This window comes from Schistocerca piceifrons, chromosome X (genome assembly GCF_021461385.2).
Source record: "Schistocerca piceifrons isolate TAMUIC-IGC-003096 chromosome X, iqSchPice1.1, whole genome shotgun sequence".
Taxonomy (NCBI): Eukaryota; Metazoa; Arthropoda; class Insecta; order Orthoptera; family Acrididae; genus Schistocerca; species Schistocerca piceifrons.
In genome coordinates this window covers 532,524,078-532,668,256 of record NC_060149.1, presented here as the reverse complement: position 1 = coordinate 532,668,256, position 144,179 = coordinate 532,524,078, and the positions used below count along the sequence as shown (strand labels likewise).

The following is a 144,179-nucleotide window of genomic DNA, read 5'->3' as shown; positions in this document are numbered from 1 at the left end:
TGGCACCAAGGCAGAAGCGACTCTCATCGCTGAAGACGACACGTCTCCATTCGTCCCTCCATTCACGCCTGTCGCGACACCACTGGAGGCGGGCTGCACGATGTTGGGGCGTGAGCAGAAGACGGCCTAACGGTGTGCGGGACCGTAGCCCAGCTTCATGGAGACGGTTGCGAATGGTCCTCGCCGATACCCCAGGAGCAACAGTGTCCCTAATTTGCTGGGAAGTGGCGGTGCGGTCCCCTACGGCACTGCGTAGGATCCTACGGTCTTGGCGTGCATCCGTGAGTCGCTGCGGTCCGGTCCCAGGTCGACGGGCACGTGCACCTTCCGCCGACCACTGGCGACAACATCGATGTACTGTGGAGACCTCACGCCCCACGTGTTGAGCAATTCGGCGGTACGTCCACCCGGCCTCCCGCATGCCCACTGTACGCCCTCGCTCAAAGTCCGTCAACTGCACATACGGTTCACGTCCACGCTGTTGCGGCATGCTACCAGTGTTAAAGACTGCGATGGAGCTCCGTATGCCACGGAAAACTGGCTGACACTGACGGCGGCGGTGCACAAATGTTGTGCAGCTAGCGCCATTCGACGGCCGACACCGCGGTTCCCGGTGTGTCCGCTGTGCCGTGCGTGTGATCATTGCTTGTACAGCCCTCTCGCAGTGTCCGGAGCAAGTATGGTGGGTCTGACACACCGGTGTCAATGTGTTCTTTTTTCCATTTCCAGGAGTGTATTTTCTTCCTCTGTGAAACTTTTCCATGATTTAGAAGTGAACTGAGCTCTATTCAAGAATAATAATAATTTTATTGTCATTCGGCCATTACAGCAATAGGCAATGTCGTATACATACTAAAACACAGTTAATAGTTTGAAAGAAACAAAATGTTTGTTGTTAACATTATAGTATTATCTTATATCATAGAATGGGTGGAGGACTAGCCAGTCATGAATTGTTTGTTTGAATAATTGTTCAGGTAATTCTTGAACAGATTGAGGAAGATTATTAAATAATTTGCACCTATTCCTTCTTGTATTGTGGCTATGTACATTTTCTCTGGTTTTTGTTTCTGGTAATTTCTTCTTCGTATAAATTAGAACATAGTATATGTACAAGTTTATAACAGTCATGATTTTTTGTTCACAGAACAATGGTTTACAATGTGCCTTATATGCACAGTAATAGCTTTTTTTGCAGTATTTATATGTCATGTACACAGCTAGAGTTCCCCTGCAAAATAATTCCATATGTTATTATACTTTGAAAGAATGAAAAATAGGATGTTCTAACATATTTTTCAGGAACACAATCCATAAGTCGCCTTAACAGATAATAACTCTTGACAACTTACCACTAATATATTGTACATGTTGACCGCAAGATAATTTATCATCTATGTATACCACCAAAAATTTGACATAACTTGGATCATCTGACAGAAGCTTATCTCTAAGACTACAAATCATCTGCTTTGTTTTGTTTTCATTCAGCAGGAACCCATTTGCCTTGAACCAATAGGATGATTGGTCAATTGTCTTTGCTGCACAAGTTTTAAGGCTATTGAAATCATCACTGGCATGAAGAAATGTTGTATTATCTCAATACAACACAGTGGTGGACTTGATAAATGATGGCAGGTCATTTATCATTATTAGGAACAAAAAGGGTCCCAGTACAGATCCCTGCAGAACACCTACCTTGACCTGTTCTATACTCGACATTTCTTTCCCTACACAAACAACTTGCTTACGATTCTGAAGATACACTTTTATTAATTTAAGGCTGTAATGTCTGATGCCATAGAATTCCAGTCAAAAGTTTTGCTTGGATCACAAAATGTGAGTTGAGCATAGCCCTTATCCTCAAACACCTGATGTAAGTATTTGACTACAAAGTCTATAGTATTCACAGTAGACTACTTTTTCCTAAAACCATATTGGGATTCACTAATTATTCCTAATTTTTCAAAATAAACAGATAGCTGTTGGTAAATTATACATTCCAGTATTTTAGAAAAAGCTGGGACTATGGAGATTGGTCTGTAACTGGAAGGTGAGTCTATATCTCCCTTTTTATATATACAGTTATTTATACAGAATGCTAAGGGGTCCACAATATAATCTATCACTTTCTTTAGTATATTACAGGATATATATATATATATATATATATATATATATATATATATATATATATATATATATGTGTCTGAAGATTTCAACCACTTTATAATGCTTAAGACAAGACTAGGTGAGACCTCAGAGAACATAAACGTGCCTGTGTCTGTTTGTATTCTGCAAAAATTTTTAGAAAATAACTCTGATGATTTGATATCAGGTTTAATTATAGTATTTCCTACATCTTAAACAGATTTAATAAAGTAATCATTGAATTTCTGGGGACTTATATTAATTTTTTTGTTTCTTACATCTTTAGCAACACCATTTATTAATTTCCATGCAGCTTTACACTTATTTGTGTAATTATCAATGGTATTGAAATTATGTGCTTTTCTGGCTTCCACAGTGGCTTTTTTAAACCCATTCCTGCATTTTATATAGGCTATTATCAGTTAGAATAGCTTTTTGGATCGCCACCATTTCAAAGTAATCTTACTTAATTTTTTATATAATACTTTTAATTGATTGATTGATTGATTGATTTCTTTATTAATCCATGTAACAATTTACATTGTGTGGATTTCGTCAGCAAAATCATATACAATACAATATACCTACAATTATACACATAAAATTAGTATTTACACCCATTTTTGAGGTATCTTAAATTAGTTTTATATCCTTGTGTAATTTGTAATTTTCCTATAGTACTGTACAATTTTTGATTACATATCATAATTATTTCCTCATGTATTACAATGCAGGCTACTTTAATTACACTACATGTTTTAATTCAGATAGTCCGTTACTGCGTAATAACTTTTATTTAATAAAAAAAATTTTACTTTTGTTTTGAACTGTCCGATTGTGTCAATATCTTTTATTTTTTGGGGTAGTTTATTATATAATTTAACAGCATTGTACAACAAGCTCTGCTGAGTTTTAACTTTATTTTTCCTCTCTAGATGCAGATTGAATTGGTTTCTAGTTTCATAGCTGTGTACTAGTGAATTCTTCGTATAGCAGTCAATATTTTTTTTACATACATAATACTTTGTAAAATGTATTCACAGGGGACAGTTAGGATTTCCAGCTTTTGGAAATGTTCAAGGCAGTGAGCCCTACTGCCACTCTTGGTTATTATGCGAATTGCTCTTTTTTGTAATTTGAAAACTATTTGAATATTTTTACTGTTGACTCCCCAAAATATTATTCCATAGGTAATAACAGAGTGGATATAAGAAAAATATACAGATCTGACACATGTAGTATCACAAACTGCAGTCAGAATTCTCAGAGCATAGCATGCTGTAGCGATTCTGTTACTAAGTATTTTAATATGTTCTTCCCACTTTAACTGACTGTCAACATGCATACCAAGAAATTTTATGTAGTCTACATATTCTATAGTTTCACTGTTTAACTTAAAGTTGTTAAAGTGTGGTTTTTTGCAGACATAGAAGTTAACAGCATTTGTTTTTTTTAAGATTTAGTGTTAGTTTATTATTGGATGCCCACTCACATACACTGTTTAGTGTTTGTTCGGCTTTTTCTTTTAGTGCATCTGGTGATTTGTCGCTGATTAGAACATTTGGGTCATCTGCAAACAATATTGTTTGTCCATGCTTGATGCTCTGTGGGAAGTCGTTTATGTAAATGAGGAATAGTACTGGGCCAAGGACACTACCCTGTGGGACACCTATATTTACATAATTTGGGTCTGAAGTATACTTTACAATATAGTTTGAGCAACTTGAAATATGTGAGATTTCAGTTATCTGTCTTCTATTTTTTAGATATGACTGGAACCACTTTTTCACAAGTCCCCTAATTCCAAGTTCATCTAACTTATTTAACAATATGTTGTTGTCTACAGTATCAAATGCTTTAGTCAGATCAAGAAATATACCTGTTGTGTAGTTCCCTTTATCTAATGCTTCTAGAATGTGTTTTGTGAGGTGTGCTGTTGCTGATTCTGTGCTTTTCCCTGATCGAAATCCAAACTGGTCAACAGACAGTAAGTTGTATTTATTTAAATAATTGATTAGCCTATCTTTCATAATAGTTTCTAATATTTTTGCAAAGCATGATAGTTGAGAAATTGGCCTATAATTTTCAATTGATAATGTACCAAAATATAGGTAGCAAAATACGTTTACAGAAAAACCATATTTGATAATTAAAAATCCTATGAGTATTCACAGATAAGAACTATATAATTTACATAAGAAAATCCTCTCAAGTCTGGCTGAACAAAGTGGTATTGTACAGTTCATTAGTTGAGCAGAAGTTTTGATGAAGCTAGATTCATTACAGTGTGACTGTACACCCTCTTCCTGTTGGTAAATGCCCAGATAAATCAACAGCAACCAGTTCCTTCTGATTGTTTTGAATAATGTTCTGCAAGTATCCTCTGCTAGTTTGGTTGCTGACTTACACACGTTGACATTTGTCACAACTGGTTAAAATACTTCTGGATAAGTTATAAAAATATAAATTTTCTTGGATATTTTGGATACACTTCAAAATTCCATAGTGTCCACAACCTTTATGTACATATTAAGTAAGACTACCTATCTACTGTTTGGGCCAATACAACTCCCATCTATCACTGTTTGGACTACTTGTCCTAAACAGCACACCCTTAAAAACTCTATAATATTGTTCCACTCCATCATTATCTTTCTTTCCTGTAAGATTCTTTACAAGTTTCCAATTTTCATCGTGGTTTTGGTTTCTCCTTATCTCATTACAGATCTTTCTATTCTCCCTTTCAGACTTAATTGCCTTAACGTACATATTCCTAAAGTCCCTTTCCTCTTGTTTCATACTCTGTACAAATGCACATAATCTAGACAGTGCATCTGCAATTACATTTTCCTTTCCTTGTATGTATTTTATTGTATAACCAAATTGTTCCAAAAAAGGAGTGCCCGTATTGTGAGTCGACTGTGATACGACTTGCATCCCTGCAGATAACTTTGGCCCTTCTGATCAGAGTATACTATAGTTTTATGTCCCAGTAAATATTTTCTAAACTCGGTGAAAGCCCAGTGTACTGCTAGCAACTCATTTTCAGATACAGTGTACTTCTTTTAATGTTTTTGCAAATTCTGTCTTCCCATTTACTACTTTCTCTGGAAATAGGAGAGCTCCCACTCCACTCACAATACTGACAGTTATTAGACAATATGAAATGTCAATTCTTGCCTGCATAGACTTTTTGCTGTCACATTTTTGCCACCACGTAATGTCTATTTATTTTATCGAAAGTTTGTTGGCATTATTTACTCCATTCCCATATTAAGTTTTTCCCCAAAAGATTTTTCAAACAAGGTGTATTCAAAGCCTGATTCCTTATATATTTTCTATAAAAACCAGCTAACCCTAGAAATTATTTTAACTGTTTATTTGAATTAGGGGAAGGAAATTTACACTTTTCCATCTACAATAATATGCATCCTTCCCTTAAATTTCTCCCTGCTTCTTATAATAACCCCAAGTTTTATTCCCAACACTAACCAGTTACTAAAATATCATCTACATATATTATCAACCTAGCAAGTAATTCCTTTCCCAGAACAAAATCCAAACTTTGTATAAGTTCTGGTCCAGAAACATTTAATCCAAATGGTACAACACAGTATTGATAAGATCAACCTCCAGACAGAAAAGTAGTGTACTTTCTAGAATCGGGTTCCAATGGTATCTGGTGAAAACTAGAGGCTATGTCATTGCTAGTCATGTATGTTACATCTTTAAATTTATGCAGTAGTTCATATTTGATTACAGAATGGTCAGCTTCTCTTACTATTCATTTAAGTGTCTGAAATCTAGTTCAACCTTCAACCTTCCATCCTGTTTGCATACTAAGATTGTGTGGGTTATTGTACTCACTGCTACTTCCTGCTACATAAATACCATAAACAAAAATTACTTACATTTAAAATCACACATTGGCAACCAGAAATTTCAGAACAAAGAAGTTCATGTCAAGTAATATGTGCCTGTCAGCAGAACTGAGTAAAATCCATTACAAATATTCCAATTGGAAATAGGCTAAGTGTAGAAGTCATCACATTAAATTGTACATAAAATTAAAAGGCGGTGGAATGTCTCATACATGGCTAGTGCCATGTGGCAACTGACAAAGTTGTTGCAGTGTATGAAATAGGAAACACTGGTAAGTGGTGTACCTATGTGGAAACATATACACATTGCAAACAGATGAAGTGTAAGCTATCAATCACCACACTGCATCAAAAAGAGGCTGAGAAAAGATTTTAGTAGAAAAATGGGGGTAATTGGGAGGCAGGGAGGAGGAGGGGAACTTTAAAATAAATTATAGAGGAAAAAGGAGGATAAATAAAAAGAGATAAACCATTAAACAAGAAAAAATAGAAATTTGATGTGAATGAATGACAAGTGGAAGCTACCAGCTGTGCAGAGTGGCCACATGGTTTGAGGTGCTATGTCACAGACTGCGTGGCCCTTCCCATTGGAGGTTCGAGTCCTTCCTTGGGCATGGGTGTGTGTGTTGTTCTTGTCATAAGTTAGTTTAAGTAATGTGTAAGTCTAGGGTCTGATGACCTCAGCAGTTTGGACCTATAGTAATTCACACACATTTGAACATTTGAAGCTACCAATGAACTTTAACAACATTAACCAGTTTGAAGTACAGGCTTAAAACCTTCAAGAAACTGTTCAGTTGCAAGTTGCAGCTGATCATTTAACATGTTACCAGTCCTATTGAGTGTGTGTTTAACAAGTACTTAGATGATAAAGAGCTCCCATCTTCCCCAATTTTTCTACCAAAGTATTTTCTCAGTCCCTTTCCGATACAGCATTGTGATTGACAGCCTACAATTTATCTGCTTGCTTTGCATGTATGTTTCCATCCAGGTATGCCATCTACCAATATTTCCTACTTCATAAACTGTGACAAATTTGTCAGGCACTGCATGGCACCATCCCAATATGAGTCATTTCACTGCCTTTTAATTTTATGTACAATTTAATGTGATGGCTGTTATGCTTCTCCCAGTTCCCAGCTCCAGTGGGAATGATTTTTAATAGATTAAAGTTATATCTCTCATTTCTTTCTAGTGCCCTGTCTACTTTAACTACATATTTTAAGAATTGATATATGGAACCTATATACTAAACCACACTGCAGTTTTCCTGGCAATCTCCTCCATGTGTCTATTTGCATAAGGTCATTGAACAGTTTGTCTAAATGTGTTAATTTCTTAGTTACTTTTTACAGAAATCTTGCATATTGTCAACTCCTTCTCTATAATGTGCTCCATTCAAGAAATTGCTTTTAATTCTAGGCTGTTCTTTTTCTGACTAAAATTTATTCAAAATCTTTCCCCAAAATCACTACAAGTCATATTTACATTAGTGTTTTCTGTCTCAACTACTTTATTGTGTAATCATGAATAAATGATTTTCTGTTTTACTTTCTAAATTACTGACTGATTTTTAAACTCAAAGTTTTCATCATTTGGTCCTATTTGTGTTGTTAATACATGGCTTTCTTCTTTTATTATCTCATGAAATATTTCAAAACTTTTGTTAATTTTCTGAACTGTTTCTATTTAATTCATTTTAACAGTAGATACTTTGCCTTCTGAAGCACCTATCTGTGAATTGATTCATTTGTGTTCTGACACCACACCAGTTTATATTTATTGAGGTTATTTCTTATTTTAGTAACTTTAAAATTAGTGTTTAAATGTTTGTTCCTTTATTCTTTTAATTTGGCACTTGTAGCAACGAATTTTACAGGCCAAATAGTTATCAAGTTTGTTTTTGAAGCTTTGATTTTATTATTTGTTTGCTGTATTCTACCTCCCAAAATTTCCAAACTGTCATTTGGTCCTTTGCTTGTTTCTCGAGTTGCTTTCTAGGCATTTAGCAAATTGTTCAAACTATAGTTCCCTCTGAGTTTTTCTCTGCCATCAGAACCTTGGAATGGACTGCAAACACTGTTTGTATTCATGTAAACTTCTCTCTCATTATGACTCTGATCTCGTTCATTATTACTGTCCAAAGTAACTTCTGCCTCACTGTGGATGTCACTAAGTTCTTCATTTTCATTTGCTACTAAGTCATTGTTGATTACTTCAGTCTCATTTTATCATGTTAAATTATTGTCAAAATACTTCACAGTCCCAAAAATAAAGTTTTTTGCATGGTCTCCAACACTGACTTTCATTACAATAAAAAAAAATAGAAATAATTTTCAAACTACTTACCTTTTCAGTGTTTCAGATGATGATGTCTCACATGATTATTTCCAATTATTTAGTTTGTCACTTTCCTTAGTAGTCATTTTGTTTCATTTATGATCTATATTGTCATCAATGCTGTCTATGTTTTTAATCTGAAGTCTTTTAATTGTGAATTTCGTTATTTGTGATTCGTTGGTACCTGAAACTTGGAAAAAACTACCAAGACTGTCCTGACAATTTTCAACAGATCCTAGAGCCTCCATCAAATTAAAACATAATTAAAATGGAAAACTGGATGTCCACCTGTTGCAGCCAGCAGGCTGGTCACTTGCTGTTTTCCTGCTGGCCACCTGCCTTCTTCCCATCAAATGGGGGTGTGGTTGCCTCCCCCCCACATTGACACAGAGCTCATGTAACACCATAAAAAAATAAAAATAATAAAACATTAATTTGGACTGCTGTTTCTCTTTGGGCTTTCACTGGCCTACTACACTGCCCCAACCCTCCACTGTCTGTTATACTGACATTATAGCCACCCATCCACCCCCAGGTCAGCTATAGTTGCTACTAACCACACTGCTCCTCAGTTCCATATCAACACATGCTTCTACATCAGGGAACACCAGTGCCTGTGTTTCAGACATCTGATCGATTGTAATAGATGCCAAATCCACATTATTGTCATTATTCTCTACTTCGACCATATTATTTTGTTTAAACAATGAACTCAATAATTGGAATGATAATAATTAAAATATTCATTACCATTATTTATATAATATTCTTTGCATTCATTCCTTCTATCACAGCTGTTGGACTTAATTCAGTCTCCCTCTATTATTATGACCCTGTCTTGTCCTGTTCCATGTGCAGTTCTTACATCCCCCTCCCCCCCTTTCCCTTTGCCAGCAGCCTGCAAATTTTATGTGATGCACCAGCTAGTTTCTTGACTGCCTGCTCTGAAAGATTACACCTTGTGGACCCACCTGTACTGGCCTTCCCTGTCAGCTTTTCTTCTCTACTAAAAACTCTCTCTTTCTCCTTCATAATTCTGTACTCTTCTTGCTGTCTATTTCTCCACTTCATGTCCTGACTACTGCTCCCATTTGTATCCTCTCTCCATCTCTTGCCAGAATTATCATACAAATTATTGTTATTGTTACGCATGACATGATTTCTGTTATTATTTACACTATTAATGAATGAAAACTGATGCAGTTGCTGCTGAGAACTGGAGTACTTCTCATTAATTACGTTAATAGCTGCAGAATCAGTGCACCCTCCAAACATAGAGAAACTAATATTTCCCCTATGGTCTGCCAACATTGGGCAAAAACACATATCAATTTCCATTTTTTCAATACAATTCAAGAAATCCTCCATAGAATCAGTAGTTACTGGATGAGTTCCCAATGCAATGGCTCCAGACGTCTTCTTTTTAAGGTACAAAATTTCTGACAACATACCCAGTAGTCTACCTAAATGAATCAGTTTATTTAATTCCCTGACACAAAATTCTTTCACACTTTCATTCCCACTTTTGTAACTTGGCCCATTTAAAAAAATCAGTCTGCAATCTGAGTTGTTTAGCTTTCCCCCGGAATTTATTTTAAAGCATAACTTCAGGAGTTTTGTAATGAATGAAGTGCTCAGCATGCTGATCAGCCCAAATCTGAACTCTGCTACTGATTGCCTTTTAACAAATTTAACCTTAGTAAAATCACTCATACCAGCTACAAAATTATCTTTGGATGCTGCCTTGAAATCCACAGCAAGGTATCTGTGTTTATTTTTCCTAATCACCCCACAGAATTAAAAAAACTGATATACACAGTGTAAAATGGCAGTAAAGACTGTCAACTATACAACTTAGGAGTGGAAAAATTTGCCATCTGAACTCTTTTGAACTGCAACTATAAAATCCAGATATGTACATGTACACCAGTTGTTACCATCAGTTTTTTACTTATTATATTTTAATTATTTTAATATTTATTGATTATATTTTTTTAATAATAATAATAATAATAATAAATAATAATAATAATTATTATTATTGAAGCCACAAAATTTAAAGTGTAGGACTATAAGTTTTATACAGTATCTAGATATCAGGTATCAAAAGTGTAAATGGGTTGATGTTAATACAGGTGGATGCATTCTTCTGAAGACAAATGGCATGTCAAATTGCATCACAAACAAAGGATAGGTACCAATCATACTGACTTGCCCATACTGAATTTTAAAATAAATGGTTACTGCTATTTTGAAAAAAAAAAAAATGTGAAATAAAATAAGAAATGAAAAATTCTCACCACTGCAGTTACTGTGATCTTTTTGTCTGGTGTGTTTTACAGAGCTTTGAAAATATATGACATTTTGATGCATATAAAGTGTGCAGCAGTGTGTGAGAAATTCCAAAGTATTTTAATAATGCATGAAATGATTTATTTTGTAATTTCAAATGACTGTTTTATTAAAAATATTCTCTAGGTTTCAGTGCTACGTAAGAATGATTATTTTCAAAACACTGTAAGGTTATTTTTACCCCAATGACTAATTCAGTAAAACAGCTGCATGTATAAAGCACAGAGACTTCTACTTTTGTTGTCTCCATGACATATAGAACCATATTGCAAATACCTTATTATTCAAATTAAAAGAATTCGTTTATTTTTGCTGAACATGCACCAGGATAATTACAATATGACCATTGAAAGTTTGTGCTGGATATAGGATCTGAACTCATCCTTTTCATGAGGGTTGTCTTCATCAAGTGGACCATCTGAAATTGCTTCCGAAACTGACTCAAATTCAGACTCTATCACATTTCCTTCCCTCCAATTCCTCTGAACATATGGGCAGACATTCTGCAACAGCTTAGGAGGGAACAGTCGACAGGAGAGCAGAGCCTAATGCCATTACTGCAAACTGTACTATTCAAATTGAAGAAAGCAGTTGTTTAACACTGGACATACATTAAGAGAAAAAGTTTTAGGCACACATGTGTGGCATTGGGAACTTCTGTCAATCTGACAAGATACTATTCAATGAAGTTTCAGGGTATCAGCTCGATACATCAACTTCTTCTCATGATATTTCAGCAATGGCTATTCAACAATCTTCAGGTGGAGTGTTTTGCACTTACCTGAAGATGGCTGAATGGTTGTCACCCAAAATATCATGGTAAAAAGTTGATTTATCTGGCTGCAATGCTGAAACTTCATAGAATACTCTTTATGCCAGGAAAATTTCAAGAATCACATGACAAGATATTAATTTGTAAATATGGCCACTTCTGAACACTGAGAGATCCTATTTTGAATATAGTGCCTGAACATTTTTGGCCACTTTGAAAATATTGCAAATATTCAGAAGTTTATTTTTGACATAGATCAAGAATGCACATGGCACACAAAATTGCATGTGAGTTTGATATGCTGCATGAGTGTGGTCTGAGGCTCGGCCTGTCTCAACACTACTCATTACCTCTTGGCTTAACTTGGTCCTTCTAACAAGTTCTTGGTAAATCATGACATTTCACTTAGTAACAGTAAGGAGCAGCATTTTTTTGGTTGGCAGGACTATCTCCAGTCAAGCAGAACCATGGTGTCAGCACTGTTTATCCTTTACTATTTATTCCTGAAATAAAGTAAGTCCACAGGTCATGCCTCGCTGGAAAAAACATTAATGCTGGGGAAGATTGAAGGAACTACAAGAAGAGGACATCAGAGGATGAGATGGATCGATGGCATCACAGAAGCAATGTGTTCCAACCTGGAATGTCTACGGGAGAAAGTGCAAGACAGGAAAAAGTGGCGTGATTTGGTTCATGGGGTCACGAAGAGTCAGAACCGACTAAACGAATAGAGAGAGAGAGAAGAGCAAAAAGTTACAGTGATCAACAGACAGTTTTTACAAGATTCACTCTTCTGTACAACAAAAAGTGCTTTTTGGTAAATTTGCAGATATGGAGTAAACAATGAAATGGATCATACAAATAGTAAATTTTCTGAAGTCTCATGCATTATTGCACTATGAGTTGCAACAGTTGTAGATGTAAGTGAATGAAGAGTATGGAGACTACAAAGTATGTAGTTTAAGTTAAATAAAACCAGTGCTACTGGATTTCTGAAGGGAAAAGGAAAGCAGGAATGAAAATTAGAACATCTACAGAACCTGCATTTTAAGTGGATTTGAGTGCACAGTGCCCACAATAAGATGTTGCAAGGTGAGAAACAACCCATTTCTCCAGGGTAAAATTTTCATTCTGCAACAGAGTGTGCACTGATACGAAACTTTCTGGCAGAATAAAACTGTGTGCAGGACTAAGACCTGAACGCAGGACCTTTCCTTTCATGGGCAAAGTCCTACCAGCTGAGCTATCCAAGCACGACTCAGTGCCCATCCTCAGAGCTTTACTACCACCAGTACATCGGCTCCTACCTTACAAAATTCACAGAAGCTGTCCTGCAAAACTTTCAGAACTAGCACTCCTGGAAGCACACTCCACTGTAGACTGAAAATTTCATTCTGGAAACATCCCCCAAGCTGTGGCTAAGCCATTTCTCTACAGTATCCTTTCTTCCAGAAGTACTAGTTCAGCAAGTTTCACAGGAAACCTTCTGTGAAGTTCGGAAGGTAGGACATGTGATACTGGTGGAAGTAAAGCTGCGAGGAGAGGTTGTGAGTTGTGCTTGGGTAACTCAGTTGGTATAACATTTGCTCATGGAAGGCAGAGGTATCAAGTTCAAGTCTCGGTTCAGCATGCAGTTTTAATCTGCCAGAAAGTTTCATTACAGTGCACACTTTGCTGCAGAATGAAAATTTAATTCTGGAAACAACCCCCGGGCTGTGGCTAAGCCATGTCTCCACAAAATCCTTTTGTCTAGGAAGGCTAGTTCTGCAAGTTTCACAGGAGAGCTTCTGTGAAGTTTGGATGGTAGGGGACAAGGTACTGAGAGAATCAGAGCTGTGAGGATAGGTCATGAGGCAGGACTTGCCTGTGAAAGGCGAAGATCCCAAGTTTGAGTCACAGTCTGGCACATAGTTTTAATTAGTCAGGAAGTTTCAACTTATTTCTGATTTGATGGGGATGCATTTAAAAAGACAGCTACATTGCTGAAAGGGCAAATTCTGACAAAAAACAGCATCCATTCCCTAGCTCACTGGCATTACAGAAAATGTGAATTGTGAAGAATTTGTTGTGGCAATGAAAGAATTACAAGGATAATTATCTAAATGCATTGAGGGCACTGCCAAATTTATATCTGTTTTTGATCAATTTTTGAGTCCTGCCGATGCAGTTCAAAGTGCCCCTGTGCATGTGTGGATGGAACTGATCTGTCTACAATGTAATTCCCATTTGAAAGACAAACTGTTTTACATTAAAACTGTCCAGTAGCTATACATTGTTTTCCTCAGGGAGAGTTTCCATGTCTCTATAACAAGGTTGCAAATGAGATATAATATTTTGATTAACACAAATGTGTAAAGGCTTTTTTCAGTAATGAAACAAAATGAATCATGATTACATGACAACCTGAGTGATGAAAATCTGTGAAATCATCTTGCATCTGTCAGTATGCTGAACCATTTGTGCTAGATAAAAATTTTATTATGTCTTCTGTGCACCAAAACTATTTCATTTAGACTGAAACTTTGCTAGACAAAGTGGCATGGTAGTGGAAGAAATGTGCCACTTGGTGACAGTGCTCCACACACATGCAAGATCACTGCATATGTAGAGAATTCTTGGCTGTCGCTGACATACTGCTTTTTCTGATAAGTTCTGAAGAGAACCACAATTTTCATTCACATTACTTAGAGTTGCAGTAACACAAATCTGTAAAGTTTATTTATCCTACCTTTTGCAAATAATAAGTCTCACCATCACAAAATTAGAATAAAATTTTTAAAGTCCTACCTACTAATGCCACAAATACATTGAAACTGACTCAAGTGAACAGGATGTCTTTTTTTTCTTATTTTTACTGAGTGGGAAGAATGAGGTAACCACTGTTCCAGGTTTTTACATTCAATCAAATTACTGGAAAGCAGTACTGGCAGCTGTTCACTGTTGGAGACACTGACTGTACAGATTGTCTTAAAGATGATTATAAATCATTGTAACTCACATTAAAAAGTAAAATGTGTCACATCATGAACTTATAAAGTTTAGACCATAAGATAGAACAAAATTTCATGACACACTCCTTGGGAATGTCCCACACAGTTAAACGCCATGTCACACTGGTTAGGAAAGTCTGATCTATGCTGTGCTTAGAGGTGGAAGCTGAAAATATAACACTGCAACATTTGGTATGAGAAAATGATCCTTTTGGGTTATCTGAATGGGTTGGAGATTAAAGAATGCATACTTTACAGAAATACAGAAATCAAAAATGTGCACAATGCAACTGGCATTAATAAAAATGTAATTTGCTCTTTAACATAGTCATAGATTACTTTGAAAATAATTTTCCTGAGTAATTAACAGGTGGGGAGACATTAAATGCAACCAAACCTTTGGTTACAAATGGGATCAGAATATCACACAAAATAAGAGAAGCCTCTACTTAGCAGTAAGGGACACAGATGTTGGTGGGGCTATATCACATTACAGGCTGTACTGTAAAGTTCTAAGCAAAATTCTCAAAACATTGAAATGCACATATTTCCAAGGAAAAGTAAGCTCCTCTGGCTATGAGACAAGAACTATTTGGTAAAAAAAAAAAGGGAGACAGAAAAAGTGAATACTGAAAATGAAAAAAATTCTTAAAGAGTGAATAATGAACTGATCAAACATAGCTCCAAAACTGTAGAAATTTTTACTTATTTCCTGTCAGTTCCAGATAATTTAGGTTAGAACTACTCAGAGAATAAAATTTTTTTGAGCATCTCATGACCACTTGTTAACATATTGCCTGTTGACTTTCATCTCTGGACCTTTGGCTGATATTTGTTTAATAATTTTTCTGATGTTGTGCCAGCGCTAGTGGCTAGCTTTATTGAAGATTCATCCTCCACTGTAGCCAAAGAGTATTTGTGTCTGTGTTTGAGAAGATAGGCAGTTCCTAAGAAAGCCTTCCAAAACAAGTTTGATCAAATTGAATTACAACTCCAAAAGAGGTATTCAATATTACCAACTATTCTAGAAACAACTGTGCAAGTTGTTATGGTGAAATTCAAATAGCGAAACTTATTGATAATTGAATTAGTTACTGGTACGTAATGTAGCAATTCAAAGTGGTATTTTACAACAGAGCCCTAAAATGCTGTTGTCAAGCCACTTCACAAAAAAGGAAATAAAACATTCGTAAGGAATTACCAAACCATTTCATTTACAAAACTTGTCAAGAATGTCATGTACAGTAGACTTTATAAACACTTATTACAGGAAAACACACTCAGTAACAAACAGTTTGGATTTAAAAAAGGACTGACAACTTCAACAGGCTATATGTATGTTGGCAGATGAGATAATGGAATAAATAGATCAGAAAATACTACCACTGGAAATATTTATTTACTTAGCTAATGCATTTGATTGTGTGAACCCTGATATTTTAATGCTAGAGTTAAACATTGTAGAGTCACAGACACAGAAGACTCATGTGGGCTTTATTGTACCTGAATGACAGGAAGCAATGTGTACTAGTTCCAGGTCAATTACTTAAAAGTAGGGACTTAGAATTTGAAGCACCAGTATCCTTTTTACATATGATACAAGAAAATAAATAAGAAGTAATATCACTCTCCTTAATGAAAAGATGGCTATTGATATACCGCGTGATCAAAAAGTCAGTATAAATTTGAAAACTGAATAAATCACGGAATAATGTAGATAGAGAGGTACAAATTGACACACATGCTTGGAATGACTTGGGGTTTTATTAGAACCAAAAAAATACAAATGTTCAAAAAATGTCTGACAGATGGCACTTCATCTGATCAGAATAGCAATAATTAGCATAACAAATGTTCAATATGTCCACTATCATTCCTCAACAATAGCTGTAGTCAAGGAATAATGTTGTGAACAGCACTGTAAAGCATGTCCAGAGTTATGGTGAGGCATTGGCGTCGGATGTTGTCTTTCAGCATCCCTAGAGATGTCAGTCGATTACGAAACACTTGCGTCTTCAGGTAACCCCAAACACAATAATCGCATGGACTGAGGTCTGGGGACCTGGGAGGCCAAGCATGACGAAAGTGGTGGCTGAGCACACGATCATCACCAAACGATGCACACAAGAGATCTTTCACGCATCTAGCAATACTTTGTTTTTTCCTTGGTTCTAATAAAACCCCATGTCATTCCAAGCATGTGTGTCACTTTTTACCTCTCTATCTACATTGTTCAGTGGTTTATTAAGTTTTCAAATTTATACTGACTTTTTGATCACCCGGTAGATATGAAAACACCAGCATATGGCTTAAATCTAATAAGTTATCACTTCCCATAGAACTCAATCAGCTAATAATTGGGTTCTTCAAATAATGAAATACAAGAAGCGGGTAGTGTTAAATTTTTTGAACTACAGATAGAAGATAACCTTAATCAGAAAACTGATTTCCTAGAATTAATGAAGCACTTTAGTTTAGCCACATGTGCAGTACACATAGGTACTGCTATAGGTGATTTAAAAGTGAATATACAAGTTTGTTCTCCATATTTCCATTCACTAACGAGTTATGGCCCCCTATGAATCATAAACCTTGCCATTTGTGGGGAGGCTTGCATGCCTCAGTGATACAGATAGCCGTACAATAGGTGCAACGACAACGGAGGGGTATCTGTTGAGAGGCCAGACAAACATGTGGTTCCTCAAGAGGGGCAGTAGCCTTTTCAGTACTTGCAGGGGCAACAGTCTGGATGATTGACTGATCTGGCCTTGTAACACTAACCAAAACAGCATTGCTGTGCTGGTACTGTGAACGGCTGAAGCAAGGGGAAACTACAGACGTAATTTTTCCCGCGGGCATGCAGCTTTACTGTATGGTTAAATGATGATGGCATCCACTTGGGTAAAATATTCCAGAGGTAAAATAGTCCCCCACTCGGATGTCCAGGCGGGGACTACTCAGGAGGACGCTGTTATCAGAAGAAAGAAAACTGGAGTTCTACAGATCGAAGCGTGGAATGTCAGATCCCTTAATTGGGTAGGTAGGTTAGAAAATTTAAAAAGGGAAATGGATAAGTTAAAGTTAGATATAGGGGGAATTAGTGAAGTTCGATGGCAGGAGGAACAAGACTTCTGGTCAGGTGAATACGGGGTTATAAATACAAAATCAAATAGGGGTAATGCAGGAGTAGGTTTAATAATGAATAGGAAAATAGGATTGTGGGTAAGCTACTACAAACAGCATAGTGAATGCATTATTGTGGCCAAGATAGATATGAAGCCCACACCTACCACAGTAGTACAAGTTTATATGCCAAATAGCTCTGCAGATGACGAAGAGATTGATGAAATGTATGATGAGATAAAAGAAATTATTCAGATAGTGAAGGGAGGCGAAAATTTAGTAGTCATGGGTGACTGGAATTCAATAGTAGGAAAAGGGAGAGAAGGAAATGTAGTAAATGAATATGGTATGGGAGTAAGGAATGAAAGAGGAAGCCGCTTGGTAGAATTTTTCACAGAACATAACTTAATCATAGCTAACACTTGGTTCAAGAATCATGAAAGAAGGTTGTATACATGGAAGAAATCTGGAGATACTAGAAGGTATCAGATAGATTATATAATGGTAAGATAGAGATTCAGGAACCACATTTTAAATTGTAAGACATTTAGAGGGGCAGATGTGGACTCTGACCACAATCTATTGGTTATGAACTGTAGATTAAAACTGAAGAAACTGCAAAAAGGTGGGAATTTAAGAAGATGGGACCTGGATAAACTGAAAGAACCAGAGGTTGTAGAGAACTTCAGGGAGAGCATTATGGAACGATTGACAAGAATGGGGGAAAGAAATACAGTAGAAGAAGAACAGGTAGCTTTGAGAGACAAAATAGTGAAGGTAGCAGAGGATCAAGTAGGTAAAGAGACGAGGGCTAATAGAAATCCTTGGGTAACAGAAGAGATATTGAATTTAATTGATGAAAGGAGAAAATATAAAAATGCAGTAAATGAAGCAGGCAAAAAGAAATACAAACGTCTCAAAAATGAGATCGACAGGAAGTGCAAAATGGCTTAGCATGGATGGCTAGAGGACAAATGTAAGGATGTAGAGGCACATATCACTAGGGGTAAGATAGATACTGCCTACAGGAAAATTAAAGAGAGCTTTGGAGAATAGAGATCCAGTTGTATGAATATCAAGAGCTCAGATGGAAAACCAGTTCTAAGCAAAGAAGGGAAAGCAGAAAGGTGGAAGGAGTATATAGAGGGTCTATACAAGGACAATGTTCTTGAGGAGAATATTGTAGAATTGGAAGAGAATGTAGATGAAGATGAAATGGGAGATAAGATACTGCGTGAAGAGTTTGACAAAGCACTGAAAGACCTGAGTCGAAACAAGGCCCCAGGAATAGACAATATTCCATTAGAACTACTGACAGCCTTTGGAGAGCCAGGCCTAACAAAACTCTACCATCTAGTGAGCAAGATGTATGAGACAGGCAAAATGCCCTCAGACTTCAAGAAGAATATAATAATTCCAATCCCAAAGAAAGCAGGTGTTGACAGATGTGAAAACTACTGAATTATCAGTTTAATAAGCCATGGCTGCAAAATACTAACAAAAATTCTTTACAGACAAATGAAAAAACTGGTAGAAGCTGACCTCAGGGAAGATCAGTTTGGATTCCATAGAAATGTTGGAACACGTGAGGCAATACTGACCCTACGACTTATCTTAGAAAATAGATTAAGGAAAGGCAAACCTGTATTTCTAGCATTTGTAGACTTAGAGAAAGCTTTTGACAATGTTGACTGGAATAACCTCTTTCAAATTCTGAAGGTGGCAGGGGTAAAATACAGAGAGCGAAAGGCTATTTACAATTTGTACAGAAACCAGATGGCAGTTATAAGAGTCGAGGGGCATGAAAGGGAAGCAGTGGTTGGGAAGGGAGTGAGACAGGGTTATAGCCTAACCCTGATGTTATTCAATCTGTATATTGAGCAAGCAGTAAAGGGAACAAAAGAAAAATTCGCAGTTGGAATCAAAATCCATGGAGAAGAAATTAAAACCTTGAGGTTCGCCGATGACATTGTAATTCTGTCAGAGACAGCAAAGGACTTGGAAGAGCTGTTGAACGGAATGGACAGTGTCTTGAAAGGAGGATATAAGATGAACATCAACAAAAGCAACACGAGGATAATGGAATGTAGTCGAATTAAGTCGGGTGATGCTGAGGGAATTAGATTAGGAAATGAGACACTTAAAGTAGTAAAGGAGTTTTGCTATTTGGGGAGTAAAATAACTGATGATGGTCGAAGTAGAGAGGATATAAAATGTAGACTGGCAATGGCAAGGAAAGCGTTTCTGAAGAAGAGAAATTTGTTAGCATCGAGTATAGATTTAAGTGTCAGGAAGTCCTTTCTGAAAGTATTTGTATGGAGTGTAGCCATGTATGGAAGTGAAACATGGACGATAAATAGTTTGGACAAGAAGAGAATAGAAGCTTTCAAAATGTGGTGCTACAGAAGAATGCTGAAGATTAGATGGGTAGATCACAAACCTAATGAGGAGGTATTGAATAGAATTGGGGAGAAGAGGAGTTTGTGGCACAACTTGACAAGAAGAAGGGACCGGTTGGTAGGACATGTTCTGAGGCATCAAGGGATCACCACTTTAGTATTGGAGGGCAGCGTGGAGAGTAAAAATTGTAGAGGGAGACCAAGAGATGAATACACTAAACAGATTCAGAAGGATGTAGGTTGCAGTAGGTATTGGGAGATGAAGAACCTTGCACAGGATAGCCTAGCATGGAGAGCTGCATCAAACCAGTCTCTGGACTGAAGACCACATCAACAACAACAACAACAAGTTATGGAATCATTTTCTGGAGAAAATCAACTTACAAGGTTTGTATTTTCAGAATACAGAAGTGTATTGACAGAATTTATTTGGTGTTACTTCTATAACATCATTAAATTACCAAATATTTCTTTCCTCAAAAACCAGAATGAATACGGCACTACTGCCAAAAACACCTACAAAGATTTCAAGAAGTTAACATCAGTACAGAAACAAGTCAAATGAATGCATACACATGTAGTTAACAAACTGCCAGACCACATTAAATGTCAGGTAGAGAATGTGATAAAGTTTAAGACTGAATCAAAGGACCTCATGCTGGGCAACTGCTTCTATTCTATTGAAGAGCATCTTAACATAAATTCTTAAAATTATTGTTTTAGTTTATTTCATAATTAAAATTGGCACTGTAATGTGACAGTCTTTAGTAATGTAGAGTCATGCCACTGTATTGCACTTTAAGTCAAATTAAAATACTGTACATCTTTGACATATTTTCACATCATAAAGACTGCTCTCTGGAGGATCCAAGCAATATGACTAATGTAATATAATGTAACTGCATTGAAACACGGGAGATGAACTACTGTCATGTCTCAAACACAATCAAATCCAAATCTGAAAAATGATCATCAAAGAAATACAGCACTTAGCACTGAAAGCACATTTATAATGGACACTAGCATACAGGCAGAACAGAACAGCCTCCTGGACAGAGGGTGCTGCTATTTATACAAAAATTGCCAGTTCAAACTTGCATCTGGCCATACTGAGCTGTGATTTCCCTAAATCACTTCAGGAAAATGCTGGGATGGTTCCTCTGAAATGGAATGGGCAGTTTCCTTCCCTATCCCTCCCTAATCCAAGCTTGTGCTCCATCTCAAATGACCTCCTTTTCAACGGGGCTTTAAACACTACTCTCCTCTCCTCTCCTCCGCTTTGTATCACTGGCCAGTGCTTGGCATTATAGTGCTCTCAGTCTTTCACCTGAGCATCTGGAGTCCATATGCCTGCTGGCTGCCTTTCTTCCTCAGTTCCAGTGATTAGGTGTTTCATGCAGTCATTCTGAGTATTGTACAGTTTAAAAGGGAACAGTGCCCACTGTCATTTTGGCCCTGTGACCATGGAGCAGAAAGTATGGTGTGAAGTCTGTAGTGTTTGGTTTTGCTATGTTGTATGGAAGTGTCATGAGAAGCAATATTGCATTCCAGTCTCTCTGTGTGACATCACTGTGCATCAAGAGTATATCTACAAGGTTCTTATTAAAGCATTCTGTGAGGCCATTCTGCTGTGATATCACAATATGAAATTATCTCCGCTACTAGCTATCACTGCCATTCCTTACAGTGGCTCACATAGTATCTAATGAAACAGTACATACCTGGCCAGTGATACCTACAACTGATTTTGTACAGTGTGTTCATGAATCTCAGATGATCAAGTATTGGAGCATTTTGGTACTACTTCAGACCAACTGGTCATAGGTAAGCTGGGATGATGAACAATCATTTCTTCCCATTGTATCATAATTTCTCTTATACAATATTCTGTTTACTGATTGGAATTCATTTGTGGTCAGTTCTTCCTCCTTCAAAGCTTTGTGCTTTTCAGTAGAGCTGGCTCTTCCCTCTGTTCAGAAGTAAAGTCATTTAACACTGCAGTGACCGAGATTTCATCCACACTGCTGTGTTCCAACAAAGAAGTCCTTAAAAAGTAGTCAACGTCCTTGAGTTTGACTGTGTATTTGTATATCACTGTGACATTTCACTTCTGAACCCTCAGTGCCCCTGTAAACAGTGAAACTGACAAATCCTTCAAGCAAGCCAGCCAGCACTGAAAATTGTGGTCTGTCACAACTGTGAATGGTCATTGGTGATGGTGACCTATGACCTCTCTCTGGCTAGGATGACTGAATGAGTGGCTGAACTTGAATAACTTTCAAAGCCTCAGATCTATGAATGAGTTCCTCATGCTCCTGCTTCTGCCAAGAATTTTCATTCATTAATACATGAACCTGCTCTGTTAGAGCAGCAACAGACTCTGTAGTAGTTAGCATGTGTTTCTACCATTTGATATACTTTACCTCATACTGTAATCAATACCAGAAGCACGAATAAATAACTAATGCACTCAGTACTAAAAAAAACTTTATAAATTAGTTTTTCCAACACTTCTTGAGACATAATGCATTGTGTCAGGAAGAGTAACAACCACTTATTGACTCTAGCGGTAATGACATGACCTATTCCAGGCTGGCACATGTCAGAATTGGTGAGAGGAATGGTGAAGGAGAGGGAAGATTCACACTGGGGCATACAGTTAAACAGTGGTAGTATTAATACGTGTTTTCTCAGGCATCCTTATACAGCATTCCAGCCTGTGTAAGGGACCCACTGTGTACATGCAGTTGTATGTTAATGGTGGAATGCAAGTGCCCCAATGTTGCCTGTGACATCTGTTGCTCTAGACTGCAACTGGCTGCTGCCAAAGTGCTGTGTGGGACACCAGAGGGCAAAGAATGAGCACAGTGCACACAGGTCCTTTGTAGTTTTACCAGCTGTTACCCACCCACATATTCATTGTCCCCATGTTTTGGGCTTGAGTGTGACAGCTGACATAGATGTCCTGATGCCAAGCAGCAGTGCCTTGGTCATTCCCTATGGTAGACCAGGATGGTAACCAATGAAATTTAGGTGGCTAGGAGGCCACAAAGGCACACCTGCCTGAGCCAGATTGTAGGCAGCCAAAGTCCCTCAGAGGATGGTGGCTGCCCGGACATCAGCTCCCCAAATTGGTGAAGTTTCCCCAACTTCCACAGCAACCATACTACCAGTATGGTATTCCTCATGCCTGAGCTAAATGAGCTACTCAATGGACAGGTAGTGAGGCCTCTTCCACAAGCTCCAATGGATTCATACACATGGGCATTAAAAGCAACACACCTGTGTTACAATCAGTGGTGGGGTAGGATATGTTTCTGGACAGATGTCAAAATCTAATGCTACCAAGACTGGACTTCTGACTGATTTGCAATGTTCTTGACAGGTTGCAAATTCACATGAAAAGAAATGTTAATAAAATGGAGATAGTGGGAAAGAAGTTTTGTGTTCCAGTATGTATTGATAATTGTGGGCAAAGAGATATTGAGATTCCATGAGGAAAAATACTTGCTAGTGGTCAGGATGCTGTGGAGAAAGGATTTCAGTGTGAAAAACAGTTTAAATGTAAGAGAAGCAACTGCATGCAAGGAAACTTTGGGCAGCTGCATGCTTGGTTATAAATCAATTATATGAGTAGTCAGCACATGTTTCTGAGTCAGACCAAAATCTTTTTTTACCAAATATTAGAGAAATATGCTTGGTATTCGAATAACAGCAGTATTTGCCAGCAACTGACCTTGTACAACATAAAATTACAAAGGGAGACACTGGACCAATTGCAGACTCCAATTCAACCTAAAATCCATTGTTGAGGATACTGTACAAAAACAATTGGCTCCAGGGGTAATTCAACCATCTGCAAGTCCTTGGCCATTACCTACCATTGTGATACCCAAAAAGTCAATCAATGGGGGAAAAAAACCTACTGTCTATATGTCTATGTCTATTGTCTATGTGTTGTGGTTACCCCCAAATTATTGTTGTGCCACAAGACTAACCAAGAAACCACATTTGTGGTATCTGTCAGGGTTGTATGAGATTTTACACATTCCTTTTGGCCTTAGAAATGCTCCTGCTACTTTCCAAAGTTTCACTGACCTGTTGTTGAGATGACTGAAGCCTACCATGTGTTTAATGTATTTAAGCAATGTCAAATAATTTTGAGGACTATAGAGAAACATGTGAAGAAACTGTAGAAAGTATTATTTAGATGCACATTTAAGTTAAAAGATAGAGAAGTTTTCTTTTGCACAGTTTCTAGTTCAATACCCGGGACATATTATCAGTTCAGATGGATTCAAGCTGATGCATCAAGTCAAAAGGTTAGAGTGGTTCAGATAGATGATGTTATATTAGAAGAACTGAGAGAAGCAAAAGAGAGAGATGCAGAATGTCAACAGTACACTTCCCATCCAGATTTCCTTCCAGAGGATGGAAGTCTGTACCACAAGATTCCCTTGTACAACAAAGTAGTAATTCCTACAAAGATGCAACTGTATATCATAGTTCAGTGTTATAACAGTTTGTAAGCAGGCCATAATGGATGAAGAGCCACAAATTCTAGAATGGCTTCACAATTTTGGCAGGAAGGCAGACAGACTGATGTTCCAAAGTACGTATAAAACTCCATGTCTTGTCTACATCTACATACATACTGCACAAGCCACCATATGGTGCTTGGTGGATGGTACCTGTACCACTACTAGGAATTTCCTTTCCTGTCCCAGTCACAAATAGAGGGAGGGAAAAATAACTGTCTATATGCCTCTTTATTAGCCTTAATTTCTTATATCTTATCTCTGTGGTCCTCATGTGTAATGTATGTTGGTGGCAGTATAATAGTTTGGCCAGTTCTCTAAACTTTCTCGTTAGTGTTCCTCAAAAAGAATGTCACCTTCCCTCCATGGATTCCCATTTAAATTCCCAAAACATCTCTGTAACACTTACCTGTTGTTCAGATGTACTGGTAACAAATTTATAGCATGCCTCTGTAGTGTTTCAATGTCTTCTTTTAATCTGTCCTGGTGCAGATCCTAAACACTCAAGCAGTACTCAAGAACGGATTGCACTAGCATTGTATATCCCATCTCCGTTACAGATAATGATACTTTTTGAAAATTCTTGCAATAAACCAAAGTCGACCATTTGCCTTCTCTACCACACTCCTCACATCCTCGGTCCATTTCATATTGCTTTGCAACATTACATCAAGATATTTAAACAATGTGACTTGCCAAGCAAGATAATATTAATGCTGTATTCAAATATTAGGGGTTTAGTTTTGCTACTCATCAGCATTAACTTACATTTTTATACATTCGGAGCTGTTTGCCATTCATCACATCAAATAGAAATCTTGTCTAAATCATCTTGTATCATCCTACAGTCACTCATAATTGACACCATTCTGTACATCACAGCATCATCAGCAAACATCTATAGATTGCTGCCCACCCCGAACTGCCAGATCATTTATGTGTATAGAAAATAATAGCGGTCCTATCACACTTCCCTGGGCCACTCCTGACGATACCCTTGTCTCTGATGAACACTCACAGCTGAGGACATCATACTGGTTCTATTACTTAAGTCTTTGAGCCACTCAAATATCTGGGAATCTATTCCATATGCTTGTACATGCATCAACAGTCTGCTGTGGGGTAGCATGTCAAATGCTTTTCAGAAATCAAGAAATGTGGAATTTGCCTGTTGTTCTTTATCCATAGTTTGTGAAAGCTAAATTGTGAAAGCTGGATCAGGAGGTAGCACACATAATTATTGGGCTAAGATCTGAAGACAAAAACATGACTAGCTAATGATGCTGAAAGTTCTGCAATCTTAGGTTACAACAAGAGGCAGATTAAACTCATGGTAGGTCTAGTGACAGGCTATAGGAACTCCAGGAAATACCTGCACATGATGGGTATAGAGAAAGAAGCTCCTAAGGACAGACTATGTGGTGTGGGGGATGAAACTGCTCCTCATTTAATCTTCCAATGCGAAGCAGTGGAGGCCAAAAGACACAAAATATTTGGGTCATTCATTCCTGAAGAGACTGTGTCTAACAAAGACTTTGTAAAGGGTCTTCTACTCGTCAAGGGTGCTGACTGGCTTTACTAAAATGACAGGGAGAGACACTGCACAATAAACATAGTTTCAGTGCAGGCAACAGAGCATTAAGACTGCAGTTTTTTGTCCTCCTGGTTAAATCCTATCAATCTGACATTCAAGAGACTGAGTACATACCATGATAGAAATGAGAAATATGGACAGCATATTTTACAATTTATTCTCTTGCTTTGTAAAAAATAAAAACTCTTTCACAAAGAATGTCAGCAGTATATGGCTCCAACATTTTTTTATCCAGTTGTTGAATTTATGAAAACCAATTTATGTCAAATGGCACACAAATTTTACTCACAACACTATAATTTTGAACGTAATTTTAATTAACTTACCTAATATAACAATAATTAATTTACCATTTCTTATGATGATACATATTCTGTCTGCTTCAGGTATGTATATGTTAAGACTATTAAAATAAAGAGATATAAACTTTTCAACAAATAAATAAATCAATTTGGTGTACCTCTATATTCTTAATTAAACTCTCAAAATTAACATGTCCACCCATCCTGACAGCTGAGCACATTATAGCACCCACTCCCACGACATGGGGAGGCACACTGGCCCTGGACTGAATCCACCTCGCAGATTAATGAAGGGGGCTGGTGTGCCGGCCATTACCCACTTTGGTAAATTTGGGCTGATTCCCAGTTTATGCCTCTGTTATATGTTGTGCAAGTGCCTTGAAAAACAATGTCACATTTGACCATACACTAGATGCAGGCAGAACAGGTACACAGATTCCTACAGGGTAGGGAAGGGTGGGGGCGGGGGTGGGGATGGGGGTGAAGGGGGGGGTGGGGTGGGGGGTGAACACTACTATCACATGCTGGTTTCTGTGACTTCAGTGCTCTGGCTAAAACCTCGTTAGGAATAGTCAACTGAGCAAGCTCAAGCAACGACTGTAGACCATAGGGCACATCCAGCTACTTCAGTGTCTGCTCCTTTCTACCTGAAACCTAGCTTTATACAATGTCACAGATTTCAGAAAATGCATTGCTTCTACTACTTTTTATTTGGACAGCACAAATTGCAGAACCTGAAGTCAAAAAATCTGAACCTGGAGTCTGAGTGACCTGCCCCTTTTTCCCAAACCTGTCTCCTTTTCCTCCCTAAAGAAGGAACTTACAGTTCTGAATAGTTTAGTCCTCTTTTAAATGAGTCTATCAGTACTACTGGATGACCAGCCATTCTGTAATTTCTTTTACCTTTAATTTCTGCAATTTATGGTACCTAAATTAATTTTGAAAACTAATCTGTTTCTCCTTTTCAGTGAAGATTTTATTACTATTTCAGTCTGAATTTTATATTCAGCATGCCTCTGTAGTGTGCCATTAGCAGTCTTTTTACTGCCCAGAGAGCAAAACTTGTCTACTGTTTCTAGCATCTAATTTCCAAATTCCTCCAGCATCACCAAACCCCATTACTATGTACTACATTTTTGGCTTCATTTTACACCTTTTCAAGACAATACTTATTCTGTTCAACTGATCTTCCAAGTTCTTTGCTTTCTGTCAGGATAACACAGCACCTTCTTCCAACAGAGCTTTTAACTCTCCTTCCAACTTTTTTTCATAATTTAACTTTATTACTTGCTCTATATATGCATTTAACAGCATAGGAAATAAGTTACAATCCTGTCTCAATTGTTGCCTCCTTTTCATGGCACTCAACTCATAAGTGCAACTCATAAGTGCAGCCTGGTTGCTGTAAAAAATGTAAATAAATGTTTAGTCTCTGATCCTCTATAACTTCAGAATTCCAAGGACTATATCCCATTTAACTCATCAAACATTTTCTTTCTAAATCTACAGATGCTATAAATGTTGGTGTGCCTTTCTTCTAAGATAAGATGTGATATTGCAGTTGCTTCATATGTTCTTGTTTTTCTTTGGAATCCAAATTGATATTCCCTTACATCAGATCCATCCAGTGGTCTGAATCTTGTCTAGATAATTCATGTTAATGTTTTGCAACCATGACTTAAACTTATAATTTGGCAATACTCACATTTGTCAGTACCCATCTCCTTGAACTCTGAGGGTATTTCATACCTGGTGCAAAATGTTGCCATGATTGGTCTCCCAACAATCTTAGTAACTCTGAGAGAATGTCTATTCCATGTGTCTTGTTTCAACTTAAATTTTTCAGTACTCCATCAAATTTTTCACACATTTATTGCATCACCAAACCCATGAACATCCACTCTCTTCTCCCTTTCCATAATAGTTTCCTTCATGTTTACTTTCCTTGCATAAAACTTCTATAAATTCCTTCCATATTTTAGTCTTCTCTTCTCTGTTTAGCACTGGCTTTCCATCAAAGTTCTTGATGTTCATACACTAGCTTCTCTTTCCTCCAAAGGTTTCTTTATTTGCTTGTAAGTGTCATTTGTCTTTCTTATAGTCTTAAATCCCTCTATAACTTTGCATTTCTCCTCTAGTTGCTCCTGCTTTACCACACAGCACTCTGTCAAGCTCATTTCTTAAGTACCCATTTTCTTTGTTGCTGCATTTTTACATTTTCTCATTCCATCAATAAACTTTAATATCTTGTCTGTTGCCCAAGGACTTCTTCTCCAGTATGCTTCCTTCTTTTTCCTGGCCTTATCTTACACCTTCATGGAGTCAGCATGTCAGTCTGGATTTGGCAATGTTAGTGGTAGAAGGTGACCAGATGCCCTCTTTCTATCTTTTGTCCTCTCCCAATTCCTTCCCAGATGGAATTTGTGTACCCCCATCTGTCTGTGTCTAGCATTATTTGTGTACCTCATCTATCTGTGTCTAGCGTTATTCCACATGAAACTGAGAGAATGTGTTTGAAATGTTTGCAGATTGTGTAACTGAGGCTGGATGTAGGTATCAGCCCAGTATTCACCTAGATGAGTGCTGAAGGGTAGGGAGGGACTGGAACAAGATAGCTCCACAAGAAGTTTTAATTCTAGGGCTGGTAATGTCATGTTACATAGAGATGGACTGCTTCATCGTAGCTCCTTAATGAATTACATAGCAAATTTATTTTCTAAGACTTGTATTAATGAGAAATGACAGTCATATGACACATCTCTCTTAATGTTTGGTGAAGCCAAGAACATGGGGTAGCTAAGTATGAAACATGGTATTTCTCATGACTGATGCAGACTTATATAATGAATGCTGTTTCAGGACAGACTTCAGATTTACAAATGAACATTTAGTCAGTACTTTATTTAAATGTGAAACACAGAATGAGGTGACAAACATCATGGGATAGCGATATGTACATATACAAATGGCAGTAATATCATGTACACAAGGTATAAAGGGTCAGTGCATTGGTGGGTCATTTGCACTCAGTTGATTTATGTGAAAAGGTTTCTGAGGTGATTATGGCCAAGTGGTGGGAATTAACATTCTTTGATTTGGAATGATAATTGGCGCTAGAGACATGGGACATTCCAGTTCAGAAATTGTTAGGGAATTCAATATCACAAGAGCCACAGCGTCATGAGAGTGCTGAGAATACCAAATTTCAGGCATTACCTTTCACCACAGACATCACAGTGTCCCAAGGCCTACACTTTACCGATCAATAGCAGTGTCATTCGTGTAGAGTTGTCAGTGTTAACAGACAAGCAGCACTGCTTGAAATAATCACAAAAATCAATGTGGGACATACGACGAACTTACTAATTAGGACAATACTGCAAAATTTGGTGTTAATGAGCTATGGCAGCAGCTGAGCAATGTGAGTAGCTTTGCCAACAGCACAGCATAGCCTGCAACACCTCTCCTGGGCTTGTGACCATATCGGTTGGGCCATAGATGACTGGAAAACTATGGCTTGGTCAGGTGAGTTCTAATTTCAGTTGATAAGAGCTGATAGTAGGGTTCGAGTGTGGTGCAGACCCCATGAAGCCATGGACCGAAGTTGTCAACCAGACACTGTGCGAGCTGGTGGTGGCTCCATAATGGTGTGGGCTGTGTTTACATGGAATGGACTGGGTCCTCTGGTCCAACGGAATAGATCATTGACTGGAAATGGTTGTGTTTGGCTACTTGAAGATCATTTGCAGCCATTTGTGGACTTCATGCTCCCAAATCGTGTCATGCCACTGGGCCACAACTTTTCGCAATTGGTTTTAAGAACATTCTGGACAATTCGAGCAAATGATTTGGCCACCCACATCACCAAACACGAATCCCATCAACCATTCATGGGATATAATCGAGAGGTCAGTTCATCCACAAAATCCTGTACCAACAACACTTTCCCAGTTATGGATGGCTATAGAGGCAGCATAGCTCAATATTTCTGCAGGGGACTTCCAATGACTTGTTGAGTCCATGCCAGGCAAAAGGAGGTCTAAAACGATATTAGGAGGTATCCCATGACTATTGTCACCTCACTGTAAAAACACAGGATGTTCATGAATACTATTTATTTTGCTTACCACCAAAGCATCAATGTCTGGTACCACTTTTCGGGCACTGCTAATCTGAAGACAAACTTTTAAGTTGAAGTCTGTCATTGAGCTTCTCTGGGCAGAATTCATTCTCTTCATTGCAGAAAAAAGTTGCTCGCATAAATACACCGACGGAAAAAAATTACAAAACCAAAAGATAATTAACCCAGACTAATCAAATTTTGGGAGTACATTTGTTTGTGTAAAATATTTATGTGATTATTTTGGCAAGCTCACTGGTTAACATAAGCATGAGAATAGCCACTGGAAATGTGAAATGATGATACATTAATAACTGGTATAACCACCAAAATGTTGAATGCAAGCATGCAAACGTGCGTGTATTGTGTTGGACAGGTGCCGGACATCAGTTTGTGTGATGGGGTTCCATGCTTCTTCCACTTGGTCACTCGATACACAAACAGTTAATGCTGTTTGTGGATAACACTGGAGTTGTCATCTGATGATGTCCTATATGTGCTCAATTGGAGACAGGTCTGGTGATAGAGCAGGCCAAAGCAACCTGTCGACACTCTGAACAGCATGTTGGGTTACAATAGCAGTATGTGGGCATGCGTTATCCTGTTGTAAAACACCCCTGGAATGCTGTTCATGAATGGCAGCACAAGAGATCAAATCATCAGACTGAGATACAAATTTGCAGTCAGGGTGCATCAAACAACCATGAGAGTGCTCCTGCTGTCATACAAAGTTGCACCCAAGACCGTAACTCCAGGTGTAGGCCCAGTGTACAGACAGGTTGGCTGCAGTTCCTCAACTGGTCTCCTCCTAACCAACACACGACCAGGACTGGCACCGAGACAGAAAGCACAACAGATCTCTAATTCCCCTAATATGAGCCCTTGCTTGACACCACTGGCAGTGATTTGGGGTCAGTGGAATACAAACTACAGGGCTTCCAACTTGAAGTTGTCCTTGAAGTAACCAACTTGAAACAGTTTGATCTGTCACTGTGGTGCCAACTGTTGCTCAAACTGCTGCAGATGCAGTATGATGCGCCAGAGCCGTATGCCAAACACAACGCTCTTCCTTCTTGGTAGACACGGGCTTATGGAGCCTAGTCTTCTTGCGATCCTACATTCTTGTGATCACCATAGGCAGCAACCATGTACAGTGGCCACATTACTGACAAGTCTTCCCTCTCAGTAGTGCCATGCGACTGTATAGAGCCTGGTCTTCTTGCGACCATACATTCTTGTGACCACCACATCTCTTACAATGCCTCCTTGGTATTGTGATTTTTTTTTTTCCCATCAGTGTATGTGGATCTAGACATCAACACAATTGTAGTTGCAGACTTGTAACATCATACAAATTTACGCAAAGGAAAATTCTTATAAAAGTCTGAGAGACTAATTTTGTTAGGGTGCTTATCACCCAACTGCCTGTCGCACTGTAGAACTGTAAATTCTATTTGCAATCCAGTTTTCATATTGTTAACATCAACTGAAAAGGGAAGTGAAAAAGACATTAAACTTTTCAAAATCCTAAAAGGGAATCTCATATTTGTGGAGATGCCCAGTATATTTTGATACTATTCGAAAGTCTGCTCTCCTAGCACTGTTAAAGACAACTCGGAGAAATATGCAGTGATCCCATTTCCTAGCTGTCTATTCCAGTAAGTGTTTCATCTTAAAGCTCTGTGTGCAGTCATCCATCTCAGAAATTAACATGTTTTTATCATGCAATGCTCAATTCAAAATATTCATATAGTGCATAATGTCTCAGAGGAATGTCAAATCTACACATGGCTGCAAATGAAATTGTTGTACGACTCACCACACTTATCACTTCTGTCATGTTCACACTCTTAGCACATACATTCTCTTGGTGGAGAATGCAAAGAAAGCAAAAATCTGATGTGGAATGGGTAACAATTTTAGCATCTCTTGTAAAGGTGCCACACAGCTAATCATTGCCACTATGCTTCGTGTAAGCACAAAAGTGAAATTTTTCGATTCCAGGCACATGTTGTCAACACACAGTTGAAGACAGGCAAGAATATCTGCCCATTGTAGGGTCTTGCACTGGCACCAAGTGCAGTGGATCTTCTGTGACGAGAAGATAACCATCCGCTCTGGCAATTTAAATTCCCAATTGAGCAGTGTCAGAAATGTCAGTGCAATCATCCAACACCAGATGAAATGCAACAAAAGTTTTTGCAAGGAGCACAGACTTATCTGAGACATTATCAGTGAAACTGCAGTGCTTTGTTAATCTGAAAAGTAATGTGGTAACTTACTTGCATTGATTATTTGTTTGTCGACTGTTCCTCCCAAAAACAAAAATATATTTTCATAGTGAAAATGTTGGGGAAAATTATTCAGATGTTTATTTCTCTGCTCCCAAAAGATGAATACTTACTTCAAATACACCAATTTTTACACCTCTGCTTCTCACTCTTCACCTTCCAAATGCCCATAATCCATTGCATGGAAGATACTGTAATGCTGCTGTAAACTGAATTTTTTTCATTTTGTTCAGTGCTTTGAAGCACACTAAGGATCTCAAAACACTGTTAGATACCATAAATATAATAGTATCCTGCACTGGTGTATTGTAAATTGATACTGCTGCGTCTGAACTTCACTTTCAAGTTCACAACCCAGCCATCATGCTACTTTTAATTCATTTAAAAAGAGCTACATTCCACTTCAAACATGGTGCTGTAAATATATATGCTAGTGTCTAAGGCTATGCTGAACCTGTAGTGATTCCTCTGAAGGCATTGCACGTTGCACACTTCCCCTGAACTATGGAATGACATCTGACTGCCCCATTCTGCTCTTGCTCAACTAGCCACATCCTGAACACTCTTGCTACAGAGGATAGCCCAGTTGAAATCAATCAGAGGTTGAAAGGAGGGCCAAAGTTCATGCATGGAATTAATTACCATTTAGGGGGAGGGGTGAAGAGAGAAAGGAAGAGGGGGATGTTTAGGCCAGAGTCCAGACACATCACAAAATTTTAAAACCTTTGTCACACTCGCCTCATCATCAGCTAAAATAGAGGGCAGATTCCCATCGGGGTTTAAATGCACTCTGTTAAAATATGGCGGATGGAGATGTGAACGCAATCCATGTGAGGGTCACTTCACCCCGCCTGAGCAACTGCCAGAAGGAATGCTACGGCCGGGTTGTTGATTTCACCAACCGCAGCTTATTCCTGCCAGCCATTCCTCATCCCACAATTGCATGCACTTCCTGTGTAGTGCAGAAACAAGACTGCTGCATGGGAATAGGACACTGTGCCACATCCTGTCCTCCGTAGTCCTCCTTGGCAGCCCAATCGGCCTGTTCATTTCCCCACAACCCTACATGACTTGGCACACAGCAGAATGACACCTGCTTACCCCATTGTTGGAGCAAGTACAGTTGGTTACGTTTCAGTCAGACCAACTCCTCAGCTGGGTACAGGTTCTGTAACGATTGTAGGGCACTAAGGGAATTGAAGCAGATGAGAAACTGTTTGCCCTGAATACGATGCATCTGCTCCAGGGCCTTGGGGATCGCATGAAGCTCCACTGCAAAAATGGTATACTCTTCAGGAATGTGAATCCTTGTGACATGCCCAGGGAACACTACAGAGTAGCCAAGGCATTCCCTTGTATGGAGCCATCAGTGTAAACTACTGTGAAACTGTGATGCATAGCCAAAATGATAAAAAACAGAGATTGGAATGTAAAAGGCATACTATCTTTCTTAAGATGAGTCAAGTCTAAAAAGAGGCTAGGTCTCTGGAGGAGCCAAAGTGGAAATCTGCTCCAACCTTGACATAAAACATTAAGACCAGCCACATCCATCTCTAAAAATCCTATGTGTGAATCCTATAGGGCTTTATTGCTCATTGCTGGTTATGAAACAGCCATGCCAGTGCAAGCCGAGTAACAGTATGGTATGTAGGTGTGTATGGTGTCGACGAGAGGGGAGGAGAGAGGGGGGAGGAGAGAGGGGGGAGGAGAGAGAGGGAAGGAGAGAGGGGTGAGGAGAGAGAGGGAAGGAGAGAGGGGTGAGGAGAGAGGGGTGAGGAGAGAGGGGGGAGGAGAGAGGGAGGAGGAGAGAGGGGGGAGGAGAGAGGGGGAGGAGAGAGGGGGAGGAGAGAGGGGGGAGGAGAGAGGGGGAGGAGAGAGGGGGAGAGGAGGGAGGGAGAGGAGGTGGGGGAGGGAGGGGGAGAGGGAGGGGATGAGGTGGTGGGGGAGGGAGGGGGAAATGGGAGGGAGGGGGAAATGGGAGGGGGGAAGAGGAAAGGGAAGGGGGAGAGACATAGAGGGGGGGAGGGAGGAGAGATGGGGAGGGAGAGAGTAAGGAGAGATGGGGAGAGAGGGGGAGGGAGAGAGGGGGATGGAGAGAGGGGGAGGGAGAGAGGGGGGAGGGAGAGAGGGGGCGAGGGAGAGAGGGGGGCGAGGGAGAGAGGGGGCGAGGGAGAGAGGGGGCGAGGGAGAGAGGGGGCGAGGGAGAGAGGGGGCGAGGGAGAGAGGGGGCGAGGGAGAGAGGGGGCGAGGGAGAGAGAGGGGGAGGGAGAGATGGGATAGTAGTTCTCTCTCCAGCATATCCTGTGGTCTCGTGATTCCCCAGGGCTAAACATCCGCCAACCTGCTCCCACTGCCTCACCTTCCCTTGTCCCTTCTCTCTTCTGTTCATATCACAATTTCAGCACTGAGAACACATACTGTTTTCTTGCACTACTTCTAACCCTCCCCTCCCCTCCCCCACCCCCATGTGGTCTCTCTCTCTCTCTCTCTCTCTCTCTCTCTCTCTCTTCAACACCTCTCCCTTCTCTCCCCACTCGATTTCTCCCTCATCATCTTCACCTTTCTCTCCTTCCCCCCTTCATCTTCCTACATCTCTTTTTGTTGTACCATCCATACTATTTTCATCTCGTTGTACAGCCACGAAGTCACCAGTCCAAAGAAATGCCCGTTTCCTGCTACCCCCTCCTTGCTTCCTTCCCTAACCCCTTCCCCAACCCCATCAGCTCAGGCAATTGCTTTCAATAATCAAGTATCAATATTTAGTCTTAGCATGGCCACGGGAGTGTGCATTTGGGTGTCTGTGTGTGTGAATGTGTGTACTATTGCTGGGAAAAAGAGCTAGCACTCAAAAGCTAATGTGAATGCTGTTTTCTGTTGCTGTACTGAACTCATCAATCTGCTATATGAGGTGTAATCAAAAACCATGGCGAATAATTTTATTAGGAAAAAACTAATAAGCTTACATGGAATTTGATTTAATGTCCTTTAATGTACTGTCCCTAGCTGGCAATGCACTTATCCCAAGATTGAATCCATGATTGTAAGCCTTTTTGAAAGGATGTTCAGTTGCTCTGTCTTGGACCTCTCAATATCAGGAATGATGTTCAAACATTTTTGTTTATGTACGGTTTTAATTTTTGGTAAGAGCCAGAAGTCTCATGGTGCTAAATCTGATGAGTAAGACAGATGTGAATACACAGGAATTCGTTTTCTGTCCAAAAACTCATGAATCAAAAAGTGAAGTGCATCACAGAACATTGTCCTGATGCAGAAGCAAGCCACTGACCCATTTTTCTGGTCTATTTCTTTGTACACTGTTTTAAAAACATTGCAGTATGCCTTTGTAAAATTCATTGTTTATAGTTGTTCCCTTTGGAACAAACTCTGATCGCACTACTCCCTTAATATCAAACAAAGCAATAAGTGTGACACTGATATTCGATTTTGACTGATGTGCCTTTTTAGGGTGCAGAGATTTACTTGATTTACATTGGGAACTCTGAATTTTTGTCTCAGGGTCATACAGATCGAAGCAAGTTCTATCTCCAGTTACAAATTTAACACGAAGTCCAAATCTTAACGAAGATGATCCTTGAACTCTGTGTAAAATGACACACAATTTTCCTTGTGTTCATTACTCAAAAGTCTGGGAACAATTTTGAACCCACTTGTTTCATTTGCAAATTATCACTTAAAATGTTTTGGACAGAACCGTACAAGATGCTAAGTTCTTTGGTAAGTGCTCAAAAAGTTGTTCGCCTGTTTGAACCAACAATTTTTGCCACTTTTTGCACATTTTCTTCTGTTTTTGAGGTCAATGGATGTGCTGAATGTCGCTCATCTTCTGCCGTCCCATTTCGCTTATAAATCACTCATACAACTTGTAAACAGTCTTCAGAGATACAGTGTTATCAACATACAGGAATTTCAATATTTCACAAGTTTCACTGGCACTTTTTTGCAACTTGAAATAGAACTTAATGTTGATGCATCATTCAAAATCCATGATGCATGATAGAGACAGTAAAAACAAACTAACTCTAGCATCTCTGAACGCTGGTCGAAAAGTCAGAGCGTGTTCCAACTTGATGTTGTCTTTTTCGACAGCTCAGGTAATTGGACAAATTACATCAAATGGTTGTATTGTAAGCAGATGCTACTAAAATCATTCACGATCTTGTTTAATCACATCTCATAGGTGTGTAGTTACAACCATTATTATTATTATTATTATTATTATTACTATTACTACTACTACTACTACTACTGATGACAATGATCAAGAATAATTAAAGCAGCAGTTGTTCAAATTCCCGAAATGAATCCAGTTATTGATAATGACTTATAATAAAGTAAGGCAGGGGTAGTTTCAGCCATTATATTTCCTGAGGACTATGAAACCAGTCTTTGGGATGAAAGACGACGACCACCACCACCACCACCACCACCACCACCACCACAGATGTTTCCACAAATTGTGAAATGAAAATGTATGCAGTCAGTTTTTCATTCAAACGTCCTCTAGTGTGATGTAATCCAATATGGTATCAATAGTGAGAACAATAGATGGTTAAGACTAATTATGAATGCTTGTGAGAGTTGTGTCTGCAACATTTGCCTGTTTGAGCACGTCAATGTTCAGGCTGTAGCCACACACGAATATGACAGGGAACCATCACTTTTCACTCAACTTGTTATGTAGAGCCATGTCTCTCACAGAAAAAGGGAAGCTGATGTCCACTTCTTTGAGCAGCTACACTTCCTACTTTTCTCATTTTTCAGTCACTCAAGTGCAGTGCTGCAACTCAGTCTTTGGGCAGAAAACTATTACTCCTTGACAAATGTTAGGAGAAGTAGCATGGAAGTGCTGTAGAGCACTGTGTTAACAACCACAGGTCAGCAGCTGCAGTGTGGCGACAGGTGGGTCACAATAACAAACATGTCAGTGGATTGCGAAGCGAGGACAGCCGACCTCAGCAGTATACAGTACTGGACAGCAGTAGCTGTGCAGCAAGTGGGGCGATGTCACTCCACGAGGATGAGTCTCTTGTTATGTCAATGTGACTAGGCACATGGTTTTAGTTGGTTGGTTGGTTTAAAGGCAGGAGAAGGGACCAAACTACGAGATCATCGGTCCCTCGTGGTTTTAGTGAAGCAAATGGGCATCGGAGGCACATAAATAAGTATGGATTTTGAGGCAGGCATAATTTTTTGCTGGAAGCCAGCAGCACCGCCACATCGTCAGAGAGAGAACTGGGCACTGCCGGCAGCAGCCACGGGTTCCAGATTGGGCTGCACCTGCTGCCAGCACTAAGCCTTTCACGGGACTTGGTGCCACAGCCCTGCCAACTTGCAGCCACTCACATTGAGTTCCTAATGGGACTTGATGCTGTAGTGCCAGCCGCCATTCAACTCCAGTCTGAGGGCAGCAGGTTAAGTCCCATGCACAGCAGACACCACATGCTGCCATTGTGGCTGCATGTGGGCCCGAGAGACAAATCCCCAAGCAGAACACCATCCCAGCACAACACATAGTGCCGCTGACATCAACAGCCGTGGTCTCCAAAGGCTGCCGGTCTCAACACTGCAGGGCACCAGCTGAGGAGCTATGGGTGAAAGCTGCCACCTGTTCACCAGCATCAGCCAGGGACAATGGGGGAGGCATGCCTGCCTCACTACATCATATATTGAAATCAATGAAAGTTCTAACTATTCACAATGTTTGCCCTTGGCCCCCTGGCCTGTCACCACCACTCACTCTTCCCCCTGCTTGCCTGTAAATTAGCTTTATTATTCTATCTTCACAGACATTTTACTGCAGTTAGTACTCCTTTTTACTATTTGTGTGTGTTAGATTTCATATTAAATGTAATGTAAAATATGAAGAACGCCTAGTAACACGAAAGAGTGCCTTTTGATCTTAATCTTACTAGCGTAAAGAAATAAACTGGCTGGAAAAAATTAAGTCTTAAAGTTTGTAATGTATCTTACGCTTTTAAATGTTAGATATGAAAAAAAGTTGCAGGAAGAAAGACATAATCTTTACCATTTTGAATCAAGAGGCATACACAACAAAAAGGAGAGAAACACAATATACAAAATGGGCTCAGCTACAGAGAAGATTTCTACAGATACTGAAGAGCAATGGGAGAGAAGGCAGTTTGCTTCTGGATAGCAGTCTTTATAAAATACATTTTAGAGCCACTACACGGTGAATGAAGTTGTAGCACATGCAAAATGGGTATAACATAAAATGCTATGATAATATGACAGAAATATAATACAAGGAAGTGAAGGAAAGAAAGATAGACACGGAAAATTATGGAAAGAACTAACTATGACTAAATATAGTGATTTAAAGGAAGAGTATGCATTAGAACGCGTGTGTATTGACTGAGGATTGTTGAATAATTTTCTATACCACTGTTACTCTTGTTCTTGTTGCATGATTCACGAAACCTGACAGTTCCATATCTAGCATAAGATAATTTTGGACACAGACGTCGTCGTCATTTTTGGTGAGTGTTATCTTTTTATATGATGTAACTCACAGCATTTGGTTAATAAATATTTTTGAATTTTCATGCTAATGATAAATAAAATACAAGAGAGATTTAAATCAAAATTTCATTTTACAAAATCAGAAAATATACAATAAAAATTGGGGCAGAACTGTGTGTTTTTCAAACATATAATAAAAAGTTTGTAACACATTAATATAACACGGCTATAAATATTTCTTCGCAGTGGTCTCCGTATTCCAGGTTAGAGAAACATTGCATATGTTCCAGCACTTAATATATTGTTATTCATCATTTCTTCATGCTTTGTTTTCTACATGAACTAAGCTACAATAGTGTCACAAAGGAATTATGGAACTGGATAATTTCTAATGTGATTCTTAACCTTGAATAATTTATAATACTCTCTTTAATTTTCTAAATACCCATTCCAATATCCAAATGTTCATGTTCCAACTAACTTTCCCACTGCAAGGTTTCAAATTTGTTACAGTGTTTGTGGTTTTGGGTGCACTGAAACCTTGTGAACATAATATAAAAGGGCACTGGAAAGCACACACTGCAATATTTTGTAAACTCTGGATTTGGAAACCACCATGGTGGAATGTCTACAAGACAGTAATAGGGGAAATCCAGTAATGTATGCAGTTATTTCATATAAAAACGCACATTTTAGTTGAAGTCTTACAACATGGTCTCCATCATTTCCAATAAAATACTTTTAGTTCTGTACACAGAGCCTCTTGTTAATACCACTCAGTGGCAAAGGAGTTACCAAGTCTGTCACACTATTTAAAAAATTATGACTGTTGATAGAATAATAGTTTGGCATGTGTACATTAAATACATATGGAACACACTAAATTCACATTTCTAGAACTCCCACTCCCACTCCCACATATATTCCAGGAGAATTGGTGAATTAAACAATACACAAAACAGCATAGCATACTTTCTTCATTAAGTATCTTACAAATGTATGACCATATAAATCCAAGTATCAACATTTACAACAAAAGATAAATACAGTGCATATTAATGGAAAGTAAGGAATTGGTAATGGCACAGGTCATGTATTATCAAACATCATCATACAAATAATACTGCAGTTTTGTAAAGCTTATGAGATAAGGCTATTTTTAATTCCTTTGCTTTGGGAGCATCTAAAATTATTCAATAATTTATTACTCCCATGGAGTCTTAAAAAATTCATCACATATAGAAGACAGTCCAAAGTTATGCAGAGATTATAAATGCCTTTGTGATCTGTTTTCTAACACATTACTCTATTACAAACATGTTAATGAATAAGCAAATATCTAAATTTGAACATGTAAAACTGTTATTCTCATCTTTAAAATTTTAGCAGTGTTGATGACAAGCAAATGGAAGGCCACCTAACATTTGTGTAAAGCAATTCCACAAACAGAATATAAAGCTAAACAGCAGCTGGTATGGTTAAGGAACATTACCATTGTAAATCTAAAAGGTGTCACTGACCAATCAGCTCATCACTCTCTGAAGACTGATCCAATCAACAGGTTGCCAATATTAGTCATACAAAAAGAAAGTTTGTGAACTATCATCATTCAGTTAATGACAATAGGGTGTGTGGGTGGGGGTGGGGGGAGGGACTGACAAAGACTGCAAACATTAAAGTCAACCAGAAGGCTTATTAGAAAGGAAACAATAATCATGTAAAAATTATCTGAATACAATTAAAATATCCTTCTGTGTCATTTTTATACAATATCTTAATAGTTCTTAATAAAATATGGCTAGTGGCACAGTTTAGTTTCTGAAGAGTGTCAGAAACATAATAATTGAATTTTCTTTATTTATTTTAGATTTCTTTGACAAAATACTGACCTAATGAACCTTCAAGCCAGAAGCCACAAGTATACACTAGTAAGCCTTAGACATCCTGCTTGGAAGTAACTACAGTGTAATTCAATGCACAAAGTCTCTCTGGAAATGTAACTGCTCTGTCACCTGTTTGTGACATGATATTGTACCATCTCCAATTTTCCTCTACACATTATCATTCACATTTTATTTTTCTTAACTGATTTCAAGCTAAGCTTTATGGGTTTGGCATCATGTAGTAAAAGTACTGGAAAGCTCTGTGGAATGGTGCCCATTTGTTGCAATTCCTGTGGATGGCATGCAGCAAGCGAACTGAAGCCAATCACATTCCACACGTACATTTACGATGAAGGGTTTGCTAGGCAACAACTTCATAATGCAGCACCAGAGCTTAGAATGCTAATGGTATTTAAAATTATGTACATTGTCTCATTCATGTAAAAGAGTTCATCAATACACAAAGTAACTTGGAAAATTTATTGAATAATGAGTTAGTTTTCTTAATTTTCAGAATTTCTGACTGCATTAAAAACAAAATAAAAGTTGAAATACAATTAGTGTTGAATGTATCCATTTATTTCTGAATTATAATGTGTAATATGTAAGTGTCAGTATATGAATGGACTGTACATCTCTGTACACGGTTCACCGAAATGTAACTTTATATTGTTATTATGAGTCACAATGACTCAATTTGCAGTTCAAAAAAGTTTTTAATTAATGGATGGATGATTTATGGGTTTACATTAATTTCAATGAGAATGGCTCACAGAGGGAACACTCCATTGACATGCATTAATTACATGTGGCATTTTGATTTATGACCCCCCCCCCCCCCCAAAAAAAAAGAAATCCATTGCCTATTTCCAAAATATTATGCTGCCATTTTAAAACTCAAGTATATTCAGGAACTATTCACTAAGACTACATGGACATTCATTCAAGTAACTTACAGGTATGTGAATTATCTACTTCTGGGTTTATACCATTCAATGTGAGTATGTTCAAGAATCATTTCCTGAATCAGTAGCCAATGTAATTATGACACTGTACAGTCTGTGGCAGTGAATCTGCTAGGTGAAAGCTTCACACAACTATTTCGACAGATGGAAATAAGAGCATTTCCACTCAGACTCAGTGGAATGTTAGCATATTTACTGTTGTAAACAGTATGCTCTGTCTCAAACACCGACTTTAGTGCAGCATAGTAGTTTGTAGAAGATCATTTTAACTTTAACACAAACATGCTGATGAAATTGTTAGGTTATTTGAGATCTGCAGCATTTTAGTTAGTGTCATTGACATATATAAACCACATGGACAAAACAGTGACGAATGAGGACAAAAATAAATGTGTTCTGATTGTAAACATCCATAAACTCAAAAACACATAGAAAGTGGGAAGATATATTGTAGATGATTTTGCATAGCTAAAATTCAGTATAAGTTTATTCTTGGCATATCCAAAAACAGTATACTGAGTTTTGTTACAACACAAGAGTAATTCAGATAAAACTCTGCATTCTAGCACTTACTGACTGGTCATTTAAATTACTATCATTATTTTACATCAGATACAAAATAATTATTGGCCTCAAATATCAATAGCCTTTTTGTTTAAAAGAAGGCTGTTATTAATTTGTCTTTTCTGTTAGGGTTTAATGTCTCGTCGACAACAACTAATTACAAATGGAAGAGAAGAAAAGGTAGTGATAAACTCAACATCTTTTTCCTCTCTCTTAATCACAGCAATGTCACCATCTTTGCTCCACTTATCAAAAAGAGTGATTCAATCCATCATTACTATTTCCATTAGTTAGCTTAATCTGTGCTACTTTGTTACACAAACTGAGCCTAACTATCATTCTGCCACACAAAAAGAATATTTCTAAAATGTGGCTTACAAAATAATACAGATCATGATCAGTAATGGTTGCTATGTAATTTAAATGACTAATTTTACAAATAAAATAAACCTCAGTGAAGTTGGGATGCAATGGAAAAATGAGTTAATGGCCATTTCTACACCTTGATCCCAGCAGCCACTTGAGTCTTCTTTCTAATTGAACGTAACCTCTGATTGCAGTACACTCTCAAAAAAATTGATATAAAAACTACAAATACTCCAATAATGCCAAGAGCAGTAATATGATGTTGATAAATTATGCATGATAGCAAGATGGCGAGGCCCTGCAATAAAAAAGGTTATACAAATTATTAAACATCAAAGTGTTACAAGAATAATTATATTACAAGCATGAAAAGAAGTTTACTGAGTGTCAACTTATGCAGACTAGTCTTGATAATAACTCTCAGAGACAATATTTGCCTTAATGAATTCCAACTCGGAAAGTGCACAAAGATGTACTAGCAATAAGAAATTAAGATTTCTGAAAAAATGAAGTTTGCACATGAGAAAGAAAGTGCCAATATATTTTTCTGGTACCAAAGGCACAAAAATCAGCACATGAATGAAATAAAATGGAGCAGAATGATGTGTATTGAGGAAATGGGTCTGTTATACAATTAAAAATTTTGCTTGTATGTATGTCGCGCGCGTGCGCGCGCGGGTGTGTGTGTGTGTGTGTGTGTGTGTGTGTGTGTGTGTGTGTGTGTGTGTGTGTGGCGGCAGGACATGGGTTTGAAACATCGTTCTCCCATATGCGAGTCCAATGTACTAACCACTGCGCCACCTTGCTCGATGAGACGAACGTTGCTTAGCTGAAGGAGCATTTCAACAGTTGCAGACTTGTCTGTGTCACTGACCAGGTGCCGTTGTTGCTCACTCAACTGGTGGCACAACAAGTATTGCAATAGCTTCCACTGCCCAAAAACTTTTGAGTGTCTCAGCCTGCTGCAGGAATGTCGTTGCTGGTGGTGGTGGTTAGTGTTTAACATCCCGTCGGCAACGAGGTCATTAGAGACGGAGCGCAAGCTCGGGTTAGGGAAGGATTGGGAAGGAAATCGGCCGTGCCCTTTCAAAGGAACCATCCCGGCATTTGCCTGAAACAATTTAGGAAAATCACGGAAAACCTAAATCAGGATGGTTGGAGACGGGATTGAACCGTCGTCCTCCCGAATGAATGTCGTTGCTGGCATGCTGAATGACAAAATGAAGTTCTTTAAGATGAATTGCTTTTCTTACCCTTGGGTCCACAACCATCAAATATTGATTAAAAGATCATGGTTTCACTTTGGCTGTTATTATCTGGAGAGAGGGAGAGGACAGAAAAGTATAAGTTTTATTCACCACTGTTGGCCAACTTCAACAACATGTTTATCATCAGTGTGGTTGAGATCTGTACATCTACACCTACACCTGCAGTTACATGATTACTCTGAAATTCACACTAAAGTGTCTGGCAGAGGGCTCATCAAACTACTTTCACACTATTTCTCTACCATTCCACTCTCTAAGAGCGTGTGGTGAAAATCAAACACTTAAATATTTATCTGTGAGCTCTGATTTTTCTTATTTTATTACAATGATGATTTCTCCCCATGTCATTGGATATCAACAAAATATTTTCATACTCTAAGGAGAATGCTGGTTGATTCAGGAAAGGGGACCAAATAGTGAGGTCAATGGTCCATTGGATTGGGTAAGCATGGGAAAGGAAGTCTGCCATGCCCTTTGAAAGGAATCAGCCTGTCATTTGCTTGAAGCAATTTAGAGAAATTATTGAAAACCTAAATCAGGATGGCAGGACGTGGGTTTGAAACATCGTTCTCCCATATGCGAGTCCAGTGTACTAACTACTCCGCCACCTTGCTCGATGAGAAGAATGTTGGAAATTGAAATTTCATGAAAAGATCCCATTGCAATGAAAAATGTCACACATCATATCCATGACATTGTCTCCTCTATTTTGCGATAGTACAAAACAAGCTGCCTTTCTTTGAACTTTTCCAATGTCCTCCGTCAATCCTATCTGGTAAGGTTCCCATACTGCACAGCAATACTCTAACAGAGGACACACAAGTGTATTGTAAGCAGTCTCTTTAGAAGATCTGTTGCATCTTTAAGTGTTCTGCCAATAAAACCCAATCTTTGTTCCATCTCCCCCAAATACTTTTCTACACGATTGTTCCAGTTTAAGTTATTCATAAATGTAATCTGTAAGTATTTAGTTGAATTTACAACCCTCATTTGACTCTAAATAATGAAAAGTGGGAAGTTATCCACATGAGTGCTAAATCCTTTTAGCACTCATGTGGATAACTTCACACTTTTCATTTAGAATCAACTGCTACTTTTCACATGATACAGATATCTTTTCTAAATCATTTTGCAATTGGTTTTAATCATCAAATGACTTTACATGACACAGTAAATGACAGCATCCTCTGCAAACAATCTAAGGGGGCTGCTCACATTGTCTCCTAAATTGTTTATATAGATCAGGAACAGCAGAGGACCTGTATTACATCCTTGGGGAATGCCAGATATACTTCTGTTTTACTCGATAATTTTCTGTCAATTACTACAAACTGCAACCTTTCTGAGAGGAAATCATGAATCCAGTCATACAACTGAGATGATGCTCCACAGGCACACAACTCGATTAGAAGTCGCTTGTGAGGGATGCTGCCAAAAGCCTTCTGGAAACCTAAAAATATGGAATCAATTTGGCATCCCCTGTCGATAGCACTCATTAGCTCATGACAATAAAGAGGTAGTTTTATTTCACAAGAATAATATTCCTGAATCCATGAATCAATGTTGGTTGTTTGTTAATAAATCATTTTCCTGTAGGTAATTCTTAATGTTTGGGCACAGTATACATTCCAAAATCCTACTGCAAATCAGTGTTAGTGATAAGGGTCTGTAATTCAGAGGATTACTCCTATTTTCTTTCTTGGTTAGTGGTGAGACTTGTGCAACTTTCCGGTATTTAGGTATCAATATTTCAATAAGTGAGTGGCTGTGTACAATCACTAATATGGAGTTATTGTAGCAACATACTCTGAAAGGATATAGCTGGTATACAATCTGGACTGGAGGCATTGCCTTATTAAGTGATCTAAGCTGCTTCGCTACACCAAAATGTCTACATTTAAGTTACTCATGTCTGCAGTTGTTCTTGTTGTGAATTCTGGAATATTTAATTCATCTTCTTTGGTGAAGGAATTACAGGAAACTACATTTAGTAAATTAGCTTTAGTGGCATTGTCATCAATAACATCACCATTGTTATAATGCAGTGAAGGCAGTGATTGTGTCTTACCGCTGGTGTACTTTACGTACGACCACAATCTCTCAGGGCTTTCAGCCAGATTTCGAGGTAAGAGTTATTAAAAGCATCTCACACTGATGTTCAGGACTAAATTTTGACCTTCTGTAAAACTTTGGCAATCTTGGGGGTTTTGCGTTCTTTTAAATTTGACTTGCTTTTTTCATTGGTTCTGCAACAGCATTATGATCTGTTTTTGTTCCCTGGGGCTCTGTTCCATCTGTTAGTAATTTATTTGGCATAAATCTCTCCACTGCTGTCAATACTATTTCTTTGAATCTAAGCCACGTCTTGTTTACACTTTTATAGTTACTTTGGGAGGAATGGAAGCTGTCTCTTAGGAAGGTATCAGGAGAATTTATATCTGATTTTTTAAATAGATATATTTTGTACTTATTTTAGTGGTTTTGGGTGTTGTGGTATTCAGTCACCCTAAAATGACCTTGTGGTCACTAATCCCTGTATCCGTTATAATGCTCCCTATTTGCTCGGGATTATTTGTTGTTTTGAGGTCGAGTATGTTTTTCACAACCATTTACACTTTGAGTGGGCTCCTGAACTAATTGTTCAAAATAATTTTGGAGAAAGCTTTTAGTACAATTTTGGATGATCTTTTATGCTTACCACCGACTTTAAACACCTATTTTTGTCAACATATTGGGGGTAGATTGAAGTGACCACCAAGTACAATTGTGAGCAGGGTACCTATTTGAAATGACACTCAAGTCTTCTTTAAAATGTTCGCTAATTGTATCATCTAAGTTGGGAGATCGGAAAAAGGAACCAAATATTAATTTATTCCAGTTGTCCAGTATAGCCTCTAACAATACTAACTCACAAGAACTAGCAGATAAATTTCGCTACAAGATAGACTACTTCTAACAGCAACTAACGCATGACTGCCAACTGTATTTAATCTGTGTAACAATGGAAAATCCAGGATGGAATAATGACAATATTATGAAAAGGACAGACTGCTACTTGCTATATGGCAGAGGTGTTGAGTTGCAGATAGGCACCACAAAAAGACTGTCAAATAAGTAAGCTTTTGGCCAACAAGCCCTCCATCTGAATCAGACAAAACACACACACACACACACACACACACACACACAAACGGTACTCACACACAAGAACACAGTCTCTGACTGCCAAGGCAAGACCTCAGAAACCTGACACAATGATCATGGTGTGTGTGTGTGTGTGTTTGTGTGTGTGTGTGTGTGTGTGTGTGTGTGTGTGTGTAATCTGGTCACCTTTTTGGTCGATAACTTAATTGTTTGACAGTATTTTTGTTGTGCCTATCCGCAACTCAACATCTCTGTTATACGGTTATGGTGAGTAGTAATCTATATTTTCCATAACGTTGTATTTAATATATCCTTTCTGAACACTGTTACATTCTTTGTTAACATTTTGGGTGAACTGATCTCCAGCTTTAGCCAGCTTTCAGTACCTGTAATCATTTGTGCTTCAGTGCTTTCTATTAGCACCTGGAGCTCTGCTTCTTTCCCAACACAGGTACAATTTACTACTAATAAAACCTATGGTTTCTATATCACCCCTGTACTGTATTTGACCTGCATCCTTTGAGACAGAAACCCTTTTGGTTCTTTCCTGTGACCTTCTAACCTAACCCCCCCCCCCCCCTCCCCCCCCCCAAATTCACTCCACACAGCTCACAGCTCCCACTACCCATGTAGCCACCTCCAAGATGTAGTGGAACACTGAGCTATTAAGCGCAAACCGATTACCCACTGCTCTCTGGCCCAAGTCACGGTTTTCACAGAACCACCTAAGCCTCTGATTCAGACCTCCACTCAGCTCTGTATGAAGATGCGCAGACAGTCCTGTCGACAGCACTACAGAGGGTGAGTTCTGCCTTCACCTCACAAGCAAGACTGGCAGTCTTTACCAATTCAGCTTGCCACCTGAAACCAGATGGAATCTCTTTCGATCTAAAGCAGCACATGTCACTATTACCGACCTAAGCCACCTGCAGCTGGTTCACCCTGTGTTCTTCATGGCATCTGGAAGAACTCATTTCACATCTTGTGTGACTTCCCTTAGTACGCACACAGAGTGCACACTGGATTTTCTTCTTGGCAGCCATGTTCCTAAATGACCTCATTACACTGAACTGGCCAATAGTGATAAATAAAACATTGTATTCAAATAAGGACAGCCACAGCAGAACCATGACCTCCCTTAAGTGGTTTTGGATGACTGCTGCTTCAACCTGTCCTCCAGTAGTGAAAACATACAGCTTAGACACTTCTGTGGTGACTGCATTCTGGCAGCCTGCATTGTCAAGCAGCATAACAGCAATATAAAGTGTGGCAGTTTGGGATATTACTCGATACAATGTGCGTTCTTGACCCTTATGTATTAAGGGATCACAGAGATTTTATAAGCCCAAAGTACTGCCTCTCTTTCAGAAAACTCCTCATGTTTAACAAACTCAATTGGCAGACTCTGCAAGAGAGGCGCTCTGCATCGCGGTGTAGCTTGCTCGCCAGGTTTCGAGTGGGTGCATTTCTGGATGAGGTATCGAATATATTGCTTCCCCCTACTTATACCTCCCGAGGAGATCACGAATGTAAAATTAGAGAGATTCGAGCGCGCACGGAGGCTTTCAGACAGTCGTTCTTCCTGCGAACCATACACGACTGGAACAGGAAAGGGAGGTAATGACAGTGGCACGTAAAGTGCCCTCCGCCACACACCGTTGGGTGGCTTGCGGAGAATAAATGTAGATGTAGATGTTCCATTATAGCAGGACAGTGTCTGGCCACACAGACAAGGACTGTGCAGGTCTTCTTCAAAGAAAAAAAAAATGTACCAGTGCTTCTCTGGCTTGCACATTTGCTTGATGTGTCACCCTCTGCCCATGTCTGCAAATTTGGTTGGCAACATGTTCATCACAGTCCTCCTCCAACCACTGTTCAAATGCGACTTAACTTCTGAGGTCATCAGTCGCCTAGAACTTAGAACTAATTAAACCTAACTAACCTAAGGACATCACACACATCCATGCCCGAGGCAGGATTCGAACCTGCGACCGTAGTGGTCGCTCGGTTCCAGATTGTAGCGCCTAGAACCGCACGGCCATCCCGGCTGGCTCCAACCACTGTGATGGATTTTGAACTCTCATACATATCACATGGGAGGAGACACCCCAGAAACATCTTCAGGCCTCCTTTGATTCAATGCTATACAATTTAGAGTCTTTGGCTGCAGTATATGGGGGCTTCACATGATGCTGCATTGCCAAAGCTTGAGATCATGTGCAGTTCTGGAGCCTTAATCATTTGTGTATTTGCACATACTTAATCTATGCAGCAAATTTCATTCAGTCACACGTGTCCTCCTTGGTGTTGCAACTTTCACAGAAGTAACAATATTGAAATCTATTATGGTAAGAAAACTTGGAGGCATGTCAGCAAGTAAATATTATTAAGTGAAGTGAAACCATTGTAAAATTGTGGATGTGTATTGTGGTAAATGTAAAAACTATTAGTAAACCAGATTCTACATCATTAGTAATCAAGTCTAGAAACCTACAGTGTTCTCACTGTTAAAATTTCCACCCTTTTATCTTTTCTCTTACTCTCACTTCTGCCTTCTGTTTCCATATTTTAATCATTACAAATTTGTCACTGTTAATTATGTTATCTCAGTAATCACAGTATGTATTACTTGCCCTCTTCATTACTTCTGTCTGTGTGCTAAGTAGATTCTCTGTAAGAATTGGCAGCATACAGTAGGGGAGAACCAAACATAGTAACCGAGTACCCACTGATTCAGAAATCATTTGCAATAATTAAATTACATTTTTTTTCACAATCATTACAGACATATGCCCAGAAATGCATGCCGAGGTGTACAGCTACTTGAAGGTAGAGATAAAATATGTTGAACACTGTAGAATATGACCCTGGTATCAGCACCTAACCGGTGGCCCACCAGCACAAGGTAAGCAAATGACTATGTGGCACATTCTCCACAACAGCCAGTATCAATTTCACACAGCATACAGGCCTTATAACCGACAGACTTGCCTCTATAGTGACGATTTTGTCACTGGTTCATCACACACACCACCATGTTGCTACGATTTCTGACACCCACTTGATTCACAGATGAGGCTACTTTTACGAGGGGCAGTACTGTCAACCTTCACAAAACCTGCCTGTAAGCCACGGAAAAATCTTCATGCTATGGTTGCAGTGAACAATAACACCAATTCAGCCTAAATGTGTGGGCAGGGATTATTCAGAGCTGCCTCTTGAATGCGGAGATAAAACACAAGAACAGACAGAATGTTCCCACTTGCCTTGTGGGTTCTCATGTTGCTGTCTATCACTGAAACCTACACTATCACAGATTTAGGATCTTCACCTTCTAGAGGTTGGACCTCCCTTGAAGCACATTTCTGGCCATTTGACCATTACATTTTTTGCACCTTATCCACTCATGGATCATTTCCTGCAGTTCATCCCCATTTACTAAAATTGCCCTATATAGTACTTATGTGGCAAGGAAGGAAAAATATATATGCACACACACACACACACACACACACACACACACACACACACACACACACACACACACACAAGTGCAACACTCCCCCCTCCCCCCCCCCCCCTCAGAGAGAGAGAGAGAGAGAGAGACGAGAGAGAGAGAGAGAGAGAGAGAGAGAGAGAGAGAACTACGTAATCATCATACTTATTGCACTGTAACCACAATTACTCCACTACCACACTGCAAGGACAGAGAGAGATGCAATATGCATTTTATGTACTGGGAATAATAACCATTATTGTAAGTATGGCACAATAAAACTAGCAATACGTAAAACATAAAATAAAAGCCAATTCCCTTACCTGTCTAATAGTCATAATTATTGCAAATATCACAGGTCCAAATGTAGAGATTGTGAAGAAAATGAAAAGCTGTCCAGCAGCTGAACAAACGGATAGAATCAGGCAATCAAATATGAATTTTGGAAACTGCAAAAATGAGAAACATACAATGTAAATAAATCATTTTGACCTAAAATAGAACAACATTCATAAAGCAGGATTTAACCTTTGGAAGAAGAGAGATCTTTTTTTTATTTTAGTAATAGAACAAATCAGTACAGAAACGTAGCTTTATTTTTTATTGATAAATGTAACGTATAATGCCTCTACAATTTTTACAATAAGAAAACAGTGGCACTACTTCATACACTCCATATTACTGAACGACATGCGCATCCTGTCTCTATTGCAGGTTGCCTACGGAACAGCTTCTAGGGGCCAACAAAAATTTTATTTTCAATAGTCCATATAATTATTGACCAATTTTGGAAACTTAAAATACTGTCGTACTCTACTCATTAAGAGGTACAATCTTAAGTTAAAGGTTTAATCCAGTAAGGCAAGTATCAAATTTAGTAACTGTGTGTATGTCTTCCAACAAATTTTACACGCATTTTCAAACTGTTACGAAATTTTTTCTCAATCTTGTTTGTTTTGTTTTGTTTTAGAGCACAAAAACAACAAAGGTCATATGCGCCCATGTCAGAACCACCGAAGACGAAAATTGTCAATGAAAAGGGAGCCGGAGCTGCCCGGCGGTGAACAGGCCATAATATGGTTAATGGTGATAGCAAAGAGGATGACACTCAGGATGGAACCCCGTGGCACACTGTTTTCCTGGATAAAGGTGTCCTACACGCCATAAGCTTCACATATCTTGATAACTCGGTCTTTTAAAAATTCCTGAAGGAAACGGGGCATGTGGCCTCAGAAGCCCCATGTGTACATAGTACGGAGGATACCAATCCTCTAGCAGGTGTCATAGGCTTCCCCCATATCGAAAAACATGGCCACAGTCTGGTATTTCTGCAGAGAACCATTAATGATATGGGTTGACAAAGTGACAAGATGGTCAAATGTACAACAGTGTGCTCAAAATCCACACTGTGCAGTGGTTAGTAACTTGTGAGACTCAAGCCACCATACCAGCCGGGCATGACTCAAACATTCTATCACCTTGCTAACACAGTTGGTGAGAGAAATATGGCGGTAGCCAGAAGGAAGGTGTTTGTCCTTAGCGGGCTTAGGTACAGCTATAACAGTGGCTTCATGCCAGCATCTGGGAAATGTGCTCTCTGCCCAGATGCAACTGTTTGTATGAAGGACAAAGTGCTTGCCCACACCATAAAGGTTCAACATCTGAATCTGAACATCATGCAACCCTGGGGCAGGGGATCAGGATGAACTGAGAACATGATCTATCTCACTCATAGTAAAAGCAGCATTGTAGCACTCACAATTCTGAGAAGAGAAGGGTATCACCTGAGCCTCCTCCAATCATTTCTGATGGAAGAAGGCAGGGTTATAGTGGGTGGAGCTCAAAATCTCCGCAAAATAGTGGCCCAAGGTGTTGTAGATAACAATAGGGTCCACTATGGTTGCTCGAGTACGTGTCAGAGAGAGCAGATCACTTGAGACAACGGGAAAAGTGGTCAGTGCAGTGTGAGAAGTCCAAATGGGAATAGTTGTGTGTGGAGCCTGAAAGGAACATGGATACTCCAGTGTTAAGGCAGATGAGGTTGAGTTGACTGAGAAGGCCAGCCAAGAGAGCACCTCTTGGACAGGTTCTGGAAGAGCCTCAAAGGGGATTGTGAACATTAAAGTCACTGAGCAGCAAAAATGGGCGATGAAATTGCCCAATAAGCTGGAGGAAGTCTGCCCTAGTGACCCCGAATGATGGAGGGATGTACATGGCACACAGGGAAAAGGTGAAGTGGTGTTCCCAGCCTGAATTAAACCATGGATGTGAGGGTACTCTGTGTACCCAAAATCATCTGATTCCATTCCTACTGATCACATCTGACATGTCTGGGTCCATATTCAAACAATTTCTGTAAATCCTGTGTGGTACATCAGTGGTCACGAATATTTTCAGTGACTTGTAGTCCTTGTTACTATGTGTCACTATTGTAAGCAGGGCAAGAGGATTCTACATGCTACTAGGAAGAAATCTGTAATTCAGTTGCTCAGTAATGTAGTGTAATTTTCAGATTATCTATGCACATTAAGTAATCTTTGTATTTCTGGGTTGGGCTTCAATATTTTGATGAACTGAAATCAACTGTTCATGCTAAATGAGTTGTTATTTAAGTGGACTTTCAGACTTTTACAGTAGAGCCACATGAAATAAACGTCTGCCTTAACACTGTGGTTTACAGTCTTGGCTTCTCACAACATGACACAAGAATTACACATTGCCCATTTTTGTGCAACTATGAACAAGATTTCAGCAATGCACATCTTCCCAAAATAACACAGAATATGTATGGCACCTCTGATTCTCAGAATCATAGGTTATTTTTGCTGTATTAAAAGGTAGGTAGAATTTGCTATCAATTCGGATTCCATTCAGGACTAATAGCATGATTCAGCTTCTTAATAAAAACATTTTTCAACATTTTTCAACAGTCTAAAGCATTTTCCAGAAAACTGTTGAAACACTATGAAGATGATATCTGAATGGGATAGAAATCTGTAGATGTGATGTATATGTACAAACAAACAGCTAGAATTTCAGAAAAAATTGTATGATTTGTTCAAGAGAAAGAGCTTCACAAAGTGAACACATCATTAACACATTGGTTCAGCTAAGGGTCTTATGCAAAAAGCTATTCAGCTTGGCACTGATTGATAAAATTGTTGGACGTCCTCCTGTGGAATAATGTGAAAAATTCTGTGCAACTGAAGTGTTAGATTGTGAAAATCTCAAGCTGACTGGAAGGCCCTTTCCATTATGCCCTAAATATTCCCAGCTGCGGAGAGATCCAGCAACCTTGCTGGCCACACATGAATACAAACAGTAGAAACTCTCACCATGAATGTGTGGGCATTATCTTGCTGAAATGTATGCCCAGGATGGCTTGTCATGAAGGACAACAAAGCGATGCATAGAATATCATCGACATACCGCTGTGCTGTAAGGGTGCCGCAGATGACAACCAAAATGGTCGTACTATGAAAAGAAATGGCACCCCAGACCATTACTTCCAGCTGTTGGGCTGTATGGAAGGCGACAGTTAAATTTGTATCCTACCACTGTCTGCGGCACCTCCAGACACGGCTTTTCTGGTCATTGGGGCTCAATTCAGAGCAAGACTCATCATTGACGACAGTTCTGTTTCAGTCAATGAGATTCCAACCTGGATATGCCCAACACCACAGCAAATAGGCTCATTGGTGTACATAGGTCAATGGTAGTTGGTGCAAGTGGTGCCAGCAGCACAGCCACCTTTCGGTGAGCCAACTATTAATGGCCCCTGTGGTCACTGAAGCACAAGTTGCATGTCTGATCAGGGCTCTGAGTGCCTTTCCAACAATTGCTCAGTCCTCATGTTCTATTGTCTCTCTAAGTCAAACACTTCCTTCTTGATGCGGTGTTCAGCCACAGTTCACCCATTCCTGCCAACACCGTTGAATAGTGGCATCGCTCCTATTCGAATGTCAAGCATTTTGTTAATTACTCCAAGTGGCTTCTTCGAGTCCAACTACACATCCTCTCTCAAATGCTGGCATATGCGTATGTTGTTCACTGGCCTTTCTGTGAGGCACAGGCACTGTCCAACAGAGTACACGAAATTAAATTTACAAAGACTTTATGCCCTGGTTTTGACATGTCCCCTCTTTACTATCACTGCCAGCTGTGCAGTGAAACTACATTGCAGTGTCACACATTCATTGATCAGCCATCAAAGTTTACAATTTTGCATTTTCAGTTGATATCTGTATAAACAACAATTTGTGACCAATCTCCGTAACTCCTTAATGGTCTGCATCTGCATCTTCTTCTTCTGCTTAGAGTGTAATTTCCAACAGCTTTCTGTCATTTCAGGTTTACCAGTGGAACAGCATTGTTAAACTTTAGTTATTTCTGTGCTGTAAATTTGCATCACCACATTTTACAAATTTGTTCGAATTTGCCTGTTACACAGCATAATATGCAGAAAAATAACCATGACAATTTCTTTCTCCATTCCAGTGCTCTGTGAATAAACTAGTGATTAATGTGAAGTGCCTGAATGCAGTAATTTTTCTTTTATCAGGTGTTCCTGGCGTTAGGAAAATATTTGTTTTCGTCACTCAATACACACGCGGTATTTTTGTGATGATGTCAGTAACTGTTTAATTGCCAGTAAAATATACATTATTCAAATATTATCATAAGAATTGTGTTACAGGAATTGTTATAAAATATTTAATGTCAAAAAATTAAAGTCCCGATTTATGGAAGTCATCTGTAATGTTGCATCATACCCAGTCTGCTAGTCACTTGTGTAACAATTACATCTGCGACAGTTTAGCTGTCAATATGAAATGCAAGTTATTCAAAAAATAATGATTTGAGACATTCTTGGTATGGTTTAAGCGATTAAAATTCATGTGTGTGCACTTTAGACTTTACCACTATGTGGTGCTACATTCTCTTGTCATGGCTGTTTCTGCTTATTTGCTGGATCACATGCTAGGCAGGAAGGACTTTACAGACTGCAGTTATATGCTGTTCTTCATGTGGCAAAAATGAATAACTTCAAGATTGACTTAAAAAAACTTGCAGTGCATCTTAGCAGCTAAAATTTTGACAGTGCATTTAGTGTATTCTTCCTGCATGAAAAATTTCAGGGTAGGTTTTGAAATGTTGGATTGGCCCGTTCCCTTTTAAGTTACCTGCAGATAAATCAGCGACACCTGATGGCAGAACGTGTACCACAACCGTGCCATGCCCCTACTTGAAAAATTTTCAATGACTAGGGAGTAGGCAAGCATTACATAAGTTTATAATATGTTTCACAGCACAGGCTATTTGTTCATTTGTATTGAATTGTTCACTTTAGTAAACTTATGGGCCTTAATAATAGTAACCTTGAAATATCAGTGTCTTCTATTTGTTCTAGTTTTTTTGTGTGTGTATGTCAATCCAAAAGTAAGGTAACACAAGCTCTCATGGCTGAAAGATTTCTTTGGCTGTCTGAATTAACTGCTAGGAGCTCAGAACATAGCCACAGTGTTAGCATACAACTAAAATCATTTCTGAGATGGTCCCACTCACAAGAATACTGTCACATGTAACTGTGCACAAGGTGGCTAAATTTATGAGTGTTAATAAATTGATGACTTGAGATGGAACTGGGAGATTTTTCTGGGGAATTTTAATGTGTTGACACCTAGACATGTACAGTATTATTCTTGTACCTTGAAGAAAGGTGTAGGTTTAATATACAGTACTTAATAATGACAGGGGACATTTATATGAAGAGTAACAGCGTGGTTGGCTGCAAAAATCTGCAACAGGTGACAATCTGTGCATTGTATCATTCCTGAGAAATTCAGCAACCAACAAAAATGTTTACACTAGATTTCCAGGCAACTCTCAGGAGGCCACATGTTCACTATAATAGGGAGCAGTGAAAATGGAGCAGAGAGAGAAAGGTCACTTTCCCCACCCTTCACATGTTCCGTCCTGTAACTGCCAATGACTAGCATATAACTCAGCCCATGCCTTTAAATGCACACTACTGTGAGTGCTGTATCTATTGTAGGTGCCATCCAAGTAACACAATAATGAGAAAATTTTCAAAGGAACACCTATTCCTGACACTGATCTTGCAGTAGATTCACACAGCTGCCACCAGCACAGTTTTATGACTCTACTGTAAATAATCTTCTCCTTATGCACTTTCTGTATCCAAGCTGTCTTTGTTTACTGAGGGAACTTTTATTGTGATCACACACATTCTTTTTCCTGGTTGTGAGTTGTTATTCAAATCCAAGACATACAGGGCTAAACATAGACAGCCATAGCAAGGTTTCCAAATTTCTTCAAGACTTAAAAGAATATTCCAAATGAAATCCTGTTAGCACCACATGGTGCAATCACAAAGGCATGTTGTGATTCATTAAACAAAACTTGCAGCAGAACAAGTTATGGAAACCACTGATGAAGAGCAGAAGTCCAGTCACAAAAAAAAAACATTAATGGAAGACTGCCAATATTTGGCCAATTTCCAGAATGTTCTCACTGATCACACTTTATTTTAGAATTCTGTTATTCTTGTGAACCTCCAGTACATCAAAATGGGGGCCAGAGGTCTTAAATAACAAGACTTACTTCACAGGGGGATCACACGATGGGATGCAAGATTATGAAAACAGACTCAAAAAATACAAAAAAGGAAGATGTATTATGATGCAAAGATTAGACATAGTAGCGAGTAGGGCAAATTTTCTAAGAGAAATAAACAAAATCAGGACACAAAATAATTTTCAGGCCATTATTTGTCAGAATGAGAGATGACTTGACCAAAATCAAGCCAGGAACCACATCTGGTGATTATGCCAGTTATCATTCAGAAAAATAGAAAATTCATCACTCAAACAAGAAAGGAAGGATGGACTTTTCTACACTAACTATGGGAGGTGGGGTGGGGAGGTGGGAGGGGGCAGTGGAGATGACATATTTTGATCTGGTATATGTAAGAAGATATACTGGAAGAAGTCAATCCCAAAATTTTAATAAGGGTCATTAATTTGATATAAAGTAGCTGTTGGTAATATGTCACTATGTCACTTTGGAGGCAGGCAATGGGAGGATAGTAATGGTTAGTAAATGACAAGCTCTTAACCACATGACAAAAAGAAAGTTCATTTTCTGACAGTCTTTCTTTTTGTTGTTCTTATCTGCGACTCAGCATTTGTGCTATCCTTTTCATAATATTGTCAAACATTTCATCCTGGACTTTCCACTGCTGAATTTTTTTTTTAACCACATGACATCTACAAAACAACAAATTTGAATTCCTCACTGTGTACAGATGGTCATTCCTTCACTTTCTGCAATTTTCTCCAAGTGAAATTTTTGTTATAAACATATATCGTATTTCTGCATGTATTACTTTGAAATCATTATGAATGGTTTTCTCAGAAATACAGTATCCTTATTGTGCTGCAGACTGATCTGTAGCACAGCCCAAATTCTATGTTTGGGTCGGGGGGGGGGGGGGGGGTGAATAGTTTTATTTGTCGCAAATGAGGGAAGCAGTGTGAACAGGCATAAACTGAATATTAGAACTGCAAAAGCTAAGGATTACTAGAGGGCATACAAACAGTATTAACTAATTTCCTATGTGTGTATATCTATTTCCATTGGAAGAAACTGTACTTTTATCTGATACATGATTTGCTTACAAGTTGATGGCAGCTATTTTGAGGTTGTCATTATTTTAGTAACTAACAGTTATTCTTTGCACAGTGAAAATTGTCTCATTAATAAACAGCCTATTGAAAATGAGCTTTTATTCGGCTATCTTAATTCCCATTATTTCTCGTGCTACATATTGCTAACATACACTTCAAGGTAAATATGCAGACTGCCCCTTTTACACTTTTAACAAGAGAACCACCACCAGCACATCCACAATCATTTTGAACTTGATACAATAGCAGCACAAATGGTGTAGAAGATAGAGAGATTCCCCCTTATCACTAATCTGCAATAACATGACTTCAGGAGGAGGAATCTATGAGAAATTCTTATACAGCATTACAATTACTTCAAATAATTGCTCTGCTACTGAATTTTCAAATCGTCATGTTGAAACCACAATTAAGTCCAAATCCGAAAGCAGGGTCATCAATGAAATACAACATTTAGAACTGTAAGCATGTTTATTACTGACACTAACATACAACCGGAACAGAACTGACCTCCTTGATGGAGAGTGCAATTATTTATACGAACATAGAATATTCCAGACATACAAACATTAAAAATATATAATTTCATGAACATTCCAGAAATGATTACTAAATAACAAGTACTTGCTGGCAGTCAGGTTTGAACCGGTGACTGTAGCACACCAGACAGTGGCTCTAACCACTAAAACACACTGCTTGCACCAGAGCTCACAGCAACGCTCCCTTCCCTGGAGAAGCGGCAACCCAATGTTCTGGAAGTCCTCATAGGAGCCAACTACAATACTATGGATCTAGGTTGTGCCAATAGTCGTCTGTATGGTGGCGTTGGCAGATTCTTGCATTCTGGTTGTGCTATTACATCCTCTTCACTATGATGAGCATCGCAGGTAGCCCCTCCCATCGAAGCTTCATGATCGTCACGCAGGTCTTCAGTTTTCTTGAACCTCCCATTGTCAATCTGTGCATCTGGACTCTAGTAGCGCTTCATACAAAGGACATGGACAATGTCTCTGAACTTTTGTCTTCTTGATGATGGGTCACATTCATTAACTTGATGTGTGCTGTTTGTCAAATGATAAAGGATAGGATATGGCCCAAAGTCGCACTTCTGCAATTTTTCTGATAATTCTACTTTCTCCACAGGTGTGAAAAGCCAAACAAAATCTCTTGGGCTGTGTCTCATGGGTCAGTGCTTGGTGCAGTACTGCTCTCAGTCCTTATCCAGTGTGTGTGTATGAGCCAGCTGTCCTGCTCCACTTGAAATCAGAACAATGTGTCCACTGTCATTTCAGCCTTGCAACCATGGAACGGAAAGAACAATAGAAGCCTATAGTGCCTTGCATCACTGTGTTGTATGGGAGTGTCATGATGGGCAGTACTGGATCCTAATCTCTTTGTGTGACATCAAAATATATCAAAAACATATTTGCCAGATGGTTATTAAAGAGTTCTGTAATACCATTTCTGTGAGGATGGTAAAAAGTTGTCACACAGTAGATTATATCACAACATGAAATTACCTCTGATACTTGTCTGAGCCAGAAAACTTTTCCACAATCAGAGATCAACACAGGGAGCTCTGTTATTCAAAATGATGTCTTCTACAAGGATCTCTGCAATTTCTAGAGCTTTGATAGACAGCACAGCTTTTGCGACAGCATACTGGGCAAGGTGGTAAGTGCAGACTGTTATTCACTGATTCCTGTTTGCCAACATCGGAAACCTCCCCAAGAGGCCTATTCCAGTTCAAAGGAATGGTGCTGCTGCAGGCATTATTCGTACCACATGCCCCAGATGTAACTGCGTTGTGTGCTTCTATTGATGGCATTCCTTACAGTGGCTTATATAGTGTCTAACAAACCTGTAGAGACCTGGCCAGTGACAGATACCTCTAATTCTGTCTCAAGTCCTCATGAATTCCAAGTGATCAGACATCGCAGCATCATGGAAAACTTCAGGAGAGCTTGCCACAGATGAGCTGAGGTAATGAGCAACCACCTATGCCCTACTGGATCATAGTTCCTTTAATAAAATGCTTTGTTAATTAATTGGAATTCTTCTTTGGGCGATTCCTCCTCTTTCAAGACATATATAATTTTCAGCAGTGCTGGATATTCCCTCTGTTCAGCAGCAATGTCTTAATGCAGTGATGATTGAGATTTTTGTCCATGCTGCTGTGTTATGCCAAAAAATTCCTTGGGAGACGGTAGGTGTCCTTACGTTTGCATCCACTTTTGTATACCACTGTGATGACGTACCCCTGAAGCCTCAGTGCCCATCTCACCAGTTGACCCAGCAGATCCTTCAGGCTAGTCAGCCAGTCGAGCGAATGGTGGTCTGTCACAATGGTGAATAGTTCGCCTAATAAATATGAGCAGAGCTTGTTGATGGCCCAAACAACTGCAAGATACTCTTTTTAGTTTGTAGAGTAGTTCATTTTGGATTTGGAGCATACTCTGTAAGTATAAGCTATCACCTTTGCACCACCAATTTGAAGTTGAACAAAAACTTCTTCATTCAAAAACCTCTAGCATCAGTATGAAGTTTTATCACGGCATTCTCACCATGCATCACTAGAATGGGATTAGTTGTAATGCCTCCTTAAGGATGAGGAAACATTCTTCTTGTATTTCATTCCAGGAAAATTTGGTATCTCCCTGCAGTAGTTCTTGAAAGAGATGCTCCTTCGTACAGGGGTACTTTATGAACTGCTGGTGGTATGAGCCCATTCCATGAAAAATTCTCATACACTCCATTGCCATTCACTAGGTGCCCCAAGATTTTTATTTGTTGGGCAACAAAGAAGCACTTTCTCACATTCAGGCGGAGACCTGCAGTCTGAACACACTTCAATGCTGTTGTCAGACAGCTTAGATATTCTTCAAATATCTTTGGAAAGATGATAATGTCATCCAGATAGCGAAGACACAGTGCCCATTTAAGGTGTTGAAGCAGGCCGTCCATCATATGTTCATAGGTGGCTGGAGCATTACACAGTCCAAACTGCATTACTTTAAATTGACAGAGGCCATCAGGAGTTACGACAACAGTCTTTTCCCAGTTAGCCTCTTCAACCTCCATTTGCCAGTAGGCTTCTGGCATGTCCCATGTCCATAGTTGGGAAATAATTTGCTCCACGGCATGTCCATAGTTGGAAAATACTTTGCTCCTTTTAAACAGTCTATGGTATCATCAATGTGTGGAAATGGACAGACTACATTCTTCGTGATTTTACTCAGCTATCGGTAGTTGATGCAGAAATGCCCTGTGCCATCCTTCTCCTTCACAAGGACCACAGAAAAGTAACAAGGCCACTCAGACGGTTCACTAACATCATGTTGCCATGTCTTCCCCACTTCCTCCCATATTATTCATTGTTTAGCCTGTGACACTCAACATGAATGCCAACATTCAAAAATTGATGCAGAATGGCTCCCACTCACTGATACTGTTCCCCAGTCAGGCCAGATCTTATACACCGTTGGTAGTAGCTCCCTCCCCTGCATTGGCTACTGTGGTAGAAGAGCATGATTCTTCATCAGTGACACTAAGCTACCCTTCCTGGATTGGTTCTGTCATCCCTAAACACACATTTAGAGATGAATTGTAGCTCCCCATGACAATTAGTGGTCCAAAGTTCTCTTTGGCCACCTACAATGATTATGACTGTCAATGGTAGGTAGATTTCTTCTGTAAGCCTGAGTAGCTTTTTGCAATCAATAAAAACTTGAAAGTTTAATTGAGAGTCTCTACGGAACTCGTCTCATTGATAATGGTGAGATATCATCATCGATGACAAACAACTTCCTGAGCAGTCTTTATTATATGTGCTCATCAAAATGCTTCCTCAATCTGGAGCTCCCACAGTCTCAGACTGCTTGCGATGCCTGTAAGAACCCCACATGAGAATAACATTATGCCCGCATTCTGTTAAAATGACTTCACAGAGCATTCGACTAGTGGCAGAGATTAGTGCCAAAGATTGATACACCTCTTTTTTGACATTCTCTATTATCTCTTGACATATGGGGTTGATATTCATGACTGCTATCTCTTGTGTACTCAGTCAGACATTTCTGTATGTCACACACTGCTTAATCTCTTCCCTTATTATCTGATAAATGAGAGAGGCAAGCTCATTGTGGTCTTCTGCAACTAACATAGTGACACCATTTGGCTGTCTGTCATATCTCTTTTGTCTGACTCTTTTTCTGTTGTTTCCTCAATTATCTGGATCCACTTGATGAATTCCTCTGTCATCATGACATCCTTTACCAGAAGAGCTTGGTACATGTATTTTGTCATTCCTTTCATCAAATGTGAGATTTTTTCACTTCTGCCATATTTGGATTTGTGATGTAGCATAAGTGGACTTGCTACTTGTTGTCACTGAACATTTTCTCAAGTTAGGCCCCAAATTTGAGCTTCTCTTCACTGTTCTGAACCACTGCTGAGCTGTGCCATTGAAGTATAAGAACACATTTGCCAAACACATCACATCATCTCAACTATTGTATCTGGTGATTTGGTCAAATCCCTTCCGCCATTTCATAAGGTTGACCCGTGTCTCTGGAAAAACACCTCTGGATGCCTGATGTGTAGCTGGCTTGTACTGCTGTTTTGGAGTCCGTCTGTCTCCTGAATATACAATTCTTATGAATGATGTACTGCTTGTATTCTGGTTCCTGTCTGTGTACGTGACAGCTTTGATGTTGCCTAATTGCAGCCATGGTGTTGTAGATGTTTTCAAGTACCCACTCAACAAATTCACATTTAAACCACAATCGCATACATATCTCAAGGCGAGGTTGTCAATGCAGCACAACACTATGGACTGAAAATACATTTACTGCTGGAAGTTTCATTGTTGTACATCTGTTAGTTATTGTTCAGTGCTAAACTGAGTAGAATGCTGCGTCACACAGTTTGTGAATTTTGAGGTAGCACAGTTGGAGGAGCAATGCATCTGCATTAAATTTTTTGTGAAACTCAAGAAACCCTTTACAGACACACATTCAATGATGCAAAAGTCAACAGTGATGAGTGCTTAAGCCAAACTCAGTGTTACAAATGGTTCATACACTTTAAAAATGGCCAGACGGAGTTAAAGATGACCCTCATTGAGGATGGCCTTTGATGTCTACCGACAACGTTCATGTCAGGAATGTCAATGAAATTGTGCATGCCAATCGAAGACTGACTGTCCAAGAGATTGCAGAAGAATGTAACATTTCAGTTGGATCATGTCACGAAATTCTGACACAGCATCTTGGAATGCATTGTGTTGCCACCAAGTTCATCACATAACTCACGAGTCTAGACCTGGAAGACCATCATCTTACAATCTGTGAAGAGGTTCTAATTCACACAAATGAGAACAAGATGTTCCTTAAGACAATCATAATTGATGATGAGATACGGGTCTATGGTTATGATGTTCAGACCAAGGTTCAACCTTCACAATGGGTCTGAAAGGTTCTCCAAGACCAAAAAAGCTTGTCAGGTGAGATCAAATGTCAAGGCCATGCTCATAGTTTTCTTTGACTTTGAAGTAGTAGTTCACCATGAATTCATGTCACTTAGAATGTAAGTTCTTTGCTATGTTTCCATGACTGAAAGACACGACTATATATTATAAACGTTATGTCGATGACATCTTGTTACTGTTAGAGGGGGACAAGAATGAGGTTACTGCATTTGCTCAAGTCATAGGCAGCATGCACCAAAAAATAGTGTTTACTACAGAAATAGAAGAAGCGAGCTCCATTAACTATTTAGACCTTATCATTAAGAAGGTTGATAACAGACACAAATTTTCGATTTCAGAAAGCCTACATGTACAGATACTATTATCGGAGCCAGTTCATGCCATCCGCCACAATATAAAAGGACCTTTTTCACCTCTATGATCCACCGACTTTTAAATTACCATTGACCGACAATGAAATACGCCAAGAACTTGGTATATTAAGGCAAATTGCAGTTGCCAACGATTTCTCAGCTAAAGATGTTATGCGCCCATACAATAGGATTAAAAAACAGAAAGCAAATAATAGGCAGACCCACAGTCATCTAGAAAAAAGAAAGAATAAAGAAAACCTGAAAACTATTCCAATGAAATTTTACAGAAAAAGTCCATACAAACAGAAAAGTGTTTGAATAAATCTAAGGTTAGATGTGGTTTTCAAGTTAACAACACTCTGAAACTCCGTGTAAAACATAGTTTGAGTAAAGATTCTGATAAATTTGATGGGTTTGGGGTTTACAAGATCGTTTGTAGTAGTTGTGACAAATTTTACATCGGTCAAACTGGCTGTTCTTTTAAAATTAGATTCAGGGAGCATTTGCAGGCACATAACAAAACTGCATTGGGAATGCATTTGGCAGAAACTGGCCACACTATAGGCAATATCGAGAGTTGTATGCGTATTCTACACAGGGCAGAGAAGGGTCTCGCTCTTCACTTGTTGGAGGAGTTAGAGATTTACAAAGTGAAAAAGCATGAGCCCACTAGGGTACTCAATGGACAAAGCAATTTTGTGCCCAACGCCTACTTTGCTTTGTTTGATAACATACTATGATAACCAAATAATGCCTCACGTATTTATACCTAGCCTTACTTGGTGATTTATGTCGAGAACAGTAGGCATTTGCCTTACTTCCAAACATTAACTGATTATGTCACACCTACTCATTGAATGTATAACCAGACTATATAATTTTATTTATTGACTGTTAATATGCTGTTTAAAAGTTTTCTGTCGGAGACATATTATGTTTTATGTAAAGCCCTCTAGTGGTTAAGTTCTTAAGATTGGTGCGTGCCTAAATAACATCCTGGCGGCCATCCCAACAGAGGGTGCTGATCATTGATCTGTCCTTTTTCAGCTGTTATATTGACATTTTATCTTTCATTGGCAATTTATAGGTTGCCACAGGCAATGTATTACGTATATTAATTGTTGACCGTAAATTCACCATAAAAAGTATCGGTCCTATTCTGTTCACATATTTCCTTTTAATAATTTTATATAGGTAACTGTATTCGTCATTTAATGTATCACAATTGGTTTCCATGATAGTTATCAATTTTAAAGGTCTGCTACATGTATTTTAGATAATGTGTTTTTATCAGATTATGTTTTTTGCGTAAATGATGACTACATCTAAGCCCACAGTAGCGACATCTAGGGATGATGTAGGCAAACAGATTTCTGGCAGCTACTGTACTTCAGTAGCCAGTTGCAATAATGACTGCGTGGATGATGATGCCTATTCTACACCTTATTTTAGATCTATGTGATGATGCTGTGCTGATTATATTTATATGTTTTGACAATGCCATTATGGCCTTATCACTTTAGGACATGGTGTAAAAAAGGTACATTTTACCATATTTTATCTGTACATTTCCCTGGTTGTATGATAGTATATTGTGATACGTATTGCTGTATTATCTTGAAAGACACACTGCTCACTAGGTGTATATATTTGTATATTATAGATCTGAGGATGGTCATTATGGATTGAAACCGGTCATCATCTAAAGAATTGATATTGTGATCAAAGACTGGAATAAAAAACAATTGACAGTATTGGATCACTGTTTGTATACGCGACCATGTCGCAATTGGTGGAAAAAGACAAGGCTCGGTAGAAATCTTCAGGTAATGGATGATATATTGAATCTAACTGATAGTAGGAGAAAATATAAAAATGCAGCAAATGAAGCAGGAAAAAGGACATCCAGACATTTAGAACACGAAACAGACAGGAAGTGCAAAATGGCAAAGCAGAAATGGCTAGACAGGAAATGCAAGGCTGTAGAAGCATGCATGACCAGGGGAAGTATAGATTACACTTCTAGGAAAATTAAAAAGGGCCCTTGCAGAAAAGAAAAGCATCTGTATGAATATTGTGAGTTTGGGTAGCAAGCCTGTATTAAGTAAATAAGGTGCAAGGAATATATAGAAGATCTATACAACGGAAATGTAAAGAGAAAGAAGAGAAAGGGAAGCAGATGAAGATAAGACAGGAAATATGATACTGCAAGAAGACTGACATAGCACTGAAAGAACAAGTCAAAAAAGGCACATGGAGTAGGTGGCATTCCTTCAGAACTATTCAGATCTTTGGGAGAGCTAACCATGATCAAACTACTCAACATGGCGCGCAAAGTATATGAGATGGCAAAAATACCCTCAGACATCGAGAACAATGTGATAATCCCAATTTCAAAGAAGGCATGTGGTGACAGGTGTGATATCACCTAACCATCAGTTTAATAAATCATAGTTGCAAAATACTGAAACAAATTATGTACAGAAGAATAGAAAACTGGTAGAAGTCAATCTTAGGGAAGATCAGTTAGATTTATAGAAAGATTTTTGACAGTTGTGACTGGAGTACACACTCTGAAATTGTGAAGATAGAAAGAAAATACCGAGATTGAAAAGTTATCTGAAACTTGTACAGAAACCAGACTGCAGTTACAAGAGTCACAGTATATGAAAGGGGATAATTAACTGAGAAGTGACCAAAACAGGGTTGCAGCCTCTTCCTAATGTTATTTAATCTGTACACTGAGCTAACAGTAAAGGAAACCAAGTAGAAATTTGGAAAGGGAATTGAAATTCACTTACGAGTATTTAAAACTGAGATTTGACAATGACATCGAAACTCTGTACAAGGCAGCAATGGATGCAGAAGATCAGTTTAATAGAACTAGTAATTTCTTCAAATGAGATTATAAAATGAACATCAATAAAATTAAAATGAAGATAGTCGAATTAAATCAGTTGTTGCTGACAGAATAATATTAGGCAATGACACCTTAAAAGTAGTAGATGAGTTTTGCTATTTGGGAAACAAAATAACTGATAATGGCCAAAGGAGAAAGGATACAAAATCAGATGGCAGTAGAAAGTCTCGTCTGAAGAAGAGAAATTTGTTAACATCAAATATAAATTTAAACGTTTGGAAGTCTTTCCTGAAGGCATTTGTATGGCATGTAACCTTGTATGGAAGTGGAACTCGGACAGTGGATTAAAAAGTTGCTGTGAATGCAATGAGAGGATCACCAGTTTATGACAAGTCCAAGCATGGTAGGCAAACAAATGCTGAATTAAAACAAAATGAGAACCAGGACAGCAGTACAAGAAGCATTCAATAAATTTTGAAGCAAAATTTTGCCAAATGGACTAACTAAAAATCCTAATGAGTTTTGGTCTTATTTAAGTCAGTAAGTGGATCGGAATAGTCTATTCAACGTGTAGTGCCCACACTGGCACCAAAATAGGCAGAGGAAAGGCATAATATTTAATTTAGTCTTATGAAATTGTTTCATTGCAGAAGAACTTAATGCAGTTCCTCTTTAAATCAATGGCTGAAAAGGCAGATATTGAGATAAGTGACTGGAACAGAAAATAAACTAAAACTGCTCAACAGTGGGAACGCCACCGGACCAGATCAGATACCTGTGAGGTTCTACAGAGATTACTTGAAAGAATTTGCTCCCCTTCTAGTAGTAGTTTATCACTGGTCACTGCAACAATGAAGAGTACTTATCGACTAGGAAAAAGTGCAGGTCATTCCCACTTTCAAGAAAAGCCGTCAGACATGCATAATTACAAGCCTACATTTCTGATGTAAATCTGTTGTAGAATTACAGAAGAAGTTACATGTTCACACATTATGACATTCTTGGAGAAGGAAAATCTCTTCTACAATGATCAACATTGATCCTGCGAACAAGAGACCTAGCGAAAAATAGCTTGCTCCACGATAACGATGGAAGCTGAAGAAATGAATTAAAATTTGTGCCACAGCTGAGACTCGATCCCAGGATTCCTTTTTTACTGGTAAGGAGACCCGGGTTTGAGCCCCGACTGTGGCACAAATTTTAATTCATTTCTTCAGCTTCCATCATTACCATAGATAAAAATGAGATTTAAATGTCTTGGGGAAAATTAATTATAATATCTATAAGATCACCTGGGGTACAGGACCTCCCCATTACGTCCAATGCTGGGGTGCTATTCCAATGCCGGAGAGCCCTGGCAATAGTGATGATTTAGGGGGAAAATAACCTGAAGATATGAACTGAAGTTTGCATTGAAGAGGGCACTGGAGTTGGGTAGTCTGTGCAGCAATGGTAACCATAGTGCTGTGGTGGTGTAATGGTCAGCATTTCTGCCTAGTAAGCAAGGAGACCCCGGTTTTAGTCCCAGCCATGTCACAAATTTTAATTCATTTCTTCAGCTTCCATCATTACCATAGATAAAAATGAGATTTAAATGTCTTGGGGAAAATTAATAATAAGATCTACAGCTTGCTCTCTTGGGCACAAAATCCACAGTGCTACAGACAAAGGCATTCAGGTTGATGTCATGTTTCTCAATTTCCAGAAGGCACTCAGTACATTGCCATTCTGCCATATAGTGAACAAAATAAGAGCTTATCAAGCATCGGACCAGATTTGTGATTGGATACAGGACTTCCCTGCAGATATGTAATTTTCAATGGAACAAACTCAACAAAGGCATCAGTAATTTTGGGAGTATGTAAAGGGAGTGTTATCGGGCAGATAAAATGACCTAGTGAATAATGTTGGAGGCTACATAAGGCTATTAGGGAATGATGCTATTGTCTATAGAAATGTTGCAACATCAGAAGACAGCATCAAAATTCAGGAAGACTTGCAGAGGATTGACATGTGGCACAGGGTCTAGCTTTTGACCTTGAATGTAGCTAAGTGTAACATTGTGCATAAATAGACAAATGACTTCACTGCTGTTCAACTGTACTATTGGCAACAACTCACTGAAAACAATGATTCATAAAAAAAAACCTAGGAGAAACCATATGGAGCGACCTAAAATTGAATGAGCACAGATAATAAACAGTACGAAAAGCAGAGGCCAACTGAATCACCTCGATAACCTGCTACTTTCTCAATTTATTATAGTACCCAGCAGTTTCATTTGAAATTCTAACAACCATAAAAATTTCAACTTGATACATTTTGAGAGAATTATGTTCATGTTTCCACAATGAATGTTCAAGTTAACTGAAGTAATATTACTTTTGTTCTTGGTTGCTTGGTCAAAAACAGTTTTTCTTAAAACAGATTTAAACAAATTGATGATGATGGAGATTGTATCATTAGGGTACTGCGGAAAAGGCATGAAGCAATATTCACAGGGTCAAACAAATTTTTAAATGACAAATGTCTGAGAAAAGACGGCTTATACCCGAACGGTTAAGTAAAATGTAGACATGCCTAAAATCATACAAAGCGAGTGAAACTGATGCTTTCTGCTGGGGGAGATAAAATACAAGTTGAAAATGAAAAGCATATATATCAAAGGAAAGGTGCACTTTAAATCATAGTCAAGAACAAAAATTCTATATTGATGCACTGCAATATTAACACCTAAGCAGCAGAACTTCCAAACCTTATATATTCTAAAATTGATGCTTTCTGAGTGTGCAAACATCAAAATAATCTGCTTAAATGAACGCTTGTTAATAGAGCATTGTATAAAGATTGTTAGTGATATTAATGATTTTAAGGCAGCTACCAGGTTTTGTAGGAGAAATAAATCTCATGGAAACCCCCGAATTCTTGTTTATGCCACAAAAAGTTATAAAGTAAGAAAGGATTTAAATTATTTAAATGAAGAAAGTGTGGCTGAGAGTTCCTCTGTACTGTTAGGTGATTTGAATACATTAATTATAGCAATATATGGACTTCTCAGAAACGCTATAACAAACCTGTTCTTAGCTGAAGTCAAATGTCTACTAGAAAAACTTCAAACAGTAAATAAAACAACAGTTGTTGACAGAGCAGACTTCAAACCAAATGAGTTAGTGAGGGCAGTGAACCCATAAAATTTCATGACTTAATTCAGAAATAAGGTTTCTTGTCAAGTTTCATTAAGGTACTAGAGGAAACAGGAGATCAGTGACCTGCACCGATAATATGATTAGAAACTATCAATTTGATAATACAAGTAACTAATGCTTAGTCCTAAATGTTTCTGACCACTAAAATCTATATAGACTGAGTTGCTGGAAGCGCATGAACTAAAGTCTTGAAGAATGTACATCTAACAGCGACAGACAGACTTGACCTCTTTGAGGATGTACACATAGAAACTGGCATCAGTGCACATGAAGCAGTTTTAACAACAATGATTACTGAAGTACAGAAGGCAACTACAGAAAGTAGAAGGATTTACATGTTCAGCAGGATAGATAAAAAAAAGGCAGCAGTATTGTATCTTAATTAGAAAACCTGAACATTTAGCACTGAAGAGGAACATATAGAAGAATGATGGCTCAGTTTTAGAAGAAGAATTGATCATGCACTTGATAGATATGTACATAGTACAACAGTTCATAACTGGATGGGCATCTCTGTGGCATACAGTAACTGTAAAAAAATAATAGCTTCTAAAGAAACAGAGACTAGTGCATAACAAATGTAAAAAAGCATAGAAATATAGATAGAGTAATGATGAATGAAATGTTTGGCTGGCTAGAGAACAAAGCATGTAGACTTCAACAACTACTGTAGCAAAATATTATCAAAGAATCTCTCACAAACCCAAAGACATTCTGGTCATATCCAAAGGCTGTTAGTGGCACAGAAGTTGTGTCCAGACACTCATGGATTAGACGAACTGAAACTGAGGGGACCAAGCAAAAGCAGAAACAATGAACTCACTTTTCAAATGTTCCTTTACAAATGAAAATCTAAGGGTACTGCCCCAATTTACTTATCATATCACTGCAAAGATGAGTGATCTAGATATTAATGTCATTGGTATTAAGAAGCATCTGAAATTGCTAAAACTGAACAAAGCTCCAACCTTCAATGGAATATTTATCAGATTTGTTACAGAATTTGCAACTGAATTACTCCCTTTTAACCATAATCTACCCCAGATCCCTCAAAGAAAAAACTATGCCCAGCAGTTGGACGGAAGCACATGTCACACCTATCTACAGGAAGGGCAGCAAAAGTGATTCACAATATCCTTGACATTCATTTATTGTAGAATTTCAGAAAATCTTCTAAGGCCATACATAAAGAGGTATCTCAAATTAATGACCTTCTCATGTGAACAAGCATGGAGTTTGAAAATATCAGTCATGTAAAACGCAACTCTCACTTTTCTCACATGACACCCTGAAAGCCACAGATGAAGGCAGTCAGGTAGATGCAGAGTTTTCCCCTCTCCAAAATGTATTCCACTCTGTACCACACCAATGCTTATTATCCAAAGTATGATCATAAAGGGTATCAAGCAAAAATCTGTGACTGGACTGAGGATTCTTTGGTAGGGAGGACACAGGAAGTTGTCTAGGATGGAAAGTCATTAACAGAAGTAAAAGTAATTTCGGGTGTGCCTCAGGAAGGGGTATTAGGCCCTTGCCGTTCACGTTTTATATTCACGACCTTGCAGACAACATAGCTGTAATTTCAGTCTTTTCGCAGATAATGCAGTTATCTACAATGAAGTGCTGCCTGAAAAAAGCTACAAAAATATTCAGTTGGATCTTGATAAGATTTGAAAGTGGTGCAAAGATTAGAAATTTGTTTTAAATCCTTAAAAATGAAACACTATGAACTTCATAAAATAAAAAAAATAGTATCCTATTATTATAGTACCAAAAAGTCAAAATTTGAGTCAGTCAACTCACAACAGTACCCAATACCTGGGGGGGTGGGGTGGGGGGTGGGGGGGGATGACGACTTACATGTATTCAACTGACCCCCCCCCCCCCTCCGCCGAACTAGGCAGGAGAAAGTAAACAGTAAACATAAATGGATTACAACGGTAATAAAAATCTCCAGTGCTAGAAACAGAGAGTTCCACAATGGGCTAAAATCTAACAAAAACCCTGATATTATATGTATGCTAAACACTACAAAGCTGTAATCATGAAGTTTTACTGTAGGGGTATTTTAAGTGGTCCAGTAAAAGATTAGTGAAGTGTTTCATACAGAGCATTACCCTGTATTGTAGGGCACCAATACACAGAAACTGCAGTGGAAAGAAAGAGAAAGAGAGAGAGAGAGAGAGAGAGAGAGAGAGAGGAGAAATGCTTAGTGACTTTTGAGATGTCAATCTACAGAAGAATGAAAGGTGTGAAATGGACATATCAAATGAGATCAAATGAGACATGAGCTTATGTTACAAGGAGTGATTGAGAAAAGACTAATGATGGAAGAGTTCAGAGGAGGTAGTGAAATTGGTTATGACACTGGATAAGAAGCATGCACTTGAATCAACAGTGTCTACAAAGAGGACCATAGGTAGAAGAAGATGCAAGTTAACTGACAACACCAGGATAAATGCATTATATGCAGCTACAAAAAGAATTACAGGGAACTGGGAGGACTGGAGAAAGTTGAGCTTGCAGCGATGGCTAGCATCATTAAAGTAGTATTGCTAGCTAAGAAACTAGCAAATAATAGATAAAAATCAAAAATCAAGTGATTTTGAAAATTACATTTCAAAATGATATTATACTTATTCCTGTTTAGACGTCAAATTGTTTCAACGAATTCCATTCTATCAGACAAGGTAATTTTCGTAAGCTTGGACGACAACCTGAACACATCTTGTAAAGAAAAAACGAGAACAAAAGGTTGAAAAGTCATACAAAGAGATGAGGAGAACACAATACCATCCTTCAAAACAAAAAAACCCATGTGGGAGTGGGTGTGGCATAGGGATGGAACAGAATATTGTATAGACTGGGTGGGCAGCAGAGCACTACTCTGGGGAGGGAGGGGTGGCAAGGATTGTAGGTAGGGCGTTCCTCGTTTTCTTGGATAGGACAAACTTCTGTGATATTGAGGTATTTATTGGATAGGTTGTCAATAGTGTTTTGGATTTGTTTAGGTTCTGGGTTTTGTGTGATGTTGGGAAAGGAGTTTTGAGGACTGTGACACATGGAAAAAGTCAGGACATCAGTGTATGGGTTCCACTTGTGAACCCCCTTGTGATGAGGGGTGGTTCACTGGGGGTAGGTATGTGTCGTTGGTGGTGGTGCTCTGAGGCACGAATAGCACCCAGTCCCTGCCTTGCCGACCTTTTTCATCTACCACATCCCCAAAACTCCTCCCAATGCCCCACAAAACCCAGAACCTCCAAAAATTTTAAAAAAACTTTGCTAAGTCGAGAATGGTGTCACCACACATACATGTTTGAATCAGCTGCCAACTGTATCACCACAGGCCAGTGGCTGGCAGCCACCTGTGGAAGGTGTCCACGTGGTGCTGTCTCTGCTCTGCCGTCTGGCAGTGACTTGTACATATATATGCGTGGAGCAGCGTCAACTGACCCTCTTTCATGTCCTGCCAGTGTGCCATTCGCACTAGTGTACTGTGTCTTGTTATGTGGGGAACCACTAGTGTCTATTTTCCATTACTGTTCCAAGGTTCATGAATAAAGCCATATTTGTGGTTCTTGGACTGGTCTCATGTATTACTTTATCACTACAGTTTTCTATCTGGTCATGTTTTAGAGTGTCTCTCTCCTTGTTCATGGCCTGCTGACATTGTGACCAAGGCTTTCACTTTGCACCTTATTGTGGCACAGGTTGCTTTGGGCTTGTCTTTGTCTGTGTCTTTTCCACTGTTGGTCTGGCATGTTTAGCTCGACTACCACTTCATACTGTGTTCTCTTCCAAAGGTGGTCCTTCTGCCTTGCAACTTCACCTATTTCTCTCCTTCAATCTGACATGTATGCTGATACTCATGGATATACCACCTTACCTCTAACCTGATCTCACCATCCTTCTCCACGTCCTTCCCAAGAACAGAAAACTCCCAGAGGAAGAAAGACAGCAATCCACAGCCCCAAGAAAAACCCTGATTTAATCATCATCCCTACAGACAAATGCTCCACTACTGTCATGATTACCAGACAGAAGCCACATACCAACTATCCAATTTCTTCTCCCTCCTTAAACCTATCTCAACCCCCTCCAAGCACCAGCATTCCACACGATTCCCAAAATCAATAAACCCAAAAATCTTGACCGTCCAATTGTAGCTAGTTACTGTGCACCAACTGAGAGCAGAACACAGCATGTTGTTATCAATGGAGAGACGTCTACAGACGTTAAAGTAACCTCTGGCGTGCCACAGGGGAGTGTTATGGGACCATTGCTTTTCACAATATATATAAATGACCTAGTAGATAGTGTCAGAAGTTCCATGCAGCTTTTCGCGGATGATGCTGTAGTATACAGAGAAGTTGCAGCATTAGAAAATTGTAGTGAAATGCAGGAAGATCTGCAGCCGATAGGCACTTGGTGCAGCGAGTGGCAACTGACCCTTAACATAGACAAATGTAATGTATTGCGAATACATAGAAAGAAGGATCCTTTATTGTATGATTATATGATAGCGGAACAAACACTGGTAGCAGTTACTTCTGTAAAATATCTGGGAGTATGCATGCGGAACGATTTGAAGTGGAATGATCATATAAAATTAATTGTTGGTAAGGCGGGTACCAGGTTGAGATTCATTGGGAGAGTCCTTAGAAAATATAGTCCATCAACAAAGGAGGTGGCTTACAAAACACTCGTTCACCTATACTTGAGTATTGCTCATCAGTGTGGGATCCGTACCAGATCGAGTTGACGGAGGAGATAGAGAAGATCCAAAGAAGATCGGCGCGTTTCGTCACAGGGTTATTTGGTAACCGTGATAGCATTACGGAGATGTTTAACAAACTCAAGTGGCAGACTCTGCAAGAGAGGCGCTCTGCATCGCGGTGTAGCTTGCTCGCCAGGTTTCGAGAGGGTGTGTTTCTGGATGAGGTATCGAATATATTGCTTCCCCCTACTTATACCTCCCGAGGAGATCACGAATGTAAAATTAGAGAGATTAGAGCGCACACGGAGGCTTTCAGACAGTCGTTCTTCCCGCGAACCATACGCGACTGGAACAGGAAAGGGAGGTAATGACAGTGGCATGTAAAGTGCCCTCCGTCACACACCGTTGGGTGGCTTGCAGAGTATAAACGTAGATGTAGATGTAGAGGATCTCTGCTCTTGCCAACCAACACCTCCAACCAATTTCCTGCAACCTAGCCTGTCACATTAAAGATACAAACCACTTCCTTCACTGTGTCTCAACCAACCCCACCTTATTTCATTATCACTTGGCACTTCACTTCATTATCACTTGGATCCCTAATCACTACTGATGGCCCCTCCTTACACACCAACATCCTCCATGCCCACAGCCATGCTGCTATCTAACACTACCTTTCCCAATGTACTTCTGACTCGAAACCCACCACCTAATTCCTTATACACATATTGCCCAAACCTAGTTCCCAGACAGATTCACTGGTCCATATCCCCACACACCACTTATTCTATCACCCCCCCCCCCCCCCCCCCCCCCCAGAACCAGCTGCAATGGAGCAACCTCATCATACAGAATCATCCCTGACTGGAAAAATTCAGTCACAGCCTCTGCCAGGACTTCAAGTATTTATCATTGTGCCCAGAAATGAAGAACAATATTCTGCAGCCCACCCAATCTATGCAATATCCTGGTCCATCCCCCATGCCACACCCGCTCCCAACCAATCACCACATGGGTTGTGTCTTAGAACCAGATGCAAGGCCTGTCCGATCCATGCAACCAGCACATGTTACTCAAGGCCTATAACTGGCTTTTTCTATCCCATCAGAAGTAGGGCAACCAGTGAAAGCAGTCACGTCATATACCAGAACTGCTGCAATTTCCACTGGGTCCTAAGTCGATGAGGTAGCACACATCAGACATCTATAAAATAAATAAAATATTAACACGTTTCTTTACAATATGTACAAGTTGAAATATGTGATACACATAACTTAGGTACACCATGAGTCCTTCAGTGTTGCTGTGAAACATCATTTTCTGAACGGTCCTTTATCCAAACTGGTACACTTGATAGTGTTTATAAGATACAATCATTGGCTAGCTGTTAAGATTTATATTTACGTATTCTCACTGCAGGTGTACCAAGATCTGTGGAAGGAGTTCAGTGTGTGTTGTCATAAGACAACTTGCTGATGGAACAGTTGAATGCAGTGAGTGATGTGAAGACATCCTGTGGTAGCATCTATGGCACCACCCATAAGAGATGATGGACGCTGAAGAGAGCAGAGCTCACAGAGGCACACTGGCAGTATGTTTGAATGTATCATTTCCTGCGGAGATGCGAGTGGCATATGGTTCGCTGTGTGTGATCATTGAAGACCCCATTGATACTGCAATTTTTGCACAGTATTTTAAGTAGACATGTCCCCAACCGACTGTCACCCGAATGAATGGCCACTGCAAGCTGTGGCCATAAGCAGTACTGACCACTCAGTGGCAGAACACATTCTAATCACATCATGTTTGATTTCCATAGCTGCTTTACAACCCATGCTGTCTGCATCTCCCCCCCCCCCCCTTTCCTGCCCTCAACAGCACCTGGTTTTCTGAACTATGATGATGGGAGTTATCCCCATGTGCTCCATTCCTGTAATCTATCTGGCCTCAATCTCCACTAGTCTACTCTCCCACATCCAACTCTACCTTGTCAGAGGACCATAACTTCACTCATTATGCCCCCCCCCCTCCCTCCCCCAGGTTTTTTTCTTTTTTTTTTGCGAAAAAGGATTCATCTGAAAGCTAGCCAAGTTTTCAGTTTTGTTTGTGTACCTGTCAACAATTCAATGCCTCCCTCTACTATTCAGTGAGTTGTTAGCTTTATTCCTTGAGATGAAACCATTATTCAAATGTATCAACAGATGATATTGAGAATTACATCCCTCTTGATAGTTTTCTCTACAGTGGCTGCAGACACTGCAGCCAAACAAACTGAAACATGTGTTACAGTGACACAATTTTTAAACACTAGTTTGGCATCCAGCAAGGAAGAAGCACTACAGCGTCATCAGTCCCTTACTTAAAATATATGCTCCACATCAGGTAAGGGTAAAAGTGTCATAGAAATAGACTGTGATCTGACAAAAGCATTCAATTCAGTGATTTACTCCTTACTTCTCCACAAATTACAGATGCATGGGCTCAGAGACAATATTTTACAGTGGTTAAGCTCATACTTAAACAGACAGAAAATAAAGAGTAATTGTAAGATCAAATTCGTCTGATGAAAAATAATTTCCTGGTAGTCTCACAGTTTTCAATATTGGGCCCCTTTTTTGTGTGTGTTCTATGTAAATGACCTAACAATTGCTGCTGATGTTCATTTAGTTTTATTTGCAGATGATACACTATTTCTAATTGAAAATGAGATACCAGAAAAAATTTCAGAATGTGTCAAGAAGCTTGAATACTGGTTACAGCAAAAAGGACTAAAATTAAATATCACTAAAACCCAGATGATGCAATTTGCAAATGAATCAATAAAAACACCACATATAAAAACAAATTATAACACCCAGGATATAGCAAAAGCAAACCATGTGAATTTTTAGGCCTAAATCTTGACAAAATATTTAACTGAAATGACTACATAGACCATTTAGCAAATAAATTTTATAGTTTAGCGTCTGCATTGTGTATTTTGTCAGTTGTCACAAGCATAGAAACCAGAAAGATAATCTGTAACTGTCACATTGAGACAGTTATTAATTATGATATAATCTTACAGGGGAATTTAACAAATGTCACAAGGATACGAGTATTGCAAAAGAAAACGGTTGGTTGGTTGGTTGGTTGGTTTGTTTAAAAGAGGGGGAAAGGGACCAAACTCTGAGGTCATCAGTCCCTTGTTCCTAATAAAACAATGCCACAAGTGTGAGAATAAAATAGATGAGACATATAACACAAAACTGAAAGAAAGGAAAGACCACAAGAATCAAGGAGAGGCGACGAACACTAAAAGGAACGAAAGAGGACAAGAGAACAACAAAGAGATGCAAGAAACCGTTAGAAGAGAGTAAAACAAGGAAGCAGATTACAGTGGCTGGTCGACAACGAAAATTAAAAGGAAGAGACAGCCACCCTGCAACACATTAAAATCACAGTTTGTTGTGCGTACTGAGATTTTGCCATTCTGTCTCCCAAAGCTGAAAAACCTTGCGGCGTAATAACGAACGTAGCTCACTTGTGGCAATGCCCATCTAAAGAAGCGGTTTCTGTGTAGCCTGTTTGGCCAGCCTGTCAGCAAGTTAATTTCCTGGGATTCCGATGTGACCAGGGGTTCAGATGAACGCCACTGAACAACTGGACCGTTCCAGGGTATAGATGGACTCCTGGATGGACACTACCAAAGGATGACAAGGGTAGCACTGGTCGATAGTTTTCAGGCTGCTCGAGGAGTCAGTACATAAAAGTAAAGACTCCCCAGGGCAAGAACGGAGATACTGAAGTGCACGAAAAATGGCCACCAGCACTGCAGTGAATACACTGCAGCCATCGGGTAAGGAATGCTGTTCAATATGGCTGCCGTGCACGTAGGCAAACCCAATGTGACCATCAGCCATCGATCCATGGGTGTAATCCACTTCAGGGCCCTGGAGCATGTCAAGAATCGAGAAGAGGTGACAGCGGAGAGCCACAGGGTTAATGGAGTCCTTAGGGCCACGTGAAAGGTCCAGACGAAGCTGCGGCCAAGGCGTACACCATGGAGGCATATGTGAACGGACCGCAAGTAGAGGTGGTAAAGGGAAGGTCTCCAGTTCGAAGAGAAGGGACCACACGTGAACTGCACTCGTTATTCCTGACCTGGGCCGTCGATGCAGGAGATGGACTGCCGCGGGCGAGAAAAGGAGATGGCAATTCGGATGCTCAGGGGAACTATGAATGCATGCTGCGTAACTGGCGAGCAGTTGCGCACGTCTGATCTGCAATAGGGGGACACCAACCACCACCAGCACGCTGGTCACCGGACTCGTCCTAAAAGCTCCCGTCACTAGTCGAACGCCACAGTGGTGAACAGGGTTGAGTAAATGCAACGCTGAAGGTGCTGCTGAACCATAAACCACACTCCCATAGTCAATTCAGGATTGGACAAGGGCTCTGTAGACCTGCAGCAGCATAGAGTGATCTGCACCCTAATTAGTGTTGGTCACGCAACAGAGGGCACTGAGGTGCTGCCAGCAATTCTGCTTAAGCTGACAAAGGTGAGGGAGGCAAGTTAATCGAGCGACAAAAAACAGTCCTAGGAATCGATATGTCTCCACTACAGTGAGTGGATCACCATTAAGGTAAAGTGCTGGTTCTGGATGAAGGGTACGACGCCAACAGAAGTGCACGACACACGACTTCGCTGTTGAAAACTGGAAGCCGTGGGCTAGAGCCCATGACTGTGTCTTGTGGATGGCTTCCTGTAGGCATCGTTCAGCAACATGAGTACTAGAGCAGCAGTACAAAATGCGGAAGTCGTCTGCATACAGAGAAGGTGAGACGGAAGGCCCGACAGCTGCTGCTAGACCGTTAATGGCCACTAAAAATAGAGAGACACTTAATACAGAGCCCTGCAGGACTCCATTCTCCTGGTTATGGATGGAACTATGGGAGGCACCAACTTGGACACAGAAAGTATGGAGTGACAGGAAGTTTTGGATAAAAATCAGGAGCAGGCCCCGGAGACCCCACTCATACAATGTGGCAAGGATATGATGGACGCCAGGCCGTGTCGTATGCTTTACGTAAGTCAAAAAAGACAGTAACCAGGTGTTGCCAGCTGGAAAAAGCTGTTCGAATGGCAGACTCGATGGACGCAAGATTATCAGTGGTAGAGCGACCCTGGCGGAAGCCACCCTGACATGGAGCCAGCAGGCCACGTGACTCCAGGACCCGACACAACCCAACCGCCGACATATCATATGCTCCAGCAGCTTACAAAGAACGTTGGTGAGGCTGATGGACCAATAGCTTTCCACATCGAGGGGCTTTTTACTGGGTTTGAGCACAGGAATGATGGTGCCCTCCCACCATTGCGATGGAAAGACGCCACTGCACCAGATCCGATTGAAGATGATGAGGAGATGTCGCTTGTAGTCAGATGAGAGATGTTTAATCATCTGGCTGTGGATCCAATCAGGCCCAGGACCTGTGACGGGGCAATGTGCAAGGGCACTGAGGAGCTCCCACTCTGTAAATGGGGCATTATAGGATTCACTGCGGAGTGTAGTGAATGAGAGGACATTCCCTTCCAGTCGCTGTTTGAGTGTGCGAAAGGCTGGGGGTAATTCTTCGACTCATAGGCTCAAGCAAACTGCTCAGCTATCGTATTTGCTTCGATAGATAACACACCATTTATGGTAAAACCAGGGACACCTGTTGGGGCCTGGTACCCGAAAAGATGTTTGATCTTCGCCCAGACTTGGGAAGGTGACATATGGCACCTAATGATCGAGACATATCTTTCCCAATGCCCCTGCTTCCGTTGTTTGATAAAGTAGGAAGGGTGCCACTTATGCCGCTGCAGAGCTTGCCGACACTCTTTAATTGCTTCAGCGACTTCCAGTGACCACCAAGGGCCTGCCTTACACCTTGGGCACCCTAAAGAGTAAGGGATCGCGTTTTCTGCCACAGAAACAATTGTTGTACTCACATGCTCAATCATCACATTGATGTTACCATGTGGGGGAGATTCAACAGTGACAGCAGAGGTGAAAATTGCCCAGTCGGCCTCGTTTAAAGCCCATTTGGGCAGGCATCCATGGGCCTGACGCTGGGCCAGTGAAAGGAAGATGGGGAAGTGGTCACTACCACACAGGTCGTCATGTGTTCTCCAGTGGATAGATGAGAGAAGTCCTGGGCTGCAAACTGATAAATCAATGGCCAAGTAACTACCATGAGCCACAGTGAAATGTGTGGCGGCCCCAGTGTTCAAGAGGCAGAGGTCGAACTGTGATAGTAAAGTTTCAACATCTCAGCCTCAGCCAGTAAGCATGGTACCACCCCACAAGGGGTTATGGGCATTAAAATCTCCCACAAGTAGGATAGGTTTAGGGAGTTGATCAATCAGTGCAGCTAATCCATTCAGGGGTACTGCAGGTGTAAAGCTTAACAGTTGCTGTAGCTCAGCCAGGTGGTCGAAAAAACTGCCGCAATTGCACTGGAGGATGACATCGGGAGACTGGGAAGGCATGGAACATATAATGAGGCAGTTTACGCCTCAGAGTCACCTGCTGCCACTGACTTATTGCCTGAGCTGTCTATATCCATTGTGTCTGAGGGTCCAGTGAGATCTAGGTCCTCAGTGGACGCCAAAATCTCCACCCCATTCTCAGATGCAGAGCTTGTAGGTAGCGGTGGTGTGGGTGACACAGTAATTTCCTTGCTCTTAGGGGTTTTCTTTTTGGATTTCTCTCACTGCTCCTCGAGTTTCCCTGGCTGGGAGAACTTCACTGGCTCAATCTCCGGAACTGAGGATGAGCAAGAAGCCCTACGACCAGCTGATTTTGGGCTCTTCAGCCACTGGCGGGTGTCGTCTTTCCCACTAGCAGAAACCTGGGAAGGGAGTGACCCAAGGGAGCCCTTCCTACTGAGAGAAACCGAAGAAGACTTACACTTCTCTGGCTGAGAAGTGGGGACGGATGTCCCTGATGGTTGGGGGGATGTTCCTGCTGAAGTAGGTGGTGCAGGAGTAACAGGGAGGGAAATGTCCCCCACCATCAAGGGGGCAGGTATAGTCTTCCAGCTCTAAGAGGTGACTTGGGTTGGCAGAGCTGATGGTGCCAAAACTGTTGTAGCGGCGGTGTAAGACAATGTCATACGCACAGGATGCAGCTATTCAAATTTTCTCTTAGCCTCAGTGTAGGTCAGTTGGTCCAGGGTCTTGTACTCCATGAGTTTCCTTTCTCTCTGGAGAATCCTGCAGTCTGGTGAGCAAGGCGAATGGTGCTCTCTGGAGTTGACACAGATAGGAGGCGGGGCACATGGAGTATTGGGATGTGATGGGCGTCCGCAATCTCGGCATGTGATGCTGCAACTACAGCGGGAAGACATATGGCCGAACTTCCAGCACTTAAAGCACCACATCAGGGGAGGGATATAGGGCTTTACAGTGGTAGACCACCTTGATCTTCTCGGGCAATGTATCACCCTCAAAGGCCAAGATGAAGGCACTGGTGGCAACCTGATTATCCCTCGGACCCTGGTGGACAAGCCGGACGAAATGTACACCTCGCCGCTCTAAATTGGCACGCAGCTCGTCGTCGGACTGCAAAAGAAGGTCCCTTGAAATATGATACCCTGGACCATATTTAAGCTCTTTTGGGGCGTGATGGTTACAGAAACATCCCCCAGCTTGTCACAAGTGAGTAACTCCCGTGACTGGGAATAGGATGCTGTTTTGATCAAGACTGAACCAGATCTCATTTTGGACAAGCCCCCCACCTCTCCAAACTCGTCCTCTAAATGCTCAACAAAAAACTGAGGCTTCATTGTCATGAAAGATTCTCCATCAGCTCTCAAACATACAAGCTACTGGCGCAAATAAGATTCGCTGCCTTCCTTAGCCTGATGTTCCTCCCATGGTGTGGCCAGGGAGGGGAACGATTTGCGGTCATACTTCCGTGTGTTGAATTGAGCTCATGACCGCTTAGAGACTGCTGGTGTTTGACTATGCTTCATTGCATGTCATCTGCCCTGATGCCACCCACTCCGACCGAGGGCCCTCCCCATAGGTAGGATGGCCATTGCCGAGAGTCCCGATGCCCCAGCAGGATGGGCACCTTGGAATACATGGGTAGTTAACAGCACAGGCATCAGCAGAGTGATCCCTGTGTGGTCATGGGGCTACAACCAACAGGGTACATGGCGGTCCCACCACAACGGGCTGGCTACCATGCTGGATATCAGGTGCAAAGAAGTCCACGGTCATCACTGATGCAGAAAGGGACACTGCATAGTGCATGGTGGGAAATGCAACCAGGAAGGTGTCCTCGCCCAAGAGATGGAGAATGGGTGAGACTGTAATGCGATGAGAAAGTGGGCTAAAGATCTCAATGCACGATGGACATGATGCACCATGTAAGGTGCCCTTCCCCAATTGGCTCGCTCTTCGGGAAAATTTTGAATGGAGGTCAAACCCAACAGGGGACCATCACATAAAGGCCAAAGCATATGATACTCCTTTTAGTCGCCTCTTACAACAGGCAGGAATACCTCGGGCCTATTCTAACCCCTGGACCCGCAGGGGGGAAGAAAACAATTAAGGACTTGCTTATTATCAAACAAATCATCCGTCAATTGTAAAAAACTTAAAAATAGTACCCATTCCTTCCATGTACACTTATGATATCTTTATTTTCTTATATAAAAACACACTGAGTTTTCAGAACAATTACAGCACTCACCACAGAGAGATGTCAGATTTTCTGCACACTGTTTAAAACTCTGAGCTCAGACAACTGAGCATACAGGGTTAAAAATTGACAAGCAAATAAAGGCAAGAGTGCATTCAACATGGAACTTGCTTTACTGGAAATTTCTCTTTACTCTTCTAGTGGAAAATTGTTATTCTGCTGATGAATTGATGGATGATAATTTCACAGTTTGATCAAGAGAATTTTACTTTGTTTTCATTTCTTTGTAGACTGAAAACTACAGTGAGTTTTTTGTAACTGTAGCACAGTAAAGTATGTAAAATAACTTTAATATTACTCACAGATAAATATTTCATTCTTATCTTGGCACATTCCGTAAACAACAACTCAAATGATTTGAAAATTTCATCAAATGACATGAACAATTGTGAATGAAGGATGGTAAACTATTCACTCACAAAATAATGTTTTATAACAAAATACAAATGAAGTGGACACCTTCGTCCAAAGTTATGTTGTCTTCAATAAAGTTAACATTATCTAAAAAGGACAAAACAGTATGTACCAACCTCTAGATTCAGTGGACAAGCATTAAAGTACATACAGAATCATATGCCCAGTCATTAAGAAAGATAAACTAAAATGATAGAGGAACACTAAATTTTCACAATGATCAAGAGAAAAAGGGCCCAGAGTCATTCCAACACAATACACACTACTGGCCTTTAAAATTTCAATACCAGGAAGGACATCAAAGAACAAAATATTTCATATTGTGTGGATACAGCGTAGTAGGAAGAATACATGACTCAATTTGTAGGTGGTTTGGGAGTATACATGGTGCAAAATTTTGTATGCAGAGCTTTCACCTCTGATAGCAACAATGTCTATAACCTGGCTAATTATAGAGTCAAATTCAGCTTGGATGACAGATACAGGTGTGTCTTTCCTGCTCCTTCAACTCTATGCTAGAATTCATCAATGATAGTATCTGTTGAGACGTGGCGCACCAATCTTATGGCAACCCATGCCCATGTGTTTTTAGTGGGTGAGAGAACTAGAGAATATGCTGGATATGGCAACAATCAAACACCCTCTGCATTGAAGTAAATCAGGACAGCAAAAGAAAGAGGCAACATGAAGTCTTGTTGAAAGATAAACTTCACCGATACTTTGAAGGTAGGGGGCAGCATCAGCCTTAACGAGTCAGATATGAACTGGATGCTGCCCAAATAAACAGCTATTTGAAGTAAAAGTCACCATATTGTGTACAAAATGGTATCCCCTATCACCATGGCAGGTGCTAGGCCCATCATGTAGAAGATGCAATCTGGCAATGTTCATTCTCCTCAAAGCATTCACACACATATTTCCATCGTGATGGTGTACACAGAACTGAGACTTGTATGAAGAGACAGCATGGCACCACTCCAGTGTCCAATGTTGTCATGGGATGCACCGATGTTGGCACACCTCACACTGCTGTCATGTCAAGGGAAGCTGCAACAATGGTCGCCTTGCTGACAGTCCATGGTGTTCCAGACATTGTTACACTATCTGTGTGAGAGCTTGTCTTTCTACAACTAAAACCATTTCCTGACTCAGGGTACATGACGTACCTGTATGATCCTGCACAGCCAATCATACAACATGTGTGTCCTGACAGATGCTAGTCATCTGGTGACATTGAGATCCTGAATGGCACCAAGTATAATCCTCCTCAAAACACCTTATGACCACGGGATACCAAAACACACAAGCAGCAATATTGTATAGTCATAAACTATTGTCTTGATAGGTCACGAGTGTGTTGTTGTCAAATTGCGATATGAACTAGTAACTGTGTCTCCTTCTTACGTGAGGCATAGCACCATCTTCCTCAACATTTAACTGCAACTTCAGCATGATGATGATGATGATGATGATGATGATGATGATGATGATTGGTTTTGTGGGATGCTCAGCTGCACGGTCATCAGTCCCAATTTTTTACAAAGTCTCTTTTTTTTTTTTTGCAAACACACAGTCCAATCTAGTCACTGTCATGAATGATGATGACAATGAAATGATCAGGATAACACAAACACCCAGTCTCTGGGCAGAGAAAATCCCCAACCCAGCCAGGAATCGAACCTGGGACCCCGTGATCCAGAGGCAGCAATGTTAGCCACTAGACCACGAGTTGCGGACAATTTCAGCATGAGAAACATTTTGTGAAGTCTTTTTCTTATATGCAGAATATAGACGCATTTACTCTTATCTACTTTGTCCAGTTTCATTGAAATGATAATCATTTGCACATCCAAATGTGTTAGTGCACTTTATGCCAATTTGACAATTACTGCATGCTGCTTTTAGGATGCTGAAAGTTCAGTGGCTAGCAGCGTACATGTTTATTATTAAACAGAATATCATACATTAAATGTTCCTCACCTGTGCCATAAAATTGACAGATTTGATAAATCCACCCTGCTGAAAAAGTGATACACCAGTGAAGATGCAGGAGAAGAGATTTACACCACACATCATCTGTACTGAACTCATATTATATTGAGCAAATAAAGAGCCTTGCCAGTTTGACGTAAAGCTATCAAAGATCATATATGAAGCTAACAGTATAATTCCAGAAAATGTAGTAACTGTTGTACCTGCGCAGAAAAGAACAACACATTGTTGGTAGTATACATAAGAAATAACTTACACAAAATGTCAGTGACAAAAAGTTATGGAGCTCTTACTGTTATTGTTGTTATTATTATTATTATTATAATTACTATATCCTCTAACTTTTCAGCCCTTCCCATCATTATGTGCTCTTTACACTAAATGCAGTATCACTCTTAGGAGAGAGTGTGTAATATACTACACAAATTAAATATTTAATAGCAGTTTATACATAAAATACAGAAAGAAGGGAAAAGTACAAGCACCAATGACTGTACAATGAAACTCCAACAGAGCTTCATATGCTATCAATAAATGAAGAGGGATGTAGTACCAAGTCCCCCCCCCCCTTTTTTTTCTTTTTCTCTTTTGAGAATATAAGGAGAAATCAAACACTTACCTTACCATCATTTAAAATGACTGGGAAATCAAAGAGTTGTTCTCTTCCCTGTGTATCTGACACTTCTGATTAAAATACAATGCCACAAGCACTACACATGAGGGATCTAATTATCAAATTAGGAAGTTACAGATTTTGGGGGTTATGCCCCACTCAAAGTTGAGTTACGATAATGTTCCTTTACAGTCTCTAGGAGTACCTAATAGAGTCATTTCATGATAAGGTTGAATGTTTCACATACTACATGCTGATATATGTCTACCACATCTGTGTATAAACATCTATCTGGTTGGAAGAGTGCCTACTACCTCACTTTTTCAGGGAAAGAATTTTGTACTGGCAACTCAAGGTTTTCAGATTCAGCACTGAACACTGAATCAAGAAGAAAGGAAGTCATAAAACTGAAAAAGGGTATAAGTAATGAGCTAGAATAATTGCAGTATCAACAGGAAGAGGTTCAAAATAAAGTCTGTCCAGAATGAATTAGCAAGGACTTCAGGGAAGACTGATGAGGGCATTGTAACCTTAACTTAACAATTGGAGGAACAAAACCAAAGTCTCCAGAAGGTGGCATACGACTCTCATCTCAGAAGTAATACACTTTTATGGAGAACTCTTAGAACCATAAAGCGAGAACAGGAAATTAAACAGAATAAATATACGTGAAAGTCTTTTGAAGATGCCATGAAAAAGAAGTGCAAGGCTGTAGGAGACACATTAACAGGAAAGATATCTGTAGTAAGAGTAATGGTAGAGAAGCATCCACAGAATGTAAGATGTGTGGAAGGGTTTATTAAAAGAAATGCAAGTCATTATTGATGAATACAAACAGGGACACTCTATTTTGTCAATCGAGAATGCAGCTACAAGTTATCTTAGTGTACAAAAGCTTCAGTAGTTCAAGCAACTGTGTAATATCACCCTGTAGCATTCATAAAACAGTTTTGCAGTGCATTCTTGAGTTTAAGGACCTAAAAAATGAAATGTGGCTTGGTTGGTGGATACCTGCAGAAAAAAGCAAATTCTTGGGCATCAAGGCTGCATAATAATACTGTAAAAATTATCAAAAAGTAGACACATTTTTCCAACGGCAGTACTGGTTGTCAACAACACAATGGGTAGCGAAGTAAACTACATTAAATTCAGTACCACATTAACCTATCAACTGCTTATTAATGGAATATAAAACATGAAATTAAGGAAAAAATTCCTATTTGTAGGACCTGGTAACAAATGAAGAATTAACTGCAATGCTGATTTTACAGTTGCCTTTACCAGTCAGAAAAGAAGATGTCAAACACAATAGCACAATGGTTAAGGTCCTGGCCTCATTTTCGAGAGGATGGGAGTACAAATCCAGCCCGCAGTCCAGATATAGGTTTACTGTGGTTCCTCTAAAATGATAAAGACGAATGCTGGCATGGTTCCACTGAAAAGGGCAAGGCCAAATTCCTCCCCATTTTCTCCCACTCTGAGAATGTGGTATGTCTAATGACTTTGACACTAAATCATAATCTTCCTTCCTTCCTTCCTTCCTTCTTTGTTTTAATAGAGGAATTGTTTATGGTTCAACATAGGTATTTTAGACATTTATTTACTGCTAGATGAAATCTACTGATTATGAGAAAAGAAGAGCTGAGTGAAATGATATAGAACAAGGAGAAATGTATTCAGTACCATTGTGTCAAGATATTTATTTCACATGGTCCACCTCTATGACAAAATATGTATGAAAGTAGAATAAACAAAGAGAATGGGAGAGACAGATAGTGCCAATATGAGAAAAGTCAGCACAAAGTACATGAGAAAGGCCAACAATCCAAAGTACTATAGTATTGCTCATCAGTGTGGGATCCGTACCAGATCGGTCTGACGGAGGAGATAGAGAAGATCCAAAGAAGAGCGGCGCGTTTCGTCACAGGGTTATCTGGTAACCGTGATAGTGTTACGGAGATGTTTAATAAACTCAAGTGGCAGACTCTGCAAGAGAGGCGCTCTGCATCGCGGTGTAGCTTGCTCGCCAGGTTTCGAGAGGGTGTGTTTCTGGATGAGGTATCGAATATATTGCTTCCCCCTACTTATACCTCCCGAGGAGATCACGAATGTAAAATTAGAGAGATTAGAGTGCGCACGGAGGCTTTCAGACAGTCGTTCTTCCCGCAAACCATACGCGACTGGAACAGGAAAGGGAGGTAATGACAGTGGCACGTAAAGTGCCCTCCGCCACACACCGTTGGGTGGCTTGCGGAGTATAAATGTAGATGTAGATGTAGATGTAGTACCAACAATGGATCATGTGGAGGAGCATTTGACAGATAAGAAAGCTTATATAGACTTATGAAAGTTTTGAGTAAGAGACTGCTAAGAATGGGCCACGAAGACGGGTCGAATTATACTGGAGAGTCTTTATAAAGCCACTCCAGCTTCACTGGGGTGGCATTAAGTACCTACAGCTGGATGACTTGTCTGACGTGGTGGTAATTTTATTCATGGGCCACTGCACAAGTTATGATCAGAATTCAGAGAACAATGTTAGACAACAAAATATCATCACTTTCATATAAATTAAACAATTTAAGCCATGCATGCAAGGAAAGTTCTCAGAAGGTATGAATGTTATCTGTTCCATATTTAATATGCATTTGGAGTGGTCTCTCATGCAAAATGATGGCAGCTGCAAGCTACTGCACCAACCAGTAGCTGCAGAATCAGTTTATCTATTAATGAACACTGTTTCAAAATCCTTACAGTAGTTCCTGAAATTAGCTTGAACATGCAGACAGAACCACAACAGGGACATGAATTTATATATGTTTAGATAGATATAGCAGATTAGTTCTCATCAAATAGGACAAGATTTACTCAACAGAGAATAAATGGCAACTCAAAAAATATTACATAATAAAAAATCAAGCCCACATCAGCATAACTTTACACCTTCTTTCCTGAATGAAGATTACTTCTGAATAACCTTCTATCTGTAGAATTTTGCACATGAATAGATTGGCAAGAGTTTGACATTTTCAACAAAGAATGGGTATTGAAGTTGGTAATTACTGTTCACATGTTTCATGTGAATTTGCTAAGTGAAAATTTTTGTGCATCACTTGATAACACTGTGACCTAAATAAATGGAGATTCAATGGCACCACTAACTTACCGTATTTACTCGAATCTAAGCCGCACCTGAAAAATGAGGCTCGAAATCAAGGAAAAAAATTTTTACGAATCTAAACCGCACCTGGAATTTGAGACTCGAAATTCAAGACGAGAGGAAAGTCTTAGACCGCACCTCCAAACCGAAACAAAGTTGGTCCATTGAAACATGAGACACAATTAAGGCCGAATGGATGAAGATACAGCTACAGTAGTTTGGTTCGAGTCGTAAGCTTAAGAGTTAAGATTTACCAAGTAGCCATTGCTATGTGTCAGGCAGATGTATTTATACGGGTACCCTTCCTTTTTCACGTGTTTCATCTGGTTTGAATCGATTGCTTATTGGGCTTTGATCTGATAAGTGCCGTTCTCTTTGTTATAGGTGTTTACGTCACCCTAAGCTGAAACTGCATTATTGTACTGTATCATGCATTGTTTGTTGCATTCTGATAATAAGTGTTTACGACCTGTAGCCGCTCGCGGCATGGCTCGCTTTTGTGCGCGCTACCGTCGCTTACAATACAAAAAAGGAGAGGAATTGTCTCATAAGCGAAACAAAGGCAAGAGACTGATATTCGTTGTTACTTACACTGCTGCTTTCTTTGATAATGATCAACAAGAATCAAATAATATACTGCGTATGATAGAAGATGTTCTGAACGAGAGTTAAGCGAAAATTTTTCTCCGTTTGAAAATCTTTGCAGACGCCTCTTTAGTACATTAAATTCTTCTCAGAAATTAGAGTAATTTTAGATTTAAAAATCTAGTCAGTTGCTGTGCTTCATTTCTATCACTATTCAACATAAGAATAATATGAATATAAACGTGACATGATACGTATATTCTTCCATGTTTGCTGTTGTCTCACTCTAGTATCGTAGTTTATTTGGCAGACAGGATTTAAATGATATAGCAGCAAACACGAAAGAATACACGGCATTATGTTTACATTCTTCTACCTTTTTGCTGAGGCAGAGGTTTTGGTGCCAGTATTTATCTTTGTGCCTGTGTAGCGCTCATATATTCGACGGCAGAAGTTAGTTGTGGCGGCACCTACCAACATTTTTCAGAACCTCCGCTTACTTTGCACTCGATTCTAAGCCGCAGGTGGCTTTTTTGGATTACAAAAACCAGAAAAAAAGCGCGGCTTAGATTCGAGTAAATACGGTACTCAATGATTTGAATACATTTTTGACTTTTTGTAATCAGTTGCAATAATCTCTCTGTGTGTTGGCTGCAGTCAGCCATATAAGGAGAAAAATAGATACGATACTTCAAGATTGCTGTTACATGAATTTTTAACAAACATATTAAAATTGCCTGGGTAATTTTAAAGGACAATGTTATATTGAAATTCCATATTTTAACAGAAGTATGATTAGAGAAGTGGGAGTAAGGGTAATGGTCTGCATAAAAAATGCAGAGAGCAGAGGCAGTTCAAGAAGTTGTAAGTGGGCGAAGAAAATGGACATTCACATTTTTCTCAAGACAGTTACGAGAATCAGAGAAAATTCAATGTACTGTTGAATTCATCAGAGACTGAGCACTAGCTCAAATTGGCTTGTTTCAACAACAGCCCTATTTGGTTGAAGTGACAACAGAAAAATCTATCTTGGGGTGGCTAGAAGGGGATTTGAACAGTGCTCTTCCTGAATACAATTCTTAACTACTCTGCCACCTTGTCTGATGATTTACAGGACAGATGTAAATTTTCTGAAAACAGAAAAAATTATCTGTAACTGATCTCATGTTTCCAGAATGAATTTTCCCTCTGCAGTAGTGTGTGCACTGATATGAAACTTGCTGGCAGATTAAAATGGTGTGCTGGACCACGACTCAAACCTGGGACCTTTGCCTTTCACAGGCAAGTGCTCTATTGACTAAGCAACCTGAGCATCACTCACAACTCATCCTCATAATTTTACTTCCGCCAGTACCTCATCTGCTACCTTCAAAACTTCACAGAAGTTCTCCTGGGTAGCTTGCAGGACTAACATTCCGGGAAAAAAGAATATTGTGGACACATGGCATAGCTACAACCTGGGGCATCATTTCCAGAATGAATTTTCACTCTGCAGTGGGGCATGCACTGACATGAAACTTCCTACTGAACTGAGTGCCAGATGGGGATCTAATGTAATATGGAAGAGAAGTTCATAGAAGTTCGATGTGGAGTTAGTACATTGCTATTCTTGTAAGCAGTGAATGTAAAAGATTGAAGAGTGAGGACTGAATTACTTTTGTGAGAATAGCTTTTGAAATACACTGCTGAATAAGCTCAAGCATGTGAAAGGTTTTCTATAAACAAAACAGAAACTAGAGACAAAGTGAAAAGATCTGGTGAAAAAATGTAATAAAATGTGGAGACATCTGCAAAAATGTGTTTCCACTAAAATACAATGTTACATTAAAGAAGAAAATATACACACAAGATAAGAGCAGAGCAAAACTAAGTTGGAGATTACAAACATTCCATTATAAGAACAATAATGATACTGCTGCTGTTGCTGCTAATGCTGCTGCTGCTGATGATGATGATAAAAATGTTCTTTTTGTGTTTCCACCTGTGTGAAATTTGGTATGTTTGTTCATTTAGTGGTTTGGCATTTCTCTGGTTGATGGAAAGATACATGTACCATATTTACGTGATTGTAAGACTAGATTTTATCCCCTCAGTTTGTCACTTGAAAGAGACAAGGTCATCCTATGTTTGCAGATTAAACTATTACTGCTGAGGTTAACATTTTTACATTGTTTAACAATGCATATAGGGGTCGTCTTACATTTACAGATGAAGCTTAGGCTACTGAGGTCACATGAAGATTTATTTGGAAGGGCAGGGCTGCGCAAATGATACTCACCTTCAAACAACCTCAATATTTCCCAATGCCCTGAAGCACTTGACACATTATTGACATTGCTCAAACAATCACGTGAAATCTGACTCATGTGGTGCTAGTGCAAGGGATATGCGAGAAACTATGAACAAGCCACTACAGTAATCAATGGCTCAGCTTAAAATTTGACAATTTTATGAAAGATGGGAGGAAATAGCACCACATTATATCAACTTACAAATTCCTGCTGTATTTGAACAAGTTTGCAATAAAAGTTCTCATACAGGTACAAACATTATGCTGCTTTTGGAGTAAAGGTAACATTTAAAAGCGAAAATGTTGACCTTCAAAAAACATTATATGATTCTGAGCCTAGATCAATATTTTATTTGGTTATGAGAGATTGTAATGATTTATTACAAGGGTTGTAAATGTGAAATTTGGTCACTGTTTACAAATTAGAATACCAGGTAAAAATGTTACCAGCTTTAGAACATGATGCTGACATTCAGTTTAAACAAGAGCAAAAATTTATCAAGAATGAAATGTCTAACAAAAAAAATTAATCTTATTAAACTGACTGTAATTGTTGTCACAAAAATAAATGACAGTGGCAAGAACTGTATTGAAGATGGTACCAATAGACATCAGTAAATGGTGGGATGAGTGCAAGTTTTGTGAACTGGAGTGAGTGTGATTGTGATCTTTTATTTATATATTAGTTGCAGTGTTATATATGACTTGCACCCTGGAAGATATTGCAGTTCATATTTCACAGTTGCTCAAGTGCAGCACTATGAAAGGCTTGGAGGGACAACAGTGGGACCAACTTGGCTGAGAACTTGAGTGCAGGAAGCGGAGTAAAGAGTGGGCGGCAAATTACGTCATGTTGGCCAACCATGAGAATCTATATTGCATCTTTGGCTTCTTAGGAACATCTGTCATCTTTACACCGCAGTTTTCCTGAATCCATTTATAGTCAGAGTGGAACTGGCTTTAGAACTGGACAAATGCTCAACAAGAGTATTTGTTTGAGCAAGAGGTGTTGAAAGTCTCCATGGGGGCCAGTAGCATACTTATATGTTTTAATCTGCAGTGCTGTCAATGCCAATTGTGACATAAGATACAACCAGAGTGGTGGGGAGTTAGCTGCTGGTTTTATGAGAGAGTGGCGAACAGATGATATATTTGCAAACAAGAGACACTGTAACTTTCTCACACCAGTATAGAAATGAAATCCAATATGTACTCAGATGAAACCAGCTGTGTTCTCAAGTCCCGTGGTAGGCAAGGCCTCAGAAATCACAACACATTCAGAAGAAATAGCAAATACTTGTGACAATGAAGAAACAAACTTCCCAGCTCTGCTATAAGGATGATGATGATGATGATGATGATGAAAGATAGTAATACTACAGATGACAGGGTCAGTAAGCAAACAATAGGGAAAAGAAAATGGCCTGCAAATTAATGTAAACCATCCCTTTTCATTTATTTTATTTCTCCTTGTGTTGTCAAAATGTAGAAATCAATAAATGGCTTAAATTTAGGATAGGTATTATGCCAACTTCTTAGGCAGATAGTTTATGTCAATAAAACAGTTTGTAATTCTGATTAGTCAGAATATGTTAAAAATAAATTTTTTTTCAAGAAGCTTCTTGGAAAAAAGGGGGTTGTCTTATACTCAGGTAAATATGGTAAATTTTAAAATTCTCTCACACACAATGACAAACTTTCAGGGTATATGGGTAAAACTGTTAAGACTGAGCTATAACACAGGCTGAATCAGCACTAGCCGGCCAAACCAACTGGGAGACCAGTTGAGATATCCTGGTACATACCGAGGCTAATATCATGTCTTACATACCGAGAGTAATACCATGTCTGTCAGCTTGGAGTACAGCTAACCACTCATTATTACTGTAGTAAGAGGAAAAAAGGTATCATATGACACAGTCAGTTATTAGTAAGACAGTAAGTCAAGTGGAAAATACAATCAAGTGTAATTTCATGACTGTGGACTCACATTCAAACAGTGGCAATTACTCAAAGAAGATTTTAGTAACCTTTCATTTGGATGTATGCTAATTCCAATGATAATTCTTTGCATTTGTATCTCCACAGAATTCAGTTGGCGGATGAGATATTACAAGATGAGATCATTTCTTAAATGTTGTGGAAGACAAGCCCCTAAATGTGAATCCTATAACACAGGCTTCAGATTCATTATGAATACGTATTTCAGGAAAGTTATACTCACACACCCCTTTGCTGAATGATGTGCTCCCAATCAGGAGTGGCCACATGTCCCACACATAATCAGCAATAATCATCTACATCTATGTCTACATTATGCAAAACGAATGTGAAGTGCATGGCAGAAGATACTTCCCATTGTACCACTTATTAGGGCTCTTTCCTTTCTGTTCCACTAGCATATGGAGTGCAGGTAGAATTATTGCTTAAATGCCTCTGTGTACACTATAATTAGTCCAATCTTGTGTTTGCTGTCCTTATGGGATTGATATGTAGGGGGAAATAGTATTTTCATAGATTCATCACTTAAAGCTAGTTCTTCAAAATATGTAGGCTGGCTTTTGTGTGATAGTTGGCATCTATCTTCCTCAAGCATATGCCAGTTCAGGTTTTTCAGCATTTCAGTGACACTCTCCTGAATGTCAAGCAAACCTGTGACCATTTACACTCCTTTGTATACATTCAGTATCCCCCGTTAGCTCTATTTGGTATGGGTCCCATATACTTGAGCAATATTCTAGAATGTACTTTTCCCCAGTATCCTACCACTGAACCAAAGTTCGCATGCCGCTTTACCTATATCTGAAGCTATGTGATTGTTCCATTTTGTATCCCTACAAATTTTTACACACAAGCATTTGAATGAGTTGACTGATTCCAATTGTGTCTCAATGATATTGTAGTCATGGGATAAAAGCGCAAGGGACTATTGCTCACAGGTGCTTATCATAACACCATAATTTTGTTTGCTTTGCTGCTTTCAGTATATTGTAGTGTTATATGGTACAGTCATTAAACAAATTTAACACTCAAAGTTGAGGTGATAAACAATTTTTGGAGTTCCCATAATAAAGTCTTTGCAAATAACTTCTACCCACCCTGCTCCAACTCTCTCTAGAAAAGAATGGGTAAAAAATGTGATGAGCAGTTGGAGAGGGAGTAGGACAGTGAATTCACAGGAATGAAAACTGTTGTGACTCGCCGATCATTCAAAGTGCCGCCGCGCAATTATGCGCGTCCTCTACGTGCGGCGCTGTCTGCCAGCCATGCAGCAGCTGCGCCACCTAAGCAGCGGCCGCTAGACTGGGACTCATTGCTCATTCAAATGCTAACATGTACACATGTCTTACTTGTCAACTTACTCTGTGACTTATGTGTGTTGTTGTGTCGTTCCGAAATATATGTGTTAAACTTGAAGTTCTAACAATTGGCGACGAGGTAGTGGATTTTTCCTTTTCACCGTTGACTCACAGGGTTCCATGGCTACTGTCGAGCAACTATTGCAAAATCTCCTTGAACAGCAAACGCTTCTAACAGCGGCGATTCGCGATTTCGTCACGGCGTCAAATGCGGGACGTTTCTCGTCGTTGGCTATACAGTGTGTTAACTGTAAGACGGCAGAGTTGTGAGGGGAGTGCGGGGAAAGGAGGAAGCAAGAATTGGCTGGCGAGGGGAAGGGAGTGGACCCTTTTGGGGGGGGGGGGGGGGGGGGGGACAAGGCACACCTACCAGTTGCAGTGCTGGCACTATAATTTGCGCGTCATGCTTACATGAAAACAGACGAAAGGTTTCTTCTAACCGTAGGCCTACCGGTAGGGGTTGTTGGCGACTCCCGAGATAGGCCAGCAACTGCCTCTTCACTCATTTTGATAATGTTTAGCAGAACTGCACAATAAAAACACGCAGAACAGTACAGCGCAAAACAATAACGAAGCAGACGACAATGGCTACCTTGTACAACACAGTCAGCTACGTAATTTTGGCAGCAGTCTAAACTGCGTGCCTACCGAAGCCTCCCGACATTTACCGACTTCTACCGATTTAGGACTAGGGAGAGGTCTACCATCTAAAAGTTTACACACTGTACCTCCTTTTCCTCCTTACGATGATACGTCGGAAGACTGGTCTGATTATGAAAAACGTCTTCGACAGCACTTCTTGGCATTTCATGTCACGGACGAACAACCATGTAAGTCTCTGTTCCTTTCCTGGATTTCACCTCAAATGTATCGGTTGTTGTCACAATTGGCTCCTTTGAAGGATCCTGCGTCTTTGTCCTTTGCTGAAATGTGCTCACTTCTGTCTGTCTATTTTCAAAAGCAAACGCATGTGTTGCCTTTTATCGCTGTCAAAAACAACCAAATCAATCCTATCGCACTTGGGCTGCTGAACTTCACGGTCTCAGTCAAAAGTGTCAATTTGTTACTGACGTTCACAAAGAATCCTATGCCGATTCCATGGTACGGGATGCTATTATCCGGTTGGCGCCCGACAAAGAAGTTCGGCAACGTGCCCTTCAGTTGGGGAATCCGACTCTAGATGAAGTTCTCTCCATTGCGCAGTCTTTTGAAATTTCTCGCGCCGCTGGGGCGCAAATAGAGGCATGGGGTGATGTCGGGGAAATACAACCACTGTGCGCTGTTGACGACGCGTGCGGCGCGTCCCCGCCGGCCGACGTGGCCGCAGTGCACTCCCACGCGCAGCCTCAGCCTAGCCGTAAACAACCCGCTAAGAAACTGCAGCAAAACCCCCGGCAACTTCCTTCATGTCCGCGGTGTTTTACGAAACATTTACGCGAGGATTGTCCCCAACGTTGGGCTGTGTGTCACAATTGCAAGAAGAAAGGTCATGTGTCTTCCGTTTGCAAATCCGACCGCATACATGATGTTCATGAACATGACGCTGATTCTGATTCTGTGTTGTCTATCAATTGCACTTCTTCCCTTTCAGGGAAGTTATTCCTCACTGTTCAAATCCTTGGTCGAGATGTTCGCATGCAAGTGGATACCGGTTCTGCTGCCAATATAATTAATTCTCAGACGTATCTTCAGCTGGGTTCTCCACTCCTGTCCCCTGTCACTCGGCAATTATGGACGTACAATAAACAGAAGATTTCTCTCTTGGGACAGTTTAATGCTGAGGTATCTTACAAATCCGTCATTCGCGCTGTTCCCATATTTGTGGTCGACCAGAGCAATGCAGAAAATCTTTTTGGTTTCGATGCCTTTCGCATTTTTGGGTTCTCCATAGATGACTCTGTCAATATTGTCTCTGATGCTATTCCTTATGCTCAACTGGATTCCTTGTCGACGACATTTTCGTCCCTTTTTCCTCCTGGGTTAGGCCGTGCAAACGACTTTGAAGCTCATATCACGCTCAAACCCACTGCTCGGCCTAAGTTTTTTCGGGCTCGACCCATACCTGTGGCCCTTCTTGATCGGATAAAATGGGAGTTGGATCGTCTCACTACTTCAGGGGTCTTGCTTCCTGTCACTTCCAGTGAGTGGTCCTCTCTTGTCGTTTTCGTTGCTAAGCCAAATGGTGATCTTCGTCTCTGTGGCGATTTCAAAGCCACTGTAAACGCTCAATGCCTCATCGACACTTACCCTATGCCCTGTCTTGAAGAACTGTTCACTAAACTTGCTGGAGGCCAGTATTTTTCTAAAATTGACCTGTCAGAAGCTTATCATCAACTTCCTCTCGACGCTGCTTCCCGGCAGTTTCTGGTCCTTAACACGCCTTTCGGCCTCTATCAATACCAACGCTTGCCATTCGGGGTTGCTAGCACCCCTGCTCTCTTTCAGCAATTCTTGGAACAATTATTGCTCCCTGTCCCTGGGTGTATCAATTACATGGACGACATTGTTGTCACTGGCTCCACCACTGAAGAACATCTTCAAAATCTCTGCACACTTTTTCATGTCTTACAGACTGCCGGTCTTAAGTGTAATCTTCAGAAATCACAATTTTTTCAGGCATCTATCACATACTTGGGGTTTCAACTCTCTCGGGATGGTATTCGTCCGCTTCAACAAACTGTCGCTGCGATCGATGCCCTTCCTCGCCCTACATCTGTTAAGGAACTGCAGGCCTTCTTGGGGAAAATAGCATACTATCACAAGTTTTTACCATCTGCGGCTTCGGTGGCTCAGCCGTTGCATCGCCTGTTGCATAAAAACGTGCCTTTTCACTGGTCCGCGTCATGTGAAGCGGCTTTCCAGAAGTTGAAGACTATGCTGAAACCGGCCCCGTGCCTGGCTACTGATCGACCTGGCCAACACCTTGTTCTTGCCACAGACACCTCTCAATACGGGGTCGGTGCAGTCCTTGTGCACCATTTTTCGGACAGTTCGGAACAACCCATTGCTTATGCCTCCAAAATGCTCACGATTGCCCAACAAAAGTATTCTCAAATTGAGAAAGAAGCTTTGGCCATCATTTATGCTCTTCATAAGTTCGGTGTTTTACTCTATGGCTCAAAATTTCATCTTGTTACGGATCACAAACCACTTGTTTCCTTGTTTCACCCATCAACGTCACTTCCCGACAAGGCTGCACACCGCCTCCAGCGTTGGGCTCTTTACTTGTCCTGTTTCAATTATGAGATTCGTTTCCGGCCAATGGCTCAACATGTGAATGCTGATGCTCTGTCTCGCCTTCCCATGGGTCCTGATCAGGCATTTGATAGGGACAAACTTTTGTGTTTCCACCTGGATGTTGCCGAGCAGCGGGTTGTGGACGGGTTCCCCATCACTGGGGACAGGCTGGTGGCTGCTACGGGTTCTGACCCTACCCTCTCCCGGGTTTTACGCTGTATTCAGAAGGGTTGGCCAGATCGCCCATCTGCTAAGACTTCTGATCCGTTGTGGAACTACTACACTTTGCGCTACTGCCTCATGGCCAGGGATGGTGTTATCCTCCTCTCCACTGACAATGCTTCGCCGCGTGTTCTGGTACCTGCGTCTTTGCGTGCTTCGGTCTTGCGCCTCCTTCACCAAGGGCACTGGGGTGTGTCTCGCACAAAATCTCTGGCGCGCCGTCATGTGTACTGGCCTGGCATTGACTCTGAAATAGCACACATGGTCGCTGCTTGCGGCCCTTGTGCGTCACAGGCCGCTGCCTCGAAGTCATCTTTGTCACTGTGGCCTTTGCCTGAGAAGCCCTAGGAGCGCATTCATGCTGACTTTGCGGGACCCTTTTTAGGTACTTATTGGCTCCTCGTAATTGACGCCTACACTAACTTTCCTTTCATTGTCCGTTGCACGTCGCCTACCACCGCGGCAACCACCAGTGCTCTCGCCCGCATTTTTTCTTTGGAAGGCCTCCCCTCTACTCTTGTTACTGATAATGGTCCGCAATTTGCCTCTTCCGAATTTGCGGATTTTTGTGCTCGTCACGGCATTACGCATGTCACGGCCCCGCTGTTCCATCCACAATCCAACGGTGAGGCTGAACGACTGGTCCGCACATTTAAGGCTCAGATGCGGAAACTTCTGACTTCTTCTGCTGCTGATGATGCGCTTCTCCAGTTTCTGGCGTCTTACCGTTTCACCCCCATGGGTGACCACAGCCCGGCTGAGCTCTTACATGGCCTACAGCCCCGCACGCTACTTCATCTTCTGCGGCCTCCCACCTCAAGGCCGCGGATGCCTTCACTTGGCCGGTTCACTGCCGACGACCTCGTCTGGGTACGGGGATATGGCAGGCGGCCAAAATGGAACCCGGGCCGCATCTTAAGACACCGTGGCAGACGCCTGTATGAAATCCAGACGGACACGGGTGTTGCAGTGCGTCATTCGGACCAGCTTCGGCCTCGGGTGCCAGCAACGCCTGTTCCGAATGCCGCCACACCACCTTTGGCTCTACCTGATGCTTGGGATCTTGGCATCTCCCAATACTCACAACGCAGCCCTCTCACCGTCATCGCGATGCCAGCACCAGAATGGACGCCACCAGGAGACGTGCCCATGCAGGAACCGGAGGACCATCCTCTGTCAGAGCAAATCTACTCGCCTCCTCCTCCAATGGCCGCCGACACATCGCCCATGTCTCCTGTCATATCAACTGGACTTGCCGCAACGGGCAGATTGGTGCATGGGGACCCAGCAGATTCGACCCCTACGTCTCCTGTCATCTCGACCCGTTATCATCGGGGACACTTCCGTCAGTACGGGAAGCCTCCTCCTCGAGACTTTATGGCGAGTCAAACAACACCTATGGACATTAGCCATCTCCAGGACACCTCCATCAAGACCAGTGCAACAATTTCAAAGGGGGGGAAAAGTGTTGTGACTCGCCGGTCATTCAAAGTGCCGCCGCACAGTTACGCGTGTCCTCTACGAGCGGCGCTGTCTGCCAGCCATGCAGCAGCTGCGCCACCTAAGCGGCCAGCCGAGCAGCGGCTGCTAGACTGGGACTCAGTGCTCATTCGAATGCTAACGTGTACACATGTCTTACTTATCAACTTACTCTGTGACTTATATGTGTTGTTGTGTTGTTCCAAAATATATGTGTTAAACTTGAAGTTCTAACAAAAACTGGTTAGCTACACGTCGAATAAAAACTGGAAATAAAATGGGAGCACTAAGAGTCTTTTCTTTCATTTACGTCAGCCAAAAATCTGAAGGGAATTATCACAAAACCTGTTCATCCCAGTCCATGCAATTTTTAAGACAAAAAAATATACACAAAAGCTGGTGCTACAAAGTGCAAATTCAGTGCTACAAACTGCAAATTCAGGAAAACTACCACCAATCATCAAAAATAAAAAATCATCCAAAATAACTAACTTTTAACTGTATTTCTAAAAATCAGCATGTTAAATATAAACTAAGAATGATGAAACATATACCTTTATCGTCTGAACTTCCTAATAGGAAGAAAGTCATGCCTAGTGATATCAAGAATGCTGTGACATACTCATAATATTCATATTTTGCACGGGAAACAATCTTTCCCATTATCATAACTGGAATGATTTTGGAAGCTTTGGCCAGTACCTATAAGAAATATGAAAATAACTTTTTATAGAACCATAAAAGAAATCTTAACAGTCAAAATGGAGTAATCAGAACAGAACATTTCTACATTATATGTACAATCTGCAAATCAAAGTGAATGGCAGACAGTGATTATTATTGTACCATATGTTATGTTCTTCTCCCATTTCAGTCACAGTTGGAACTTGGGAAGTGAGACTGGTTGGATCGCCCTGACACACACACACACACACACACACACACACACACACACACACACACAGGGATCCGAGTAATTCTGTGAAGAATTAAATCACAAACTTTGATCTTAATTTGTCTTTGTCAAGATATGACAGTGAAATGAAGATGTTATTAGCCTCGCATGAAGATGGTGTTGAAATCAATGAAAGGGAGGAACGTTAGTGTTTAACATCACATTGATGACACTATCAATATTAGACACCAAGAATAAGATCAAATGGGCAAGGACAGGGAAGTAGCCAGCTGCAGCCTTTCCAAACGTACCATCCCAGCATTTGCCTTAATCAATTAAGAGTACTAATGAAAACAATCTGGATACCTGGATGAGGATTTAAACTCAGCTCCTCCAGAACACAGGTCCAGTGTTCAAACCATGCACCACATCTGAAATCATTGAATTTGGTTTTTCTTATGCTGGTATATGTTGCACAATAACTCAAGTGTCACCACGAAGTTGGTGAGGATTTGTTAGGATCTTGGGCAATCATCTTAAACGATTAAGAAATTGACAACTAAATTCAACTTGCCCATACTTCCCTTGAAGATGATCTATGGAGGAAATTCTAAAACCACAACTACTACGAAAACTCTTGAGAAAGTGCACAAACTGGAATTGAACAGTCAGTGATTAAAGCTATGTGACAGAATTATCCACAGCATGCCAAACGGCACGTGAGCACAATGTGCGGTCCACATCTCAGCTTGTCTCAGCTTTGCTCCATACCTCTTGGAAGTACTTGGTACAGCACAACTTTTCGTTTAGCATTGCGGTGAGCCATTTTTAGGTCAGCACGACTTTCTGTAGTTTGGCATAACCATGGTGTTAGCACTGTTTACCCTTCTCTATTTGTTCATAGTATAAAAGAAGTTCACAGGTCCAGTAGCTGTTTGCACAAAAAGAGGGAGTCTAGCAATCTATCATCACAAGCCTTTAAAATAAATGGTAATGACAGGAGAAAAGATATGAATGCTCACTCAACATCTATTATGCAATACAAAGACGATGACAGAGTAAAAAATTACAATGAGTGACAGATGAGATTCATTATTTTGTACATCGATCAACACTTTGTGCTAAATTTGCAAGCCATGGAGCATGTGATGCAATTGGTGGTATGAATAGTAAATTTTCTGAAGTTGCATACATTATTCCACTGTCAATTGCAACAGCTGTCAATGGAATTAAATAAAGATTTTAAATATGACTGCAAAGAACATTGGTTAATGCAAGGGACATGCCTGGAATGATTATTTGATTTAAAATCCACTACTATTGAATTTACGAAGGAAAAAAGAGAGCAGGAATGAAAATTAGAATGTCTGGTATTTATTACAGACCTCATATTTTAAGAGGACTTGGCTGAACACTGTCCACAGTAACGTAGCACAAGATGAGAAACCATTTACTTCTGGTTTGATGAGGACGCAGTTAAAAAGAAACTCACAATGTGGAAGGGCCTAATTCTGTCAGAAAATACCACACATTTCTGCAAGTTCACTGGCGTCAAAGATAACACGAGGTTTGAAGAAATGAGTGTGGCCTTGAAATAATTACGACAATAATTTTGTAAACATTTTGATGCCACTGCCAATGTTTCATCTTTTCTTGAAACCATTTGCCATTTCAGTAGAAAGTATCCCTGTACATGTGCAGATGGAACTGACTGATCTGCAAGGTAATCACTGTTTAAATGACAAATTCTTTTACATTAAAACTGTCCAGGAGTTCTGTGTTGTTTTCCTTGGGAAGAGTTTCCATGTCTTCTGAAAGAGATTGCATCATGATAAAATATTTCAGCCACATGTGTGTGTGAGAGGCTTTTTATGACTCTGAAACTAAATAAGTCACGATTCTGTGGCAAGATGAGTGCAAAAATCTGTGAGATTGCCTGCGTCTGTCCATATGCTGACAGTCTGTGCCAACCATGGCGGTGGAGGAAATAAGCAGCCAGGCTGAGCACTACGGCACTTGTGTGAGGGCACAGTCTGGCCAACCTTGCTGTATGACAGCTGATACAATAAGCATATCAGGAGAAACTATATGGAACATTTTATAAGAAGAATTCACTATGAGGCCTTTGTTGAAAGCTGGCTAAAAGTATACATGAAAATAAAATGGGATATTTAGAAAGAATCAGAGTATTTTTGTGAGCCATTTCATTACTGTGGATGACGTGTGGGTTCACCAGTTTATGTAATAAATGATACAGCAATCAAAACTGCAGGTGGAAGGCGATGGCCTTGTACTAAAAAGGATGAAGTTGTCTTCTTCTTCTTCTTCTTTATTATTGACAGGAGAATGATTGAAATACCTGTCCAGCCATCATGATTTGGATAATGTCTATCCACCTCAATCCTCCTCCAACTTAGCTTGTGCTCTGTCTCTTAGGGCCTCATTGTCAATGAGATGATAAATTCTATTTTTATTCCCTTGCAGTATCAGCTATGGGGAACTGATGAAACAATAATGACTGTTTATTACTGGAAAGGTTTTTCATCAAGTTGGTAGTTTTGAATGACCATTCACTGCAACAGTATTTTTATATCATGCTGGTTTTATATACAGTGTTGTATCATACACAGTTTATTTAAATCACTGGTATGCAAGTGGTTTTAAGTACCTCATGTAAAACGGGGAACAATGTCACACTGAAACCAGACTGTCGACAAGTGTTACCAGGAGCTTCTGAAATGTTATCTGATATACAGGCTGCGTACAGTAGCCAGACTGAAGGATATTTTTTTCCTTACACACTTGAGAATATTGCCTCAAAAACTTTTTTAAATATTTTACTAAAACCCAATGATCTAAGAATAAATTACTGTGCACAGGGAAATAAATCTTGATACTTATTAATTGGACTACTTAACTGCCACTAAAATGCATGGATGCTGGTTGCTAACAATGTGGCCAAAATATTACAGTATTCTGTTAATCTACACTTTACTTTTAAGCAATTAATTATTGGCAGTTATGAGGAAATATATAAAGGAAAATGTATATAAAATTGTACAAAAACTGTTCTTGAACAAAGATGGTGCATTTGCATGCAACACTTGCAGCTTTTCAATTGTGGTTTGAAGAACATGATAAAATTCTTCACCACCTCTTTCTAGCACAATAATAATCTCAATATTATTGAACCACTATGTCCATATTACACACAAGCTGTGAAAATATATACTTCAACCAAACACTGTATCCTCTCTAGAGTGCACATTATTAACTGAATAGACACTGCAGACTCTGGAGACACTGGAAGGTTTCAGATCAATTATATAATGGTAAGACAAAGATTTAAAAGAAAGGAGGGAAGATAAGTGTTTAAAGCAATTCCAGAGCCAGATTTTAAAATGTATGACATTCACAGAGGCATATGTGGACTCTGGCCATAGTTTATTGGTTATGAACTGTAGATTAAAACTGATTAAATTACAAAAAGGTAGAAAATTAAGTAGATGGAACCTGGATAAGCAACAAGAACCAGAGGTTGTTGAGAGTTTCAAAGAGACCACTAGGCAACAATTGACCGGAATAGGGGAAAGGAATTCAATGGAAAATGATTGAGAGATGCAATAGTGAAGGCAACAGAGGATGCAACAGGTAAAAAGTCAAGGTGAAGTAGAAATCCTTGAATATCATAGGAGATATTTAATTTTATTGATGAAAGGATTAATATAAAAATGCAGCTAATGAAGCAGGTGAAAAGTAATACAAATGTCTAAAAAATAGGACTGACGAAGTTCAAATGGGTAAGCAGAAATGACTAGAGGAGGGGAGGGCAACTGGTGGCCACATGCAGCCCACTAAGGGTTTCTGTGTGACCTGCCAAGACAATCAGCAAGATCACCCTTGAACCAGATTTCCTTCTCATGTGCAACCGAGGACTTCCACTTGGACGGCCATGTCAATGCACATGTGCACTGTAGAAACTAATCACACAAACAAAGTTAACACTTGGCATAGTAGCTTATGTGAGTTGTTATAAAGGTATTTTCCATTTAATTATTGGCATGCAGTCAGATCACACTGTGAAAGACATATTTAATGCTGTGGCATTATGTGGCTTTTAATATTATGCTAAAGAATTCTATGTATGAAGAAATTTGCTGGAAAGATGTTTCCTACATCTAGATTCGCATATACTTGTGAAGCAAGTTTTTCTTGCTTAAAGAACAAGAAGAAGACGAGTGAATGTAGGCTCCCAGGTGGTCTTTGACGGACAGTAACTCGCAAGCTGTGATGGGGATCTCAACAAGCAATCTCAGTGATGATTTAAAAATAAAATAAAATAAAATGTAGAAAAGAGTAATAGGATACATTTGCCTCATTAAATTGTTTCTAAGATTAAATCTGCTTGCAGCTATAGATGATATTACATTAGCATGATAAATAAACTAATTAACCCTTTCACTACAGTGAACTTCTATAGAAGTCAGGAGCAAATGTGCTGCTCAGCCTGTGGACTACTGCAAACGTCACGTGCAGCCCATGCCGCCCAGTTGGTGAACTGCTCCACCTCACATCATGTTTCTCCACTTCACTAGGCTCGACTTGTGTGGAAATTTGACCTATGCGCCACCTAGCGGCTTTGTTCAAAGTTTGTAGTTAAGAACAGAGTCACTAGATGGCAGTTGCAGTCAGTTTCAAAGTGCTGGTTTCACATGAGTTGCAATGCTCATTTCCCGCCCTATTTTTAATCTGAAATGACATTTTGTTAACTTCAGTTAGTTTCCACTAGAAGTGACATGGCAGATAAGCGATATACTGTGGAGGAAACTTTTTCTCTCATACTGGGTAGTGACTTTGAAGATGAAAGCAAATCATCATCAAATCTGACTATGAACATGAAACACCTATTGCAGCTGCTTCTTCATCAGGTACACGTGCTACCCCAGCTGTTCCACTGACATCCCCCGACTTGGATTTGTGCACTGACACAACACACAATATCAAAAATGTGTGATTTGTATAAATACTTTCCCGAATAAATATATAGTACGAAGTCCAATAATTGTGATAACACTGCGAGTGTGAAAGCAGGACAGACTAGTGCCGTGGGCAGTGCGAAAAATATGCCGTACAGCGGGCACGGCCTGGCGCTCGTCCACAGTGCACGATGCAACAATCACAGCACCAGAGTGAAAGGGTTAAAACAGCCACTATTTTATTTATATTTGTTGAATTATGGTAAAATTTATACTTTTCCTGAAATTAAATGTTAACTAAGGAATGCAATCATTTTAGAAAGAGTGGCCCTCTGCTAAACTCCACTTCCACAGTGTGGCCCCTGAGTCAAAACAATTGCCCACCCCTGGGCTACAGGACAAATGCAATACTACAGAAGTATGTATAACCAGATGAAAGCTGTATCAGCTATAAATGAGGCCTCTGTAGAAAAGAGTAGCAGCTGTATGAATATCAAATGCTCAGTTGGAAAAGCAGGATGTAGCAAAGAAGAGACAGCTGACATGAGTATATAGAGGGGCTATACAAGGAAAATGAACATGAAGGTAATATTATGCACTGAAAGACCTAAGTCAAAACAAGAGCCCTGCAGTAGACAACATTCCCTCAGGACTGCTGCTTTCTTTCAGAGAGCCATGCAAGACAAAAATATTCCACTTGGCTTGAAAGATATGAGACTGGGAAGGCCCTCAGACTTTAAGAAGAATGTAATAATTCCAGTTCTAAAGAAAGAAGTTGCTGACAGGTGTGAATATTACTGAACTATCAGCTTAAAAATATTGACTCATATTATTTACAGAAGAATGGAAAAATTGGTAGAGCCAAACTCTGGGAAGCTCAGTCTGATTTCCAGTTGACTGTAGGAACACACAAGGCAATGCTGATTCTAAGACATATAAGAATGACAAACCTATGGTCATAGCATTTGTAGACTTAGAGAAAGCTTTGGACAATGTTGACTGGAATACACTCTTTGAAATTCTGATCATAGCAAGGGTAAAATACAAGTAACAAAAGGTTATTTAGAACTAGACAGGAATCAGATGGTGGTTATGAATTGTAGGGCATGGATGGGAAGCAGCAGTTGAGAAGAGAGAGAATCCAGGGTGCATTCTATCCCCAATGTCATTCAATCTGTACACTAAGCAAGCATTAAAGGAAACTAAAGAATAAATTGGAGAAGGAATTAAACTTCAGGGGAAAGAAATAAAAACTTTGTGCTTTACACAAGACCTCGTAATCACATCAGAAGTGCAACGGACTTGGAAGAGTAGTTGAACGGAATGGACAGTGTCTTGAAAGAAGGGTATAAGATGATTATCAACAGAAGCACAACAATAGTAATAGAATGTAACTGAATTAAATCAGGCAATACTGAGGGAATTACATTAGGCAATAAGGCATTAAAAGTGACAGACAAGATTTGCTATTTGGGCAGTAAAATAACTGATTGCAGAAGTAGAGAGGATACAAATGTAGACTGGCAATGGCCAAAAAGTCGTTTCTGAATAGAAGTGAAATTTATTGACATCAAATATAAATTTGAGTATTAGGAAGTTTTTTCTAAAGGTATCAGTCTGGCGTATGGCCTTGTATGGAAGTGAAATGTGGATGAGAAGTAGTTCAGAGAAGAAGAGAAGGGATGCTTTTGAAATGTGGTGCTACAGATGAATGCTGAAGACTAGAGATTGGTAGATCATTTAACTAATGAGGATGTACTGAATAGAACTGGGAAGAAAAGAAATTTGCAGCACAACTTCACTTTAAAAAAAGGGATCAATTGATACGATACATTTTGAGACGTTAAGGAATCACAAATTTAGTATAGGAGGGAAGTGTTGGGGGTAAAAATTGTGGAGGGAGACTAAAATATGAATGCAGTAGGCAAGTTCAAATGGATGTAGACTGCGGTAGTTTTTTGGAGATTATGAGAGATGCACAGGGTACAGCAGCATGGACAGCTGCATGAAATCACTATTAAGATTAAAGGTGATAACAGCAACAGACTCTGCAGTGAACAATACAAAGACAACAAAGTACTAATTCAATAACTGAGGACACACTATAATGCATTGGATATTCATTTGCATGTTGCTGATGTAGAGTTAGCATTTTGATTAATTAGTCCACAACCTGCATGTCTTACATTCTGAATGATACAAGTAATTGCAGAATAGTTTAATTTGATATACTAAATCAATTACTTTCAGAAATAGCACAGTGAAATATACCACTGAGAAAAGATATCATTGCAAGGGAAAGTGTTACGTGAAAACTGCACCAGTAAAAATGAATCCAAAAGTGCGTACAACTGCATGTGACACAAAAATGATAAAAGGTATTTAGTGTAGCAAATGTTAATGTTGGTCCCATGATAAATGTTCCAAAGTAAGCATAAAAAATTATAAATAAAATATATTACTGCTCTGAGGTATAAGGTCACATTTTTTGGAAAGAAAATACATGTGTCTTTATCAAAAGAAGATCATAATCAAAAATGTGGTGTAAACAAAATGGACATGATGATTCACTCTACAAAATGTATCTTGTCAAAAAGACGATAGTTTTAATCACCAGGAATCTTTGAACGACATCTCAACTTCACGCAGTTATATCCATGTCTTCAAGAGCTATGTCATATTAGTTTTTCAAAGGCATATGATAAATGCACAATGAGCAGCTTTTCAGCAGTCCACAAATGGCTATAAAAGACAGTCGAATTTTTTTGTGGCAGTCATGCACGCAACATATCAGAATTATTGACAAGCCATGTTCATCACATTGTTTCATATTTCTAGCATTGTAAAACATGGAGCAAATTTTGACAGTGTCACCATGTGTTAATGAAGAATACTCTGATCCCACACAAAATGTTTGTGTTGTTCTCTTAGAAGGTGCCAATAACATCTACAGAAATGAAGACAGTTCCTTCATTAAAAAAATTCTTCCTCATGTTTCAGTTTCTGCATTTCACCAATGTAATTGCAACAACTTTGCCTCTATGGTATGACCTACTAGTCATGCATAAACAAAGAAATAGACTAATTTGAAACTGAAAAGCCTCTGCCCAAAATTTATAAGTGTTAAGTTGTTAAACATTAGCAGTTACGAAAGGAACTGTTTCCCATTGTATGGTGTGCTACTCAACAAATGTGGCAAAAGAGTGCTAGCTTTTGAGATAAGGACTCTTGAGGAGATATCTCTCATTAATGAAAGCAGAAATAAATGTTATTGCACTCAGTGCTCCTACACAGAAAAGTTAATGCAGTAGACCAACTCTCATCGCATTTTGTTTAAAAGCTTACAGTGTGGGAATGTAACATAGAAATACAGACTTGCGCAGGTACCAGAAATTTTGGGCAATGTAAGGTTATTTGATTAATTTAGTTTGTAAAAAATAGCTTCATAATGCATCCAAGCATAGATGGCCTATCAACAGGGCTCACAAACTGGAAGTATTCCTGTGTAACACAAATTCTTTAAAAGTTATGTGCTTAAATAAACACTGGCTTAAAACTGATCAATATCAATGTTCATATTTTTATTTACTTACATTGGGATTTGAAAACCAATTAAGATAAAATAGTACATGAAATCATCTTTATTTGGATGGATTACTAGTTTTGGTTAACAATCTAGCCATTTTAAGATCTAAGATATAAAACAGATTCTTTCTCATGTTAGCAACATAACATTGTAGCAGGGTTCAAGAGTATATGCATGAATTAATTACAGAATATGAAAAGAATCACCTGAATTTAAAAAATCATAACTATTATATTATTCAAAATATGCGTGTGAACAATGTACTGTTGGAAAGAGAGTTTTACATGGTTCCCGCTAGCTAGCAACAGTGTGCGCCCACTTCAGTTCTATTAAAAATGGTTTACGAACAAGAGAAAGTGTTTTTTGTTCCACGTTTTGCTAGGTGTGGGTCAGTAATAAGTGTTCAGTGTGACTTTTGTACTAGGTATGGTGTGGATCCTTCCACAGCACAGAACATTAGACACTGACATGAACAATTCCAAGAAACAGATGTTGACGGTATCCGCGATAGTTTCACAAGGAGTACACAGAAATCCATTCGCCGTGAAGCTCGACAGCTCAACATGTGCCCGATGTACATCTGGCGGGAGCATTGATGTTTACACATGAAACCATACAAAATTCAACTACTGCAAACTCTTCATGAACGTGACACAAGCAACAACATGTGGAGTTCTGTAATTTCATTCTTGGCCAGATGGAGGATGACAGTTTTCTTCCACACTTAGTGTTTAGTGACAAGGCAACATTCCATTTAAATGGAAAGGTGAACCATCATTATCCCAACTATTATTCAACCAGGTCCTGGACAAAGTAATGAGAGAATGGGAAAAAGTACTGAAAACTCAAGGACTCTGGAAACCAACATGACAAGGAATATGCTGGGACAAAAGAGAAATATCAAACCTAGCTTTAACCTGGTCATATTATCAGACAACAAAGCAACAGCAACCAAACAAATAGAGGCACTAAAAGAATGCACAGAAAATTTAGGCTGCAAATCTCTTTCGGAAGTCTCTTTTTTTCTGCCCAAAATTAAACATAACAAAATTAGACACAAAATACGGCAAAATAAACATAGATACACACTTCAATTATCTAGGTGAAATCCTTGAACCTACAGGATCGTACAGAACATTAGACTACAAAAAATGAAGAGAGCGTTCGGTGGCAAGACACAGCACGTATATAATAAAAATGAATGTCCATTTATACTAAAGTCAGACACTACAACACAGTAATCAAGCCTTAAATACTGTGTACAAGTGAGATGATAACATTCCATACAAAAAGTAACATGGAAAGTCTACTGAAATAAGAAAAGAAAATCACGAGGAAAATTCTCGGCCCAGAGCTGACAGAAGAGGGATACAGATTCCACTCTAGGAAAACTACAGAGAAGATGTCAAACATGGCAGCAGAAGTCAGAAAAAGGAGGTTGAAGTTCTATGGGCACATCATCAGGCTATCACCAAAATGACTCACCAAGAGAATACTCACATAATTACAAGGGGTCAAATCAACAATGGCAAAAACAGCTAGGAGTTTTTAGCAGCTGGCTATAGGATGTATACAAAATCTATATGTTCTAATAAGATTTTAAGGAACAATATGTAACTATATTCAAAACTAAATAGTTGATATCAATGCAGCTCATTTTATAGTTAAACCAACAAGGCTTTAACGATAATAACTAGCATTATAGAAGTCTCTGGTATTATATAAACCAAGTGATGTTACATGTCCTACATTAAAAAATGTTGTTCTTTTATAATGTACATTGTCGTACATTTTATACTCTTTTTAGGTTAATAATTGTATAATCTGTTGTTATTTCCTATTACTGTCACAATAATGGAAAAACTATCTGCCATTAGTCTTACCCTAACTGTGGTTTGTCCATATTATTGTATGTTGGCGACATTCCTTATATACTGAGACAGTGGCTAAGGCTGGTAATCCTCTGTAAATGTATCAACATGATAAACTATTACATCAAATAATATTGTTTGGTTCATATAGTGCCAGCAGACTTCAATCCTGCTCATTATTACTATTAACGTCATGTTGGTTTAAATATAAGATGAGCTGTATTGAGTCAGGCAGCAGTAGCCAACCGCGACAGACGTAGCAACAGATAAGTAAACCGCTTTTGTGACATGAATTTTATTATATCTGTGTGCTTTAATAGTTTAGTTTCTTGAGTTTCTGCGTTTAAATTTAAAATCTAATAGCCACAGTTCACGCGTTTTCGTTTGCGTCAGAAAGTAAATCAATTTTGTGACATATTACAAGTTCCTTATCAGGGGCAAACTATTCAGTTTCACCTGAGTGCTTCGGTAGTTAGGTTTTTGAATATCTGCATATTACTAGACACAGTTCGTGCATTTTTGTCAGGGTCTACAGTAGAGTTGCGCAGCACGTGCCGATAGTCTGTTTATCTGTGTAGTTTAGTTTTCCACGGTCTTTATTATGGACAGGGGCTGCTATTGTTGTGTGCAGATGCAAGCTGAGTTGGTAACACTTTGTTCTCAGCTTCATGCTGTGATGGCTTCAGTTACACAGCTTGAGGCTGCAGTGGATGGGCACCACTGTTGTGGGCTGGCCATGGGGATCCAACGGATGTCCAGTGTGTCAGAGTCCTCCGATCAGTCCTCACCAGTGGCCAGCCCAGTTACTGCTCGCACTGAGGTTGACCACTCACCTGTGGTTGAGTGGGAGGTCGCCCCGGGGCAAAGCAGGCGCCAAAAGACTTCCCAGGCGGCTGCACATAAGGCCTCCCCGGTTTGTCTGACAAACAGGTTCCAGGTGCTGTCTGTGGCTGACAATGTCGCTGAGCCAGATGCTGTCGCTTGTCCTGTTTCAGAAGAAACCACTCAGCCTGCAAGATCTGGACAATGGCAGAGGGTGGGATTATTGGTAGTTGGGAGCTCCAACGTTGGGTGTGTTATGGGGCCCCTTAGAGGCTTGGCTGACAAGAAGGGTAACAAAACCAATGTGCACTCCGTGTGCATACCGGGTTGAATTATTCCAGATGTGGAAAGGGTCCTCCTGGATGCCATGAAGAGCACAAGGTGCAGCCAACTGCAGGTGATTGCTCATGTCAGTACCAATGATGTGTGTCACTTTGGATCAGAAGAGATACTCTCTGGTTTCGAGCGGCTAAAAGAAGTGGTAAAGGCTGTCAATCTTGCTTGCAAGATGTAAGCAGAGCTGACCATTTGCAGCATTGTCGACAGGACCGATTGCGGACCTCTTGTACAGAGCCAAGTGGAGGGTCTGAATCAGAGGCTCAAACAGTTCTGTGACCATGTGGGCTGCAGATTCCTTGACTTGTGCCAAATGGTGGTTGGGTTTCAGGTTCCGCTGAATAGGTCAGGTGTCCACTACACGCAGGAGGCGGCTACACGGGTAACAGGGGCTGTGTGGCGTGGACTGGGCAGTTTTTTAGGTTAGAGGGTCTCGGGGAAAAACAAGAAGGGCTTCAGTCACAAAGGGAGCAGGCTGAACACAGGAAGAACGCAGATAAAGGAACCATTGGTATAACAGTTGTAAATTGTCGTAGCTGTGTTGGGAAAGTACCAGAGCTCCAAGCGTTAATAGAAAGCACTGATGCTCAAATCGTTAGAGGCACTGAAAGCTGGCTAAAGCCAGACATAAGCTCAGCCGAAATTTTTGCAAAGAACCTAATGGTGTTCCAAAAGGATAGGCTAAACACGGTTGGCGGTGGCGTGTTTGTTGCTGTCAGAAGTAGTTTAACTTGTCGCGAAATTGAAGTAGATACTTCCTGTGAGTTAGTATGGACAAAGGTCATTGTCGGCAACCAGAATAAAATAATAATTGGATCCTTTTACCAACCTCCCAATTCGGATCATACAGTTGCTGAAAGGTTCAAAGAAAACTTGAGTTTGATTTCAAACACGTACCCGACTCATACGATAATAGTTGGTGGTGACTTTAATTTACCCTCAATATGTTGGCAGAAATACAGGGTGATTCAAAAAGAATACCACAACTTTAGGAATTTAAAACTCTGCAACGACAAAAGGCAGAGCTAAGCACTATCTGTCGGCAAATTAAGGGAGCTATAAAGTTTCATTTAGTTGTACATTTGTTCGCTTGAGGCGCTGTTGACTAGGCGTCAGCGTCAGTTGATGCTAAGATGGCGACCGCTCAACAGAAAGCTTTTTGTGTTATTGAGTACGGCAGAAGTGAATCGACGACAGTTGTTCAGCGTGCACTGAGAATCCGCGGGCAACAACTCAGTATGAACGTGACTCGCCTAAGGTGAACGTTTTCTGTGCCATTTCAGCCAATAAAGTTTTTGGTCCCTTTTTCTTCGAAGGTGCTACTGTAACTGGACTACAGTATCTGGAGATGTTAGAGAATTGGCTGTTCCCTCAGCTCGAACAAGAAGCACAACAATTCATGTTTCAGCAGGATGGAGCGCCACCACATTGGCACTTATCTGTCCGTAAATACCTGAACGTCAACTACCCGAGGCGATGGATCAGCTGCCAGGCAGCCCGTGGCAGAGCACTTCATCACTGGCCTCCAAGAAGCCCTGATCTTACCCCCTGCGATTTTTTCTTATGGGGGTATGTTAAGGATATGGTGTTTCGGCCACCTCTCCCAGCCACCATTGATTATTTGAAACGAGAAATAACAGTAGCTATCCAAACTGTTACACCTGATATGCTACAGAGAGTGTGGAACGAGTTGGAGTATCGGGTTGATATTGCTTGTGTGTCTGGAGGGGGCCATATTGAACATCTCTGAACTTGTTTTTGAGTGAAAAAAAACCTTTTTAAATATCTTTGTAATGATGTATAACAGAAGGTTATATTATGTTTCTTTCATTAAATACACATTTTTAAAGTTGTGGTATTCTTTTTGAATCACCCTGTACATGTTTAATTCCGGAGGTATGCATAAAATATCCTCCGAAATTGTGCTAAATGCATTCTCTGAAAATTATTTCGAGCAGTTAGTTCATGAGCCCACGCAAATAGTAAACGGTTGTGAAAGCACACTTCATCTCTTAGCAACAAATAATCCTGAGTTAATAATGAGCATCAAAACCGATTCAGGAATTAGGGAACACAGGGTTGTTGTAGTGAGATTGAATATTGTAATCCCCAAATCATAAGCAAAAAATATACCTATTCAAAACAGCAGATAAAAATTCAATTGACGCCTTCCCGAGAGACAATCTCCATTCATTCCAAATCAATAATACAAGTGTAGACCAGATGTGGCTTAAATTCAAAGAAATAGTATTGGCAGCAATTGAGAGATTTATAACAAATAAATTAACAAACGACACAGCTGATCCTCCTTGGTACACAAAATGGGTTAGAACACTGTTGCAGAAACAACGAAACAAACATGCCAAATTTAAACAGAAGCAAAATCCCCAAGATTGGTGTTCTTCTACAGAAGCTCGAAATTTAGCGTGGACTTCAATGCGAGATGCCTATAACAGTTTCCACAAGGAAACGTTGTGTTGAAACATGGCAGAAAATCCAAAGAGATTCTGGTTGTATGTGAAGTCTGTTAGCAGCAAGAAACAATCAATGCCTTCTGTGTGCGATAGAAATGGAGATACTATCGAAGACAGTGCTGCCAAAGCAGAGTTACTAAACACAGTCTTCCGAAATGCCTTCACAAAAGAAGACAAAATAAATATTCCAGAATTTGAATCAAGAACAGCTGCCAAAATGAGTAATGTAAAAGTAAATATCCTCAGAGTAGTGAAGCAACTTAAATCACTTAATAAAAGCAAGTATCCTGGTCTAGACTGTATACCAATTAGGTTCCTTTCGGAGTATGCTGATGCATTAGCTCCATACTTAAAAATCATATACAACCGTTCGCTCGACGAAAGATCCGTACCCAAAGACTGGAAAGTTGCACAGGTCACACCAATATTTAAGAAAGGTAGTTGGAGTAATCCACCGAATTACTGGCCCATATCGTTAATGTCGATATGTAGCAGGATTTTAGAACATATATTGTGTTCAAACATTATGAATTACCTCGTAGGAAACTGTCTATTGACACACAGTCAACATGGGTATAGCAAACATTGTTCCTGTGAAACACAACTAGCTCTTTATTCACATGAAGTGCTGAGTGCTATTGACAAGGGATTTCAGATCGATTCCGTATTTCTGGATTTCCGGAAGGCTTTAGACACTTTAGCACACAAGCAGCTCGTATTGAAATTGCATGCTTATGGAATATCATCTCAGTTATGTGACTGGATTTGTGATTCCCTGTCAGAGAGGTCACAGTTCATAGTAACTGACAGAAAGTCATTGTGTAAAACAGAAGTGATTTCTGGGGTTCCCCAAGGTTGTGTTATAGGCCCTTTGCTGTTCCTTATCTACATAAACAATTTGGAAAAAGTGGCAGTTGACCCTGAATAACGAAAAGTGTGAGGTCATCCATATGAGTGCTAAAAGAAACTCATTAAACTTTGGTTACACGATAAATCAGTCTAATCTAAAAGCCGTGAAGGCAACTAAATACCTAGGTATTACAATTACGAACAACTTAATTGGAAGGAACACACAAAAAATGTTGTGGGGAAGGCTAACCAAAGATTGGGTTTTATTGGCAGAACACTTAAAGATGCAACAGATCTTCTAAAGAGACTGCCTACACTACTCTTGTCCGTCCTCTTTTAGAATACTATTGTGCAGTGTGGGATCCTTACCAGATAGGACTGACGGAGTACATCGAAAAAGTTCAAAGAAAGGCAGCAAGTTTTGTATAATCGCAAAATATGGGAGCAAGTGTCACAGAAATGATACAGGATCTGGGCTGGACATCATTAAATGCAAGGCGTTTTTCGTTGTGATGGAATCTTCTCATGAAATTCCGATCACCAACTTTCTCCTCCGAATGCAAAAATATTTTGTTGACACCGACCTGCATAGGGGGGAACCATCACCACGATAAAATAGGGGGAAATCAGAGCTCATACGGAAAGATACAGGTGTTCATTCTTTCTGAGCACTACACGAGATTGGAATAATAGAGAATTGTGAAGATGGTTCAATGAACCCTCTGCCAGACACTTAAATGTGATTTGCAGAGTATCCATGTAGATGTAGATTTCAATGATCTAACTTTAAATACCTTCACATCTTGTTCCTTAAAACCTTATTAGAACATGTAGACTTTATATAAGTTATATAGCCAGGTGCTACTGGTACCTAGTGGTTTTTGCCTCAAGCAACATATCAAAACCTAGTAGCCATTAAGTCTCCATTTTGCTACAGTACCGGCCACACATGTAAATGCCAAATGTTGTGTTTTCTTGAATGTTGTAATGAGCATCAGCTGCACACCATGAGTCGAGGGACTCATTCACAAGCGTCTTAGAACACGACGTACATGGCAGACAGCAATGTGCATACAAGGTCATGAAAGCTCTCAACAAGGAAGACAGACACTGTATCACTGGACATTATACCCAATGAACAATACATAAATCATTACACAGATTTGTGGTATACACAGAAGGCCGAAGATGATACTAGAGAAAGTACATACAATGACACAGTTGATCCAATCACTATGGACAAACTACAACAGGCTTTCAAAGCATGAAAAACAGAAAAGCTAGTGGAACAGATGGAATAAACACAGAGCTAATTAAATATGGAAGGTTACCAATAGATAAAAGACTTTTACAATTAATAAATAAATGTTGGTCTAACTGCAATATCCCAGACCCTTAGTATACACCAGAAGTACTCTCTCTTTTCAAAAAAGGGAAACGTAATGACTGTAAAAACTATCATGGCACAAGTTTCCTAAACAATGGCTACAAACTATACTCAAAGATCATCTATAACTGCATGAAGAATATTACAGAAGCTATTATTTCTGAGGAACATAATGGGTTTAGATCAGGTTGTTCATGCGCAGACAATGCATTTGAAGTTAAAAACATCATAGAAAAACACAGAGAATTTAATATAGAAACCCATATGGCCTTTATACACCTTAAGAAGGCGTTTAACTGTGTGAGCTGTGATAGTCTATGGAACATTATATCTGAATGTGGATATTCCTATCACCTAAAAGAGGTAGTGAAAAGTCTCTGCGAAACACAGGTAGGAATCAATTAGAAGAAATAATTATTAACCTAGGCATTAGACAAGGATGTGGACTATCAGCTACCCTTTTTAATATTTACACTGATTTCATTCTTTGCATATGGAAATGTAAAGTAAACAAAGGAATTAAGATAATGAATGAGGAATACCTGAATGTACTTTTGTTTACTGGTGCCATTGCTATTATTCAAATGAATAAAGAAGACCTGCAAAGATCAGTATACCAACTAAACAAAATTTGCAAGAAGCACAACTTCAAAATCTCTAGTAACAAAATAAAAATAATAGCATTCAGAGGAAAATATCCAGTCGATCAAAAATTGTTTAGGATAGTTCAGTTTTACAACAAGTGTCTCAAATCTCTTATTTAGGCTGTGCTGGAAGTTTTGATTTGGACCCTGACACTGAAAATGAAATATACAAATTCCAAGCTGTCTGTGGTACCATTAGCAGAACATTGTACCATAATGTATAAATAGAAACCATCATGAAGTTCTATAAAGTAAAGGCAGTTCCAGTGTTAGCCTACAGAAATGAAAGCTGGGTTACCATTTTTTAAAATAACAAGAAAATAAAATTCAGACAGCAGAGACGAGGTTCCTAAGAAAGACGCACAAGAAAATATATGATTATAAATGAAGATATTAAAACAGAATTGAATATTTACAGCATGAATGAAAAAATTCAAAAATATTGCGAAGATTGGAAACAACACCTCATGTGAATGCCAGGTTACAGAATTCCTTTGAAGATCCTGAACTACAAGCCGAATGGGAAAGAGAGATATTGGAAGAGCTAGAAAAAGAAGGGAATGATTTTGTTTGACAGTTTGGAACAGGCAACAGCCTAATCCTTGAAAGGCAGAAAAAGATGATGATGATGATGATGATGATGATGATGATGGTGATGGTATATTACAGGGTGTACACGCGGACAAGGAAAAAAAAGTTCCACGGTTTTTTATGGATATTCTAGTTAAGACGACACTTTTTCCCAGGTGAAACACACTTTTTCCATTCCAACTGACAGCATACTTTCCCTCAGAACTAGGATATTTCTCAATCCTTTGAATAGTAAGTGTTTTATACACTGGTGCAGCACATCCCAGCACTTTAGGAAATGAAACCCACCACAAAAAAGGACATGTTTTGGGAAGATCTTTGATGCACAAAAACATGTACACTGCATTTTTGATATTACCAAAGTATAAATATGAAGTCCACCCAGCAAAGCACATTAGTTTCCAAAGCAATGAAATCGAGATGTCAATGCGTTTTTGTCATTCAATCACAGCTCACGTCACGTGATCTCACCAGCGAAGACAGCTGATATTCAGAGCATAGGACATATGATGATGTCAGCATATAGCAACATCACTGTTTCTTTATAAGTTTATGTACATAGAGTCTAGCTACAAAAAAAAGCTAAGTTTTCACATATAATATAAATCTTTTTTTGCATGTGTTATCCTTTAAGATATATCAAACACAAATGTGCCAGTAAAATTTTAAATAATGACATAAATGTCTGGTCTTCTGGGTCCGAAATTTTGCTAAGTGGCTGTTCTTCAAAGTGTTAAGTTTTGAATGAGAGTAAATGCTCCACGGTTTAAGGAAGTCATCACACATTCTCACATTTAACATAATTCAACTTGCGCAAAAGGAAATTTACTTTGAAAGTAACGCTTCTCAAATCACCATTCACAATATTTTCCTGTGACTTATTAGAAATGTAGACAGTTGTGACATCATGCTACTTGAAAGCAACTTGTTGTTACAAAGTATTGCATAGTCTTTGTCCTAAAGCCTTTGGCATGTTTTGCTGTCAGCAGACGTTTATGAGCGCACTGTATTTTGTTGTCATAAATGGAGCATTTTCTTTGCAACTTAAGTTTTATTTCTGTGTTTTTCTCTCATTTGTTTTATTGCTACATATTATTTTGCTGTAGTGAGCCAAAGCAAAATTCTTTATTAGATTATCAGTTATTATCAGTCAAAATCACAAAACTTTAACTGAAAACTAAAACAACAACAAAATGCTGGAATTCTAATAACTTCCTGTGTTTTTCCCGGTTTTCTCCTGGATGAGAAAATTCCTGAGTTCTTCCCAGATTTCCCGGGGCATATACATCCTGTGTTAGCATACATACACCATATCCCTGGTATTGCATTGCTCAACATATTTGAAAATTTGTTGAATATGTTGCACAAAAAAGTTGTATCAAAAAGTCATTATTTGAGCTGACTTCAACATAGATATGAGAGCTGATGACATTGCCACTTGTCTGAAGGACTTGGTATCTACCAATGGCCTACTACTAAGTTTCAGAAAATATACTGAAGTAACAGGAGAGACTGTATCATGTACAGACAATATTGTAAGCAGTATGAATTATGGTGCCATTTTAGATTTAAGGAGGTCCAACGAATCAGCCCTTTTTGCCTCATTGTTCAATTAAGGTACAACCTATACAGCAAAAAGAGTTAGGAACCTCAGCCAGCAAAATGTGAATATATTTGTCTCTAAACTGAAAATTAGTTTTCAGTAACCACTAAATAGAGTGATTTTGTATCAGAATTCACAAGCATATTCAATGCAGGTTTCCCCTTCATAACAGTATGTGGCAAATCCAGTAAGAAATATGTGGATAACTGAAGGCATTGACATCTTTAGCATTAGAAAGAGGAAACTGCACATTGACGCAAAAAATAACCATGATGCTGAATTTCTCGTGTATGTAAACAGCCATAAACAATATTGGACAAAGTTGTTGAACAACCAAAACTAATTGCAAACAATACAATATGTCAAACCACATAAAGGAATCAAAAGCTGCATGGCAGATTGTCAAGACTGAAGGAGTAGTTAATAAAACTACTCATTTTAACCCTACATTAGAAATTTATGGGGGAACTGCTGCAAACTCAATGTATCTGAGAACAATTCAACAGATACTTTATAACTTCAAATATAAAGGGATGACTTCTCTCCTCCTCTCATAAAGTAAACATAAGGCAACACAGATATGGAGAATTTAAATTTACCTATGAATGGCTGTCATGAAGTGGCTAGCATTATATCATCCTCAAAAAGTCCTAAATTTGTGAACTGGGATGAGATTACAATAAAAACAGCACGTCATATTTAGTCCCAACTCTGTCACATAATAAATCTATCATTTGACAACAGCTACTTTCCTGACAGGTTTAATTAGGAAGAAGTTCCACCCATCCACAAAAGGGGCAGACAAAATGAGATACGAAATTTCTGCCTAGTATTAATATTGAGAATTTTCTTCTAAAATATGATAGTGAACAATATGTCATCAATCAGAAAAATATAACAAAATCTGTAACACTGATTCTCAATAATCAACAAGGATTCATGAAAGGACAAAGTACTGTGCACACTGTTAATGAACTAAAATAAGCAAATGTCTTTATAACAAGCTGTGTGTATCCAGTATCTCTAGTGATAAGGTAAACCATAAGGTGCTTCACAATATGACTGCTTATGGTTCCCACGAAAAGTCTTCAAAGCTTGTCCTCATCCTATCTAAAAAACAGATAACAGAGGATGGTTACACAACAAAAAGATGAGACAGTGTGTTCCAGCTGGCAGGAGACACAAGCAGGCATATCACAGGGATCCACACTAGGCCCATTACTGCTCCTGTATCACATAAATGACATGCCATGCAAGATAACCTCACAACTAATTCTGCATACACACAACGCAAGAGCAAATGTTTGCTATAAAACAGTTTTGAGCTAGCACAGAATACTATACAATAAGCTCATCAAGAACTTGAAATTTGGATAAATAATGATGCTATGAAACTGAACCTTATAAAAAATACAAATTGTACATTTCAGGACAAAACAAATTGCTGAATATGTATCACAGCTAAATTGTGATGGCAAGGAACTGATCACTGGAGATTATTAAAATTTCTTGGAGTTACTATAAACAAAAACTTGCCATGGAATGATAACACGGATTGCCATGGAATGATTACACAGATTGCATAGGAGGGCTATTAAACTGTTTTGTTTACGAAATGAGAGTTCTAAACAATGTAACTGACTTACCTGTTAAGAAAAAATGTTTATCATTCATATTTTATATCGGCTCTCAGATATGATATAATTTATTGGGATGATGAAAATGCAAATATCTTGAATGTTTAATCTACAAAAATCATCAGAGCTGTGATGGAAACAAACAACAGGCAATCATTGAAACCATTATTCAAAAGCCTTCACTTCATGACAGTTGCTTTTATGTTTATATATGAAATACTTCTCTTTGAAATAAAAAATGATCGTTTTTTCAAAGGAATTTCTTTTACACATGTTTATGATTCGGAGCTTAGATCAGACTATGCATAGGCTTGTCACAGACTTTTCTGGTTTGAAAATACCCCATCTATCACAAGGCATCGAATCTTAGCAATAACATATGGTCCAAGTACAAGGACTACAAACTAAAAACAAGAGAAGTCAGCAAAGTAATTAAAAAGTAGCTGTAATTACAGTGCGGAAGGTTTTACAAACAAGGAGGTGAAGCAGCAGATATTGACAATTGTTATATTGCATGGGGGGAGGGAGGGAGGGAGGGAGGGAGGGGGGGGGGAGGGAGAGGGAGAGGGAGAGGGAGAGGGAGAGAGAGAGAGAGAGAGAGAGAGAGAGAGGAGAGAGAGAGAGAGGTGAGAGTGAGTGAGTGAGTGAGTGAGTGAGAGAGAGAGAGAGAGAGAGAGAGAGAGAGAGAGAGAGAGAGAGAGAGAGGGGGGGGGGGCGCAATCATGTTTTCCTTTAACACATGTATATGTACTTCCTACATATACCTGTGTAGGCACAGAACTATATTCACTGATAAATCACCAGTATTTCAATCAAATGATTGTATATGACACGTCATTTAAAAAATTATTCTATTCTAGTGCATGAGCTGTCTGTTTCATTTATCAACAGTACATACCTGAGTAGGGAAGCTGACATATTTGAGGGCTTCATATTGGCACCAAGAACTCATTATATTAGAAAATGAGCAGTATACATATTTGTACATTGGAGCTGCATGGCGTGTTTGATTTGTTGTAAGTATATATGTGCCTGACAAAAGGAATGCTAGTATCCGGTTGACAAATACCAGAAACTGGGAGTCAGTAAAATGTCCTTTGGTACCATCACTGGCTTCATATTCCTGGAAAATTTTAAACATACAAACAACAAGAAAATAAAACACCAAGAAGAATAAAAAATTTGGTACTAGCTCTGCAGAATAAAATATTGTAAAATGACTGATAAAATATATGCTACACAACACCCATAATATTCAATGCCAATAAGCAAACCCCATTTCTAACCATCCTTACATAAAATACCACCAAGATACTGAACAATGCACAGTCAAATACTCTGGCATGGTGGTATGATAAGAGTGGGAACAAAAATTTATGAAGATGGAGGTAACATTCATATAGGTGAAGACAACATTCCCAACACAGACACTGTTATGAACAATATCATTTTATTTTAAGAAATATAGTGACCAGCCACTTTTTTATGTATTTTTATTTATGTTAATATGTGTTTCAGGCCATCATGTGTCTTCAATTGATGAAATACATATTTGAATCTTCAGTAGGTAAGTCGTTAAAATATCAACAGTAATTTGGATGCTGCAGCTGGCCTGCGCAAAATTAAAAACTTCGTTTAGTCACTACACTTTGTGAGTTGTATATTACTGGGGAAGGGGAAACTGTGAACAATATTGTTATTCTGCACATAAGGACATGAGCAACAGATATAAATACACCATTTTACTGTGCTGCAATTTTGGGAAAATGTACACCCTCACAGTAATCCTGGAAAAAAATATTTTAAAAATGCGGATACCCTCCGACAAATACAACAGAACATGAACTGGATGGAATATCCCTGAAGTATGCATTGTTCTGCTCATAGTGAAACATATCACATACAGGCTATATGTCACATAATTTTTATATGTGAACTGTGACTTTGTGAGTTACATTCAATAGCAGTTCAAGTAATGCCATGGCCTACTATGAAAAGCATACATAGTTTTAAATGTACCAGCAAATCATTAAATATATATAAAAAGGGTTTTTCAACCAATTGCAGTAAGACTTGACCCCACAAATGTCTCAGTCATTTTCAGATTCTCATTGTACTTTTAGCATTACATAACAGACCAAACGCAAACAAATGGCCATCTTGGCAGAATTCACACTTTAAAAACAGCTGAGAGGCATTCTGTGATCACCACAATATAAGAACTGTCATTTACAGATGAATTCATTCACATGTTAAGCTGTTCATGAGTTATGCATCAAGTTCAAGTGAAGTATTGGATCAAGTCTTGAACCCAGATAATTATCTTTTGTGGGTTATCACATATGCTAGCCGAGCACACCCCACTCCTAGTTGAGCAAAATTGATTCGAATGACAAATAACAAATGAAGAAAAAATATTATCCATTAAATACATAACCACAATACATTTTCAGTTTGAACTTTCAGTATTAAGACTGAAAAATTTACAGTCAATTAAGGTCTGTGACAATGGTGATCCATTTTCAAGTGAACTACCTTCATGTAAGTTGCTGAAGGTTGTCTATTACCATTCAATGAGTCCTTACTTCATTTATGCATCTTGTTCACTACAAACACAAGGGAACTGCATAATTATATTAATGTGATCCATGTCTGTTACCATTAGCACATCTTCCAACTGTTGACACAGCAAGGAAGGGGAGGAAGTATTTGCAAGTGCAGAGTCAGTTGAAACGGGTCATGTTGGTAGTGTGTAACTGCTGAGGCCAATTGCTTGTGAACTTGTGAAGCATTTTTATGGCTCATCTGTTACACTGTACAGTAAGTTTACTCATGCTGAACTCAAAAATCAGTTTGAACTCCACAGTGTCTAGGCATGGTCCTATTGAACGTAGTATGTTTTTGTATAACTCTGACTTTTAAACTGATTTACAGGTGGGCCAGATGTTCAGCATGGACTACGAACTAAAGCGCAAGTAGGCATTTTTCATGTGAAGTCTGGTTTAAACCAAAGCTACAATTTAGTGTTAAGTGCACTACCGCCAAGCATTTCACATTTATGTACAAATTCAGACACCACAAATTTTCATTTCCTACACCATTTTGCTTATGATGTCAAAACTGGTTTGCTCCCCATGCAAAATAATTGTCTCTGAACATCAAAGTTTTGTATCATGACTAACTGTATGGTGTTGCATCTTGTGTGTGGACTATCAGCATCAAGAAACAATAATCCACCAGTTATAGACTATGCTTGTTATCTCGTGTTCTCTTCTGTTTCCTCTTGTGTAAACACCTGTTCCAATGAACAGTGGTGAATTAATACTGGCAATTTATCTGGGAATGCTTGTTCACTTGTGTTCGCTTCCATTCACTTTAGTATAAAGTAGGCTTTAACAAATCATTGCCATAAATGAAAGCACCAATAAGTGAAAGAAAAAAAAAATCACTGAATAATAGGAGATTGGACTTCAGTCCTTTTGATTTCTAGTCTGGTTCTTATCCAATGATCCACAGTTCTATAAATAACAGTAATAAGTTATTTATCAAACAGAAGCTGCACTAAGCCACAGAAACAAACATTGGATATACATGAGAGAGTGCTAATTCAGAAGTAAACACAGATAATTCAGTGGTAGACTACATTACTCATTAGTTGAAGTTATGAATAATAAATAACAAATAATTATTTGTATTCATAGCATTGAATACTATCTTGTGAATAATTATTTTCAACGGACTTGTTATTCAAATAGTTATCTATGTAGAAAGTTATTCAAATGATGCCCAACCCTGGCCCTATTTGACTTGCCACAGGAATCTCCCATACTCCACAAAAATATATAACAAATTTAACCCATTTATTCGCTTGTGAGACAGCCTGAGGTAGTACAATTGCCCTGCCCAAAAAAGCAGATTTCTGGATTCAAGCCCTGGTCTTGCATGAAGTTTCAATTTGTATCACATAAGCAACACAGAATACAAGAATTCCACCTTAAACTTACGTTGTCCATAGCGTTTGGCAGATCCCATCAAGGAGGTGGTCTTACAGGATGTAGGATGATTTATTTAAGTTATATATTAACAAACGAATGCAACCTGCAGAAACTCAACCAGTACACTGACTTAACAATACACTCACATTATATTATTAAAACTATACACACTTAAACCTGCTAAACTTAACTGAGTATTAGAAGGAAGGCAACTGCTCTGGACAAAAGTTGCTTATACCACAGTCGTTTTAAATAGCTGCTTTATATGTTTTACTGTTGGTCAACTGTGTATAAATGCATGGTATTCGTGGTTTTGGAGATGTCAGAAAGAATAGACAACACACATTCATACATAACTGATTTGCCTCAATAGGCAATGAGTCCACAATCTTCAATGCAGATTCACATTTACATTTAACCTCCAGTGGCAAGCTGACTAAAATTGGCAACCAAGTTGGACATGGACTGCAATATGTTGCGCTAGGTGGGAAAGTGATTCGACCAGGAGTGTGCCTAGACAGTCTGCACATTTGCGATAAACACTGTGTCTGGGTGGTGCAGCAATTAATGCAACTGCCTAGTACACAGGAAATACTGCGTTCGAGTTGCTGCTGATTCCACAAAAAGTCCTGATGCAGCTGATATTATTAATTACTTCCCTTTCCAACCCCCCCCCCCCCCCCGCCATCTTCAATTTACACAGTACAACTGTGTGTTTATAGTATCCTGTTCAACATTGCCAATGCGAGAAAGTCTCAAGTGCCTATTAATAGATCTAAATCTACACCTACATACATACTCTGCAAGCCACTGTATGAGACATGGCGGAGGGTACCACATACCACTACTAGTCATTTCATTTGCGGTTCCACTCGCAAATAATGTGAGGGAAAAACTACTATCTATAAGACTCCATACAAGCACTAATTTCTCTCAACTTCACGATCCTAACACAAAATGTATGTCAGCAGCAGTAGAATCGATCTGCACTCAGTCTCAAATGTTGGTTCCCTTAATTTCTGCAATAGTTCCTTGTGAAAAGAGCTTCACCTTCCCTCCAGGGATTCCCATTTGAGTTCCAAAGGTATTCCCTTAACAGCTGTGTGCTGACTGAACCTACCAGTAACAAATCTAGCAGCACGCTTCTGAACTGCTTTTATGTCTTCCTTTAATCTGACCTGGTTGGAATTCAAACACTCGAGCAATATTCAAGAATGGGTCACACCACTGTTCTACAATCTGACACCTTTACAGATGAGCTACACTTTCCCAAAATTCTCCAAATAAAATAAAGTCTAGCATTTGTCTTCTCAGCTAACAATCTAACACACATTTCATACCACTTTGCAACATTATGCCTAGCTATTTAATTGTTGTGACTGTGACAAGTATTACATTAATAATGCCATATTCAAATGTTACAGGGTTCCCCCCCCCCCTCCCCGACTTATCCACATTAACTTACATTTTTCTACATTTATAGCAAGCTGCCATTCATCACACCAGCTACAAACTCTGTCCAACTTATCTTTATCCCCCTATAGTCATTCAAGGATGACACTTCCTCTTATAACACAGTGACCTCAGCAAAACAGCCATAAATTGATGTTCACCCAGTCCGCCAGATTATTTATGTATACAGAGAATATCAGAGCTCCTATCACACTTCCCTGGGGCAGTCTCGACGATACCCTTGTTTCTGATGAACACTCACCATTGAGGACAACACACTGAATGCTTTCCGAAAATCTAGGAATATGGAATCTGCCTGTTGTCCTCCATCCACGGTTTGTAGAATACCATGTGAGAAAAGAGCCAGCTGAGTTTTGGATGAGTGATGCTTTCTAAATCCGTGTCAATCTGTGGAGAGAAGTTTTTCTGCAAGGTACTTTACTATATTCTAACTGAGAATATGTTCAAGAATTCTGCAGCAAACCCACGTTAACAATATTGATTCATAATTACGGAGGTCCATTCTTTTACCTTTATTATATTCAGGTGTCACCTGCACTTTTTTCCAGTCACTGAGGACTTTGTCCTGGGGGAGAGATTTGTGATAAATGCAAGTCAAGTAAGGAGCCAATGCCACAGTGTACTCTCTATAAAACTAATTGGGATTCCATCTGGACCTGGTGACTTATTTGTTTTCAACTCCTTCAGTTGCTTCTCTATGCCACGGATGCCTCCTTCTATGTCCTCCATGCAGGAGTCTGTGCAATAGTCACACAATGGTTGTACAATCATCCTGCACGAATGGTTTCTTAAACATGCAAATTAAAACTTCAGCTTTACTTTTTCTGTCTCCTGTTGCCACACAAAATTGGTCAACGAATGATTACAGGCCCTCAACCTGCTTAGTGATTTTAGATATGACCATAATTTTCTCAGGTTCTCAGCAAGATCTTTCACTAAGGTAGGATGGTGGAAGTTGTTGTTTGCTTTGTCAATTGATCTTCCTACAGATGCATGAATTTCTAATCGTCTTTCATCTGTCAACATTTGTGCATTCTTTTTTGAACTGAAAGTGTAACAACCTCTGTCTCTTCAGCATCTGATTATTAAACCATGGACAGTCTTTTTCATCCTTAATCCACTTACTTGGCACATATGTGTTCAGAGCACAATTAACTATCAGTTGAAACTTGGCCCACAATTCCTCTGCATCTATCATATTGCAATTAAATAATGTCCACTCCTTGTCTAGGTAGGATGCTAACAATTGCTCATCCGCTTTTTCTAGCATAAATACTCTCCTAGCCTTCTTGATGAAATTAATTAACTTTAGTAACCATCAACATTTTGCGAGATCATGATCACTAATCCCTGCTTCTATACTGACACCGTCATTAAGGTATGTAGATCTACGTCAAATTTACAACTTAAATACTGATAGTAACAAAACAATGACTTCTCGATACTAATAATATTACTACGAACACCATCTGTGTAACATCCACAGTATATTCTATTACATGTGCGAGGCATGGAATGACAAAAAACACTTATGCAAATGAAACAGTTAAATGTCCTTGGTTGGAGTTCTTTTAAGGCACACACATCTATAATACATCTTAAACACTTTGGAGAAATTATGCTTCAATAATTTGGGTACTGAAGCAGGTGTAATCATCTGGAAACATCTGCATTATGAAGCTTCCGACCCTGGCTGCACACTGTCTCGGTCTTTGCAGATTTCGCAAGGAGCAATTCGCAAACACTTAGCACTGAAGAATTGCTTGACACTGCACAAAAGCTGTATGAAAAGCAGTATTGTAGTGTAGACTAAGGATAAACTGAATGGGGTTAAACTGTTTTTAACATACTGCCTTTGTTTTCAGGAGGGCGGAGGCTCTAATCCTCATCTGACCATCCTCATTTAGGTTTTCTGTGGTTTTCCTAAATTACTTCAAGTAGATTCTGGCAGAGTTCCTGCCATAAGGCCACAGCTGACCAGCTGACCCATTTTTGTAAACTCAGCTATAAGCATGTAAATGCCTGTAAAAAGTGGGCGAGGAAATCATAAACCTACCTGGTAAGTTAGGCTTAGCATAAACTGATAGGTTGGATTCCACTAAATGTCCAGGAAAGTTCTTCTTTTAAAGGCAACAAAGAAGGGCTGGACCTAAGTGGTTTCCCCAGATTCACATTGTAAAACCAGCTCAAAATAAGCAAGATTTCATAAATATCTGCACTAGATCCACGAACATGGCCAGGGAAAATATTAAAGGTCAGAACCAATTTTGCATAAGGAATTTTGTACACAGTTTCTCACCATATGATGTGGTCTAATCTGTTCTGAGAAATATAGCAGGCATAATGATTGCCCTTGTAATACAACTTACTTACCAGCTTTCTGATTTAAGACAGACTATCTCAGTGTTGAAGGTATGAGTGGAAAACATGTAGTTTTAAATGATTTTGCAAACGAGAATATGCTTGATTCATTACGTCTGAGCAAGAACTGGTGTAAAGGAAATTAAATTTCTTTTCCTGTATTAGAAGATTTCAGTTAGTTTATAGTTTCAGCAGAGAGCAGCATACTCACTGGGTTTGTTAATTTATATTAATAAAGTTCTCAGTAGTAGTGTATTAGATCTAGGTTTTTTGTGTACCGAGTTGCACGTTGAAGTGTCAGGTATATATTTTGAGCATTTAAGATTGTTATTGTATCACTTTATGGGTCACCTAATGGTAAACCACTAGTATTTAAAAACCACCCTTGAGAAATTATTGATTTCTTTTCACTGTTCTCAGTGGAGAAAGTATAGTCTAGTATAGTATAGTGATTGGTGGCGACATAAATGAATGTAAATGATTTTAAAAATCTGTTAAGACAATTTGATTTTGGTTTTACTGACTGTAAACCCACAAGAGAGACTGCTTGTGTTGAGAATATACTTACAAATGTTAGTAGAAGTTTAATGAGCTCTGATGTAGTCGTTTTGGCTTTCTTAGACTGTGATTCAGTTTGGGTAGAAATAAGCAGGCCTAATACATAGTCTAAAGAGCTCAAAGTGCCTACACTGGCAATCATAAGATCAATAATATATGACAAAAATTTCTAATTTTATGGTTTCACTCAATAATCATGACTGAAAAGATCTGTTTGACAATAATGTTCAATAGATTTTTTCATGCTTTTTTAAATAGTTTTGAGACCAACTTTCCTCAGTACAAATGTAAAGTCAATCTCAACACATGTAACACAAATAAGCATTCACACAGGAACACGGGGTATGCTTTTCAATTAGCCAATATGAAAAACACAGTGTTGACGTATTTAGATTTTTGTGGACTATATTAAACAGATATGGCTGAGCTAAGGTACTTTAAGAGCACGAAAGTATTATAAAAATACAGTCAATGAGGCTACAAAACAACATAACTTGTTTAATACAGAGTCATTTCAAAATAAGTGCAAGGAAGCATGTAGTGTAATGAATTCAGTGGCAAAAAGCAAACAAAAAGAGACTGTAGCTATATCACCAACTGAATTTAATAACTTTTGTATACAGCCTGTTAACAAAATTTGTGAAAGCACTGATAGGCTCATGAAACTGTATTTGATATCATAAAATGTCATAATGTAAGCTGTGCACTGAAAGACAAATTTTTGTTCTAAGAAGTAACACCAGAAAAATTTTAGGCCTTCTGATGGTGTAGATACATATGATCTATCTAGACAAATGGTTGTATCGTATTTCCCCTTAGTTATTGTATTAATAAATGTTTAAATGAAGGTGTATTTCCAGAGGTTCAAATTAGCAAGAGCTGTGCCCATTTATAAGAAGGGAGAGAGAAATTGCCCCTCTAGTTATCGCCCAGTATCTCTGACACTGTTTTATCTAAAGTTTTAGAATATGTCGTCTGTTACCAGTTATGTTATTATTTGGACCATAATATTCTTTCTGCTGCACACTTTGGCTGTAGAATGTGCAAATCTATTGTTTATGTTAATGACTCTTTGATTAAAAAGGTGCTTCATGCTTATGAAAAGAGAAACTTTGTTCAGGCTACTTTTTGCGACCTTAGCAAGTCCTTCGACTGTGTACAGCATGATTCACTTATCAAAAAAATAGTTTACTATGAAATCATTAACAATACTGTAGATGACATTTCTGAATCATTTATTAATAACTGCAAGCAAACTGTCTTGAGAAGGAGAGATCTCAGATAGCTGAAATATATGTGGTATATAACAAGGTTCGCGTTTGGGACCTTTAGTATTTAATCTACTGATAAATTATTTGCCACTTTATATAAACACTCATGCTAGTCTCTCCACTGATGATACCACTTTTTTCAATGTTAGATCAGACTTTGATACCCTTCAATTTGTAACTAACAACATTCAATTGCAAGTAGGGTCTGTCAGTCTGGTTTCAAACTAATGGATTTTCGCCCAGTGAGAGTAAAACTCAACAAACTGTATTTAGCTTAAGAGATCTACCAGTAAATGACTGTTTAGGCAGTGTTAAGTTTTTTAGTATTGCCACTGATAAGAATTTGTCAGGTTGGGGTTGGGTTGTTTGGGGAAAGAGACGAAACAGCGTGGTCATTGGTCTTATCGGATTAGGGAAGGACGTGGAAGGAAGTCGGCCATGCCCTGTTAAAGGAACCATCCTGGCATTTGCCTGGAGTGATTTACAGAAATCACAGAAAACCTAAATGAGGATGGCTGGACGTGGGATTGAACCGTCGTCCTCCCGAATGCGAGTACAGTGTGCTAACCACTGCGCCACCTCACTTGGTGAATTGTCTTGAGATCCACACACTGAATATATGTTAGTGCCAGGTTGTCTAGAGTGGTGTATTTGCTAAGAAATTAAAAAAAAAAAAAATCACTTTAGCTTATGTAAGATCCACATATTTTGCTGTTTTTGACAATATTATATCCTATGGACTTTTATTTTGGGGTAATAGCACACATGGTCAGCATATTTTGGTATTTCAAAAGAAAGTTATTAGGACTATCGAAATATCAGAAAAACTTGCCCAGTGCACTTAAAAATATTAACTGTAATAAACTTTATGAAGATTGTATCAGACATGTCCGAAAGAACAGATACCATCTTAATATAGTTAAGGCTAATCAGCCATTGACCCCCTTCTGTGCGGATGCACATGTATTGCCCGAACTCTTATGGGACTTGGTAAGGTTGTCTGCCGTGAGTAATGGGTGTAATGGGCAGGGGCAGTACGAATGTAGTGTGTGGACATGAAGTTGGGAATGTAGGCCTCATGGGGAGCGTGCAAGGGATATCGCACTATCCTCTGTGCCCTCGCTGGCTCAGATGGATAGAGCGTCTGCCATGTAAGCAGGAGATCCCGGGTTCTAGTCCCGCTCAGGGCACACATTTTCAACTGTTCCCCTTGATATATGTCAATGCCTGTAGGCAGCATAGGGTCTTGATTTAATTATCATTTCATTGTAATAAACTTGTATATTTACTCTGCTCTCTTGTATAGAAAGAGTATCAGAATTCCAGTTTAGACAGGATTTGCACTCTAATGGCACTAGAAATAATAGGCATACTGGCATACCTTACTGTAGTCTATCTAAATCATCGAATAACTATGGAGTGGGGGGTTGAAAATGTTCAACAAACTGCCTCTAGAATGGATAGAAGCTCCATTCAACTGATTTAATCACATACTGTACAGCTGTTTATCAATTAATCATTATTACTCAGTTAATGAATTTTATGAATGTGAAAATGTGACAACACAGTGGTAATCATTTGGACACTGCACCATAATTTCTTCAACAGCATTAATGTAAGACACTTTAATCAAATTGTTTTAGCTTAAATATTGTACTTCATTGGAAATTTATTGTAATTTAAGGTTTTATGAACTAATATTTTTTGTGTATATACTGTATATTTATACATAATCGCAACTTGAAATTATCTACTGCTGTAACAATTGAACAATAATACTGTTTTATTTATTGAATTCATTAAAAATGTCATGTCTACGACAATAATACTCACAGCCCAAACAGTAAGCCTGTCTGATACCACTGCTTGCAGCAACTGTCAAGGATGACTACTTCCATCAGCAAAATAATCCTTTACCAATTACAACAGGAAAATATCATAACTAACGCTGTAATGGCAGCCAGCAGTGGAGTCTATAGAGGTACAACAGTGCCTCTAGTGCCTAAGTTGTGTAGTAGACATTAACTGTCACGATTTCTACAATTCACTACCACAAGTATTGCAATTATACTGCAAAAAGTACATATGATGGAGACATTATATTTAATTCAAATTACACAGCTACGGTGGCCATGGTGGTCTTGTGGGTAACACTAGACTTCGGCCCTGAACATCCTGGGTTCAATTTGGGATAGGGACATGGAAATTCCAGTTCTTTCAGTACTGCCCATTCGCAGCATGCTGTTGATAGAGTGCCAGGGATCTTTTTTGTGGCTATAAGCTAGCCAGCATGAAGGGCCCACCACCTTCCCAGTGCCTTGGAACTACCTAAAGTCAGGCCAATAGGCTGGCCACGGGCTTGCGCCACAGACCATCTTACCCAACTACGACCAAATATATTACAATAGTCACACACCAAGCTTAACTTTGCACAATTTACCCTTTGGAGGACTGAAAATCAACTTTAACACATGTAGAACACTATTACTGAAGCTTTACATCATCCCTGTGAACAAGAACAGAACCTCTGAGGTCTAGTGAACAACATGAGCCAACTGTACATTGTTTGAAGAGCTATTACATACATTAAGTATGGACTGGGCTGTTTCTGTTTGTATGTTTCAGTTGTAAATGTTGATTTTATATTTTGTTTGTACTATGGGCCTGTATTTCTTTTCTTGTGGTTGGTGGCTTACACTGTATTGTTCAGATTAGTTAACAACTCAATGCAAGGGTGACAGATTGATGAAGCACTGGCAGAGATGTGCATCTTCACAAATGGCCAATAGCTAGCACCACTAGCACCATAACATTACCAAAATAAAATCCAGTGAACTAACAACACTTTCACGAGAATACACATTTTTGAGCTCGGAATTTTCTCATTATTAACTCCTTCAAACATATAAAAACTTGAATGTCTATTGGACATGATGAGGGATGTGCAGGCTGTGTTGACAGACTGATCTGCAGCTTACCCCAAGGTAAAGGTTAGATTGAAAGGTAACAGTGTGGTTGAGAGTTGGCAAGGCAGTACTGAAGGAATAAAAAACATGTTAGTCAAACATAAGCTTGATGTGACAAGGCCTTACAAAATTTAGAAAAAAGTTGAATGAAAAGAATACAGAAAAAAATTCTGTAGGCTACCCTAAACAAGTGTATTAAAATGGAAAATCCTTATTTCAATGGTATTTCTGTAATCACCCAGACTTACGAAGCCACCCAGTAGTTTATAAAATCATCTACAGCTGTGTATTTCACTTATTTCAAGTTAGTTTTATCATTGGTCATATGACAACATAATAGCTTTCCACATCCAGATCCTCCAAAATGGGGAAGTCAGGATAATCTATTTGCTACTTCTATACAAACACCTGATACACAATGGTACCACTCTATGATCTCTGTACACCTACAAAGGCTTTAGAAACAATGGTAGCTTCTCAAAATATTCATACAACATAGATCTCTCATGCTGAATATACTCACAAAGCTACGGCTGGTTAATATCAAGACAGCTACCCTGCCCACATAGGTGAAAGCATAACTATGAACATAAATGAAAATTACCTGAGTCATGACCTTCTCTTGAAGAATTCCCCATGTCAGATATGTAGTCTGAAGTCCCATGAAGCAGAAAACAATTAATAATGTTTCTTGAAGTATGGTGCGTGGTGGCTGAGGTGCATGCGATGCTGACTGACCACTCTGTTTGTTATCTACTCCTAGTAATGGTTCTGGCCCAAGAAAGCACACTTTCACTAATCTCGTTACACAACTATTACCTGGTTTTCAAAAAAAAGAAGGATATAAGGAAGATTATCGCTGTGATACACTACGTAACATACATTTCAATAGCATATTCTGATAAACAGGCATACCCTCTAGTTCTAAATGTTTGCTCCTCTTTACATACATAAAAATAAAAAATCCAGGGACAAACACTGTGGCATACCCAAGAATGTTTAACATCAGTCGTGTAACCCAGTTGTCACTTAAAGTTAAATAAAGATCTGACGGTTCTAATCTTTGCTGATCCATGACTATTAATGATTTTAGGAACTGTGAAGCTAGATATGAGACAGCAATGGTTGCAGCGAAACACAGCCTGTAAAATCAGAATTTTACGATAGTTACAGATAGTTATTTTCTCAGTAACCAGCAATAACCATTGAGAGTAATGACTAGAAATGAGATACTGATGTGACGTGCAATATTTAAGAGGGTGATTTGTAATGTGTAACATTTAACCGGGTGATTAAGTTTCTAATAATGTAGAAAACGACGGCACACGCTCAGAAACTGTCACAAAATAGAATTGTGTACTGTATTACCAACACTACATCGCTGGTAACAGGTCTGTAAAAGACGAGATATACACGAAATCACATAGATTTTCTCATTTCAAGCATTTCTTCGATCTATGTTTACAATTTAAAAAAAATACGCTTAGGCACTTGCCCTATAGTCAATTCTAGCGGCCGATACATTGTTTCTTTGCACTGTACACTATATTTTGAATTAAAATGACAGAAAACAAAATCTCTGGACACGACGGATCATTAAAACGTTTTGCAAATAAATGCTATGTGTACGCTCACATCACTACATACAAGTTTAACTGTTCGCCGTCCGTCCCTCACTTTGTCAACCACACAACTTACAACACACATCTCACACACGTAAACCAAACCACAACAAAGCAAACATCACCGCACAGCCTAGAATTAAAGATAGAACCACAATCCAAAACGTCAGAAAGATCGACGCCTACGAGACGATATATGAATCGATATTTCCAGATCCGGTAATTTTCTTGAAATATTTCCTAAATTTTACAGTTATTTCCAGGCCCATAAACTTATCAAAACTTGAACTCAGTTTAAAATGTTTTAATGATTTGAATAATAAAACAATGAAACTGTTTTTAATGATTTAAATAATAAAACAGTGTACCAGATACGATTTTGCATGCAGAGTATAACGTATTTCAGAAATTTATTTCTATTTTCAAGTGTTAATTATTTAACTTGGTATTGTATGTGATATCTGCGTATGTGTTCTGCAGAACAACACACACGCACACATCAAATGTAAATACCGAGTCATATTAGACTTCAACGGAATGGAACGGCTGTCACGTCACAACACCGTCAGCATTACAGACCGTTAAATACCCACCGATTTTAACTTCGCAATTAGCTATGCATCTATATTTAGTGTCGACGTTTGTGCTAAGGTGTTTTGCACAGATTCCAGTCGTCAAGGGACACACGAAGAAAGCAGCTACCAAGACACTATTTGGACTATACCATTACAATTTTTTGTTGTACAGATTAAGAAACACAGTGCAGACATGGCAGAGATTTATATACCATATTTTACGTGACGTCCTGCTATCTTGACGATAATTTGATTTTCTCTGAGTCCTTGCAAGGCGGTTTACAACATGTAAGCCAACTCTTTCGATGCCTTGAAGATTTTGACATCCTCATTAACACACAGAAATCTGTGTTTGCAAAAGCGGAGATCTCTTTTATGGGCTGCAAGGTCTCCTGCACTGTAGTGGCACAACTGTAAGAAAAGGTTTCAGCTATTCAAAATGTGTCGCACCCTACTATATACAGAGGCCTTCGGTGATTTATTGACATGATTAACTTTAACTGTGTCTTTTACCACAAGCTGCAGTTGTGCAACACCCTGCCGATCTGCTTGTCACCAGCAAAAAACACTTCTGGCAACAGAAAAATTGAGTGATCTGTGGAAGCATCTCAAGCGTTTGAAGATTTGAAGACAGTACTGTCTAAGGCAACACTACTAACACATCCGAGGCCTAGCGCACTCGCAGGGCGTTTTGTTGATGGCAGGCAGGTAGCAGTGGGCTCTGTCTTACAGCAACAGATCCTCAGATCTTGGCAACCTGTGGCATTTTTCTCCAGGCATATTGCCGAAGTACAAACTAAATGAAGCGCTATAGATAGAGAACTAGCTGTTAAACAGTTCTGACACATTTTAGAAGGCCAATACTTTGCAGTATTTACAGACTGTTAGCTATTTATTTCTGTTTTGCAGTGGCCAACTGAACACATCAGCCTCATCAATACTGACATACAGAATCTGTGATACAATTTACAACGGATGTTCGATACATAAAAGACAAAGACAATACTGTGGTTGACTGTCTTTCTAGAAACATAGTCAGCGCAACAATGGTAGATTGGGCGAAGACTGCAGATAGCCAGCTGTGAGAATCTGTCATACAAGAGTACGAGTGATATCAAAAGAACAAACACTTTCGTCACCTGAAAAGGCAGCACGAATGAGACTGATTCAGCTGAGCGACTTAAACTGGCTTTCATTAACAATTCAACATATGATTGGTTAAACAGTTCTCTGGCGCTTGCACCTACACAATAACCACCAGTGGCCGTGCCTCACTCTGCTCTGCAGCCAGCAACACCTGCTCTGGGAGGCGTAACTTCTGGCCCACGCCCTGCTACACCTACAATAATACACATAGACAGATACATCAAAAGCAAGTTCCCAGATGTCCTAGGCACACCAAGCTATCGCATGGACAGGAAGCAGAAGGATGATGTTGGCCAGCTGACTGGTAATAAAATTGCACTAATTGCCCACATGTGCACTATCGGCCACTCCCTTCTTCCACCCACAATTTCTTCGAGAAAGGTGCACATCCATGTCCCCACTGCGGCAGCCTGCCATGGGCATCTGTCGGACACCTCCCCTAAAGTCCTCGGGAAGAGCAGAAGAAAGATGAAGTGCAACATGCCATTAGTACAAGCTGCAGCCTCTACAACTTTCTCAAGGGAGTGAAGCTACTGTAGCGACCACAAGATCGACTGAGCGACTAAGCGCAGAGCTAAGTGTTGTGTGAAGTGATAGCTTTATCTCAGTTCACTTTTTATGTTGCCCTGTAAAGTTGTATGTCACTAGTGATCTCCTCAAAGTGTATAAATCTTCAATAAATCGTTATTATGTTTTACCATACATCATTTCCACATTTGTAGTAAGGGTAACAGCACAGTTTAAAACATACAATGCCATGAAGTAGTATACAAGTATGTGAATATTAAGGGGCTATCCAAAAGTTTCTCTTTGGTAGCAATGCTGCATTGTACGCACAACGCAGCGCAATTTCGATAGATTTTATAAGCATCATCATGTAGCTAAGGAATTAGTGTAGAATTTGTGTCTTCCTGACACATGTGTAGGAAATGTGGAAAGGTGATCTATGCTGACATTATTACCAAATGAGTCCAGACAGGATCAACGTGCTGTTATTCTTTTATTGGCTGGCGAAGGACAAACACCGGTAAACATCCATCGAAGAATGAAGAATGATTAAAGGGCAGCATGTCTCTTGAAGTCCACCATTGTGAAATGGTGAGCCAAGTTTCATGTTGATTGCGATAACACACATTAAGCAGAAGTTATGTCAACTCAAGTGAGAGACATTCGAACGCGCGCCGTGTATTCCTGATCTCCTCCCACGAAATTACTACGCCTTCGGTACCTTAAAAGAGGTCTTGAAGGGTCGACGGTTCCACTTCTTCACGCAGAAAGACACATTGTGTTATCAAACGGGTATCTTCAACCTTGTGCGTTGATAGGATGATTGCCTCAATACACATAGCCATTTTGTCCGACTGGCATACAGATTTTGGACTGTATGGCCTTCAAACCTAAACTTTTTGGTCGCCCCTTTGATTACGTATTGATTTAGGCGATTCCATAGTTTGTGCTTGTAGTGGCGTATCCGCCAAGGTACTCATGTAATGTATTTTGTTTGTGCCATTAAAGACTTATTCCATTCTAGAGTCAGTACATGTTCTAAACTCACTCTTTGAGAGGCTCTCGACTGAACTGCCACAATCCTCGTCATCCATATATTTTGTGAGACGTGTGACTAACCAGGGTGTAGTAGTCACTGTTGGGTGGAGTGTTGACAGGCCAGAGTTGGCGGTCTCCTACGATAAATTTGAGATCTTCTTGTACACATAGCCTGATGAGCCTACTTGCTGTCGTTACCGTTACGTGCACGTATGGTGTCACGTTTTACACATATGTTGGATTGTATCGACCAGTTTTAGTCCTTGAGTTAACGTTTGGACTACCTCACAGTAATTTAAGTTTTACGTCTGATCATCTCAAAGTTGAATACAATTACAATCTTCCATTATGATTACATGAGCACGTAAGTTATTCATTATTTCTCCTCTGTAAAAGTCAAACCAGGGTCCACCGGTCTATCCACAGTAACTTTGTATGTTCTTCTTTTGACCTGTGTGAGAGCCTGGTCGACATACCAACAAGTATTCTATCGAAATTAGTGGCTGATTTGGTTCTTCACTCCTAATGTTTCGATCTATTTGAACCTTCTTTCATTTTCCTACCATGGCGCATTTGTCGCCTACATTGCGACTCTCAGTAACTATTTCCGAATAGCCGGCATGTCGTGTGCCTCGCCCATCCGCTCAGAGCTGTAAAATGGTACAGCTACCCCACTGTATGTCCGTAGACAGTCAGCCAGAACACTCTCACTTTCTTACAGCGTTAAAATATTTCCGGCCTGTCCCAGCTAACCTGCAACACATAATTTCTTGCATGCAAAACCGTCACTTCTTATTCTCTGCAATAATGATGTACGCTATTGGCAGAGTAGTAACGGCAGAACACCAATCTTGACTCTACAGAAGAAGTCAAGCCCAACTTGTGCACAAAGAGTCAAATGTACTAATAGCATATACTGGTTTTTACAGTACTATCAGTGCTGAGAAAAAGGCCAACGAGAGTAATGACGGCTCCAGCAGCAAGCCACATCAGAAAGAGAATTGTGGAAGTGAAGGAAACTGACTGCAGTTATAGGAAAGTTAGTGTCTGCTTACTTTTCGTCAGCTTGAGGGTGAAGCTATCAATGCAGCGAAGCAGGCTGTGTTCTACCTGCTCCTGCCTTGTGCCCCAAGCAAAATTCCACGAGAAAGTACGGACAACCTTGAAGGGGGACGGGGGGGGGGGGGGGGGGACCACAGCTATGAGTATTCATCTTGGGTATTAATAACCACTTCAGCTGCATTTAATCCTTTATTACTGGATAACAACCGGTTTCGTGGCAGTGAATATGTGACTTTTAGTGCAACGAAAACTGTCGTGACCCAGTAATAAAGGTCTAAATACAGCTGAAGTGGTTATTAATACCATAAGAAAGTGTTGAGGAAATAAAATATAGTAGTTCAAAATACCAATTCTGAACACCACATTCTCCATTAATTGAAAAAATAGCACCGAAGCAAGACATTTCACTGTTAATGGCTGTTATTAGATTATGTCCCAGCAATTCTCTGGAATTACTGCCCTTTTTCCAACAACAAGTAGTTATGCTGGAATAAACTGCTGACCATTTTATGGCTGAAATGCTTCCTTATTCAGGTTGTATGCCTTGAGCTGATTTCTCTCATGCTTCTGGCTAGAGTCTCCCAACCTGAAAGCTGACGTTTAGCCAATGGTGGCGGCTGATGACTGCGTTATGGACCATTCTGTTAGAGGCCGAGATGAATGGTAGTAGCCCTCTGAAGTGTCCATATCTACCCCCTGTCGCTCACCTTGTAACATGAAGATAACACTGTCAACATTCCACCAGCATTTCCGCAGCAATTCTCTCACTAGCGCCGACCGTACGTCGCTTCCTCCAAGACTTCCCCCACCAGTTCATTGGTTAGTTGTTTTGGCCGCCCGTTTTTCTAATACATGTAAGCTTGCCTTGTTTATGAAATAATTTAGTTAGTATCTACCTTTCCCCTCTTAGTCAGTATTAAAATCAAATGGCTCTGAGCACAATGGGACTTAACTGCTGAGGTCAACAGTCTCCTAGAACTTAGAACTACTTAAACCTAACTAACCTAAGGACATCACACACATCCGTGCCCGAGGCAGGATTCGAACCTGCGACCGTAGCGGTCGCGCAGTTCCAGACTGTAGCGCCTAGAACCGCCCGGCCACTTCGGCCGGCAGTCAGTATTAAGTTCAGCATTATAAGTACTCCTTAGTAACTTTAGAAACATGCTATCTAAAACTCCATCACTACCTTTCCACCACTGATTGTCCTCTTGCTTGTTGCCAGGGCCGACTTTTCCTCCCGGCCTTGGTGCACGACACCGCTGCAACTAAGACATCAAGTTTTGGTCCCTTGACGCCTTATCGCACATCACTAAAATTCTCAAAAACATTCTTTTGGCCATGAACATAAGTGTTACAAAGGCCCCTAAAATCATTCAAATTACACTGAAACGCAAAAAAAAAAAAAAAACTGGTATAGGCATGCGTATTCAAATACATAGATACGTAAACAGTCAGAATACGGCGCTTCGCCTGTATAAGACAAGTGTCTGGCGCAGTTGTTAAATCGGTTACTGCTGCTACAATGGCGGGTTATCGAGATTTAAGTGAGTCTGAACGTGGCGTTATAGTCGGCGCACGAGCGAAGGGACACAGCATGTCCGAGGTAGCGTTGAAGCGGGGATTTTCCCGTACGACCATTTCACGAGTGTGCCGTATCAGGAATCAGGTAAAACATCAAATCTCCGACATCGCTGCGACCGGAAAAAGATTCTGCAAGAACGGAACAAACGACTGAAGAAAATCGTTCAACGTGACAGAAGTGCAGCCCTTCTGCAAATTGCTGCAGATTTCAGTGCTGAGCCATTTACAAGTGTCAGCGTGCGAAACATTCGACGAAACATCATCTATATGGGCTTTCGGGGCCGAAGGCCCACTCGTGTACCCTTGATGACTGCACGACACAAAGCTTAACGCCTCACCTGGGCCCGTCATCACCGACATTGGACTGTTGACTGAAAATATGTTGCCTTTCCAGGTATTTTTTGTCTATTTTCATCTTGGTCCACGTCTCTGCTCTGTATAGTGCAATACTCCAGATACAACACTTCACCAGTTTCTTCTGTAATTCCAAGCTCAACTTACTGGTCAGCAGAGTCTTCTTCCTGTTGAATACGGCTTTGTCCAAGGCGATTCTTGCTCGAATTTCGTTTTTGCGGTGAGTATCCTTTCTCAGTAAGCTTGCGCCACACTGTCCAGTTCTCGATTGTCGACCGTTATCTCACCCGTTTGTCTTGGTTTGGTATCTGCATCACTTTTGATTTCTCAATTTTGATTTCCATGTCATATTTCCTTCCAGTTTCCACCAACGGGTTCATCAGGTGTTGCAGTTGTCTTTGATTTTTGGCAAACACTATCAGGTCATCTACATACTTGATGGCGTTGTTGATTTGTCCATCTATCACGAAGTTTCCGCATCCTTTCAAAGCTTCTCTCGCCATCCATTCTCGATACAGGTTGAAGAGGCTCAGC

The 144,179-nt window shown here is 39.5% G+C and overlaps 1 protein-coding gene across 1 annotated transcript; it reads right to left on the bottom strand.

Moving 5' to 3' along the window:
• Positions 1 to 39,466: 39,466 nt before the first annotated feature.
• LOC124721714 (adenosine 3'-phospho 5'-phosphosulfate transporter 1) lies at positions 39,467 to 137,493 on the bottom strand. Its single transcript, XM_047246802.1, has 8 exons — positions 137,253 to 137,493; positions 136,673 to 136,899; positions 136,362 to 136,576; positions 124,032 to 124,256; positions 102,017 to 102,164; positions 86,506 to 86,720; positions 51,364 to 51,489; positions 39,467 to 43,430 (listed from the first exon to the last, which is right to left on the bottom strand). Exons 1-8 carry the CDS (start codon positions 137,279 to 137,281, stop codon positions 43,263 to 43,265), a joined length of 1,353 nt encoding a protein of 450 aa, XP_047102758.1. The 5' UTR covers positions 137,282 to 137,493; the 3' UTR covers positions 39,467 to 43,262.
• Positions 137,494 to 144,179: the final 6,686 nt, after the last annotated feature.

What these genes read in the sequence shown, in the direction of transcription:
- LOC124721714 (XM_047246802.1), bottom strand. Translation starts at nt 137,281, where the DNA reads ATGTATCGGCCGCTAGAATTGACTATAGG. An exon ending in CCGCTAGAATTGACTATAGG is followed by an intron (nt 136,900 to 137,252) that starts GCAAGTGCCTAA and finishes CTGATTTTACAG; the next exon opens with GCTGTGTTTCGCTGCAACCA. An exon ending in AAGAGAAGGTCATGACTCAG is followed by an intron (nt 124,257 to 136,361) that starts GTAATTTTCATT and finishes AAAATTTTCCAG; the next exon opens with GAATATGAAGCCAGTGATGG.